A 144,179-nucleotide genomic window follows, 5' to 3' on the forward strand; every position below is an offset into this window, starting at 1 on the left:
GTCTCTAGTGTTTTTGACCCCGGATCTGCCTTTTTGGTCCTGTTGCCTTCTCTGACTGCCTGCCCGTGTACCGAACCTGCTATCAAAGACTTGTTTTTTGGAACTACTGTTTGAGTCGTGCATTAGGTTCTAGCCCTGGTGTACCACACAACCTTGTCAGTTATAAACTAGGCACAAATTTGAGAATAATCTAAAATTCTCAAAGCTCAGTAAATTGTATTTCTCCAGTACTCTACAGTGATGAAATGCATTGGCTTTTTGACCAGAGTTTTTAAAGTTTGTTTGTATAAGGACTCAAGAGGTTTTATGGCTGTTTCTCCAGCCTGCCCATCAACATGTGATGCAATAAGACATATGGGAAAGAATCATAGCATGAATAAATATCTTGGCTGCATCCAAAGAGAGACAGTTTCTAATATGTCTAAAAAAAATTTTTAAAAATATTTTTTAAACATGTTAAAGTTCAAATTTGGATCCAATGTCACACCAAGATATTTTAAATCAGTAACTGTCAGTTTTTTCACCTTTGATGAAAATATCAGCATTAGGAGGTTGTACCATAGTTTTAGAGAAAAACATACCTTTTGTCTTGTTTACATTTAGACTCAGACATGATTGACCAAACTAATGTGTGATCCTTTCCAATGTAATTGTTAGCTTAGCAGCAACTAACTCAGCTGTTTTTGCATGTGTGTACACAACAGTGTCATCTGCATGCATTTGTAGTTCTACATCATGACACTGTTGAGGGAGATCATTAACATATAGGCTAAACTAGAAAATGCAATTTCTGTAGAAATTGCATGTGATTGCTGAAAGTGGATTTAGACTGCATAACTGGAAGCTGAACAATATTGAAAAATCTACCAAGATTAAAATCAGCAATGGGTGGAATTCAACCTACACCCTCATGTTTGTAAGACAGACATGCTATGCACTCAGCTAACATGTCACACAGCAATGCCAGGCCAGATTTTGGTGTTTAGTCTGTCAATCGCATGAAATTGACAAAAAAGCAGTCTCATTAAGCAGATTGACATCACCTGTGGACTCCTGCATCCTTCAACTCTACTGAGTTCTGCCCTAAGCAGGGCTTGAACTCACAGCCTTTGGATCTAAAAGGAGTTCAGAAGTGACATGCGCTTAAACCACTGGACTACTCACACATGCGCTGTAGCACATGAAAAGATGTATTTAACAAGCATATCAATCCACATTTCAGGTAATAATGTTAATGTAAGCTAGAGTGGAATTGAATTATGGTACAGGATAAGGATGTAAAGCAACTTTGTACATGACAGCAATATTATAAGGAGAACAGCAGTGAGCAGGTATGGAACACACAACCTTGTCATCTATGGTGAAGCTGATTAGGAGAACAGTGTTCTAAACCACTGAGCCAACAGACATTCACAAAAATGAGAGGAAAAAATCTCCATTTTGATGATGAAAATGTATTTGTCTAAAACTAGAGCTTGAAGCCCAGAGATTTGTACATCATTAGTGAAAGTAAGACTAGTTTAACATGAGAATGAATGATATGTGTAAAAAGTGTTTGAAGGAAGAAAGTATCTGTAGGTTTAAAAAATTGGAGTGAGAGGAAACACACATCCTGCAGACTGTATTGCCGTCAAAGAGAACATGACAGGGACTCTCTATCAATTAAGGATCAGATCTCAAAAACTATAAGTCCTATGTGAAATGTATTTACATTTTGAGAGAGAGGAGGCTTTTGGCAACATACTGAGGCAGGATATGTGCTTGAGGAGTTAAAACCGTGGAAGTGATAGCTGTTTAGAATTTTTTTTCTGGTCTAAAATTATCTGTGCTCTCCACTGTGCCTGATCACATGACACACTGGTGAGACCTGGCAAAGTCTGCAGAACCCCTGACTTTTGGCTTAAATTGCTGAAAAATACAAAAGATATCACTAAACAAACTGATAACTTTGAAAATTCGAAGTTTTGTGAACTTTCTAAAGTTTGAATTGCATCTGTAGGATAAGGGACGTCGAAGCAGTTGAGTGCCAAAGTGACAAAGAGTGAGAAGAACAAAGTGTGATTGCTTTCAGCAATCACACAATAATAGGGGACCTAAAACTGACCCTTGTGGAACACCCATTGTGCACTTCATGTTACTGGACAGTGTGTCACCAACTTTAACACATTGTATCCTATTAGATAAATATGACATCCATGCCAGTGCTCTAGATGAGAAGTTAAATTTAGAGAGTTTTGATATTAAAACATCATTGAATGCTTCACGTAGATCTAAAATACAGTTGGATTAATTTCAACCCAACCGGTTGGGTTAATGTCAACCCAACCGGTCAAAGCAGATGACCGCCTACCAAGAGCCAAGTTCTGCTTGAGATTTCTATCCATTAAAGGAGAGTTTTTCTTTACCGCTGTCGTTAAGTGCTTGCTCATGGGGGAATTGTTGGGTCTCTGTAAATTAAAGAGTACGGTCTAGACCTGGTCTATGTGAAAAGTACCCGAGATGACTTTTGTTGTGATTTGGCGCTACATAAATAAAAATTGATTAATAAATTGATTGATTTTTTGAGTCACCAGCCACCACTGGTATGTACTGTATATTTGAATACACCTGCAGTTCAAGCAACATCTTCCCCCACTTCACAATGTTTCTGCCATACAGTGCACCCTATAGGGCACTTTTTTCCTTGAAAGGGCACCCAATGCTCTCAAGGGAACCTTAAATTGCACTTTTACCTTTTTTTCACTAGAAGGGCACCCATACAGAACCTCCAGCTTACTCCATTACAACAGCATCATAGGAGACCACATTACATCCTTTTCATTTAAAGGTCACATCATATTTTCTTGTTTTTGCAGGTTCTTCATAGGGCACTATCACATTTTCTTCTACTGAAAAGGCACCGTGAGGACAATTCATTTGAGATTGTCACATATAGAGGCACTCTTTAGGACATTTCAACCTGATTTACCCATAAGTAGACAGTCATTACAACTTCTGTATGTTTTCTCCTTTGTGTGGGCAACTTTAGAGGGCACTCTCCCCTTGAGTCCACCCATGTTTCCCCCCCAAAAAACTCAGGAGCGCAGTTTTGATTGAGGAGTGGAGCAACACACTTGCACCTCTGAGATCAGAACTGAAAGGACTTGCAGCAGTCTGTGATATATGTAAGAGAGCAGCAGTTGAGTCGAGTCAGATTGAGTCTAGTATACAGGTTTGTAGTAGTGAACAATCTCAGCAGCGAGCACATATAGCTACAGTAAGCACTAAGGGGAAAACATGTCAGTCACTACCTGCACTGCTAAAAGCAGCCAAACATTGTCAGACAGTACTCAAGTAAGTTTTTAATATAGTTTGAGGTTGTAATTCTTGCATTTTTATCACTGGCAGCTAGTCTGCTAACATATGAGGCTGAGTAAGTGGGAGAGGGCAAGGGTTTTTGTTAGTGTCTGACTTTAGAGTGCAAGTATGTGGCTACTTCCTGGATGCAGTACATACCAGTACAGACCCGGTATGTATCGAACTCTGAAAAGAACTTAAGAATCATCTGCTCATTTTACACACTAATGTTCCTTCATTACCATGAACACACACACTAGTTTATTTTGACTCAATCCCACACACACACCATCCTGCTGCCAAAAATACTCACTAGAGCACCATAATTGGATTAATCTGCCAGTTCAGCTGTTTTAGGAAATTACCAAGCCTTGGAACGCATTGTTGGTTTTGGTCTTTTGATGACATTTGTTGATAATAAGAAATATATAGAATAACAATTCATGAAAATATATGAATACTTTTTGTGGTAATTACTCAAAAAGCTGCAATAAATCTTATTTGTCTTACAAACGTATTTAAAAAATATATTACAAGAATACATTCTTGCAAACAGAACAAGCAGTGTAATCAGATCCACAGCTTTACAAAACTGAAATTTGAAGTTACTGTAAGTTTGATTGTTACTACTACTGACTGTCCTTCAAAGAGCCTTTCACTAACAAAGACCACACCAACAAAGATGAGTCTGAAATGATTTACTGTATAGAATTAGAAGGGAGCTGGAATGATGTAAGAGTGATGGATTAAGGGTCCGGGGGAAGGGAGGTTAGAGGTTAGGTAAATGGAGTAGTAGGGCAATGCACCAGTGCTGGTGGTGGGAAGACAGGAGGGAACCAAGAGGAGTGGAGACTCAGAGTAGGGGAGCCATCTCTTCAAGCCGTCTGCTTGGATGGAGCCCCCAAAAAATCTTCAAGTGGAAAGGTGGATGTGGGCATTTCTGATGTTGTTTGTATCATGTCAGATATAGGTGAGATATGCAGGAGAGGACCCCAGCAGCCGAGGATATTAATGGTGTGGTTGGGGATTCCTTGCCTTGAAGCTGTGGAGGCGGCTCCAATACAAAATGAATGTCCGGAGTACAGCTCAGGAGGTATTCCTGATCTGGACAGTATTTGGCACATGTGGCGGTGGAACCAGAAGAGTGTGGCCATGTTGCCTGTCTCTGTGATGAACAGAGGATCTTGGGGGGAAGTTTGGCTGGCTTGTCTTAAGTTTATGTATTCGAGTATGGGTTCGGAAGGACTCATGTATGAATCTAATCGAAATGAGTAGATGGGTTGGGGTAGACCAGATTGGTTTGTCTTGCTTTGTTTGAAGTAGTAGATAAGAGTGTCAGATGAATGAATGGAGATGTCAGACATTGTAGTGTGTCGAGATGAATCATGGTTGAGGGAAGAAGCAGTGAACTCAGAGCAGTGCAGGAAGCCGAAGAACACCAGTAGGAACATGGTTTCCAGGACTTTATCAATGTAAGTGGATAGAAAACCTGTGCAGAGAGTTCTGATGCAGAGGGCAAGGAGGAGTGAAGTGAGGGGCGAACGTTTTGGCGAGGGATGTGGTTTAGCCTTACTGAGACCTTTGATCAACATGCTGATGTGTGAGTGGGACAAGGCTGGACAAGATGCTCCTGAGGACAGTTTTATGAAGAGGTTGATTCCACTGAGGTAGACCTGTATAGTGGAAGATTTAATCTTGAGGATAGAATGGGCGAATGTGATGAAGCTGCAGAGGGTGAGGATGTTAAGTGATGGGAACGGGAGGCTGTGGGAGGCATGGAAAGCTTTGAAGCAGTTCCATCTAGTCAAATATGATGAGCGCATTCAGGGAGCAAGGCTGTTGAGGATTGCATCTCCTGAAGCAATAACTAAGTGTTCTAGCTGTGGGGTCAGTTGAAGATGGTGGCTAAAATTGGTGGGACTGGGGTCAGAATAGGGTCGGCAGCTGGTGCCAATTGTCTGAATTTCTGGAACAAGAAATGAGACAGAGAGTCAACAACCATGTTTTTGTAGCCTGGGATGTGGTATGCTCAGATCGTAAATTGTTGCTGAGCTGAAACTAGGGTGAGCCTTTGCACAAACTGCATAATGTCCAAGCAGTGCGACCAACCTCTATTGATAATATCTACAACGGCACTGTTGTCAGAGCAGATCGCAATGTTCTTCTTGAGCCAGGTACATATCAGGTACATTTCGCAGATGGTAAAGGAAGGGGTGAGGGATGAGAATTTGGGTGGCCATTCAGCTGAGAACCACCTGCCCCTGTAGTATCTGTCGAAGCTGACAGAAGGGGCTGCATCGGTGAACAGTTTAATGTCTTCTGGCTTGGAGACAAAGTCATTGTAAAAGAAGGAGATACCGTTCCATGAGGAGAGGAACTGGTGCCACAGTTTAAGTTCTATCTTGCATGCATCATCAAATGTGACGCGGTTGGGGAGGGATGGAACAGATTGAATGGAGCAAGGGCTGGAGCAGGGGCTGCAGTGGGCAGGCTGTGGAAAGTGGGCTTCATCTGGTCACGGATGGGGTATGAGGCAGAGAAGAATTGAGGGTGCATTCTGTGGCGGGATGGGACGGTGCACCTGTTACCACCTGGCTCAAGGCTGGGAGGCCACACACAGACATATCAGTCAAAAAGTAATTTATTGAACTCAAAGAAATAATATATCAACTAACCGGTGGGGAGTGTAAGTAGGAGAAACATCAGTTGTGTCAGTTATGTATGGATGAGTGAAAATGTGGTGGAAAGAGTGTTGGATGGTGCAACAAACCAAACAAAGGAAGATGGCTGAGGCCCCTGTAGTGGGCCCGGCTGAGAGAGAGAGACTCAGACCCAGATGGGCAGGTACAAGAAGGCAAACCTCCCAGTATCTGCAAAAAGGGAGTAGAGTAAGGCAAACAACCAGGCAGAGTAAGAAGGCCCATCACACACCGCACAGTTCACAAGTCAGGGAGGAGCGAGCTGCAGAAACATGGCAGTACAGCTCAGGATCTAATGTGCCACCAAACCGCAAGGCCAGATCAAAGATCAATGACAAGTAGTCATCCAATTCAGATATTCGGTTGGGGAAAGCGGGACAGATAATGTCATGGTATAGGGAGAATGAGAAGGTGAATTCTGCTGCCGTGAGTTCCTTCGAGTGGGTAGAAAGTGGTTGTTTAAGTTGGACAGGGCTGAGTGATGTTTGCAGTTCCCTGGAGATATGTGGATTACTTGTTGACGGATGAATAAGTTGGGTGAGGTCGACATAGTTACCGGCGAGAATCTGTTGCCTGAGTGAAGGGGACACAGGGAAAGGTCGGGCAGATGCAACAGGGTGCATTGGAGGCAAAGCAGTGGCTAGGGTGAAGCTGTTAGGTGGAGGAACATGAATGGGAAAAGTGCTGTGACCAGCTGCGGGCAGAGCTGTGGAGGAAAGAGATGCATCAATGGCAGGGTGAGAAATGCTGGCAACATGTGGGTTATGGGGAAAGGGGGGATAGGGGTGGGGCTAGGGAGGGGGAAAAGAAGAAAGAGGAGGAAATGAAGGATATTGGCCAATGGCACCGCCGTGGGTTGCTGTTGTAGGTGCGATCTGAGCAGCTGTGACAGCTAGCATAGGGGAGAGAGCAGCAGAGGTGGCCAAAAAAGATGGCACAGTGATGGCAGAAACAAGAGAAGAGAAAAGGATGCTGGGATGGAGGGATGTATGTTTTCAGGTGGTTTGTGAAGCTAGAGCAAAGTTACAGGAAAGAGGCAGCTCTGACACCGAGTGTGATACAACCTGGCCCTCTGAGAGGGCTGATGTGGATGGCTGTGTTCGGCCCTACAACATGCCGTGACATCATCAGTGTCATCATGGACGCAATGCCTGGAACCCGGAAATGCATGTGAAGGTCAGAGGGAGAGAGTGGTGTTTTGCTGTGAGTCCATGTAAAGTTGGAAAAGTCTTGCTTTATTGTCGGAGCAGTGAAAAGGGATGTTCAGCTGTGTAAGCGCTTGCTTCAGGCGGACGACTGTCCAGTCGGATATGTTTGACACTGAGGGACGGTTGGTGAGTTGGTGGTGGAGTGGAAGCGGGTTGCGGCGGCTTCATCTGCCATTTGGGCTCCTGGATCTTGAGCGTGTCGGAGACAGGTGTCAGGGATGAGAACTGGGTCTTTCCTTGGAGCTGCTAGAAGGCGAAGGGCTGACAACGCTGGCTTTGTCAGAGGATAAGGGCTGAGAGCTCTGGGGAATGTGAATGGCTGAGTGCAACCGTGGTTACTGAAAAGTTTGGATGTCGGAAGACTTCAGGAGCTTGCTGGTCAACGTCGAACAGATTGTCATCCGTGGCATTGAGAAGGATCTCCTGACCCATGTTTAAGGTATGTTTCAGCTGATTGATAAAGCATGTATAAGCTGACTGATAAAGCGTAGTCTCCCAGTTCATGTGAAAACTGAGGCAAGGGAAGTACGGAAATGGGGTGGGTATGAGGTGTGGTCTTTGTTCCTGAACTTAGTTATAAAAACTTCATTGATTGGCAGAACTTGAGTTGACCTCTATGCATTTTATTATATTACATTTGTTGACACTTATGATGCTGTCTTCATAAGTTCATACATGGTGAAAGATTTAAGCTTTCATAAATTAACAAAAATAATGAAAGCTGTAGCAATCTGTCCCTAAACTGAGGTGATTTCTACACAGCAGAACACAGCAGCTGGGACAGTGATAGGCTGCTGTTCATTGTGAATAAAATCTGGCTTTGCAGCCCTCGCAGAGCTACAGAGATTCAAAAAGCCAGCTACACCGGGTGGAAAGTTAAGAAATCCTCAACATTATGCAAATGTCCTCTGATGCAATGCAAGCAACAACCAGGCAAGAGCCAATCTTGCTCATTTTGATTCCTATGGAAATGGAAACATAGAGTTGTTTACTAATGCACTACTCTACATTACATGACAGAACTTTAAACAAAGCCAACTGGGTTCTTGTCTTTAATGAGAGACAGAGATTTAACAAAGAAGGTGTGGAAGCAAATAATTTACATTATTGTTTTTTTGTACGGCAAGCTACATCAGAGCAATTGTCCGGTTGGAGCAGAGTATGTAAATTATGTGCTCAATGCAACACACAAAGAACTATAGATTCATGAGAGGCCAGAGACTTCCTACTACTGTGTGAATTCACCATTAGACTAAACCACAAGTGCAGTCTAAACTGCAGCTTCTGAGGACTCAGCAGTGGGATTTAAGAGAGCATGTGATTTTGTTCCAGACAACAAACATTTACAGCCATCTTAAACCTTAAACGGCAGCTAAACTAATGACCGAGCAACAGCCCCAAAAAGTTATAGTCAATTCTGTGTTTTCCGCAAAACACAGCATTCATCGGTTTAGATGATTACTGTGTTTTGTTGACAGTTGACAGTTGCCAGTATTCATCTAAACTGTAAAAAGCACAGAAATAAAAATCCCACACACGGATGTTATGTATGCCATACTTTTTATTGTGCTGAATAAAACACAGTGAATATCTATAAAGACTTTGTTTAGCAAGCAAGCAAATTTTTATAGTGTAATCCAAAACAGTAATACTATGCGGATAGACAAAGCAACAAAAGTTAGATACTATAGAAGACCTTTGAAATGATATGGAAGGAGCAAGGCAGAGGGAGAGCTGGGAAATCCCTCACTTCCCTCACAGCTAACTACATATGTGACAGGCCTTCTAGCCAGGTGGTAACACATGACATTGCATAAGGTAAGAAAATTTCTTTTCAAAGGTTACATGTCCAGTCTTACCTAATACCGAGGCAGAGAAAAAAGTTTTATAAAATGTATCCCTCACAAAAATAAACTGTGTATATATACAATTTTAAGACGTTCTCCCAATGCTCTCAGACACCTGAATTTTAAACAGTATATAAGTTTGAAAACGAGGTAAAAGTAGGCCTTTGTGGAGGTAGTAATGTGTATTAGATTGTACTATAACATGATATCATGAAGAGAAAAGATCAACTTCATTAAGACTCCCAGAGCTGAAAGCTCATCAACAGCAGCTTCTACAATTATTCGGACAGTGAGGTACGTCACCTCCAGAGAACATGAGCTGGTATTTATACTCTACTGAACTCAAGTCTTGTTGAGCTTGTTGAGCTAAGCTGTGTGAGTTACACAGTGTCTACACAAGAAGTGTTGTGAAAGCATGAGCATGAGATGGACGACTGTAAAATGCAGCTGAAACATTTCCTTTGTAGACAAACCTATAGACCCTATTTATTATCATCTGGTCTGTATCGGGATACATTATCTGAATCCAGTTGCATTCTGTTTTCAGTGCATTCTGTGTGCACTAATAAGCATTCTTCCTTATCCAGAGAAGATCTCTAGATACAGATCACATGTTGATATCACGTCTACATGAGGTTTGACTGGCTGGTGAATGGTGTGGTGTTCAATGATTCTTCAAATGATGAAGCCTGTCTGTTTCAAAGCCATTTGTTCAAAGCTACTGGTCAGACTGTCTCATCAAATGCACACAGTTTACATAGTACAGCAGCCTGTGACTCTCTCTGTTTGGATTGGTTGGATTATTATATAAAGATATCCAGTGTCTGGATATCTTTTATTAATTTGTCATTACTGGTGGAGATGTAGCACTTCCAGATTATTTTCTCTGTTTTTCAAACCATATTTTAGACCTTGATGACAACAAAAAATGCCATTGCAAGCTGTAATTGTTGAAAGTGGGCTACCAGCTTCTCTAACATTAGAAATTTAGAGATATATCTGATGTTTGCAAGACAAGATATGTTTCATCTCTGTCCAGTAAAGAGATAGGTCTGAGGTGTGTTTAGCTTAGCTTTAGCCTAGCACTGGACTAGAAGCAGAGGTGAGTCTTACTTTGTGAGTGGATAAATTGCGAAGTGGAAGGAGCTATTTCAGCTGCCATGGATCTGGAAGTAAAAATCCCTTTCATTTTTCCCATAGACAACATTATGTGACTCATAAGTATATGTTACATATACAGTATATAGCATATACATAGTATATAGTACATATAGTACATGAGCCAAAATGGCGACATGTGCAACATTGTATACAACTTCAGCGATGAGGATTTTCAATTCATTACACTCTCTTTCGCGCCCATGGCTTTCTTCTCCATAGCAACGGCGACCCACACACGGGTATTGTAGTATTCTTAGCAGTCTGCCAAAAACATGGACAAAACATGAATTCCCAGAAACAAAGTTGAGTGATTTAAACTGGTGGTCATAATATAAACCTGTAGGATCATTGCATTATCCAGGAAAGTTCTGAGTTTCTATCTTCAGTAACATTGAAGACATCGTTTAAAGAAAAAATTGAAGTAGGAATACAGAATGGAGAAAAACACTTCCAGAACCAGTAGACCCTCCCACTTTGCAACGCTATTATTTACACCTGAGCTTTTCCTACCATGACACGTGAAAATGTCTTCCATAGTAAAGGCCTATTGTCGTAGGAGCAGTAAGACAATTGTACTACAAAGGTGTTTTCAGTTTGAATTTGCAGCAAATATTAAAAGCTGGCAACTGCATGAACAAACCCAAATTTGCCCTGGGCTGTGTGATTTGAAGCAAAAAGACCCCTGCACAAGTTGAAATTGGTTTAACTTAATCCTGCAAAAACTGCAGGATTAAGGTCAACACACAACAGCAGTGTTTATTTGCATCAAAACACATGCATCAATTGTTTCCTGTATACTCCAGCATGCAGGTGGCATCTTAGGCTATTATCACATGCAGTGTGTTTTCAAATTCCAGATACTGGTCACGAGCCGCTCGGCCTCAGTACCTGTGCCCAGAAAAAACATTATCTCTAACAATTGCTCATGAAATTACAGAGATAACTTACAAGAAGTTCAGAGTTTGGTCAGAGGCTGGAAAAACAGTTCCTGTGTATGCTGCTAGCTAGTTAGCATCTAAAGCTTACATCTGTACAGTTTTAACAACTGTTTGGGATGAATAAACAAACAGTACAGGGGTCACATTTGAATAAAGCAAGGTAAAATTTGCTTTGCATTCAAATGTCACTGTGAAAGTACTGTTATGGCCCAAATCACTGTGCAGATGGCTACTTAATAAGAGTTTACCAGCACCTCTGTTAAACTGGTGCTTCTGATGAAAGCAGGTTGACAGAATCAATGTAGCTCCTCTGAGGCTCTACCTCTGGCCCAGTTCAAAATACCATGTAAACTTTTCAAAGGCTGCCATGGTGACAGGTGAAAAATAGTATAATCTATCACTAAGTAAAAAGCTATTCCATATATATCTGGTTTAACCATATAACAAGAAAAGAAAATCACATTTGTGTAAGTACACAAAACAACAAATCAAGTATATCATTATCTACTAATCAAAAACAAGAAAACATATTCATGATTATAATATACAAAATCCAAACATATCTGTTTCAAAACCTGAAAGTCACTTTGAAGGTGTAAATCCAAATGTACTGAGATTAGAAGCTTGAATGATCAGACACAATACTTTAAGTAAGGAGTTAAAAAAAAAAAAAGCAAGGAGCTTCTGCAGTCCTGATGTAGATTACATCATATGTCAATGTAACTCATACTTAGTCCACTGGCAAAATCATTCCTTTTCAAGACTGGAGGTAGGTATTTGTCAAATGATTAGTCCATTTTTATCAGTCTGTTTGAGGTACTGTACATGTATAGGTAGTACATAACTCAGGAAAATCAACTCTAAATATTCAAAGCCAAAAAAACATTTTTGTAGTTATATCATGTAGTGTCATACAAAGACTTGATACTTATTAAATCATCGTGTAAATCAGTACAAAATAAATTCAACAGTTTGTCAAATAGAAGTCTGAGTTTGTAAATAATGAAAAATATGTTTCATTACAAAGTTTAGATACAAACTAACATTAAGGTAAATTAGAAAAACAGTACTTAATACATCAGCTGCTTTTGTGTTTTAAGTATAAAAAAACAGACCACTGAATCTAGGCTTTTCCAGGAATCTCTAAAGAAGCAATTTTCAGGTATGTCAGTACCAAGTGCACAAATGTAAATGGAGACAAACAGTAAAGACTGCATCATAACAATAATTTCATTTGAGAAAGTTTTGATTTTACTTATATTCAAATATTATATTTTTAATATATATAAAAAACATATTTCAGGATACACCCCTGCTCAACAAGAGTAGCATCAAAGTTATTTGCAAGTGTTCTATTGAAGTTAGAGCATTCACATCAGAAAAGTAGTTTACACATTTTTTGTATGGGAACAACACGCTGAAACTGGCTGTTGATGTCATCGTAACATTTGAAGCATGGTCTTACAAAATATGGACATATGGATGGAAATTGCAGCCATTGAACATGCTTCAGAGTTTGTCTCCAATTTAAGGAAAATTCAGGGGGTCTTTTTAACAACCTGTGTCTTTTCATAGTTTTCACCTTTACAACAGAGTCTGGGGTCATGAGACAAGTGATCAAGTTGTAAACAACTCCTCAGTTTAACCATTGGATGTAGAAAACACAAACAAATTTTATATCTACGGGGTGAACTAATGTCCATTCTTCAATATCACTATAATAGCACAATGTGGAATTCTTATTAAATGTTGTTCAGATAATGTGGTTAACCTGAAATCCACAACAAGTTTTGTTTGATGTTCAAACTTCATATCTGTGCATCTATTATATTTGTTTTGGACAGAAAGCATGCAATGTAGAATATGCAGCTATCCATTCAAATAATAGCCCTTATTTTCTAGTAACAATGTGCTAACCACAGCTAATCACACTTTATCTGACAATCCATAATATCATGTGAGATTACTAAACAGAAGTAACAAAGTCATATTGTATTTAGGCCTTGAACATTATGTGGAGGGCTAAAGTAAGTTGTTGGTTGAGGATATAACACACATATAATTAACAATGTGTGAGAACATCAGATGCACATGTCTAAATGCTCTGCCATCATTGTTACAATTTGAAAATTGTTTCATTTACTCCTCATTCCCACAGAGAAAAAAAATATTTGGAATGCTACAAATTCAGCTTTAATCAGAGTAAAACAGCTTGTTTGGCTGGTCATAATCCACAGGAAAGATGGCCACAACTGAAAATAATAAGGCCACTGTAGTAAAAAAGCTGAATTTTCCTTTAATATTGATTTACATGGCTCTGTCATATCTGACTTCTGCTTCTTTATGGATTGCTTAGGCTTTACCTGACTGAAACAAATCAAACAAAACAGACAAAATGCCATTCCCCCATGACAAAACAACAACTGGCATGACCTCGCTTTAATGTACAGTATTAAGTTACACATTATCAAATATCTGAATGCACACTGCCTTCCTGTGCATTGGTTTGTGTGTACTGAGCAACAGTGTGCACTTCATGAGCTGGTTGTGCTGAGTCAGAGGTAGTTTGAAATCATGAGAAGATATTGCATATCAGTGACCAGAAAGTGCTGGCATACCATCAGTTTTCCTTAAATGCAAGGTTCCCTGGAGTTACAGTGCGAGATGAGTCGTACAATGTCACACTGCTACTAAATACAGGTATCAAGTGTATTTTGAGGTAATGTGTGTGGTTTGTTCTTGTGGTTTTTGTTCTTGAGGTTTTTTGCAAGGCAGACCAAGTCTGTGGATTTCTTTGCATTGTGACATCAATAATGGACTCAAGGTTTTAAAGTTTTGTCGCGCAGACAACAAAATGAATGAAGCTATGTACACAAGCTTGTTAATGAGAATCTGAGAAGATGGTATACAGTAGTCTAATGCAATGTTTAACAGGTTGGTTGTGGAGTAATGATATGATGTATAGAGGTTGTGTCATTTTCTAGACCAATAAAAGGGGTATGTTATTCCACCAATAACAGGGAGACAAAGCAGAGCACATGTGGCATCCTGATGTTATAGCATGACTGAAACCCTCCATCCATAAGACCTTAGGTGTATCAATATTAAAGCTTTAAATACATACATAAGGCACTGCTGGACAAGACTATTTACTAATTTTAGTTTATGCTCTGAAGATTAACAAAATAAAAGAATTGTAAACATAACATCTTCTAAAAGTTTGCTTAACTTGGACAAACATATTTGGGTCTAATTTTCAAAGCAATGCTTGTCTTTCAAATGATATTCTTCTCTGATGAAGGATGTGCAGAAGATTGAAATTATATCAATATTTTAGGGATATCCACTTAACAGTTCTGAATCAGGACCTCCAGTATTTGGAGAAAGGTGAGACAAGGTCAACAGGTTACTGTTATTTCAATGTGTCAGATCACATTTCATCAACATTTCATCACTTCTGCTACTATGAACATTTATTTTACTGTGCATACTGAGCATCTTTGGCATAAAAATATCTTTTGAGATCTCATCTTATTTTCAAGTTGTAGTTACACGTTGTGAAAATTAATTAGGCTGCCACTTAAAACTGTTTCTGTCTTCATGGCTTACACATTTCAGCTGAATTTTTTGAGTTGGAATTATTTTCTCCAAAAGTTGAATGCTAAACCTAAATTTGAATGGATTCAAATTTGAAATATTTCAATACTGAAACCAGATCTGAAACTGGATAAAATGCTATCAAACCCCAAACTAATAGCGAAGTCTCAAAAAAATTAGCAATTTCTACATTCATTAAAGCTGGAGTGCGGGACTTTTGTCTCCCCCTTCTGGCAGTGAGAGTAAAGGGGGGTGCTTGGCTGTGATTGACTGAGTACACAGATGTTACTAGGATGAGGGGAGGACATTTCTCTTTGGTTGACAACGTTAAAATTAAAGTTAGACTTTTCTGTTGGCTTGCCAACTCATTTTAAAAAAGATGAGAGAAAAAGAGAGAGCTGAGAGCACCAGTGAGTGAGAAAGAGAGCGGCTGTGGTTGAGCAAGGTAGAGTGAATGAAGAGATGGAGTGGTGGTAATGAGACAGCTGGTGAATCAGATCAATAAAACGTTATTTTCTGACAGCAGTTACGTTTTAGAGCACAAATCGCCCACACCTCCACAACATCTGATTGGATATGAATACAGTCTGACACAGGCATGCAGCATGCTGTCATGCACACCCCCAATGACAGGCACACAGAGGGGACTGGTAAAAATGGATATGATTTGATGGTCACCGGCCCAAAAATGTATTTTTTGATGGTTCACCATCAGAATTTGATACATTTGGTCCGATAACATTTGGAAAGCCTAGAAGAGCCGCATGATTAACGGCCAAATAGCTAGCGCGGGAATGTCACCCCCCACATGAGATTTAAAAACTGTGTATACTGTGAAAAACAGAGAGAGTGTTGGTGTTGATAGGCTTAATCAGCACTGTGTAAACTTGTTTAGCAAGAGATTGAATGTAATGCACATTCATTTGCATGTAAAAGTTCCACACTGCAGGTTTAATGCAAAAGAGATGCATAAATGAAGCACAATGCATTCCAGTCCTTGCTCCTGCATCCTTTGCACACTATATGTGTGATGTTAAAAAAAAGATGCATTGGTATTTCTTTAAAAAAGATAACTTTCCCACAAAAAATAAATGTAAACATAGAGCTCTGTTAAACTTTTTTCATTTAAACTGAACAATCCTCTTAATCCTCGAAAGATTACCCTATGATTTGACATTGTGGTAGGGATTTTGGTATTGTGCTAATCAAATTTTTCAGCCAGCATTAGCTCTTACATTAATCATATCTTCATCCCTGCACATCAGTAGAATTTACCCGACCGGTTTAGAATATTTTAACCTTTATAATTAACATTAATCTATTAAGAGAATTATGTAAAATGTGCCCCTTAAGCAACTAATCCTCAACTAATGTTTAATTAAGGGCATAGCTGGATACTGGTCATGGTTACATGACATACATTTGCACCAGAAATTTAAAACTTGCACTTATTTCACATAATGTCATGAGACTAAACCACATTGCATTGGGTGATTATTATCAGAGAGAGAAGATACAGGAAGATGGCCTTTGTGAAAGTATAAAAGGTGATGTATTGGGAGTCTGATGTCTGACGCTAAAGCTAATTCTGAGCCAATGTTAACAACTGTTAACAACTAAGCAATCTTTTTTTCCTAAATGGCTTTAAGCCAACATGATGGATAAACCACTGCTCTAAAGAAAGATATGTATGTCTCCCTGTCTTTGGTGGTCTCACACCAGCTTGGGTGAGGGGTGGGAGGGTAGATTTGTTTTACAGCCAGCACTGATATATTGGAACAGCAGACATGTGTTCTGCATTTCTGTATGACAAAACAGACTTTTTCAGGAGGATCAGTCAACAATGGCAGTGTGTGTGACAGAGTGAGTGTGTATCTGTTTGTATTTGCGAGAGAGAGATAGAGTAACTTCACCTCAGTGTAGTCCTCAGAATGATGCACCCCCTGCTAATGCTCTCTCTCATTTGAAGATGATGCACTCTAGATCCTGAGCCATAAATCCCTACATTTGGGGTGTGGCCACACTTAGATAATCTGTCTGTCTGTCTGTCTGTCTCTGTTTGTGTTTAGCTGATTCTCATTGAGGAGTGTCAGTTTGTTGCACAGGGCTGACATGTCTGTCTTGGCCAGATTTCTGTCTGTTGAGGACAGGCAAAATGTCTGGAGCTGAACTTTCAACTGAACTCTTTTTTCATCTGCTCCAGTAGGAAATCACAGCAGCACACATTTCTTTCCCATGTTGCTGCATTCTGAATGGTCTATGCAAAAATGGATCAAAGGAAATCAAGCATACAGACAAATACTCAATATTTCTAACTGTTCAGTGACAGATATGTGTGGCCGCACCCAAAGACAAACTGAAAGCAAAAACTGAGCATGGAAATTCTCTTGCTGAAATAAAACCAAGTAAAACGATGTGGAAAAAGTCAAAAATAAGTGGTCAAGGCAGTCTTTTCCCTTTGAAAGACCTGACAGCTGAATGAGGTAGAGGTTTCACGGTGCAGAAGCTTAATCCTCCTCTGGGGACTCTCCAGCATCTTCTTCTTCCTCTTCTTCTTCCTGTAAAGAAAAACAAGATGGTCTATGTCATTTAAACTCGTTCAGCTCTGTTAAAGAATCCCTATTTCATACCACAGTGACTCACAGTCTCAGTGATAGAGAGCAGAGCTGTTCAAAGGATTAATGAGGCAGCTGTCTGAGCAGATAAATTCAACATGGTCCCAGAGAGAATGGTTAATTGCTGACAGGAAATGGTTATGTGCATGATGGGACAGGGCCATGTCTAATGCAGAAGCATCCTATTACCTTAGTCCTGATTCACAAGGTCAGTCAAGCCCACATTTCAGTAATGTAATCCTGAAAAGGTTCTTATTAGGATGCATAGATTTCTATTCCCTTTATTTACAGGTTTATGGCACAATCACATGCTTCATGTATGCTTCATTTTCTGAAATGAAAAGATTTGTTTTTGACAAAAAGGTTAAGTCTAAACAGAAACAGTTTGTTTGTTTTTAAAGGAGATTGCACATGCAATGGTAGGAGGTCCAGTTTGTTTGGAGTGTGAAAAAATGAGAAAGCTGTTGACAAAAATCTTTACGATTGCACAAGCTTCTAGGACAGTCCCTAACTTCAGCTCATCAGTTTCCAGGCCACTGTCAAGATGTGCAAAGTGCCATGAGGCTATTAGAACACCTGTGGAACATCAGTCAAGCTTTGTACTGCATCAAATAGTGAAAAGTGATGAAAAGTCATTGGTTGGTGATGATTGGTCATATGGTTGGTGTATATTTTTCTTATTGTCAAATCTCATGTGCATAGCCAAACCGACAATTAACTCATCCTACTAACAAGTATTGTGTGTGTATTCAAAGCCTGACATATCTTATTCCTCTGTGCTATAGACTTCTGTTGATGTCCAAAAACTAGCAAAAACATGTCCATGACCCACACCGTTGCACTGGGTGACATATTCCTTCATTACAAAGAGGGCACTGTAGTTTGCTTAGAAACAGCTCCAAAAACTAATGACACTGATCCCATTTTCAGTCTCCTAAGAATATTTCTGAGGCCACTACACTGAGGAATGAATCTTGCCAGATGTCTGAATATTGACCAGCAATCACCCACACCACCGTGTTATTGGCCTATAGCCTATTTGTTTAAATGCTCTCATCTGCATCATATTAAGTCCTGTGAATCTAACTACTATGAAGATGCAAGATATGAAGTAGCCTTTTTATTATATTTATTCATTTTTTAAAGGCATGCTTTTTTATTATGATTTGACTATCTATCCTTGAATGACAGCAGAGATTCTCTATAACTGAAGTAAATTCCACTAATTCTACCTACTTCTTCTGAGTGGTGACTCTGAGAAGAAGGGGTGTAATGTTTGTGGTAAATTGTGTCAATTGGGTGACAGGTTGGGGGAGGGAAGGAGGGCGAATATCAATGCAAAAACTGAACTGAATACTAACGTATTTGTGTTCTTTTACACTCCAAGTAGCTTGGCCGTAGACTATGCAGCTGATGAAGCTGATGTCTGATGTCTACATGTCCCAAGTCTCAACGACACATTGTATCGACTGGACCTGACCAGTGTCTCAACCATCTCCTCCTCTACTGTCCAGTATGATTGACTTTCCGGCTGACAGCAATTTCAGCAGCTGACAGGAGAGACAGTGCATTTGGATTTTTTACCTGAACTAATACCAGGACGCAAACTTTTTATTTCTCTGATGTCTTAACATCACTAATGATGAACAACAGCATTAAAACACTAGTCTTGCAGGTAAAAAATGCAACTCATAGCTGTTCTATCAGTTTAGTGTAGGTGCACTTGATTTGACTGTAACTGAGGTAACCGGGTGGAGATGACCCTCCTGAATTTGCACCCAAACTGCTGTCAAAACTTTCATGTACAATTTCCACAGCAGCCTCCATAATCATCAACCAGGAAAGAGGCAGAAAAAAAGGTGCATGGAGGCATGAGCACGGCTGCCAAGTCTCACACACTGACTGAGACTCATGCAATTGACATTTTTCACACGATCTCACGCCACACGTCCATTTTCTCACGCAGTGAAAAACAAATTCATAACTGATAACATCACAGCACAAAAAGAGGACAGTTATTCAGACCAACAGGGGGAAAGCAAGAAATATACTCAAATCTATTATATGTATTCCCATGCATACTGCTTAGAGTAATCTCAGTCAGCGTCTCTCCCTTTCCCCTCGTGCCGGTCGCACTCAGGCAGGAGAGTAAGTTACTATGGTTACAGGGGTGCTCTGTGTCTCTGTCACTCTGAAACTTTCTCACGATTCCCAATAATGGGTTTTTAGGTAAGTTGTGAAGCAATTTCATTCATCCAAATTTGTTGCAATTGTTAGACTTTGAAGATGGCCTTGTGAGTATTGACAATAGCAACCCTCAGGTTTAACATTGTTTAACCAGGTATAATTATCCAAAATCATATTGTGACACATTGTAAGGCCATTTAATTTATATAAATTGTTTGTCCTTGAAGACTGACCTTGAAGATTACCTAGTAGCCTGAAACCTACTACCATTTTAGGCTGCATAATTTTTTATAAATATAATTTTAAATTTTTATGAAATAGTCATTCTTCTTCTGATTCCTGTCCTGATCCACCCAATTGTAGGATATGTCTTTCCAAGTTTGCTCCCCCATTTTAAAACATAACCAAATGCCCATCTTATTCTATGTTTTGAAGGAAAATATTTGTAATATCTGGAGTGTATCAAAAATGCTACCCAGTTAAACACAAATTAGCAAAAAAAACCAGAGAGAGGTCGAGTGGGTCAACTGATCATATACTAGCTTTTGACCTACTCTTGATTGATGATCACTGTGAAAAACTGGCAAAGGGAAAGAAAAAACATGGTCCTCCTCCCTCCTCAGATGAAATGGATTTCATTTTCCACATGGCTTCATTTTATACAGGGAGGCTAACTGACACAATTTATAACCTTCTTCCTTTCCCAGGCTGTGGCGGTGCACCCATTCAGCAGTCGAAGCCTGTCTACATTCTGCAGCTCCAGCTCCATTCATTAGTGCTCACAGACTTCAGCCTTGAAGGGCCAGCTAAATGTTACCATGTGTGACAAGAGCAAATGAGAACAGGAGAGAAAAAAGGTGGGGGGGGGCAATATGATTAAAGCTTCTTTTGTGTTCCCACAATAACAAAAAGGATAACAAAAGAAGCTTTATCATATTGCCCCCCACCCCCACCACCAAGCTCACACCATCATTTGAAAAGGAAGAAGCCTATTCAATCTAGTGAAGGTATTTACTACAAAACTGATCCGTCATGGCGTCATCAGGCTCCTTTAGACTTTTAATCCATCTTTTAAACTGTTCTTCACACCTATACAGAAAAAAACCCATACAGTAAAATCACTTTCTGATCTGACACCCCTATCAGCAGGAATGCATTGTTTGTCCGTTCCTTCCAAAACAATTACCGATCATTGTTACAAAAAGATTCATATCAGTGTTTTCTGATCTATTGTTAAGATCTCTATTGTTAAGGTTTGGTTATGTTTACGGTCATGTTATGCTCAATAATAATTCTTTGTACAATGTGTCTTAAGATAAATGTGTTTATAGCTATTCCAAACAGCCATAATGGAAGGTGACAAGAGTGAAAGCCTACCATCATAGAGAGAGGCCAGATGTGATGATCCCATTCATCACATTTTTACTTTGGCATTTGATGTAAATAGTCTCCTCAATCATTCTCTGGCTGTCCACTGATTCCTGGTTGATGACTTTGACCCCTTCCTGATGACTCCACTGATATTACTGTCACATGTGTCATACACCTTTCAAATCTTCTTCTCAGCAGTTGTCCCGTCTGTAGGATGTACGCACAGAGATCTTAAGGTGTTGAATGGTTAAAGTTAGGGTTGGTGGTATGGGCTGTGTTGGGCCTCATACTCCAGTGCATGAGACCAAGGCAGGCCTGCATGTAAGTCACAAAGCCTGACAACAGGAAAGGGCACCAGGAAGGACAGACAAAGAGAGTCCATTTCGGACTCCATATCCCAACATGCACTGTTCAGTTCGCACCTAGGTGCTAAACCGGAAACGAACGGTCTCAACAACAGTCTCTCAGTGGCAGAGATGCTCCAGCACAGAGGAAGTCATGGTAACACAGTAGTGACATAATTGCCCCTTTAAAAAATGAACGCACACAGAAAAACACACCTTTCCAAGTTGAACTGAGCTGGGGGTAAGTTCTGTCCCTCCACGAGCCAGCTTCACTAAAGGAGGTAACCCCATGCACGTGTTTTTCCCTCATTGACTGGAAGACTCTCCCCGGATGAGACAAGACTTTGCCCGTGTTCACCCAAACTCCACCGCTGGATACAAGAGAGACTGCTGCTGCAACCAGCACTCTCACCGCCTGAAGAAGGAAGAAACAGATTTTCTTCATGAAGACATGGAAAACTTCTCAGCCCCACTCTTCTTCAACTGGGTCGACTCTGCTGTTTTCTCTGCCATGCTGCCGAGGATCAGCTGCCGTGAGACCCACCGACAATACAAGGACAGCCCCGTCAGTATCTGAGCTGAGGAACCAAGCCGGACCAAAAGACGGACTTAACACACACACCCTGCTCGCTTTCTGAAGCGAGCCTCAGTGCTGTTGTTCTTTTCAGCTTTTAAGCTTTGTTTGTTGTGTGAATTGATGGACCGCCGAGTCCCTTTGTTCTGCTATACTCTGAGGAGTATTTAAAGTTTGCTGCCTGTTTAGTTGTGTTCACCACACTACACTGTTCTGTGTTTGTCCCGTTCGGGACTACTGCTGTGTTTGTGCCACCGTGAGTGAAAAAGTAAGTTGCTTTGTCGATCAGAAACCAAACAATGTGCATTACAGACTGCCATCCGTACGCGCACTCTCTGTGGACAAAGGAACCACTTCTCTCTTGGTTTCCCTCCTCTTTCTTCCCTCTCTTGTGACTAACCCACACACACATGCGCGCACACACGCACATATACATACACATCGCTTTTAATCATCTGATGGTCAGATAACGTCGGACAAAGCACTGCTCTATGCTCTAAGTTGAATGAAGCACTTGTTAACTTTGTTAATTCTGCTAAGTTTAATAAACACTGTTATATCTTTAAAGAGGAGTCTTTTGTCATTATTGTGTTTTTATATATTGTGAATAGTGGCTGATTGAGGGAGTCAGAGCTCGAATTCATACCTTCTGTGTTCACCTGTGAATGTTGATATCCCTCAGATATTAACATTCTAGGTGAAGGTGAACTCCCTTATCAGACTACCTTGTTTGGTTATTGGTCCCCATTTCCAAGTGGTGCCCTGTAATTATTAATTCATATTAATAATTCTATTAATTTTTATACTTAATAATTATGGATTATTGCTAATAACCAGACACACTACTACCAGCACCAACAGCTGACTCTGTGACTTTTCTGTTCAGATGTTCTGACAATATAGCGATGTAAGAGAGACCCACTGGGGTACTTCTGGTGGTCTCTGTTGATTTGACTGTTAATGATTGACTGAGTCTGTCCTAGTCTAAGTCAGGAAATTATTCTATTCCGCTATTCCTTGTGACTGTTGGCCAGATCCCACCTTCCCTTGGAAATGGTTCAAAGTCATTAACTAGGGGTCATAAAAAGATCAAGGAGGCCAAACACAATCTTTGAACAGAAACAGGGCCAGTCTTGGTTAGCAGGAAGAATTCTTGACCCTTGACACAATCTTAACTGTATACTTAGCCATTCATCTGAAAACAGAAAGACACTGAAACAGTAAATAACTGTTGTAATAGACAGAGTGATCATTGAGCTTCTTGAAAACCAAGGCCATAGCTGTGTCAAGATGACATACAATATTTATTTATTTCAAATTTAATAAGAGGATAAATCCCTTGAGATGCGCCATCTCATTTTCAAGGGGGTCCTCAGGCACAAAACATGAAAGTTAAACATTTAAACAAAAAACAAAATATAAATACATAATAGTAATAATAATAGATTCAACAATCCAACAACACAATCAACAGGGTAACATCAACAAGGACATATACATAAGGGCACTCCCACCATCCTAAACCACACCCACTACATCTGTTACAAGTGTCATCTGTACAAAAAATAAGCAAGAAATAAAATAAATAAACAGACCAAATAACATTATGTTGAAGTCAACTTATAAACTAAAAAAGAAGGCATACAATCAAAAACAAGAACTATATGCATTTCTATATGCATTTTTGCACTCATTACTGATGGTTTTTCTTTAACTCCTTACCCAGAATTACGACAAATTCTCTATTATTCATGTCGTCCATTCAAATACCTGAAAACCCAAGTGTTCACGTATTTGAGCCAAAGTGTCCATCATTCTGGATGCCATTAGAGAAAGTGGTATAAGAAATGGAGTAGAGAATAGTGAGGGTGAAGAAAAACGGTGTGAATTGTGCTGCTCTGCCCTTCTTTTCCATCATTCAATCTCATAACCCAGTCTGTGAAAGAAAATGTTTAGCCTGCAACACAGTTTGTCTGCGTTGCTATGTGTACAATATTGCTACGAAGAAAAACTGATGATTAGACTGACAACATTAGGTTCAAATTGGGCTTCTCAACTGATTATTCCAACCAACACTGTTGGTTAGCCTTAGTTTAGCTGAGTGTTAATGAGGAGAGATATTCAGACTATTAAATTTAAAAAGTGTTTTGTCTTTTTTTTTTTACAAGAAATAATTTGGCTTGGAGATCTGGTAGCTGGCAGTAGCTGAAACTTTATTGGGATCTTGTGCTATATGCATGTGTTGTAGCTTCTGGTTGGGTCATGCATCAACTGGAATCCCACTGGAATGACAGGGTTTGACGTTTTGCACAAGCTGGTAGTGGTGTGGCTGAGATAAAGCAGGCTATCAAAGTGGGAGAGCTAAATGACATTTTTATGGCTTGCATCTCCCAGGGTCTCACAGCACCTCCCAACCACCTCAGCCCTGTTCCCACACAGCCACAAATCAGAGCCCAGTTATGCATTCACACCGAAAAGTGGCCCGCACCAGCGAACAGAGGGAGGCTGGTGGATTCCTGGAGTGTGAGGGAATGCTGGGGGTGGGGGTCCTGTGTCATGTTTCACTCACTTATTACCATTCTGTTTTCATTCTCCCTCTGATGTAGAGGCTCTTGCCAGCACAACACACAGAACACCTAATTGTCTGCTACATGTGAAAAGACATGGAAGAACTTTTTTTTGTTTTCCTTTATTTTTTACTTTGGAAATAACTCACCTCTCTCACCTCTTTATTAGTAAAAAAAAAAAAAAAAACACTCCTGTATTTACGGACAAAGTCTTGTCCGTAAATACAGGACAAAGTCTTTACTCATGTCATAAGTAAAAACACCAGGCGCCAGATGCAAAAAACTCATGACTAAAACTGTGTGTACGCACAAAGCCAGAAATATGCATAAACATTCTTTTCGCCAGATTTATAAAGCCTTGCGTACGCATGGTTCTGTTTTATGAATCTTAGTCATTGGGGAACTGAGCTCACGTGCACAAGCCTCATTTCCACTCCCATAATTAACCATAAACGGATGAAGACACACCCTGAATCAGCCGTTTTCATATCAATTTGCCACCTACCCCACCAATCTCTACAGCTGTCATTGAAACAAATGACAGCTGTAGAGAGAGAAGAAGTGCAATTTCACAGATTGTGTCACACCAGTGAGGTTCTCCAACAGCCAGTATAGCGGTCATTACGCGTGGTTGTGCAGCTCTTTACACGTCCATATCATTAATTCATCACATGGACCTGTAAACCATTGTCAGCAGTGATAGCTCAGAAATGTAATCAATGATTAGTTTGTATACCAACTTTACAAGGTGTGCCACAACTAAGGATAAAATAAAAAGAATGATAAGAGCAAAATAAAATGTCGACTCCTATGTAAATTAAAAGAATGATAAAATTAAACACAAAAGTAATTAATAACTGTTAATCAGTGTTCATAAATGTGCCTTTGATTGGCATTTTACAAATACCTGTGGAAACGCCAAAAAAAAAAAAAATCATAAAATCAGTGCAGGTGGTTAACAACATTTTACGAAAAGATTCTGTCTCTCACCTCATATTTCATCTCCACCTCATCACATTACCCTCAGATTGCATAGGAAAAACGTGTACACCTGGTCTAAAGAATGCGTGAGGTGCGCACATTCCCACCACTCACCCTGTGTTTATAAATACCAGTCTATGTGTGGGAAATGGCATATGCATGGTTTTTGTGTGTACATATCGTTTATGCATCTGGCCCAAGCACTTGTTTGAGCTTTAGCTACAGGCAGACTTCCTGTTGCAGAAGCTATACAGATGTTCCAAGCCTCTGAGATGTTTGACGAAAACCATCATTCCATCACATAAACTGATGACAAAACCAATATGTGAACACACCAGTATGAGACCAAAAGTATGAGACCTGAAAATAAAAAAGAAGTGCAAGAACCTATGTTTACCTGATACTGACCTCTAGTGAATTATAACTTGTCTGTCAGGAGCAAAGTCAGATGTAGCAACCTCTCAAGGAGGAGGTTGGGGTGGATGGATGGGTCAAAAAGCAACTTTGCAACTTTGACACAGGAGACCACTGTTTTTTGTTTGTTTTGTTTCCTACTGTTAGTTGTTCTTTAACATTCTAACTTCAACCAAGTAATTTAATCCCAACAATGATCTTTCCCTACAAGTCGTTTTTGTGTCTAAACTTAAGTAACCTTAACCATAGCTTTGCCCATATGTTTTTTTTGTATCGATCATTTATAATGGTTCTTAAAAGGCACTGACAAAGTGTCATTCTCCCGATAGCAGTGTCAGATCAGAAAATGCTTGTATGTGTTGTTTTGAAGGGCAGTAGCAAACAATGCATTTTGCTGTTCAGTTTGGAGGACTTGTTTCATAATACAGATAACATGATCAGACTGAACAAAATCATGTTCTTCCTTCAGCACAATTTGTAGAACAGACCTTAACCCAAAACACCTTTCCTTATAACATCTTCCTTATGAGGGAAATAAAATGTTTGTTTTACAACATAGGTATCTTTTCATAGTTTCAGCTATCATTTGTAGTAGTTTGAGGCATTTGTGCTTTTGGGTGTGGCTGTGGCTCAGGAGGTAGTGCTGGTTGTCCACTAATCGCAGGGTTGACAGTTGGATCCCTGGGTCCACATGTTGAAGCAAGGGCAAAGGCAAGACTCTCAAACCCAAGTACTCCAGATGGTGAGGCCAGCACCTTGCATGGTAGCTCACTACCATAGTGTGTGCATAGTTGAATTTAAGGCAAAATGTAAAGTGCTTTGGATAAAAGCACAATAAAAATGCAGTTTATTGACTTATTTACCATTTTATCGCCAATTTGTTTGGTGAAATCTGAGGGTGCACCACTGATAGCCATTAATCTCCAAAAGGGAAAACATCACAAGTGGCCAGACATCCAGATGAGTTTTATACTAAATAAATCCCCTATTCAACCCAATATCTCTTACTGCATTAGCAATTTAATATCGCAGTGAATGTACAAATTTGGAGTGTTTGTAAAAACTGTTCCTGTCATGGGACCATGGCAGCCTGTTGTAGCAGCTCTGTGTGCCTGTGTGTACCTTTTCGTTTCTTTCTGTGTCTAAATATGTTGTTGATGCCTGGGAACATCAAACAACACTACGATGCTTACACAGTGGCTTGGATATGCACTACTACTCTCCATCAACTTGGAACAACTTTTAGATACAGTAGGAATTGAATTGAAGAAACTAAAGAGTTGGTTTTATTCAAGTAAACTAACAATAAATTTACACAAAACAAAATTTATAATATTTGGGAATCGTTCAACTACCTCATGCAAGAAAGTTATGATTAATGATGTACACATCGAAAGAGTGTCTGAAATCAAATTTCTTGGAGTAATAATAGACAATAGATTATGTTGGAAGCCACACATGAATTATATTAAAGCAGAAATATCAAAGTCAACTGCAATATTATATCAAGTCAAAGATCTCTTAAATCAACCATAACTATACACTTTGTACTGTTCCTTCATACTCCCATAAATTATCTATTGAGTGGAAGTGTGGGGGAACACATACAAGACAAACATAGATCCAATCTTCATCCCCCCAAAAAGCGCCATAAGAATCGTAAATAAAACCACTTACAGAGAACCAACAAACCCACTCTTCATCAAACTAAATGCACTATAATTCAAGGATCCGGTTGACTTCAAAACTATTCAAATCATGTACAGAGTAAAAAATCAGCAGTTACCAAACAGTATCCAAAGGTTGTTTCAAATGAGGGAAAGTAAATATGATTTCAGAGGAATATGTATGTTCAAAAACAATTAGTGAGGACGAATGCAAAACTTCATTGTATCGCAACAAAGGAAGTTAATCTATGGAACAACTGTAGTGAAGAAATGAAGACATGTAGAACATTAAGTAAGTTTAAACAAATCTTTAAAAATGACATTGAACAGATACAGAATGAATGAACAAAGAGGTGGACTGAAATAATATGATTTGGTACAGGGTGTCTTTTTGATTTGTGTTGTTTTTGTTTGTTGTTATTGTTTCTATGCAAATGTTGTATGATGCAAACAGCTCCACAACCCTGCCTCCTCTTGGCAGATCAGACCACAGTCTGATTCTGCTTACACCAGCATACAAGCCCATTGTTCAGCAGCAACCAGTTACTGTGAGGACAGTGAGAAAATGGTCTCATGATGCCATGGAGACACTGTGGGGTGCCCTAGAAGTCACTGACTGGGATGCTCTATATAGATCACATGGTGAGGACATTGATGGTATAACTGACTGTGTTTTTGGTTATATCAGTTTTTGCATTGATGATATCATCCCCACAAAAGTAGTTCGCTGCTTCCCCAATAGTAAGCCCTGGGTGACAAATGACCTGAAGGTCCTGCTTAATGAAAAGAAGAGGGCCTTTGGGACAACAGAGAAACAGGGTGAGGGATGTTTGGAGTGGAATGAGAGAGATCACCGGCTTCCAGAAAAAGGGTGGTGTAGCTGAGGGGAATCTAGAGCAGGCAAACAAACCCATCCAATATTTTAACAGGTTTAACAGCTTAACCTCCCACATAATGAAGGTCATGGTCAGACTGGTCCTAACACACCGCAGACCACTTGTGAGCCCTTCATTAGACCCCATGGAGTTTGCGTATCAGCCGCAGATGGGTGTTGATGACGCAATTATATTCCTGCTGCAGAGGGCCACCTAAACAGACCCAACAGCTTGGTGAGGATCACATTCTTTGACTTCTCAAGTGACTTTAATACAATCGAGCCCAGGCTGCCGAAGGAAAAACTGGAGGTTATGCAGGTGGACGCCCTCATGATCTTATGGATCGAGGACTATCTGAAAGGCAGACTGCAGTCTGTGAGGCTATAGAGGTGTGTGTCTGCATGCCTGGTGTGCAATATTGGGGCTCACCAGGGAGTGTGCTGTCTCCCCTCCCGCAGCTGAACATGGCCAAGACCAAGGAGACTGTGGTGGACTTTAGAAGGAAGGTCCTTTCTAAACCCACTCCTTTTTGTAATGCTCATTGAACACCGCTTGCTCATACCTTTAATCTGTCAACTCCAATCCATTAAATTTAATTCTTCTTGGATTTAGTTTTCTCTTTTCATAACTTTATTACATCTATCTATCTATCTATCTACAGAATAAGGTATAGTGTGATGAGGATGTTATCCTGCAAGTGTTTGAGTGTTTGTTGCATTTGTGTGTGTGTGTACATGCATGATCCTTTGGGTTTCTTACCTGAGCAGGCTTTTTCTGGATGACTTGCTGTGGCTGCAAGAGCAGAGGGGAGAGTTTAGTGTACTCCTCCACAGTTCATATCATTAACAAGAAGAAGTTCCAGTATCTTAGCTGCTGTTTACCAAAATGTCACATGATGGCTAGACAGAACTCAGTATGATTCACAAGGATTTTACGCCTATTGGTTCTCTCATTACTCACCATGTGCTTACAAGCAATAATCTTTAGAAAGATACACATGGACAACAAGCCAAAAAAAGATAATGAAACATAAACATATCACTATTACGTACAAGCAAATGAGTGAAAAAATAGATACATGAATATAGAAACAACAAGCGGACAACATACAATGTCTATATACAGGTGAAACTGTTTCTGTTAACTGTAAACAGGATACAAATAGTACATAGGTGAAGAGTGCAAGGTGTACTGGGATAAATATTGTATGGGTAAAAAAGTGAAGTTATTTTATATACAAACTAATGTAACACATTGGCTACACTTTGATTTGTGCATATGCTTTCAGTACCCCTGTGTCATACTGTCATACATGTCTGCTGTATGAAAGTGGTATCAGTGTCAGTGTAAAGTGAGAAAGATTGTCAGATTTTCTGTTTCAGGAAGTCATCGAAATTGTCACAAGTAGCACACCAGTTCTATCATTGGAAAGGGGACTTCTGTTTCTGTTAGACAATCCAAGCATATAGGCTGTGAAGTCTCCAATCCATCCAACCTGCATGGGTATGGAGTGTGGGAGGAAACGAGAGCACAGAAATAAACCCCTGCAGATACAGGGAGAGCATTCAAAATCAACACAGAAAGGAGCCAGCCGGTCATTGGATTTGAAATTACAGTGAGGTGACAGTTCTAACCACTGCACCACTGTGTCATGGGTGCCCTAAGAATTTGAGTATTGTCCTAAATATTTTCTATGGCTACGCCAATGAGATGAGATTTGTGCTTGTAGTTTTCTTATACCACTGTACGTGGACTTTGCTGAGATACAATGCTGTGTAAAACTGATAGAATTACAATTTTAATCAGGAAATAGATTATCAAAAAATAAATACACAACCAAACCTGACCATGCATGAAGTGCCAACCTTTGGTATTTGTCATTTTTCAATATTAATTACATGTGCTATGGACACAGTTCAATTCGTACTGAAGGATACCTAGGATCCCATACTAGGGCTGTGCGAAATGATGATATATATCATGTGACGAGAGAAAAATGTCTATAATTTCATACAATGCTCTATCGTTTACATCGTTGTGATGCAAATCACACTCTTTACAGCAATATTTTTCGTCATTTGGAACTGTCCATCTTTTGTGCAGATTACATTGATAAATTACCCTTCTTGGCTTTTTACTCGCAAAGTAACATAGCGAGTTTAGTTGCTGTCAACTCTCCACCACTGTCTGTCTCCTGTGCTGCGCTGCACACACGCGGAGGGCTCAGCCCCACAGCGGTGAGAGAGAGCAGAGAAGCAGCGAGATGGCAACTATAAATGACAGCAAAACGCAGTAGAGACTGCCTTCATTTGAGTTAAATACCAAATTTATGTGCGCTCTTTTGATTTCAGCTCGGTGTGTCTCTGCTACAGCCACAGGATTGAGTGGAGGTGTGGGCGTGTTTGTGCTTTAGAACGTAACCACTGTGAAACAATCAGAAAATAATGTTTTAATGATCTGATCCACCGGCTTTCTCTCGACCAGTGCTCCCTCTCTTCATTCACTCTCTAGCTCACTTGACCACAGCTGCTCTTTCTCTCTCTTTTTCTCTCGTCTTTTTAAAGTGAGTCGGGAAGCCGACAGAAGAGTCTAACTTAACTTTTAATACTATCAAAAGAGGAGAAATATCCTCCCCTTGTCCTTGTAACATCTTAGTCCTCCCTCATGGCAGAGTTTACAGCTCTGATCAGTCTGATCTCCATCACGCCTCTGAATCCAGAATATCTCCATGCTATGTAAAAGCACACATGGAGGCAGCTTTATGCTGGCGGGGGAAGACTGAGGAGACGGACCAATTATTTATTCATTGAATTAAAATGTGCTTTATCAGAATAGGTATTGTTATCAGGATATGAAATGACCTATATCGGGATATGAGATTTTGGTCATATCGCCCAGCCCTATCCCATACCCATGCTGATTTGATCCTGCCCTCAGCCTGGTCAGTAAAAGAGTCATGAAACTGTTTAATGATAGAAGGCAAACAGCGAAACAGAAGCAGCAGCACACCACATGGGAATTTTGGCTACAAGACAGTCATGGTGAATAATGTATATAAAGGATGCAGCTGCCCCTAAAACTTCAAAATCATGGCACATTGTGGCCCTGTTTACACTGTGATGTGCTGTTGTGTGTAGCTTTGTATTCTGTGTAATGTGTCCTTTGTGTTTTTTGCTTTGTACTGTTTGTTATTGTGCTGTTATATGTTTTGATTGTAAGGGACTGCAGATGAAAATTAGCTATAAACTAACTCTGGTGCAGTACATCAAATGTTAACATTTACGTTTAACACTGTACGCGGTTCCAATAAATACAACACAACAACCTGACATTAACATTCGTCTTCGGTGATCCGATCACAAGTGGACAGCTCTAGTACAGGTGTGAACACACCCAAGACACATTGAGGACGCATTGAGAACCAATCACTCAGACCACATTCGGAGGTGGTCTGGGCTACATTGAAGGACTGCCTTCTCAACTGACATCCTCTATTTTCCAGCAGACTAGGCACAGGAATTGAACTGCTGCCTCGTGGTCCAAAGCTGTGTTCAACTTGTTTGATAACAGGATAAAGAAATGCATTATTTTGTTTTTCTGTTTTTAATGTGAATTTTTAAAAAACGTTCCCATTTTTTTTGGTTTGCCCCGTTCCCCTAACCTGTTTTCCTCATCAAATTGACAATTGGAATAAAAATTAACCAAAACCAGAAAATAATTTTTCGCTTGTCTGTCTAAAAAAATATTTCAGTAGCTGAACGTTGCTGGATTGTTTCCTCTGTCCTGTTAAGTTGATAACTACAGTTTTTAGTTTTGCTGCACTGCTCGACATAATGGAGCTCAAGATTTATCAGGAGGATGGCTGCCTTACTCCAAACAGTATGAACCTGGACTGTGTGTGTAACAGCTGACCTTTTGGATGTGTAGAAGAACACAGAACATTAATTAACATTAGATCCTGACTGATCTTGTCAGCGTGTCGGGAGATTTAAATAATCAATGAAGTTGGAGGTGATGTCAAAGTAGCGCACACGCAGTTGTACAAGTGCGAAAGATGGCTGCCCACTAGATGCTCATTTGGAACTACTTTTCTGCATCCCAATACTGGACTCACGCAAACTGGAAGAACTTGAGGACTTTATCAATGAACGCTACCACCAACAAAACATGCCGCAAGGATCCGTTTCCAAGACACCCAAAAGAGCACACAACGATCGATCCAGTTCTGAATCACCACCACCCAAATGCTGTACCAAAAACAAAGAAATTCTACTCTCCATACAAACCCAACTCACTGGATTTGACGCCAGGCTTTCATTACTAGAAGTGTTGATCAGTCCTAGTTGTTGATAAACTTTACATTAACGAACAGTCATACCGCAACAAGGACATAACCCCCTGGCTTTTCTAATTCCATCCCTGGTAATATGCAATATATCCCTCACCCTATCCCTCTCTCTCTGTCTCATAACTACTAGTAATTTAGTATACAGCCCTAGGCCACTATGTTGTCACTGTTGTTGCTTTTGTTGTTTTTATTGATACTGTCATCATTAGTGTTGCTATTGTTAGTCATCATGTCTATTCTGCCCCCTCGCCCCCTACCCATCTATCTCCCTCATCCTGCATTTCCCCTCATACTGACTACTGCTCTCATCATACAGATAATCCATGATCCCCTGCTCACATAATAATCACACCTCACTCACACACTCTCACTCACACATGCTTTCCTCTACACAACATTCCATTCAATTACCTAAAACAGAAATCTATTCTACAAAAGTATGTCCAGTTGATCTCTACTAACATGGAACATCCGTGGTGTTGGATCTCAGGCAAAGAGGGCCAAAGCGTTTGACCATTTAAATCATTTACAGGTTGACATTTGCCTCCTCCAAGAAACTCATCTCTCAGGATCCGACTGCAGCAGAATCAAATCAACTCAGTACAATCAAGTATTCTCAGTAAATTCTAACACAAAGCAACAAGGAGTCTGCATTTTGATCCATAAAAAAATCTCATTTGTTCATAACACCACCATAGCCGACCCTGAGGGGTGCTATATTATCATTAATATCTCAATTGAAAATAACCCAATTACAATAGGAAATCTGTATGGTCCAAACTCAGATGAACCAACTTTTTTTCAGTCTTTCCTCTCCACCATCACAAATCTGATCGATTGCCCAGTAATAATAGCTTCAACACAATAATAGCTAGGAGATTTCAACACAGTTTTAGACCCATCAATAGACTGTTTTGATAACTCAAGAAACAAAGTAATCTGGTAATCCACTTTAACTATAAAACAGTTCATGAGTGATTATGGTCTTGCTGACAGCTGGCACTTACAGCACCCAAGTAGCAGAGAATACTCCTTTTTTTCACCACTTCATCGCTCTTACTCCCGCCTCAATTTCTTTCTCACAAGCAACTCCTTGATTTCTAATATCACCCAGTCAACAATCCACCCGATTATCATTAGTGATCATGCCCCTGTTACAATTAAATGGACTAGAAGTTGCTCACATAAAACAATCCCCAGATGGCGCTTCAATACCTCTCTCCTACAGGACCCACAATTTGACTCCGTTATCAAAAAAGAGTGGGCACTCTTTCTAGAAATGAATGAATCCCCCGAGTCATCGTCTTCTCTTCTGTGGGAAACAGGAAAAACAGTACTCAGAGGAATTATCATTTCATTTTCAGTCCACAAAATAAGAAAGAAAAAGAAAAAGAAATTCAATTGGAACAAAAAATTAAACACCTTGAAAATATTAACATGGCCAACCCAACAGATGAAACTCAGAATAAATTAAATAAATATAAAGCAGAACTCAATGATATAACCAACAGACACACCCAATTTTTAATACACAGACTAAGACAGGAACATTTTCAACATGGCAATAAATATGGTAAATATTTGGCAAATCAAATCAGAAGAAACAAGGCAAAATCAACAATTGCAGGGTTACAGGACTCAGCAGGGAAGCTCAATCACTCACTCACTCACTCACCTACTGCAATAAATCAAATGTTCTTTCATTTCTACAACTGGCCTTATTCATCAGAAAAAGAACCTAACAATGAAGAGATAAACTCTTTTCTCAACAACATCAACCTACCAAAAATTGACAATAAACAAAAAAATAAATTAGAAATGCCAATACCTCATGTGAATTTCACACTGCTCTTAAATCAATGCCAAACAACAAAGCACCTGGCCCAGATGACTTACCTGCTGAGTTCTATAAACACTTCTGGTCAATTATAGCTCCACTCTTCATTCGAAGATAAATTAATCAAAACAGGTTTCCGGACTTCCGGCAACCTCCAACACAGCAACAACCCAATAAGGACCCAAATTTATCATCAAGTTACCGACCAATCTCATTAATCAATGTATGTACAAAAATCATCGCCAAAGCTTTAGCATTCAGACTAGAAAAGGTTATACCATCCATAATCCATCCAGATCAAACCGGCTTTGTTAAAGGTAGATTGGTATCTACTCACAAGACTCCGTCTCCCTCTGGTCATCATTTTCCAAATTTCTACAGTTGTAACTTCACTGGCCCTCTTTGTCTGAGACCCAACCCATGAAGGTTTCCCCCCACACACCTTATCATTCATGCTTCACTGTTGCCCACGTAACACATCACCATTCATGCCAAACCTCTGCCTAAAACTGTAACATACACTCTATATAAGGTTCATGGTGGGGCTCAATCCCCTCCTCCACCCCCGTTCTCTCTCCCCTTGTCCTGACCCTCTCTACAACAGTCGATCCTCTCACTATCAACACTCTGCAGCTTTCCTCTGCCCTGCTCTACCCTTCAGAGGTCCCTGGGGGGGTGGCTCGGCAGGTGGGGGGAGGGTGTTCAACCTGGGTGCCGTCATGGGCCCTCATGTCCTCCCCCATCCCCTTTCCAGCCCTCCTCCGCCCCTTTGACTGCCTGGGTCCGCGCTGCACGCCACACCTCACTTTTTAATGCTCCACACGCTAGATGCCCAACATTCCAACTTCCATCCAAAAAAACAACAACTAAATCAATTAGAATAGGGTCAAGTGGGGTGCACTGTGGAGGGCCTGATCAAGGCCTGAAGAGGCCCTGCGTGGTCGCACCTCACTTGTTTTATTGCATCACACATTAGAAGAGGTACATAATCAATCCTTACGCAGGACGAGTGGGGTGCACGAGGGGAGTCCTGAATAAGGTCTCCCATCTGCACTGAACCTCTTTTAACGCACTTAGACAATAGAAGGCACATATATCAAAGGGCTAGCAGGGTGTGTGCGGATCTGACAACCCAGGCCGGGTTGGCAGTGGGGGGACTTGTGGGTCCAGGTTCACACGCCCTGGCGCCCCCTCCTCCTCTCCTCAGGTTGCCTCTTCTCTGTCCATCTACATGTTCCATGTTTCTTTAACAGGAAACCATGTCTTTGTCAAAAATGTTCCTGTCTTTGTAAAGTCTGTGTATTTTCTATAACATCTATGTATGTCTAATAGTCAATAGTCTCTGTATATGTAACATGCTATGTGTATTACACTGTTTTTGTTTTTTTGTGAGAAATGTGGGTGTTGTAAATACATGTATATGTCACCTATTGCAAATAAATAAATAAATAAATAATCAATGAAGTTAGGCTGCTGTACCTCATGCATAAATGCGCACAGCGTCTCTCAATGGGTGCTGGAAGTTGCCAGGAGATCACTGCATATAACTCTATATTCTATATCTATTTATAATGTTTTCATGGTGTGTCCTATCTTTTTCACATGACTGCATGTAAGTACATATATTTGTAAACAGAAATGATGTATGTGTTTATTTGCATATAGAGTAGGGAAGTTAGATCCGATCACAAGTGGTCACTCAAGATGCATGTGGAGACACATGTTAACAGGTGTGAACAGATATACTTAGAACTGTCGGATCACCTGAGACGCATGTTAATGCCAGGTGTAAACAGGGCCTGTTGAAGTGGACAAGTTTTTGCTTGTATCTCTTGATATAAACATAGTACAGAACATTGCTATGGCATGCACTCCTGACTTGATCTAAGCAAGTAGGCAGAGTAATATACGAGACATACCCACTGCTACACCTCTTCTCCCACTTTGGTGTAGTGGTGAGACATCAAATTACAAATGGAAAGGTGAAAAATAATCCTCAACCCAACAACATGAAATAAGAATCTACAGCCATGACAAGAATACATTTGTGTGTTTGTGAGTGTGTTAACTAAAAATTCTCAAATGTAAAGTATGTGTGGGGTGATTTATTATTTTTGATATAAAAGTATGTCAATATGATGATAAATGTATTTACATTATAGACTTTGTAGGTCACCTAACAATGCAGAACAACACTGATACAACCTGGGTTTGCATTTGACTTTGAGGTCTTTTTTTATGTCTGTTTTCAACTGCACACACACTGTGGGGTGAAGAGGGTCCTGAATGAGCTTACAACTGCACAGGAAGTCGCACTGGACCATAGCTGAACAGCTGAGCACTCTAATAGGTCTGAGAATGTAAAAAGAAAATGTAGAGTCCTTGGTGCTTGTAAGCCTGGCCAGCTGCTGGCCCAAAGAAGAGAGCACCATGCCCCTAACCCCCCACACCAACTCACGATCAGTTCAAACAGCTGGTGTTTTCTGTGCCAGCTCTGGCTGGAATGCCACCAGGCTCAAACATACTAATGGAGTCCATGTCAACACCGGATGGGTCCTGCATGAGGAATGCAAGCAGCAGTGAAGGAAACATTGTAAACTCGTGCAGGCAGAGAGAAGGATACAGACCCTCAACACTGCCTGCTCCCTTCTTCTGCTTCTGAAAAACACCACAAGCACTCTCCTCTCTTTTGCAATAGGGGGATTGCATAGGTGGAACCGCTCCCTAACAACAGCTCACACATCAGTCCTGCTCTCTGTTCTACTCTGAGGTTCTGCTCATCTCACTGTTCAAATATTCTGTTGTGTTTACTACTTAATTAGATATAGTGTTTTATATTACTTTACCTATATAAAAACAATATGTCTGTTTTTTATATTCTCCGTGAAAACGTTAGATATTTTTAAACGATGAAATGTAAAGAAACCTCCATGTTTCTAAACTGAGTTTTTTGAATGCTATTGATTAAAAATAAAAGCTTAATTAAAATCAGTTATTTAATAATAATGATGATGAATGATGATGAATAATAATAATTTTGTAGTAATTTGAGGTCTTCCCTCTAATTTGAAATAAACATAACTAAAAACCTCATTTTATCATTTATCATTAATATCATGCTCACCAAAGAATCACTAGTTTGTAAAATTGAATAATCCCTGTCTGAAGCATTATGTGATATACTAAAACAAAAATGTCTATTGAGATAGCTGCAGACTGCAGCCTAGAGAATGCAGGCTACAAAATAAATAAGCAAGATACTTCCAAGCAAGTACTTTCAATAACTGTTCAGTAACTGTCTGAAAGTAATAAAATCTACAACTGAATCAGAATAGCAGATCAGCTACCACACACTAAACTAAACTCCTATAATAGCCTACTGAGTCTCATGTTTTACCTGTAAGACTCACATTTGAATGACGTTCATTATCTGTGATCACAAACATCACTTTTCCACACAGTCAAAGAATCATGTAAAATGTGTGTGTCCTGGTATTAGTTCAGGGGTATTAGTTCCCCCCCGCGCTGTCAGCCCAGGAGTCATCCACACTGGACAGTAATGGAGGTTGTACCAGTGTCTGGTTCAAAAGTAGTTAAGCCAACTTCGCTAACATTAAGCACCAGTGCAGAAGGCATTGATGCAGCAAATAGAAACTGATTGTACTGCTGTCACACTGTCTTACATTTCCATTACCCCTCTCTGTTTTCATCACAGTTAAGTGATGTTATGTGCAGATGTCTCTCCAGGTGGTGAGAGTGGACAACCGCACCTCTTCACCACTGACCCTTAACACAGGAGCGCCATAGGGCTGTATCCTCAGCCCCCTCCTGTATTCCTTCTCCACCTACGACTGCACAGTGACACAGGCTTCAAACACCATTGTGAAGTTTGTGGACAACACAGCAGTTGTGGGGTTGATCTCCCACAGCAATGACAGAGCCTGCAGGGAGGAAGTGACTGCCCTGGAACAGGGGTGTCAGGACAACTACCTCTCCCTGAATGTCTCTAAGACCAAGGAGGCCATTGTGGATTACAGGAGGAGGGATGGGCAGGATAGGGGGGCCTCACCCCTCAGTCACCATCAATAGCACAGCGGTGGAGAGGGTGGACAATTTGTTTTAACTTAATTTTTATTTTATTGCTATTATTATTCCGTATGTATTCCATTTTGTATGTCAGTAGGTTTTATCTTCCATGTTATGTTATGCATTCTAGGTATTCTAGATTCATTTTTATTTTACCTTGTTTTTACTATTATCAAGTACGTTCTATTTTCCATCTTATGTTACATAGGTGTTGAGGTCAGTGGTTGGTAGGTTTGAGAAAAAAAAAACTGTGGTGTGTGTTTTTGAACCCCCACAGTACCACTAAAGGTGTTTTTTTTGCGGGGCAGCTAAGACCCAGATAAGACCCACAGTGAGGTTAAACCCGTGGGAAGATGTTCTGGCTGAAAGAGGTTTATTTCAGTTAATCAAGACCAGTGTTAAGTCTGTGTCTGTTGGGAAAAGGGAAGAACTGTTGCTATGCTAATAGCTTCAGAGACCTAAGCACCGATTAACAGATTGTGTACACAAGGCAAATTAATTATTATTATAATTAATTCTCAAATTACTGCCACTGAGGTACGCATTATGTGTATTGTATTTTAATTTTATTTTATCCTATGTTTAGTAATATTATCAAGTGGGTTTTATTTTCCATCTTATGTACATTTACATGTTTTTGTGTTTGTCTTTTTTTTATGTGAAGCACTTGGTGCATGTAATTTCTTTTGCTGTAAAGCACATTGAGCTGCTTTTTTGTATGAAAGGTGCTATACAAATACAGTTATTACCGTATTTTCTCTAATAGTGGCCGGGGCCTTTATTTACCTCAACTGCGGAGGGACCAGGCCTTTATTGGAAGCAGGCTTATATTAGAGAGAGGCCTTTATTCCTAATTCCCTCTGTTTGATAAGTATATTTGCTCAAATTTTAGTACGCAGTCTCCCTATTTTCTGATCTACTTCCGTTTACTCTGTTAAATTTTTGTTACTGCATTATGCTATTGATGAAATAAAAGCCTTCATTTTCTGACTTTTATTGTGAAACATTACACAAACATTTCAATATAACTTGTGTGAAGTATGACCAGTCAAGTACGGGCCAGTGTCAGTTAAAAACTAAACAAATCTGAGGTAACATTATGCTGTATATAAACATTAATAGCCAGTTAACAGCACAGTCAAATATCAAATATCAATCAGCTGTCTCTCTAGCTCCAAGCTAACTTTCCTCCTCCCACCTCCAGCTAGTCGTGCTCTCCTTTTGTCAGCTAACAGCAGCTGAATCTTTTCGGGTCAGTGTCAAAATGTCTTGCAGCTTTCACTCCTTAATTTTCCTCCACATATTGCAAAACTCTCTCTTTGAATTTGACGTCAAACTTCCGTCTGGTGGGTGCCATGTTCGCTCTCTACAGTGTTGTGGCATCAGTGTTATGGAAAATCTAGTCACTGACACTTGCACAGGTCTTATATGGTACCTCATTTATAGCTACCGCCATCTTGTGGCACTTGTACATTACTACAAACCACAGTCACATTATAACAGGCACCATCACAGCAGTTACTTTCTAGAGCACAAATAAACACACCCACACCCCAGCACACCACCGTACACTCCTGCAGCGGTGCGCAGCAACACCTGATATGGTCTGAATACGGCCTAAATCCATCCTTGTTTTTTCCCTCCCCGGCCTGTATTTGGGGCCGCCTTTATTTGTTTGTGTTGCCCACAAACCTGTGTTGTGAAGCTCAGACTTTGATAGCGAAAACTCAGATTTCTCTTCTTCCAGACTCACACCTGATTGTCTGACTGAAACACCCAACTCTAATTTCCCCTTTCACATACATAGGTTCACATACTTGCCACGCCCAAATATGTAACATTGGATCATTTTCCTCAATAAATAAACAAACAAGTGTTTTTGTCTCATTTGTTTAACCTCTTAACATCCCCTGGGTCACCGGCGACCCGCTTAAGCCAGTTGTAAGTGGCAGCATCACACAATAATGAGTGAAAGCAATTGGCACAATTTGGCCAATTGAAGATGATTGAAAATCCCTAGTTCCCATAAGGTTAGGCCTGAAAGTCTGGAATTTTATACAAGTTGACGAGATGCAGAAGATATATAGTGTTTTGTTATTCAAATATTATAGACAACGACCAAAAACACTTTTTTGAGCCATATCTGAACTGATGTAGTTTTGGTTGTGTTTTAGCCACATGCTAAACAAACACATTTCCAGAAACTAGAAGATGTCACCTGTCAAATGAAGCCTAACAATGCATTGTGGCTTTACAGTTCTTCTCTTATAAGGTTTTCCATTTGGGTATGCCAAATAGGACTTAAAAGAGACAGGAGCTAAGACTGCCTGTTAAGAGACAGAGGCTGAACTGAGGAGCTGCATAAAGGGTCCGTATAAAGTAAATAAGGAGTTTTCTGAACTGTGAATCATGTAAAGCTACTCTAGTCTTTAGCATCAGTATATACAGATACTTTAAAAATTGTTGAAATTAACTTTCAAACATGAAATTGCATATTTGTTTGTTTTTTTTTATTTGGACTTCGGAATATATCAGAGCTTGTATAGCTTGTGGTCAACAGGCAGTTGGTAAACTTGTTGATAGTGTCAAGACTGTTGTATATTTGTTATAATATAAACTTCTACAATGTGCAGCCAATAACAAAAAAATATAACAAGACTCTGGGAGAGGGATTTAAATACTAGTTATCATTTGATGTATTTCTTGTATATATTATACATGTTAGAAAACAGTGTTCTTAAACTAAGTGCTCAGTGTTAGTATGTTATTACACCTTTTCCAAATACCTTCATGCTGTGTCTATTTTAAACTTAGCTCCTTGCTGTGTAAAATGAGACAGTTGATTGTTTAACAGTTAGTTTATGTTGTCTGAGACAGTGGTAGGATAAATCATTGTTATGTAGATTTCTATGTCTCTTTAATGTGTTGATCTGACAAGCCTTTAGAGGATAGTGTTGTTTGTTCTTTAATTCAATATGATAGCAATGTCACTTTGTGATGCTGTTTTGGTCCACACCTGTGTGCTGTCATCCTGGCACATATGGTCGTAAAGAAATACTACTCCTAGACTAGTTGAATTCTTGACCTTTGTTTCTATATGAGGGTTGTTCACTAAACTGTAAAGTTAACTATAGATATTTTCAGATCCTATGTAAGGGTACTTAAGAACTGGCTGAGTGCCAACTTGTCAGAGAGAGAAAAGGTAACTAGGTGGTATGTGTATAATCTGTCTGAAATATGATGCATTGTACTTCTGATTGTAATATTTGATTACATTATTTCATAACGTGACAATGCTCTCTTTGTGTGTTTATTGAGTGATCAAGTAATTCTCCACTACAACTCTTGGACTGATCTGAGTCTGAGCAAAGAAAAGCTGTATGTGCTTTGAGACCATAAACTCATAGAGTGTTTACTGAGGTAATAAATCAAGAGAGAAGTAGGGTCATTTTCTCATATTTCTCATACTTCCATACAATCAGACTTCTTTTTGCAGCCAGTGGAGTTGCCCCCTGATGGCCATTAGAGAGAATGCAATTTTTTGGCACTTCCGCATTTGCTTCATTTTTCAGCCCCGGAGGTTGCCGCTTGGGAGTAACAGATTACTGCGTTTAAAGTCTGATCAGAAAAACACTGCACAGTGGTTAGTAATATTCACAAACTGATTTTACAACTCTGGAAAGTTATGATGCTGCAACCTTGTTTACTAGTGTGCACATGTGACATGACTCTGTCCACAGACCTCCGAAAAAAGCACGAACTGCATGCACTAGTCCATGAACTGGCCTTTACAGTGACAGCATACCATGTTGTTGAGGGAAAGATGAGACAGAAAGTACTCAAAACAAAAGCAGAATTTTCAGTTAAAAAGACTCTGAATTTACTTATTTTAATGAAACAATAAAAGTCCAAGTAAATGTTTTGAATAAGATATTTTTGTTATCTAAACATTTGACCCCTTTTTTTTTACCATGTTAGAATCGAAACTGGGAATCGATAAGAACCGGAATTGATTAGCAGAATCAGAGTCAGAATCTGAATTGATAAAATTCAAACAATATCCAACCCTACTTGTGAGGCAGCTGGATTTGCAAGATCAGGACACCGCAAGATCACACAAGAAGCCATCTTGTCAGGCTTTATGCGTTTGTGTCCAAACCACCAGTGGTGGTTCAGCATTGCAAATCAAGCTGCCTTGCAAGGTGACAGACAGATGATTCATCCATCACCTGCAAAGTAATTTTTGAAAGTACCTTCCCTTTTCCAAACAGTTTCCATGGACGACTTCTCAGATGGTTCTGTGTAACAAACCATCTGACACGTCAGGTTAGGTTTTTTTGGGATGAATTCAAGATTTGACTAAAAGCTAGGATATACTGAATGAAGAATAAAAAAAGTGCACTGCATGGAGAAGTTCAATGCATGGTGAAGTTAGTTATCACCACTGACTGTCTTCCATCCTATGTTCAAGAGCTCCTGAAGGAACAAAACTTTTCAGATGCTTATCACTTCAGCTTCACGCACGATGGGAGGGAAAGTCTATTAAACATATGGTAGATTTCTTTTGTGTGTGTTTCCCATTATTATTAATTATTTCTAGGCTTAAGTACTTATAATATCTATAAATAATGTTCAATTGAATATTTACACATGGACATAAAAGTCAGAAGCATAAAGTAAACAGGAGTTTGAATTTAATTGAAAGTGCTTATAGTGAACACACTTATGTGGTAATGCCCAAACAGCTGCCAATAGCCAGTTGACATTATTCGATTCAACAATGGCTGAAAATCTATTTCCTAAGCCAAATGTTATGTTGCCTTTTTGGGAACATTTTGGCTTCGAGCCAGACGGCAAGGGGCGGCTGGTGAATTTGTCGCATTTGTAGGAAAAAAGTATCTTATGTGGAAATACGTCTAATCTAAGATCACAGCTTGGAGTTAACCATCCTGCAGCGTTTGCCAGACTTGGCAGTAGCACACCTGCCCCCGGAGGAGGTACAGCTTCAGGCCAGCAGCAACAGATCCAAGGCCTTTGTGAGAGGAGCGAAGTACAAACATGACAGCAATCAGTGGAAAGTGCTTACTGACAGCGTGACTAGCTATTTGGTTGAAGAAATGTTGCAATTCCGTACCGCTGAGAAGCCAGCATTCAAAGCCATGCTACAGGCTTTTGATAAGCAATATGTACTTCCCAACTGAAAGTACTTTTCTCAAACAGCGGTCCGTGATAAGTATCTGACAATGAAGGATGGCATAATACAGGACTTGAAAGACATTGACCATTTCTCACTGACACCAGATATGTGGTCAAGAGTGAACATGATGCCATGACATGAGCCTGACCATACATCATCCCATCACAAACTGGGAACTCAAATCAAAGTGCCTGGAGAACGTGTTCACGCCATATAGCCACACAGGTGACAACCTGGCGGAAGCAGAAGTCCTCCATCCAAGAGTGGTCCCTGGACAAGAGGAAACTGGCCTGCATTACCACAGACAATGGGGCCAATATTGTGGCTGCATTGCGAAAACTTGGCTGGCCAAAGTTGCTTTGGCCATAATCTGCATTTAACTGTCACCAATGCAATGAAGACAGAAAAGGACTGTGTTGTATTCCAATGTGACAGCAGAAGGAAAGGAGTGGACAGGCACAGGGCAAAGAGAAAAGTGAAACCCAGCATATCATTTATTATTATTTGGCTAATTAAACAATACATTAGGCCAATTTAAATGACTAACAGACAGATGAGGCTCAACAAGTGTGTTTAAATTAAATATTATTTAAAATTTCATGCTATCATTATTAATATTATGTTAATAATTATTTCAAAGCAAATATGAAATGAAATAGCCTATTGCTTCATCCCATAAATAACTGGGCGAAATTTTAATGATCAAACAGCCTGCTGTTAACTTAGCCTATTTGGAGATAGCATATCATTTATTATTATTAATACTAACTGAGGATCTTCTGCCCCCAACTGAGAAAGACACAGAGTTGATGCGCAACCTGAAAATAAAGATGACCAGAGTCTTGGAAGACAAATACAGTGCACTTGCAACACAATTCATTGACCCAAGATACAGGGATGGCAACCCCAGAGACAAAGTCAAAGATGGAGGAGATGCTGGCAGTGCCCGAAGAGCGGCATGATGACAGGGATGGAGATGATGCCATGCAGCCCAGTATCTCAACAGCTGGAGATGGAGAAGGAGCAAGTGCACCACCACCTCCTCCTCCTCCCAAAAAAAATTATCTCACAGATCTGCTTGGAAAAAGAAATGAACTGACCTCCACTCCAGTCCCCAAGAGAATCCGTGCGGAGACTGAACTCGTGAGGTATTTGCAGGAGGAAGCCCTTGATTCACATTTGGATCTGCTTGCCTGCTGGTGGGACAATCAGAATTGATTCCCACTTCTGTTGAAGGTTGCTAGTCTTAATGTATGTTCCTTTTTTATGTTGCACTTTGAAAAAGCCAAACCAGGCTATAGCCACCATTCTTCAAAAACATATTCCCTCATTTGGTGTTTTGATGATGGTGGTGGAGAGCACTGTCTAACACGTCAGTCTACAATCTCCCATAGGTGTTCAATTGGGCTGAGATCTGGTGACTGTGAAGGCTACTGCGTATCATTCACATCATTTTCATACTCATCAAACCATTCACTGACCCCTCATGCCCTATGAATTGGGGTATTGTCATCCTGACCATTCCCATCAAGATAGAAATGTTACATCATAGGATAAAGGTGATCACTCAGAACAACTTTGTATTGATTAGCGGTGACAAGTGGACCCAAACCATGCCAGCAAAATGCCCTCCAAAGCATGACAGAGCCATCAGATCCCCTCACTGTAGGGATCAAGCATTCAGGCCTGTACCGGTTTTTCCTTTAATTTGTCACCAGTCCGTATATGTTCCCTTTTTTATGTTGCACTTTAAAAAAGCCAAATTAGGCTATTGCCTAATTATTATTATAGCTGTAATTTTGCCTAAAGCATATCATTTGCTGTTCGAAGAATAATTATTTATTTGAGACTATTTTATTACTTGTCCATGTTCATTTACAAGCTGCATGCATTCATGACCTTTAGTTTAGTTTATAAAGCAATTAACAACTTTGTTCAGAGTTCATCTCATGTTGTTTGTGTATGGTTAAGCTGATTTTGGACCCAAAAAGCTGGACTCAGACACATGGCTTGCAAGAGTACAAATGCAGTTTTATTGTGTAGAGGGGCTTGGTAAACTGCACGACCGCGGGGATATGTTGCTTTGTCATAGCGGTAAGAAAAGACTCATACCATCACAGCCCTACCTCAAGCTGTGGTAGTTGCAGCTTGGTCAAACCCCTCTCTCTACCCCTGTTTCCTGTCTCTCTGCACCTTTGACTGTTGAATAAAGACAAAAAGTAACAACAACAAAAAAGTCAATATAAAAAACTGTTTATGGCCCGCTCTTGTTCTTGTCTGGCCATAGTAGTGCCCAGCTTCAAGACATGTGGTATGATATCAGCATGCATTTTGGATGGCTGCTACATGAAGGTATTGTGACCACTTAATTGCAGTGGATGAGACAATGTAACTAAGATGAAATGCAGCTGCTTACAAAAAAGATGTAGACAAAGTTACATGAGTAATGCCAGCCAATCTTCAAAACTGTTTTCTATGTATTCAGTACTATACATTACAAAATAAAAACACCACAAATGACATCTTAAAATTTACTACAGCTTTGCATTATATTTTCCAAATATACATGTTATTGTGCTTCTCCCATGTTTTAACATGTAATTGCATGTATAGCATTAATAAATGTGTGTGTTTGTGTGTGTGTGTGTGTGTGTGTGTGTGTGTTTGTGTGTGTTTGTGTGTGTACAGGTGTTCTTGCTCAGTCTGAGTGATAATTACCCCATAAGACAGGTGCCGCTGCTGTTTGCTCTGGTTAACTGTTACTGGGCCTCGTAACCTTTGGACCTCCTTTGAACTAAGTTAAACCTTCCCTCCGCAAACACAAGTCTGCATAAATGAAAAGTCCGTCATGGAGTACGAGGCTTGGAATGGCTGGAACTCTGGAATATTTACCATTTAAATAGTTAAAATTTAACAACTTTTCCTAATAGAGCACTTTAAGTAGGTGAAAATTTGACTTATCTGGCAGGTTTGTAAAACACCTCACAGTTGAATTCACTGTCTGATGAAGTGAACTGTCTGTCTGGGAAACTGTAGGGATATAGGAGTCCATTTAGTGTGGAGGCTACAGTGTGAATATAATTATAATAATTATAGACTTTGGGGTGGCTAAGTATAATCCATTACTTAATTGAAACATATGTAAAGTGATAAATTGAAATTACATTTAAATTAATGCTATATAGAACTAGTTATTGGTAAATGTAATCAAATGCACAAACTATTAAATGTATTGATTATTTTTCCTGTTGTTAATGAAGGGGGCCTCACATAACCAGCCATCCATCTGTCAACCCTCAGTTTGATAATCCAATATTTTGGTATGACATAACTCAATAATTATTGGATTGGTTGCCATCACATCCTATACAGACGTCCACTATCCCCAGAGGATGAATCCCAGTGATCTTGATGATTCCCCTGAGTTTTGATGTAGCGCCACCACAGTTCAAAATGTCCATGTTTTGTTTGTTTTTGGGGGGGTTGTGATTGAGGCTATATGTTCCTTGTCTGTGAAAGGATTACCTGTACTGTTGCACCCTGTACCAGAATCAAATTCCACCAGCTTAGTTGCATCGCCATTGAAATTAATTGAACTGAAAGTAAACATCAAAAGCAAATTACCAAATTCTCATGAATTTGTGAACTGTGGATATTCATGGATGTGGATAAGTCACCGGCTGACCTTTCCACCATGTTTAGGCAAACATTTCTAATTGTGCATACCTTGCTGTCTGAAAAGCAGATGGCACTTGGGCTATGTTCACATTACAGGCCTTAATACTCAGTACTTATTTTTCAGTCAGATCTGATCTTTTTGTGTTAATGGTTCACATTCATGTTTGTGAGTGAAATGTATCCTGCTCTGGTGTGAACACTGTTGAGGTCCTACACTGGCAAGCATGTGCAGATTTAACTGAAAAGTGAGCTGCATGCATACAAAAATAACAACATTGTTTTTAAAAAACTGTTCAGCTATTATAAGCTCCTTCCAGTTTGGCTGAATAGAAGCTTCTCCATAAATGTCCAACAAAACTTTGAAACTTCCTCGTCTCTCCATTGACCCCCATCGCTGTTGTTGCTCTCCTTCATGTTTATACATGCTGGGCTTTGAGGTGCCAACACTAAATTATGACAACAGGGGATATGCACAGAGAAGTAAAAGACATTAAAAATAACACATGAATTCTGATCTGACCTTTCTGGCAGCGGTCGCATTGCCAGAGATCGGATATGAATCAGATCTAGGGCCACATATGCAAGTGGTCCAGATCATATATGAAAAATCTGATTTGGTTTATTCACACTTCTGTGAAAAAGTCAGAACTGAGTCACTTGGAGGCAAAAAAATCTGATTTGGGGCACTTCAGCATGTAACGTGAACGTAGCCTTACTGAATACATTTATTGTGCCTCATACACCATGTGCATGAGACAAAGGCAGACTTGCATGCAGTCACAAAGCCTGATAACAAAGAAAGGTGCCAAGTCAAACAAAAGGACACCAAACAGACGTCAATTCCCATCAAGGGTATAAACACCAGAGCTGCTTCTTGAACTCCACTTCCCAGCTGCTCGCCAGTTAATGAAAGGAAGTAACTCAAATACATATGTTAAACTGTAACCAAGCTACACCATCTCAACCTCGCTGGAAAAGTAGAGATTTTCTTTGTGTTCAACCAAGCACATTACCGGATCCGAAGAAGACCGCTGTGCAACCCAGTGCTCTCACCCTCTCCTGCAGAGGAAGGCAAAGGATAATTTCTATGCTCCACTCGCCTTTAAGTGAGTCTGACTAGTCGACTCCGCTGTTTTCTCCGCACCACCACCAAGGATTAGCTGCCATAAACCCACCGACAGAGCGAGAGGACAGCCCTGTCAGCATCCAAGCCGGAGGAACCAAGCCAGACCCAAAAGACAACTGAATCACACCCTACTCGCTTCCTTAAGCAATACAAGTCGGCTTAAGTCAAGGTTTAAGTCGGGGCAGATATAGGTTATTAAATTGTGTTATTTTCAGCTTTCAGCTGTTTTTGTTGTGAAGTTAACGGACTGAGAGTCCGGTTGTTGCTGCTGATAATACTGTAAAAGTATTATTGCTGTTGCTGCTTGTTTGGTTGTGTTTATCACACTAGACTGTTCTGTAGACTGCTGTGTTAGCCTGCCATCGTGAGTTAGACCGTGGATTGCATTTTATTTATTGAAATCAGACTGCGGCCAGCAAATAAGGACATTCACACATCACGTCTCTATGAAAATAAAAGCAAGTGCCACTTCTCACACTTGCTGAGATCTTTTGTTCTTTGATGCTTCCACCTCCTTTCTCCTCTTACTGACCACGCACATACAGTGCTGCTTGAAAGTTTGTGAACCCTTTAGAATTTGCTCTATTTCTTTATAAATATGACCTAAAACATGATCAGATTTTCTTTCAAGTCCTAAAACTAGATAAAGAGACATCAGTTAAACAAATGAGACAAAAAGTTTACACTTGTTCGTTTATTTATTGAGGAAAATGATCCAATGATACATAATTGTGTGTGGCAAAAGTATGTGAACCTCTAGGTTTAGGAGTTCATTTGAAGGGGAAATTAGAGTCAGGTGTATCAATCAATGGGATGACAATCAAGGGGATAGGATAGGATAAAGGATACCCTTGTAGGATAAAGTCCCTGCATGTTTCGAAGGCAGACAGCACAAGTCTCAAACAACAGACCAGCTCTTTCTTCAACACCCAAGGAATGCTGGCCCATAAAATAAGGATCCCCCATCTCCTGCATGGTCACCAAACCAGACCACTGATCCAAACCATCTTTGATCCTTCAGGCTACAAGAGCCAGCAAGATAGGAGTCCCACTGTGGATTTTGATTTTCAGGATTTGAGTGACCGACCCAAGAACTGATCACTAGGCAAACCAGCATAAGGCACAAGACATGCTGCACTATATGCCATGCCCCATTCACACACACACTTTAGACACACACACAAACACACATACACACCCTCAAATGGCATGGACCCCTGCCATTTGCAGTCAGACCAAAGACCAGAGGACTGTAAAACCCATGGATTAGTTTTAGATTTTGTCTAAGGGCAATTATTGTTGTATGTTGATGTGTGTATCTCATATGTGTGTTATTATGTACTTTGGTTAGACTTTTATTCCACTACCTTAGCCAATACACGTACCACTAACATAATCCCATCATCCATGATAACCCTTTCATGTTTAGTACCATTCTGCTTGTTTCACTATCAGAACGCTAAAGCTACTATCCAAATTGCAAAATTAGGACTCATGCAATTGTTAAATTGTAAATACTTTGATTAATGAAGTAATCGTATTCAGGACCTATACCTGCCTGTCTGTGGACAGGGGGGGACTGACTTTGCTCCCCCAGACCTCTGCAACCCTGGGATTGGCCAGGAGGCACTTTCTGGGCGAGCAGACTGAAACTTTAAAACAGTGTCTTATCTGAGACTCTGTGCTGTTTTTGGGCTGTCTGCTGTTTTTCTATTTTTAAGCTGTTTTTAGGCAGCTCTTTAAGGCTGCTTGAGGCTGCTTGCTGGTTCTTCTTGCTTTCTGCCATGCTGGTGGATGGCTTGCAGTTTGCTAGTCTGAAGATGTGACTCAGAGCATCTTCTGAATCTGGAGTCATGAGTTGAGGGTCAAGCCTAGGACAGCATGTGAGCATAAACCAGGAGCTCTCTCTGAAGGGGAACTTTTCAAGTCCGGACCGGCCAACTCACTCATCACTACCAGATCCAGACTCCAGCTCCTCACCCCAGCACAATGGACTCCATTCTCAACAAGAAGCTACCCCAGGGAGCAAGCAAGTATTCGTACAAAACCTCCATCAACTTGCTGGTGCTTTCATGATTTGTAATTTCAATTGGCAATTCTGAACTAAGCTGTAGTACCGTTGATTTGACTTGCTGCTTCTAAGGTAACAGTCATCTCATCTGTTTATCAGGTTTCTCATACCAACTACACAATACATAACTCTGCATCATGCATTTCTAACTTTCACTAACCACAGCCTTGTGTACCAGTTTCCTCTTGTGTTTGTAAAATGTTGTAGTGTTTAGTACTTGTAGCTGTAGTATTAGTAATAAATGTGTTCACTAAAGTGAATTTGTTTGTGTTTTCTTGTGCTTGCATCTCAGTCACTTAACCTTAAAAGACCTATACCCTTGCAAAATCATAATTAAATAATAACAATCATAATTCTAATTGACCTCTCTTGTGTTTCCAACAAGGAGGACTATTTCCCTATTATTATACCTACTCTAATATGAGTTATGTCATTGGAAAAATAATTTCATGTTGGAGTTGTGCACAATAATAATTCATAATTCCCCCCATAAAATCATAAAGACATTTGAGTGCACAAATTCCTACATGGATGAGACCAAAATCAAACTTTTTGGCTTGAATGAGAAGGATTGTGTTTGGTGATGAGCAAACACTGCATTCCAGTATAAGAACCTTAACCCATCTGTGAAACATGGTGGTAGTATCATGGTTTGGGCTGCTTTGCTGCCTCTGGACCAGGACAGCTTGCAATCGTTGATGGAACTATGAGTTCTGAGTTGTACCAGAATATTCTATAGGAAAATGTCAAGGTGTCCATCTGTGAACTGAAGCTCAACAGAAAGTAGGTCATGCAGTAAGACAACGACCCTAAACACACAAGTCACTCTACCAAAGAATGGTTAGAGCAGGAGAAAGATAATGTTCTGCAATGGCCAAGTCAAAGTCCTTACTTGAATCCTGTAGAAATGCTGTGGAAGGACCTGAAGCAGGCAGTTCATGCAAAGAAGCCCACCAACATCCCTGAGTTGAGACTGTTCTGGCCTGTTACTGGGCTAAAATTCCTCCAAACCAATGTGCAGGGCTGATAAACAGTTACCAGAAACATTTGGTTGAAGTTACTGCTGCTGAAGGGGGTCAAACCAGTTACTGAAAGCAAGGGTTCATATACTTTTGCCTCAAACAAATATGTAACATTGGATAATTTTCCTCAATAAATTAATGAATAAGTTTAATGTTTCTGTATCCTTTGTTTAACTGGGTTCCCTTTGTCTAGTTGTAGTACTTGTGTAAAAAACTGATCACATTTTAGGTCATTTATGCAGAAATAGAGAAAATTCTAAAGGGTTCACAAACTTTCAAGCAGCACTGCACATGCTCCTACACGCACACACACACACACACACACACACACACACACACACACAAACACACACACACACACGGTGAGCAGATAGCTGTTTGTTGACTGAAATGCTATTGATTGTTAATTGATATTGATATAATAAACTCTGTTACACCTTATAGAAAAGTTGTTTTGGTATTATTTGTATACATATTGTGGTAAAGGCTGGTTGTGAGAGTCAGTGCTCAGACTCAACCCTTCACTTCACCTTATAAATATTAATGTCTCTCAGATATTGACATTTTTAAAGTTAACACCCCTTTTTGAGACTGTTTTCATGGTTTTGGTTATTGGTCCCTGGTATTAATTATCTTTGATAATTATTAATTATTTCTAATAACCAAAACTGCTCCTACTAAGTCCCAACACATTCATGCTCCTCAAAGCATGCATTCTTTCAATTCTAATGACCTAATGAACCCTCATCTAGCATCAACCTAAAGACAAACTGAGCTTTTTCCACATAATATCTCAATTCTAAAGGGCAGGTAGCCATGGCATTCATTGAGAAAATTCATCCTTTCAAAAGGAAAAATCTTTTGATTTAGTATCACACTCAGGCCATCATTTCCAATTACACAAGCTATCCCAAAATCTTATGAGTGGCTTACTATAATGAGATGTGCTTTCACTGCCATGCAAATCTGTCAACACTGCCATGCTCACCTTTAGGAACCAACATTTCTCAGAAGAAATAGATTTACAGATTAAATTAATCTACAATCTACTGAGAATTTGACAAGAAGCAGCAATAAAACAGCAGGACAAACTAGGAAAACATGTAGGCAGCCACATTCATAAAAAGGAGTCAGTTCCAGGATTAAAGTCAGTGGTTAACCATCTAAATCTAGATGTTCATATAAGAAATATCACAATGTTATCCAATATCTTAGCTTCTCTCATACTGAACCCAGACAGTGAATAGTATTTTAGTTAACAGATGAGTGGATGATCAGCTGCTCTGCAGCAGAGAGTACAGGTAGCTGTGTTAATGCTATTGCTAATGCTAGGTGAGCAGGAGTGGAAGAGAGTCAGTCTGTAACCTGTAACCATGGTAACTGTACACAATTGTGGCCTCACCATTCTTGGAAGAACAATCAAAACAATAACAAAAGATGGAGTTTGATGACGCCGTGAAGAAGCGCAGGATCATGGGAAATGTTGTTTTTATTGTTAAACAACCAGCTTTTCCAGGTTAGGATTACTCCAGTGTTCATCATTCAGGATGTTTTTACCGGGCGCCGAATTACCCGCAGAGGTTTCTTCCACTCCAGAACAAACAGACCCGGTGATTAAAACAGGTAAAAACAAAGAATAAAGCAGTTTCACATAAAAAATCAGTGCTTCTCTGACGCTGTCCAGCAGGCACAGGACATCTGGGAGGGGCTGCTAGCTGAGCTGCTGCTAACGTTTGCTCAGCTTGTTCCTCTGACAACTTAAGATTCAGTCGTCCAACGACTAAAATCCTTCATCTGGTTAAAAGATATAGTTAAAAGTGACAAAGATCTAAAAAGTTTATCTATAACTATATGTAGCTTAAAACTGAATAGAAGTCAATTTATGCCAATTTCTGGTAGACAACCACAACACTGATGTATTATCTTGTATATGTATACTCTTTGGTAGACGCAATTGTGGCAAACAGCCACAACGCCGACATAGTATCTTGTAGGTGTATACTCTTTGGTAGTCACCATTGTGGCAGGCAACCACAACACTAATGTATAATGTATACTCTTTGGTAGAAGGGGTATGGCACCATTGACATGCATGTTACAGCAATTAAATTATGGATTTCTTTGCATTTGAAAATTGGAAACTCTGTAGGAAACTTTTGGGATAATGTAAGTATATAACTCAAAAAAATATATAACATAGGTCAAGTCATTTTTAGACATTTTAATGAGGAATAGTTACTACAGCTTTAACATTAGTCTACCAGATTTATGGCTTGGGGCTCTAGAGAAGAGCAATGACTAGCAAATCAGATCCGGAATCGGGCAACACCTTGGACACTCACATGTCTTCTGTGGGAGAGTCTGATTACAGCTTGTTGTTGTCTTGGTGTCTCCAGATCAGGCACTCCAACACGTTCAAACATGCAGGTCTTCCTCTAAAGATTATAGAATTGTGTTTGAGGTTATGTAGAGGTTTCACTGAAATTCCAGGGAATTTGTTGATGTAATCACCACATAACCCCCAAAAGCACACAGAAGAAAACAATGCAAGTCAAACAACATTCAACTGACCAGCATAAATTAAACCTGGACACCACTACTGTGAAGAAGAATTGGGCCACCCACTAGCTCCTAAACAGCGATCATGAGAATAAAGGCCATATGTTCTGTTAACTGGAGGGAAGAACTGCTAGAAATAATCCAGGGATCTTACAGCAGGCTCGAGTAGCATGATGTACCTGGAATGCTTTCAAAATTTCAGTTGATCTTTTAAAGATCCTTGATGGAAGTTGCCTCTCTCCTTCCCTGTCCACTGTGCAACACTCCCAGCCTTCTCTACCCCAGCCAATGCCCCTCCAGAGTTATGAATTGCACCTATCAGAGACCAACTAAACCCTGTGATTAGGGGGAATTTGCCGAAGGGCCCTTTGTAGAGGAGAAAAATGTCTGTCGTTGTAAGGAACGTGGAAAGTTCCTAGCTGACAAGCAGCCTTTTGTTGGGAGGTTGTTTTTTTTTTTTGGAGGGGAAAGGGGTTGCTCTGGAAGGAAAGAAAGATGCAGACAAATTGGACCGACTCCATTCAGGAGCCTCTGCTGTTTGAAGTGAAATCTGTTCCCAAAGTATCTCAAAGGAAGAAAAGCAGAGAAAGGCAATGCAATATACAGTATCTGCTTAGACTTTCCAAATCTGTCTTTGCTCCATATGATGAAAATGCATCTTTCCCAGTGTTCATGCATGGCTACTTTGAAACAGGAAGGACTCTATGCATGGCACTCAGCTCTGCCTTGTTTTAACAGTGTTTAACAAGTGTTGCTGATGTTATGAATTAACCATGCCTAGAACAGCTCACTTCCTGCCTCATAATAGTGATAGCAGAAATACCCTAATGACATAAATGTCCATATCTATCTAGGGAATTTGAAAGAAGTGCATTGTGAAAGGAAGAGGAAAAAATCCAAGCCATCGCTGCACAAACACCCAGGACACCACAGGACAGCTGTATAGCTTCCTGTGTAAAACAAACAGTGAGTGAGGGGTGCTCTATGTAAGTGCTCTCTTTCTCTAACTGCACTACAAATGTTTATTTTTAGATTTTGTAAAGCAAGATTGTTCATTTCATTACAATGTGCATGTAGACGTTCAGGGTGTAATTTGTTTTCTTACTTATAACCTAGCATTCTCCTGTTTTGGACTAAAATGAATGAACTTGATGTTCCTCCTAATATTATTGGCAGTGCAGATGTGATTGTGTACTATATGATTGTTAAGGAGTGTCAAATTGACAATAGTGATGACCTAAAATTCTCTCAGAGGAATTCCTGAGGGAGCCAACAAGCCATTTTTTTCTTTCAAGAGAGGCAATTTGTGTAGAAGGTAGCAACATCACCATTGTTTCCCTTTAAAGAAACCTGCAGAGTTGAGGTTGTGTAGATCCCCTCCCAAGCAATTCAAACTATTTTCCAGGTTTGCCATTGTGGTTATCATTGCTCATGCTAACTACCCAGAGTTCCCTCTGTTTACACCACATGAAGTGAAAACATGATGCATCGCTGTGTGCCAGATTTTTTTCAAGAAAGCTTTCATATAAAGGTTAAATCACTGTTTTATTGAAGCAATGAGCCAGTAGAAGCAAAAGGCATGTTCTAAAATGTTAAATTGTTGCAGTATGGTATTGTATTTGAAAACTGAAAGTTTAATACCTTCTGAATCCCATGTTAAACAGAATGTTACCTTTGTAGCAGCCTCCACTGCTTCTTACATCCTCACTGCCATATTGTTGTAGCTGAGGACTCAGAGTGAAATGATTAAACCCTTCCAGAGGCTGCAGCAGGAAAAGGGGGTGGGAGGTGGGGGAGGGGGCAAAGGTGACCTGTGGAAATCCACAAAGGTCCCAGAGAAGTTAGGAGTCCCTGTCTGAACATAGGCCTCTAGTGGATGGAATTCATCCTACAGGCCAGCAGCAGCTGAGGCTGGAGGAAGGTGGGGGGTTGAGAATGTAGGGAATGAGGCAAAGTTACTGCCTTCCCCCAACTCTGTTTACTGTCTCTCTGTGATCCCTGGGGTCTCTCTTTCTCTCACTCTTACAAATGGCCTGGGGAACAATTGCGATACAGCAGCACCAACCTAAAAATAACAAAATGCACCCCATCCAGTAGAGCATAGAGAACACAACCATGTCACTGCAAATGTAATTAACCCTAATATAAAAACTTCTGTCTGCTTCTTAATCTCTCTATATAAAGCAAGGAATCTCTTGTCTGTCTGTATGTATGTATGTATGTATGTGGGTTTGTCCTTTGCATATCTCAAGAACCGTTAATCCCATCTACTTCAAACCTAGCAGGTGGATTGCTGGGAAACGCAGAAGTGCAATGTCAATGTGTGAAGTTGTTTGGATGAGCAGTTCTCAAGAAATATATATATAATATATATAAAAATACCTCACAAATAATGTTGTTTCTACAACGTTGATTTGCTTCTTCTTCTGACTGTGAAGTTTATGAGTGGAAATACAGACAGAGCCACTCTGCCATTGCAACCCACATTGTGGTTGGAGGTGGGATTATAGCCGTAGTGTTGATGACTTGAAAAAGTTTACGAGACCTAACTCTGTAACGTTACTGTGAACGAAACTTAGCATGCATGTTCAAGACTTAGTGCTCGATGTCTCAGGCACGTTCAGAAATATATAAAAATACCTCGTAAACAATGTTGTTTCTGCTTCTTCTTCTGCACATGGATTCAACAAGCAGAAATACAGACAGCACCACTCTGCCATTACAACCCACATTGTGGTCAGAGATGGGATTACATATGTAATGATAAGAACTACCAAAGAGAATGAATTGAAAAGTTTAGAGATTTAGGCTCTATTCCCATTCCTCACACATGGGAACTTTGTATGTATGTTCAAGACATAGTGCAGGATGTCTTGGGCACATTTTGAACTGGCACTACTGTTCGACCGATCAACTTCAGCTCAACTCAAAACTGTAGTCTCCAGATATTCTGTGAGGCATTTAGGGAGCATCGGAAAATTGTAGTGTTTACCAATAGCCTACATTTGAGCGAATGGGCACTGTTCTCTCTAGGTATTGAGAAATCAGCCCATTCCGAACAGGCACGTTTTGGACGGGCACTGCACTAGTGCAAATGAATGTGAGTCATGTGTGTAAGGATTTTTCAATGTCAGGAGGAAGAATGAGACGTTTACATGAACTTAATGCTACACAGAGTTCAGCAGGACTGCTGCTCGTTTCTCATGTGATAATACAACCAAAATGATACTCAGCAACATTTTCATTTTTATTCGTTGCTAATTGATACAACATAATAGCAAATAAACAAATAAGGGTATTTATTGAAACTTTTATATATGCTGTTCTTGCACAAAAGACAATTTTACATTACAATTTTGTTTGGAATTAACAGAAGAAGAGCTGGATAGTTATCGTCAAACAGCCAAAGCCGCAAAGTCATGCAGCCAGACACACACCTCATTATGTAAATGTATTAGCAATTTTCATATCACCTTCTTGTCTGCAAAAGCATTTGAGTCACTTTTATGTAAAAGTCATGATGGCAATCTTGAAAGTTAGGACCTCATAACATTTCTTTTAACACTTTCAACATGGCTGAATGCAATCAGTCTGAACTAAGTGCCACTGCACACCTAAAAGCCACTGCAGCACAAGGTGAAATACACACTCAGCGAGATTTAATGCAGATCTGTGCATCTTGTCAACAGCCCTGTAAAACATTTATACTAGTATAATAAAAAAACTTAATTTATTTAGCACTTTTCTACAACACATTTACAAAGTGATTCACAATAAAAATAAATCAAAATAGTATAAAAACGCAACCGATTAAACTAAGTCAAAACAATACAAATTTGAAATAAATCAATTCACATGTATTTGAAAAAGGTGTGTTTTTTAAGTGAAGACGAGTTTGCTGCCCTGCATGGGCTCATATTTATCAAACTGCTATAAGTAAATTTTTGGATTTAAGTGAAAAATAAAAGTAAATATCCTTCACTTTTACTCCAGACAGAAACAGAGCCGAACCTGCCTCTGTTCTCTGTCAGATTGGACTAAATATCATTGGTCATGATCAATAATATGTTACTCAAGCAGCATTATTTAGAAGAGTTGTTTCATCCTCATATTATTTGGATTTAAACATCTGATAATGTGTTTCACCACTTTTTCTTTTTTAATTTATATTAATCAGGGATGCAAACAAACAAAAAGAATAAAGCCGACAATGATTTTATTTATTTATTTATTCATTCATTCATTTGTATAGTCACTTTTTAATCATCTTTAATCCTCATTGCCTGCACTTGTCAGTGTGGAGCTAAAGTCTCCTTATGTTATGACTTCTCTGACATACCTCATCTACCAACAGCAGAACTTGCAGCACAGTGTAATTTCCATTTCAGACAATTTCCTATTATTTCATCTCTATTTATACATTTATAGACTAAATTGTTGTTCGTTTCACATGTTAATTATTTCTAAAGATTTAAAGATTTTACACAAATAGTAATGAACAAATTACATGTGTTCTTACAGAATAACATAGCACTGAATAAACTTAACTTTTGATCAAAGTGCCTTATTGCTCACACTCAGCCAAGAACTTTTTTACTCTTGGTTCGTCACAGCATTCTTTAGCATCATTCTTATGGTGTGTTCAGACCAAACATGAAGCTAATTTTTTGCGTACCGCAATTACATACAAAGTCAATGCGAAGATACAAAGTTGCACTGGGGGATGTGAAATGACACAAATACGCATCCACAGGAGTTGAAAATGTTTCAACTTGAGCAAAAGATATTGTAGGGCTTTATGAATGGACTTCATAAATGTACACAGAGGAGAGGGGAAAGGGAGAGAGACTGGAGGAAAATAACAGAGAGAAGCAGAATTCCTGGTGAGTTCTGAGTTCAGCCAGAGGCTGAACTGAACACAAGCACACAGACACAGCCCCACAGACAGAGTTGGTGTCAACCATTGATAGCTAGCTTACAGCTAATGTACAGTAATGTATTTCAGCTGTTTGGGGCACAAAAATACAAATGATCCAGCGGTCAAACTCATGTGTTACTCGCATTCTGTCTGTATACACCATTAAAAATGTGCTAAATGTGGGCCCTGATCTCCTCAGGCAAGTCATTCAGAGTCTAGGAGCCCTAACAGCAAAGGCTCTGCCACCTTTGTGTTTGAGTCTAGATCTTGGAACAATAAAAGAAGCATCTAGGGATCTCAGGAAATGAAAGGAGACATAAGGCATCAGTAAATTGGTGACTTTTTACTTGCAAAGTTTTTGTTGCACTTACAGTAACATAACAAGTGTAGTTGTCATCAAATTGAGTAACATTATCTTGACTTCACTTGTCTCTCCTCTGCTTCATTCTGTGTGTGTGGAGGGGCAGAAGAGAGAAGAGAAAGTAGCACAACCCTAAATGATATGAGCTAAAACGAAATGAGTGCACATAAATTAGGTAATTTAAATAAATAAAATATTTTGTGTCTTTCTAGAGAGGGGTGGGTGGAGGGGTATGCCACACAGAAGCTCCCACATGCAAATGATTATTGATTTGATTGACAGGGCCTGGCAGGAGTTCTCCTTACAATTACAGGAGAAACACTGGGCAAGGGATCCATTATCATATGATGTAAATATGGAACAACTGAACAAACTCCAGTTGCTAAAGAAGCTTGTGAGATGCAGTTGAAAATAAGTAAGTGAACCTTGAGTGAATATAGTTTTGTCAAACTCATATTTCAAAACATTAAGAATGAGCCTTCATGCTCTAGGTCATACTGCATAATTTACATTTATAATTGCTACATATTGAGTTTGTATTTGTCCTTGTGTTTGTGACTAAGGTTTTCGGTTAGTTCCAATGACATGCACATGAGCAGAGATCAGTGAACCACAGCCCTGTTTCAGCCACTGACTCACTCTGGAAACGAACTGTTGCCCAGAAACCTTGGAGGCCAAGTTCAATATTTTCTCTTCAAGGCATTCCAAGGCTATAAAAAGCTTTTTAATGTCTAACACTGATCACAATAGCAAAATTACCCCTGCCTTACACATGCACACATTTAAAAGAAAGACCTTTTCACATGCTGCTAGTTTCTGAGAGCTTTCCAGGCCTCCTCACCACTTTTTCAAAACAGCTAATCATGCTGCTCATCACTTCTGCCAGCCAGACTTACCTACTTCCTTCTCCCCTACACTCTGATTCCATTGCTTGGCACCTTCCTGCAGTGTCTGACCCAAAGCCAAGAGCAACAAAGCATGTGTTCAATGAGAGTACAACCTCTCCTCCTCACACTACATCAGTTCCCCTAACATATACTCATGTTACAGCACTTATGCTTCCTTTGTCATTCACTGTTATTTCCGTACATTTAAGCGCGGAGGGGATTATTCTCACAGTAGCCTCCATTTAACACCAGTGAGGGCTTGCATGGGGACAGAAAGGGGAGAAGGGTGTGAGTATGTCCTGGATGTGAGCTACTTTGGATGTGACTGCAGAGAATCAAACGCAAAGAGGCAGCTGTGTGGAAGCCGGAGAGCTGCAGAGCAGTTTAGCTTCCATAACAAGTGGGTAGCTCCTAGTCTGAAAAATGAAGCCAATGCGGAAGTGACTGCATTTCAAAATTGAATTAGAGGACAAACCATTTGAGATGCACCATCTCGTTTTTGAGAGGGTCCTCAGGCACAAAACATAAAAGTTACAACATTTAAACAAACAAAATACATTGGTAATAATAATGATAATAAATTAAACAATACAATGACACAAAACAATCAACATAGTAACATGAACACGGACATAAATATAAGGGCTCTCCCACCAAACCCCACCTGCTACATCTGTTACACGAGTCATCTATACAAAGAATGAACAAGAAAAGAAAATAAATAGATCAAATAACATTATGTCAAAGTATTGAGTCTACTTATAAACTAAAATGAGGGTACATACAATCAAGAACAAGAACTAGGTTTAAAGTTAACAAGCAAAGAAGTCCTGAAGTCATGGGACAAAGTAGTCTGAGTGAATATGATGATCTGGATGTTTTAAGTATAAAGGAAAGTTTAAGTAAATGCACTTGAAAACCAAGAGCAACCAATGAAAATGTCTCATACATCAAAGTGGTAGCCAGTTCAATGTGTCGTACAACAAACAAGGATGCATGTGGTAAGGACACCTCAGGACAAATCTACAAGTATTATTGTAGATTACATTTAGAGGCTGAAGATGTGATTCACAGGTGTTCTGGTATATAATATCAACCTAATCAATAATGGGAAATAAAAGCTGTTGCATAATTCAGTTTCTTACTTGGAGAGTAAAACAATTAATTGACCAATATAGTATTCTAACTAGCATTTATTTTATTTCTAATAAAATCAATATGAGGCCTAAAAGACAATTCAGAATCAATCCAAAGTCATAAGTATTAAAATTTATCAACTTAAATAAGTGGATGGCATTGTTATTTTAACAACTTTGAATAAAAGAAAACTCTGATTGCAAAGAGCTTTAAATTTTAGTAATATTGGAGTCAGATGTGTATATAACTGTGTCATCTGCATATAACTGAACAAAACAATTAGAACACATTTTTGGAAGATCATTAATAAATATAGAGAAAAGTAAAGGTCTAAAGGTCTAAATAGATCCTTGTGGTACACCCTTTTCAACAGTTAAATAATCTAATTGATTGTGATGAAAAGAAACATACTGACAATGGTTATGGAGGTAAGAATTAAACCAAAATAATCTCTCCCTCTCCCCTAAAGATAACCTTTATCAGCATAAAATTAGCTGCAATATAAACTAAAAAACTGGGCACAGTTGAACCTCAGACCTACTGTCTATAATATTTGCAGGTGACTAACATAAATAATATAAATAATTTTTTTTTTAAAAAACCCTGCATTCTCTCTAATAGCCCACAGGGGATGATTCCAATGGCTCCTAAAAGAAGTCAAACTGTATGGAGGTCTATGAGAAAATGACCCTATTTCTCACTTGATTTATTATCTCGGTAAACAATTTCCTAGTGAGTTATGGTCTCAATCACTAGTTTCAAGTCTTCTTCAATACAGCATGATGTTCATTTTGTAAATTATGGTCATTACCACAGTGACAATGTTGGTTAGGTAATGTAACCATGGCGTAACCCCAGATTATCCGGTGTTTGCTTGTACTAAAAGACCCTCTAAGGAGTCAGATGTTCAGTTTTTCTAGTAAGTACATTTTGCTTTAATGGTTCAAAAGCCTGTTTTTCGCTAGCATTAGCGTTATCACAGTTAACCATAGACTCTACCATGTTACGCCATGCTGACCAAGCTAGCAGCTAGCATTTGGGTTAGCTCCACCCTCTTGTCCAAATATGGTCACTTCTGGCTCCAAAAATCCAAGATGGTGACGGGCAAAATGCCAAACTCAAAGCTTCAAAGTCCAGAAACCAACAGGTGACATCACAGTGGCTACGTCCATTATTTTCCAAACCCTGTCAGAGAGGAACTGGCCAACCAGTGGAGAGAGAAGCAAAGCACAAATAACCAAGAATCATATTTTCTCCTCTTTCTTGTCCTTTGTGTACAGATACTTATGATACAATTCCTTGGTATATGTTGGTACATAGATTAATAATCTTTGTGCTGTATTGTATTACTTGGGGTCCTCATTAAATTTCTTAAATAAATCCCAAGGATTATTTCGAAATAGACTTCCACTTCATTCCCTCAGCACTATTTACAAGAACACCATTGCTTAGGAAGTAGAAAATTCCATTGAACTACTTATTCAGTGCAATCTGCTAAATAAAAGACCCCAAAATACTGAGATGCCACTTCACTCAAGACTAAAATGTGGCAAAATATGGTAGGTAATTTGCAGTGGAACGTAATGAAAATTTGTGGAAACTAATGAAATCTGCACTAAGGAAGGTAATTAAAACTAGGAGACACTGACATGCTGATTTATAAAGGTTTAAAGAACAAAGTTATCCAAGAGCTAAGAGAAGCTAAATCTCGTTTTTATCTCAATATTTTGAATGAGGCAAAAGGCAACAGTAAATTGATCTGGAAAAACATCTCACAAGGAGGGACTCAAAATTTTTATAAGATTTTAAACTCAAAGTACAGGGAAAGTTAATTGAAAATCATCTTACTGTTGCTTCTGTCTTTAATATTGTTTTTCTTGAGTCTGTATATAAGTTAGGAAAAAAATTACGAAAAGGAAACTGGATATTGTTCCTATAAATGCTACAGGCCAGTTTTTCAAGCTGGTAGAGTCTAATGAGTTAAACAAAATCATCAGCTCCTTAAAAAGCTCCAAAAGTAGAGATGCTTTCCAATTTGACACCATTTGTTAAATCACACAAAGACATTTTAACTCCCGCTATTGCTCATTTAATTAACTTGTCTCATTTCCTGATGACTGGAAATGTGCCATTGTCACACCTATTTTTAAATCTGGAGACTGCCTTGAAGCCAGTAACTACAGACCATTTCTTAATACAAGCAATTTTGGTCTACATTGTATGCAATTTGGCTTTAGAGCAAATCATTCCACCAAAACTGCTACCTTGCACTTAATAGAGAAAATTAAATTAAGACTTGACAAAGGAGGAGTAGTTGGTGCTGTATTTTTAGATCTGCATAAAGCATTCCACACAGTCAATCATGATGTTTTACTATCGAAACTCTCTAAATTTAACTTCTCATCTAGAGCACTGGCATGGATGTCATATTTATCTAATAGGATACAATGTGTTAAAGTTGGTGACACACTGTCCAGTAACATGAAGTGCACAATGGGTGTTCCACAAGGGTCAGTTTTAGGTCCCCTATTATTTAGCCTATATATTAATGATCTCCCTCAACAGAGTCATGATGTAGGACTACAAATGTATGCAGGTGACACCATTGTGTGCACACATGTGAAAACAGCTGAGTTGGCTGCTGCTAAGCTAATTGCATTGGAAAGGATCACACATTGGCTTTATCAATCATGTCTGAGTCTAAATGTTATCAAGACAAAAGGTATGTTTTTCTCTAAAACTATGGTACAACCTCCTAACGCTGATATTTTCATCAAAGCTGAAAAAATTGACAGTTACTGATTTTAAATATCTTGGTGTGACACTTGATCCAAATTTGAACTTTAAGAAACATGTTAAAAAAACGGTTAAAACCATAAAGTACAACTTAGGAAACTTTAGACTTTTTTTGTGATTTTAGATATTAGAAACTGTCTCTCTTTGGATGCAGCCAAGATATTTATGCATGCTATGATTCTTTCCCATATGTCTTATTGCATCACATTTTGGGGGCAGGCTGGAGAAATAGCTATAAAACCTCTTGAGTCCTTCTACAAACAAACTCTAAAAACTCTGGACAAAAAGCCAATGCATTTCCATCACTGTAGGGTACTGGAGAAATACAATTTACTGAGCTTTGAGAATTTTAGATTATTCTCAAATTTGTGCCTAGTTTATAAAATTTTTAATGGTTTGGCCCTTCCTCCACTATGTGACTTTATGTACACTTGCTCAGTAAGTTCTATTATATCCTCCAGAATATCCTCTATACATGATTGTACAATACCATTTCGTTGCACTGCATTTGGACAGTCAGCTTTCTCTGTGAAAGCCACATCTCAGTGGAATGTCCTGCCAGATGAAGGTTGAAAAATCTGCTGAAGGCTGCTCAGCTCTGTGGCAATTGAGTCTGGATTTGATCTCATGGTCTTTTCAAATGATCTTGCTTTTGGTTTTTATGCTTGCATTGTTGAGTTCTGTTTGACATTGTGGGTGTATGTGATGTGCTATTGTGTGTAGCTTTGTATTTTGTATTATGTGTTCTGTGAATTTTTTGTTTATTTACATCTATTCCATGGAGTTACATGCCGTGTTTGCCTCTCAACACTTCCGGTTTACACACACGCATGGATGTAGCTGTAAAAAGATCGACTGGGGTACTTTAACTGGAGAATTCCTGTTCCTATTGAACCAAGATCTTAAGAATAAGGAGTTTTTCTTTCCTTATACCTATATAACCTTTGGGTTATCCATCAGAGGACACTGACAAGTTTATTTCTAAATTGTAAAATATTCTGCTTAGTGCATTTGTTACAATTCATTAAAAATTGAATATATCCTTATCAATGATGTATAATAAAAAAAATATTGGCCAATATATCCATTTTTGAAAGCTTTCTAACATTATTGTTGGGCTATAAAAGGAACTGCTAGGGTTGTGTCAGAGGATGATAATCAGCCCTCCAGCTCATTGAGGGTTTCCAAGTCAGACATGTAAGCAGGAGTCTGCTTAAAACCATTGCTCAAATCTTCAAATCTATTCTGAAATTCACAGGCAGTCCAGTGAAGCACAGCAGCGATACATAAGGATATGTATGATATATATTTCCTTCAGTGTGTTAATAGTCTGGCTGCAGAATTATGCATGACCTGCAGAGGAGACATATTCTCTCTGCAAGAGAGTTACAATAGTTGGATGAAACAAAGCAAGAAGGACCTTCTCTAAGTCTGCAGATGAAGGAATGTCTTCCTCTTAGCCCGAGAAAACACAACTGCCCCACTTTTGTTACTTGAGCAAAAATTGACAGGTCCGAACACACTATATATCACACCATATATGCGGTGTCTCCCACTTCAAGGGTCAGTTCACCCAAATCACAAAAATACAGAAGCTTTCTGTTCTGAGGCTTTTGGATTTTGGCTCTGCTACTACCACAATGCAAAGGAGATGAATGTAGTAATTAGTGCTCCTTAAAGAGGTGAAAAGTAACATTTCAAATAACTCAGCAGCAGCAATGTGCCTTTCCAGAAACATTGTCCTGGTTAATCTGAATAATTCTCAGGGCTAGGCTTGCCACAGTGGTCGATGTTCCCAGTGTTAAATGGTGATGGGACATACACCGATTACATTACTTGCCCACCGCCCATACCGTAGTTTTACTTTTTTCCATAGAAACAAACCCATTTATTTCATTTTCGCGTCTCAGCACCCACCTTCATCACATTAAAAAAAACCCTCCAATTTGTAAAGTACCATGCCTGTTATCTATACTTAGTCGGATGACGGACGCTACAATTATAAACTAACACTGTCTGCTCCAGGAGCGACTGCAGCAATAGCAGCAGCAGAGTCGCAGCAAAAACAAACAGAGTGAGACGTCTGTTGCTGCTGTAAACAAATGTAACGTTAGCTGTTAGCGAGCACCTGTTCTCATGCCTCCCCGGGTCTCGGTGCCTGTTTTCAGCAGCAACTCTCCTGCTCTCTGTTTGCTCAGCCTGCTGTCAGTGTGTCTCTCTCCGGACGGCAGGCAAGTTGCTCCTGCTCTGGTTCTAAGCGGCGGTCGTTCTCTGGGTCTTCCCCGTCTGTGTCCAACGCAGCCCAGCTGTACACGGAGGACAACCACCTGGCAGCAGTCTGAACCCCACTATCACTGAGTCTTAAATAAGTGGGAGATCTAAACCAAAAATCTAATGTCAAAGCTCAAAGTAAGCACTCTGCGGATGAGCGTCATTAACAAATGTCTTATTTTGTAAAATGTCCAGTGTTACTGGTAACACTGATGTTGTCACAAGTTTATTAGTTGGTGGGAAAATTTCCTCATCGTTGCATCCCTACTCAGGGCTCACATCAACATGTTGGGATGATTTTTTGGATCTTTTCAATAAGAAAAACTGTCCAGCCTGCTGGTGGGTTGGCAGCAAAAATCTGTGATGGATGGATCTGGTGCTCAGATTTAATATAAGATTGTTCAACGTGTTTGAGCCAGAAGGGGAATCATAAGAACTCTGAACTGGATTCATTTAATTGGAGGAAATTCATATACCACATTCACACAAACATGCAACTGCTAGATTGTGCAAAACATAAGTTTCTCCATTATTTTCAATAGAGAGAGCTCTCCTGATTAGCTGCCAAAGTTCAATTAACCTGAACATATACACTGACCTCAATGACACAAACTTCCTTTTTCATTCTAGCACTGACAGAACGCAGAAGTTTGGGAGAGGAAAGACGAGAGGTTAACTTTGTGCATTTCAACCTTTCACCTTTAACTACTGTAAAGGGATTAAAAAACAACTGACCTCTGCAATTATTACAAAACACAGGTTTCCAGATATTCAGATTCAGAAACTTTATTTATCCCAGAAGGGCAATTCAGTTTCAATTCAGATATGCCAATAAGCCATTACTGTGGTTTTTCTTTACCAATAACTTCAATTGGATATAGCAATATAAATGCAACTGTTGACTTTACCATTGTCCCTGTCGTTGCCATCGCAACAAGAAGGCCTTTCTTGGCAGAGGCCTGTCTATCCATCTCAGTACCTGCACACAGAAGACAGGAGTTGCAGCCAAACAGTGGAAGAGCAGGAAGACATACCGATGAGGGACTGACCCCGCATCATCTTGGTCTGACTAACTCTCACTGTTCCTGCCAGCTGTGTGGTGGTGGCACACTACACCAGCTGACTCACTTGTTGCTCATCAGAATTGTGGATTTGAAATGTTTCTATAGTGGACCCAAATCCTTACATTTCCCCGATAAAAGTACTATATATTGCAATACACACTGACGACCCATCAATGACATACATATACTAGCTTATATACTAGCTTATTCTGTATACATATACTGTGATTTTATTTGATTCAGTCACCTGTAGCATACTTCCTGATGGGCTCTGGATTTTTTTTTATTGTGGCACAGCCAATAGTATTATGAAGTGTATTATTTTTAAGTATTCACTTCTATTCACATGCATTTAAGTTGTGGATTTAAGGAGAAACTTGTGATGAATGAAGTTATACCAGTAAAAGTAGAAGTAGTTATACAGGGTGACCTGCCCAGTGTCTACCATGCCTCTCACTCAGTGTGTTCTGGGATACTGTCCACCCCTGTATGATATCATATATGCTGTCAGCAGTATGGATGACTGCTATGTATGGACTATGCTTCTGATTTTTTTGCATATGTTCTTTTATCTGAGCCCACAATGCAAATCAGTTTCTCTTTTTGATAATAAAATTCATCAACTCAGCGGTGCACAGAATAAGAGTGTATAGGTAATAGAGGGATGGATGAATATTTTAACTTCTGCATCAAACTTCTGCAAGCCATTTTTCATTTCCACGTTTCCACGCAAACACAAAAATGCACCTACTCTGAGGTGTATCATAGTCTAAAACCTCCACCAATCAGAATGTCATTCATTGGCTGACAAGGTTAACGGACACATGAAAGACTGATTCATATTTTTAGCTCTTAAAGCTAAAGCTAAAGCTTAAGCTTATACTACACCACCACACCACCCAAACCTTTAGCTAATTTTAGAATCTTCTTCTTAGAATGACTATAGTGGCATGGCACTCACATGAGCCACAGACAAGACCAGTCAAGCCACCGCATCCATCTGATAATAATTCACATACATTTATCTAGCTGTTACTGTGGGTTCATAGAAACCAGAGAGACAAGAAATCAAACACAGCTGGCAAAGTCACTTAGGATGGTTAAACTAGGAAAATGTCCATCAACTAAGGCTAAATCCACATCCACACTAATGCAGAGATGCTGGGTTGTGTCAAGCTTGTCACATTGTCTTCTTAATGCTCACCATTCATACAGAAAAGCCTTAGCACAAGAAATACTCTCTCTTCAAATTCATTTTTTGGGTTACCTATGTAGACGTGTTGAATAAATATAATTTGTCACAATGTTAAGCAAACATTAAAAAAAGGTTCAGTAGAGAAAGCAAAGACCAAAACTTGCAGCTGCTAGAACAGAGAAAATCAAAAATGGAGTAAACAAGTTAGGTCAGCTGCTAGATAATGATCAGGCACCATCATATCTTAAAGAGCTCATAGTACCCTATTACCCCAATAGAACACTGCGCTCCCAGAATGTAGGCTTGCTGGTGGTTCCTACAGTCTCCAAAAGTAGAATGGGAGGCAGAGCCTTCAGCTATCAGGCTCCTCTCTTGTGAAACCATCTTCCAGATGCGGTCCAGGGGGCAGACACCCTCTCCATGTTTAAGAGTAGGCTTAAAACTTTCCTTTTTGATAAAGCTTTTAGTTAGGGCCGACCCAGCTCGCCTTGGACAAGCCCTTAGTTATGCTGCTATAGGCCTAGACTGCTGGGGGACTTCCATTGATGCACTGAGCTCCTCTCTCTTCCTCTCCATCTGTATGTATTCATTTACCATTACTGCATGCTACTAACTTGACTACTACTTTGTGCTTCCTCATCCGCAGGAAACCCCATGGACCGCACTGCCGTGGGGATGTCCTTCTCCTGCTGTTGCTGCTGTTTGTTGCTAGTCATGTATCTATTGTTATTATTGCTGTTGTTGTTCTGCTTCTCTGTTTCTTCCCCCCCCCTTCTCTCTCAACCCAACTGGTCAAAGCAGATGGCCACCCATCTAGAGCCGGGTTCTGCTTGAGGTTTCTTCCCGTTAAAGGAGAGTTTTGCCTTACCGCTCTCGCCAAGTGCTTGCTCATGGGGGAATTGTTGGGTCTCTGTAAATTAAAGTTAAATTGAATTGAATTGAATTGAATAGATACTGCATGGCAAATAGTAGTGACAATTACCAACAAGCTCCACTTATTAACAGTCACAACCCGACAGATATGGGATGTCTGCTGTCTGTCTCAATATCAGCTTGGTCTGAATTTGGCCAGGAACACCTGCTTTCACACACGAGTACAGGTATGTCTGCTAGATACTGACATCTTTTTTTTACTTCTCCCTCTCTGGGTTAGGGTTAACTTTCAAGATTTTGTTAGTTGGGTTCCTATGATGTTTTGGGTGATACAAACAGGAAGTTGCCATGGAGACAGTAGGCTACACTTGAAACAGTTTTGTAAATACATATCTATTTTAAGCGTATATGTAGTAGGGGTTGCACAGACTAGACAACTAGTCAAGTTGTTGACTTTACTCCTCTGAGATGACGCTTTAAGCTAGACGTCGACTAGTCGCTGATCAGATGATTATGACATTAACAACATGGACGCCTCAGAGAAGACAACAGGTGAGGAACCTGGTGGCAGGTCATCACAGCAAACCAGTAGCGGTACATCAAGTTTGTGGAAATACATCACTAAAGATGAAATCTGTACTACTGTCACTTGCAAAGGCATCCACTAATGCTAGCTGGTGAGGAACAATTCAAATCCTCTCAACAGCAGTCAATTAGCGACTTCACCAAACACCCTGCCGTATCAGAAAAAAGACAGCTGCAAATCACCAATTTGCCAGTGAATTTCATTGTCAAAGATATTCGACCTTTAGCTGCAGTACATGGAGAAGGCTTCAGACACCTACTATTTTTTTTAACCTGGGTCCGATGGAATTCCACAGTCGTCATGCTCCAGCAGCTGTTCGAGCAAAGGATCACAGTGTAATCCATGCTCACGGATGAAACAGTCACCAAACCAAGTGTCTAGAAGTCACTCGCTATGAGAGCATCACAGTGGGAGCTGGTGGAACAGCTGATTCCAGTGCTGCAACCTTTGGCTAAGGCTACCGAAGGAATGTGTGGTGAGTTACACGTGGGGTTGTCTTTCATCTATCCAGTGATTTTCAACATGATCAGCACCACTCTTTGTGTTGAAGCATCTGACCTGGCAGCTGTACACAACTTCAAGAACACTGTTCGACAGCAGTTGGAAAAATGGTTCAAATTGGTGTCTGATGATCTGACAGAATCCATCCCCATCATAGTCTGTATGCTAGATCCCTGGTTCAAGCATCTTCAGTTCATCCCAGAGAGTAAAAGAGAGGCCGCCCAGAGCCACCTTAGCAGCCTGCTACAAGATGAGGGAGAGCCGCTCGCAGCAACAGGTGGGTCTGCTAGTCAGCCAGCTTAATTGATATAAAATGATATTCTTTTGCTTTAATAATAATAATAATAATAATAATAATAAAGAACTTTATTTATAGGCTAGAGCACTTTTCCACACACACCTTATAAAGTGCTTCACACAAGCAAACAACTTAGTTATAACATGCGTGGCTATATGGTAAACCATTAATTTTCATCCTAGGTGAGGGTGTCCAAAGCAAGGATGTGGCTGATAACGAAGGTGAGCCAGTTACTGGGAAAAAAAACCAGGCAGGAGCACGATTTTGAGCAACTTTTTGAGCCACACTATCAAAGCGGGAGGAAAGCGGGAAATTATTCCCGCAGCCAAAGAAATCCGTGATTATTTCATAACACTGCTCATTCGCACCATGGAGAACCCGCTGTAGTGGTGGGCCCACAACCAGAACAGATTTCCCTGTTTGGCCAAGCTATTCAAAAGATACTTGGCTGTTCCAGCCACCAGCACCCCAAGCGAGAGAATTTTTTCTATGGCTGGAAATACCATCATGCGACAGCGGGTGAGCCTTCATCCAGCCCACGTTGATGCTCTTCTCTTCTTGCACGCAAATCTGGATCAAAAAGCAAAAACTGACTGAGCAGGGCTATGACAGTGAGTAGGCTTATAGGCTAGATCTTGCCTGAGTTTTGTTTTCCTCAAGTGTTTTTCCCGACATTTCAATTTTTCTTTTTTTGCACTTAAATGGGAGTTGTAGCGCATTTAAGTTATTGTTGCATACATTGTTGCAGCTGAATTGCAATCTGTTGTTGCTTCTACTTGTTTGTTTCGTGTAAATAACGTGTATGAGCTGTCTGTTAGCATATGCATTAAGTTTTGATAATACAGATTGTCACTTGTTGCAAAGCAGTCCCTTCTCCTGTGGTTTTATTCATGACGTCATCAGTGATTAGTCAAGATCAGCTCGACTTTCATCACATAACTGTCGACTTTAAAAAATCTGAAGTTGTGCAACCCCTTATATGTAATTCCTGATTGCACTGTACCATGGATGTTACTTGTGATAGTAAAATATGATGTTCATGAGGCAAGAACTACAGTTTAAGGGAAAATTGGAGTTTTGACTCTAAAATAAGGGCTACAGAGTTTGACACATAAGTGTCAAAGGAGGACCATGGCAGTGTTTTCTTTTTTGCTGTCTTTTTAATTTACTGGTTATTATTGCTGTTAGAAAAAGCCTTTCAGAAATCTGAAAACTACGTCCTGCTGTAAGACATAGTAAATGAGCTAAATAATAGCTAAAAACTAGTATGGTCATTTTTTTAAAAAATGTCAGTAATTTTGTGATGTAAAACTGAAATAAGAGTGACTAAAAGCAGCATTGCTCTTTGAAACTTACATTGAATTTCTAATTTGTGTAGAAAACGGACAAGCATGAGGCATGCAAGTGAATGTTACTGCTGCATTGTTCCTGAATCATTTAGTGGTAAGATGTGGTTCAGCTAAAGAATAAGAAAAGCAGCTAAATAGACTAATTATCCTGTTGACTGGTCGTTGTGCAAGTTAAACATTTTCTTGTCTACTGACTGCAGATATAGCAGAAAGCAGCTGTAAGGCAGCACCTTTAATTGTCATGTGCGTGCCAGTGTATGCCCTGGAGCACACAGAAAGGTACACTATCTACAGTTTACAACAGACACGTTTGCAGTGCGTCATGTCTGTAGTTCTGCCGATGGTTGACATAGAGTGTGTACCTGGGACATGCAGGCACCAGTAGGCAGCACTACAAAGAAAGCACAGCAGTAAACCTAAACTGTTTTATCAGTTCAGTCCAAGGGTTCCATGGCTGCCTGCAGCTGGTGTGACTCTGACAGAACAGCTGTCAGGCTGCATCACTAAACTTCCTCTCTTTGCCACCAATCGTACTGAAATTCACAAAGCTAAACGCACCAGTATTTTTGCATGGTTATACTTTTTTCTACCAGTTCACATTCAATAAAATTAAATTCCATTCTTTCAGGTAGCCACTGATCTCCATTCATTTTTAGTCCACTATGAAATCCACTATGACAGCCAACTTAAAGGGTGCTCGAGAAAGTTAAACCCTCACAGTAAACATCATGTCTTTTTTTGGTCATCATCAGTGTTAAACAGAACAAATGAACTAACATTTCTGTTATTACATTGGATGAAAAATAATAGTCAAAAGAATCAAATCACAAAAGATCTATCATTAATTTCTTAAGAAACATGATACTTGGCAGTGGCAAAACTTAGCAGCATACTTAGCAGCAAGTCAAAATAAAAGAACAACAAATGTATAAATTACAAATACTGTACATTAAAAATTATATAGTGCAATGCATTCAGTTCCTTATTTATCTTATACTGGCCTTTTATGCAGCCCCTCAATGTACACAGTTTCTCTTACACTCCGTTTTAGCTCCTGTCTCTTTAAGGCCCCCCTCCCGATGAGCCCACTCTGTTCTGATTGTTCAGCTTTACATATCAGAGTTGTGTAACTTTACTGTTATTGCAAACCAAACATTTCCTGCTTTAGTGCTTCAAATAAAAAGCTTTTGAATGAATAGCTAACAGGAGACTTTTATTGTGAAGAAATTACAGGAAGTAAAAACGTGTTCCTCACTGAATTAGCGGAGCTCCATTAGCGGCACTAAAAACCGGTCGAAACAACAACATATGGAGCTATTCGGAGCTATTTGTTCAGTGGATCAGTTAGAAATAATGCAGGGAGGAATAGTACAAGCAGAAACAGCCACAGTGAGATGTGTTATGAAGAGCTGCAGACAACCTCGACACCTCCAACAGGTAAACTATTTATTTTACTTTGCTGAGCTGTGTAATGGCATTGTGGCTACTCCCTGAGCGGAGCAGCGAACTCACGTGCTGAGCACATAGCAGATGTCGATATAAAAAAATCTGTCACAAACTGTTGTCAGCTCAGGCTGAAAGTAGAAAAAACAGTTGGAAACCGAGCATTCAGAGCAGTCTGAAGCTGCTGCTTTTTGATCACAGGGATTACTGCTACATACGTTTACCTTGTTATTTGACACGTCGGCCACTTTAAACATTGTGACATTATAAATATGTCTGAAAATTAGGAAAAGCATAAAACTTCCCCTTTAACAAATAAACAACATATTTGGTGTTGCATGGAATCCTGCCTTTAACCTTGATCTCCACACCAGACTTCGGGTGGGTGAAATGATTACCCTTAATCATGGCATAACAATGTACACAATTATAACATGGAAAGTTCCTTCTGGGAACATGAGACAAAAAATGCATGTGACTCCTAGATAAATCAGTCTTCACCAAGAGATCACGTAACTTAGAAGACCTCTTGTAAAAATACCTAGAACTTGGAACTTGGAATGCACCCGCAACATGGGGGTCGCTCTCCAAAATATGCCAGTGATTGCTCACTACTTTTTGGAGTGACTTGCAAATGGAACTGAACATAGAAACTAGTGCCAAGCCCCAAGAAGGGGTCCCTCGAGGGCTTGGTTTAAGTCACTCAGATCGCTGAATAAGGCGTACCCTCTTAAGATGCTCATCCAATAATGTATCCCTATAGCCCCTACACTTAAAATTATTACACAAAACTTTGGCTTGTGACTCGAAAGAATCCTCCAAATTACAGATGTGTCTGATCCTCAATAATTGACTATAAGGTAAACTTCTTTTTAATGATGGTGAGAGAAAACTCCTGAAATGTAAAAAAGTGTTTCTATCTGTTTTCTTTTTATATACTTCAGTGTGTATGGAGGTTCCCACTTTTTTCACCAAAACATCCAAAAAAGATATACATTCAAGATCAAAACACAATGTAAAATTAATGGATTCCTCCCTTGAATTCACATATGCATGGAATTCTTTCAAGTCATTGGCACTACCACTCCAAATGAAAAATAAATCATCTATATACCTCCGATAATATTTACTAAACTTAGAATAAGGATTATACTTATAAATGAAATCTAACTCAAATTTCCCCATAAACAGATTTGCATAATTCGGAGCCACCAGTGAGCCCATGGCTGAGCCCCAATTTTGAAGATAATATGGGTCCTGAAACTTAAAATATTTTTTTGTCAAAACTTCCTTAGTTAAAGATAACAAAAACTCTGTAGAGGGGTTCAATTTAGTTCTGAGATTCAAAAAGTACCTCAGAGCCTCCAGACCATCTTTGTGAGGTATACTGGGATGCAAACTATAGAGACATCCATAGTGCTTAAAAAATCATTAGAGTCCACATTACAGTCCATCACCTTATTCAAAAAGTCTGTAGTATCTTTAAGATACGAGGGCAATGCATATACCAAGTCTTTAATGTGAGCATCGACATACTGAGAAAGTGGCTTTGTAAGAGATCCTATACCAGATACAATTTGTTGACCAGGAGGATGTAACAAGTCTTTATGAATTTTAGGAAGTGTATATAAATTGTCGTATTGGATTATCTTGAACCATATATTTGTACTCCTCCTCACAGATTTGCCCCTCCCGTAGAGCTTGTTTCAAGACACTCTTAATTTCAGCACCAAACTTTGAAGTGGTATCTGTATGAAGAAGGATGTATACATCTCTATCACTTAATTGTCTTTCCAGTGCTTGCTTAACGGACCGCCGAGTCCACTTTTCCTGCTTTACTCTGAGGAGTATTTAAAGTTTGCTGCCTGTTTAGTTGTGTTCACCGTGCTAGACTGTTTTGTGTTTGTCCCGCTCAGGACTACTGCTGTGTTTATGCCACTGTGAGTGAGAAAGTAAGTTGCTTTGTCGATCAGAAACCAGACGTCGTGCATAACAGACTGCCGCCCATATGCGCATTCTCTGTGGACAAAGGAACTTTTGCTCTCACGATCGCTTTCTCTCCTTCCTCTCTCTCTCTTTCGACTAACACATACACGCACGCACGCACACACACATACACACATACACACATCATCTTTTTACACATCTGATGGTCAGATAGCGTTAGATACAGCGCTGCTCTACCTTTCCTTATTCGCCATCAGACACGTCTGTTTTTCACGGAATTGGGTGAGTGCAAGACGCCGACTACCAGGTGCGCCATCTTGCTATTGTCTAACCAAGACACCGCCATACTTCCGCCATTCGGAGCTTAAATTCAACCTTTCTTCGTTCACCCTTGAATGTTGATATCTCTCAGATATTAACATTCTAGGTGAACTCTTTTATGAGACTACCTTGTTTGATTATTGGTCCCAGTTTCTGGGTGGTGCCCCGTATTTGTTAATTCATATTGATAATTCTATTAATTGTTATAATTAGTTAATTATCATTGATAATTGATCATTATTGCATATTCATCATTCCACCACATATAATCAACTGCGAATTATTGATTGATATTAATAATCTCTTGATTTCATAATTCATAATTGTCTATGATAATTATGAAGTATTACTAATAACCAAACACACTCCTGCCCGTCCCAACATAGTTCTCTGTGATGTGGCACATGAATAAGATTTGTTCCTTTGTTTGTTTTTTGTTTGTCTTCTTATGAACTGGACAGAAATTTATAATGCAAACTAGTTGATTTGCCTGGTCTTTTAAGTCCCAAACATACCCACTGAATGCAACGTTGATATCTGTGAGTTACTCCAGGGACGTAAGATTGACAAAACCTGCAGTGTCATTCTTGTAGCTGTGGCATGTTGTTGTTGAAAGAGGCCAAAAAGGCAGAGGATGCAATGTACACGCATGTGAACAGAACAGTTTACTTGCTGTAGGTATTCGTCACAGATTTTAAAGCCACAGCATGTGGCTCACACCAGTAAACCAGCAGAGTGTTGACAGTGGAGAATATAGTAAATATAATTCCTGGAACACACCATTTCTTCCAGAAAATGAAAGTAAATATAAAACACACACGTTACAACTCTCTAAGACTTTCACTTCTTTTTTCCCCCTTTGACACATAAAAATGCAGACTTGATATATGCTGAAGGGAGTTCATGTTCCCTGCATCTCTCCTCACCCTTTCTGGTGGCATTTCTAACCACCAGCTGCTTTTCCCTGCACTATCAATCAGACCTGTTACTTTGGGGCTGATAACCACTGAGGCTTTCAACTGGCAATTATTTAAGTATTCCTATGGTCCAAGTGAAGAGTAAATATTTTCTTTGATTGATAACACAAACATTTAGGAGATCTCCCTGAACACACACATGCCAGAAACAACCATAGAGGAAAATCTGAATGTATTCAGGCCACATAATAAAAGTTAATAATGAAAGAAGACCACAAAATGTTTAGACAGTCAATCTCAACATGCACTAACCTGTTAAACGACACTGGCACACCCATGGGACACTTTAGCCTCTGTAACTTTTGTTCAGGATCATCTATACTCATTCTAACTTTTTGGTAGTAAAATTTAAAGAGTTGCCTTTCAAAAGAAACCATGATTATGAACAGTAACTTTTTTATTTTTGGTATATTATTTTCAGGCTCGTGCACAAAAATAGAGGTGCCTGGTAAGAATTAAAACCAGACAACAAACCTACTAAGGGAAAGTCTGTAATCATAAAATCACTTGCTGAAGTGTTTCTTTTTCTCTGACAGGCTTTCCCATCTATGTCCTGCCACAGATTTCATCAACTTGCACAACTTCTTAATCCCCTCCATGTCCCTCTAGTGTTGTGTGTGTGCAAAGTGCGTTCCAGTATCCACCATGTCAGCAGAAGACACAGGCTAAGAGAACCACTGACTCACCCATTTCCTTGGTCGCCCCCTGGGTCTTTTCTCCCCAGTTGCCTCAGCTTTCTGTGAACACAGAAAATAGGAGCAATATAATCAGTCTTTATCCTGACCATTGACTGTATATAAATATGGACGCATGACAGCTCCCCAAAAGTGAAACAAAAACATCTCGATCACCCCCTGGTGTCTGGCTGCTGTATGGGTCATAAATCCCACTCCCTCCATGTGAGTGGGTGGAACATGAACCAAACTAAAAAATCAAAGTACACATCAAATAAATTTTTCCAAAAGATGGTTTCTGTCATCACACTGATGTTTGTCCAAATGCTCATTTTTCTAATAAGTTTTTTTTTTTAATAAGCTATTTGACGATATATAAAGGGGATGTGAAATCATGATTGACAGCTGCTCACAAACCTCTGTCAGGCAGCAGGATGGCAAAGGGAGCTTGTCCCACAGGCCATCATCCCACCACCCAACTCTGCTGCACAGACTCTTGCTCCAAATTACGTCATAAAAGCAAGATGGCAGCTCCCGGAAATGAGATATTTTGGCTTCACTTTTGCATAGCAGCAGGAAGTGGAGACACGCTGTCCATCTTTAAATACAGTCAATGATCCTGACTAACACCTCATGATATATATGATATGAAAGTTTTATGTAAAACACCTGATGAGGCAAAATGACAAAAATAACAAGATGTTAGGTGTTTAAGATGTGTAGACATCTGTGATCTGCAGACATATTTAGATCTGTTTGAATCATCTGGAGACATATTAAGAAAACTAGATACCGTGTTCCAAGATGGTGCCCTATTCATTCCAATGAAAGCTGATTAGTGGGCACACAGGTCAAAAAGTTTTTTAGGCTGTCTTTCAGGCTGTCTTGTTTTGGCCAAAATGGCCAAATATAATTTTTTAAAAATAATTTTCAAGTTTTATGTTTTAGTTAACCCTTGTGCCTTGTGCCTCACTAGCCTTTAACATTTTATTTTTTCAATCATTTTGGCTGTGATTATGCTGAAATCCAACCACATATATATACCACTATATTAATCATCTATAATATACTGTTTAGAAACAATACTAACTTTCAGCATGTTAGGGCCCTTTTAAGTCCCTCTGAAACCCATTAACACCACATTTTTGATCCTGTGGTTGCTGCTGCATAAAGACTTTCAAACTAAAGTCCTGGCTTCAAAATTTTAGTTTTTACTATTCTCCAACTGGTTGAGCCATTTTCTCTTTTTTAACCCTTTGTGCATGGGCAAATGCATGCTATTTTCCTGGTTTTCGCTCAAATTCTTGTGGAAAAAAAATGTCCCCAATGTAAACCCATACAAACTGTATTTTTTGATCCCATAGCCACAATATTGTATAAGCATGCATTCTATTTTATTAGGCTTTCAAACTGAAGCCCTGGCTTCAAAACTGTAGTTTTTACTATTTTCCAGCTGATTGAGCAATTATCTCCTGTTTGCCCTGAAGAATAAATACATTAGAATTTCTCTCCAATAGGGGCTATGCCGGTGGCATTTCATGCATTATCAAGTTCTGAAGGACACTGTAACAAACTTATCCATCTAAAAATGGTTTGTTTGTATTGATATGGATGTCAAAGGGTGGTGTATGTTTGTGTATGGAAATCTTTTGTGTGTTTGTGTGTGTGTGTGTGTGTGTGTGTAGCTAAAATTTATATGGGCTGCAGGTCACATCACTCCTTTCTCCCTCTCTCTCTCGCAAACACACACATACACACATGCACGCACACGCACACACATGCACATGCACGTGCAGGCCCTCTGACTCTAAGATATAGGATATTATACCTGATACAGATGCCTACATGAGTTACAGTACAGTATATGCAATCGAGCTTTGAAGGTATGTGTGTGTGTGTGTGTGTGTGTGTGTGTGTGTGTGTGTGTGTGTGAAACAAGAGGGCAAGTGATTCCCATGGCATGTTTTTCATTTGCTCTGATTCATGTGTCTTTTCAATACTGATTCATATGTTTTTGAAATACAGAGATAAAAGTAAGTTCAAAGCTCCCCAATTACATAGATGCCCACAGATACACTTATACATGCACTCCTTCCAGACATAGAAACCTGCAGCACTGCAAAGGTGCAGTGGGGCAAAAACCAAACAAGGCACCCTAAACCATTAGTTTGTTTATGTAGCTGCAGTCGTAGCTAAACTGACAAATACAGCCAGCTCTCGAGCTATGCATTTCTTACCTGTGACACACACACACCTATGCACACATGTAGACAGACACACACTCACTCACACACTCATTCATTTCTGTTCTGACTTTTTGAATGTTAAATGTTGAATTTGTTAAATTTTGTTCGAAGTGATGTTGTATTTATGCTATATTTCTAGAGCAAAATATGGTAATATGCTATTAGAAAACAAAAACTTTGAAGGGTTATAGGGCACTTTACATATGCTATAAGTTAACAGGTCAGATCCTATACCTTAATCTTATACTGCACAAAAAATAACTATGCATAAATTTCATTGTTGGACTAAAGGAACATAAATCTTACTCAGGTTGACATTGAGTAGAAAATGTTTATATTTGAGACCTATAAAAGTGTCTACAGGCAAATGGAAAGAGTAACTCAAAACATCAATCTAGAATCAAATCTATGAATGTATTGAATTGAGAACTGATTTTGAATCGCAAATCGAATCGATTTTGAATCGCAAATCGTTTTGAATCCTGAAATATCAAAAGGACTATACATCCTTTTTAAGTGAAGTTATCAACAAAGGATACACTGAGATTGTGCCACCACATCAGTTATAGCATAATGACAGCAAGTTGTGGTTCCTCCTTCATCATGGTGTATACCATCCCCAAAAGAAATCTTTGAGTAATTTTTGACTGTGGAGCAGATTTTCAAGGTGTGTTGCTTAACAGCCAACTTCTGCAAGGTCCAGATCTCACCAACACTCTGCTTGGAGTTCTTTTACGATTCAAAGAAGAACGTGTGGCCTTAATGGCGGATATAGTGCTGTTCCACCAGGTCAGAGTGTCAGAGAAGAAGATAGATTTTCTCAGGTATTTGTGGTGGTCTAAAGGAGACTGGACTAAAGATCCAGTAGAATATCGGATGCTAGTACATCTTTTTGGTCCATCTCATCACCCAGTTGTGCTAATTATGCACTAAGGAAAACAGTTGAGGATAAAAAAGGATTTCATCCCACCAATAATGCATGATACCATCCAACATAATTTTTATGTGGATGACTGTTTGAAATCACTGCCATCAGAGGAAGAGGCAGTGTAAATGATACAAGACCTGACTGCTGACAGCCAAAAAATGCAGAATTGCATCATTTTTCAGATGCCAGTCAATATGGTTACAGTACTGTAGCTTACCTTAGACTGACTTTCGAAATAGGAGTACAAGTCTCATTTATGCTGGGGAAGTCAAGAGTTGCTCCAATGAAATAGACTACCATTCCAAGACTTGAACTCACTGCCGCTGTGCTGGCAGTTTGTGTTGATAAAATGCTGAGGAAGGACCTTTAATTTCAGTTGAAGAAATCCGTTTTCTAGACGGACAGCATGACAGCACTTAAGTACATCATGAGTGAAACCACAAGGTTTCACACCTTTGTGGCAAATCGAGTGGCTATCATGAGAGAAATGATAGACCTCTCACAGTGGAGATATCTCAATTCAAAGAACAACCCTGCTGATGATGCTTCCCAAGGATTATCTTCAGACCGCTTTCTGACTTGCAAGGGATGGATCAAGGGTCTAGACTTTCTTTTAAAAGCAGAAGAGGAATGGCCAAAGTTCATCTTGGATCACAACCCACTTTCCAGCAATGACCCAGATGTCAAAAAGGATGTTGCTGTGAATGCCATTACTGTAAATGATTCAAACAATGCAACACAACAATTACTGAGTTACTTTTCAGATTGGAATAGACTAAGAATCTCAGTAGCTTGGTTTCTCAGGCTCAAAGATACTCTTCTAAAGCTTGCAAAACACAACAGTGGAAGTTTCAAACCTGGAAAAGGGGAAACCTGTGAAAGGTAACAGTGATATTTCCAAATTGGACCTAGTGTTAGATGGCATGTTGAAAGTAGGAGGCAGACTCAGTAAAGCAACCATGCCTGAGGAGGTTAAACACTATGATTCTATCAAAAGATCAACTTGTTTCCAAACTCATTGTGCAACATATTCATAAACTCATGGGACATGCTGGGAGAAACCATATGTTGTCAACCCCCAAAATTAAAATATTGGATCACAAATGCCAACGCAGCATGCAGAAAAACGATATGATTGCTTTGTATGCCGAAGTGACCAAAGAAAGTTTGGAGAACAAAAAATTGGCAGACTTTTCTTTGCTTTAGAGCACACCATAGCACAGACACAGCACTGGTGAAGGTCACAAATGACCTCCTGACTGCATCGGACAAAGGACTTGTATCTGTACTTGTCTTGTTAGATCTTAGTGCCGCATTTGACACAATTGGTCATCACATCCTATTACAGAGACTGGAACATTTAACTGGCATTAAAGGAACTGTATTAAGCTGGTTTCAGCCCTAACAGTCAGACATGGAGTTCCACAAGGCTCTGTACCTGGACCAATACTATTCACCTTGTATATGCTTCCTTTAGGTGATGTTATTCTGAAACACACCATAAAGTTTCATTGCTATGCAGATGACACCCAAATATATTTATCAATGAAGCCAGATGAAACCAATCAGTCAACTAAACTCTAAGCATGCCTTAAAAACATGAAGACCAGGATGACCTGCAATTTTCTGCTACTAAACTCAGACAAAACTGAAGTCATTGTGCTTGGTCCTACACACCTTAGAAATACATTATCTAATGATATAGCTGCTCTAGATGGCATTACCCTGGCCTCCAGGACCACCTTAAGGAATCTGGGAGTTGTTTATGATCAGGATATGTCCTTCAAGTCACACCACATAAATCAAATTTCAAGGACTGCCTTTTTCACTTACATAATATTGCAAAAAATCAGGCACATCCTTTCTCAAAATGATGCAGAAAAAATAGTCCATGCATTTGTTACTTCTAGGCTGGATTATTGCAATTCCTTATTATCAGGCTGCCCTAAAAAGTCTCTAAATATCTCCAGCTGGTCGAGAATGCTGCTGCACATGTACTGACAAAAACTAGAAAAAGAGATCATATTTCTCCTATTTTAGCTTCGCTGCATTGGCTTCTAGTAAAATCCAGAATTGAATTTAAAATACTTCTCTTCACCTACAAAGCCCTGAATGGACAGGCACCATCATATCTTGAAGAGCTCATAGTACCCTATTACCCCACTAGAACACTGCGCTCTCAGAATGTAGGCTTACTGGTGGTTCCTACAGTCTCCAAAAGTAGAATGGGAGGCAGAGCCTTCAGCTATCAGGCTCCTCTCTTGTGGAACCATCTTCCAGATTCGGTCCAGGGGGCAGACACCCTCTCTATGCTCAAGAGTAGGCTTAAAACTTTCCTTTTTGATAAAGCTTATAGTTAGGGCCGTCCAAGCTCACCTCGGACAAGCCCTCAGTTATGCTGCTATAGGCCTAGACTGCTCTCCTCCTCTCCATCTGTATGTATTCATTTACTGTTACTGCATGTTACTAACTTGACTCCTTCCCAAGAGTTCTTTGTGCTTTTTCATCCGCAGGAAACCCCATGGACTGCGCTGACCGGGATGTCCTTCTCCTGGAGTTGCTGATGTTTGTTGTTGCTTGTCATGTCATGCTTGTCTTATGTTATTGTTGTTGTTGTTGTTGTTCTGCTTCTCTGTGGTGCACTATGGTGTCATATTTACTTGCATGGCAAGTAGAGCCATACACCTGGAAGTCGCATATTCATTCGATACAGACATGTGTGTTAATGCTGTGAGAAGATTCATGTGTCGCCAAGGCAAAGTAGTCCACATACAATCTGACAATGGCACAAACTTTGTTGGTGCAGAAAGAGAGCTCAGAGAAGTGTTGGCCTGCCTGGACTACAGCAAGATACAGAAAGCTTTGCTATCAGATGGACTAAAATGGAGCTTCAACCCACCTGCAGGTTCTCATCATGGAGGAGCATGGGAGCATCTTATTCGCCTTGTTAAGAAAGTGCTCTACTCTGTTCTCCAACAACATGTGGATGGTAAGGTTTTTCATACTATCATGTGTGAAATTGAAGCTATTTTGAATGATCAACCTATCACAAAGGTCTCAGATGATCCAAATGACTTGGAGGCACTCATGCCTAATCATCTGCTGCTTTTGAAGAAGAAACCATTACTGCCACCTGGACTTTTTAAAGATGATGATCTATACGCCACAAAGAGATGGAGATAAGATCAATATATGGCAGACCTATTTTGGAAAAGGTGGTTGAAGGAATACCTCCCACTATTATGAGAAACAAAAGTGGATCAAACCAAAAAGAAGCTTCACTATTGGAGACTAGGTCATCATTATGTATCCTACTGCACCAAGAGGATCATGGCTGATGAGGAAGATAAACTTAGCACAAAAAGTAAGGAAATTTGTGTCTTTGTTGTAACAATGCTTCTTGGCAATAAATCTTATACCATTGGAAAGCCTGTTTATTTCCATTTTAAATGGTGCCACATTTGTAAGGAACATGCATTTGAGGGATGAGCAGCAGAGCTGAGTATGTGGGTTGCACTCTTGTTTGATGTTTGGTGGATTGGATGATTGAAGTTTGAAGAAACAAAACATATTGGCAATTTAACAATTTATTCACTTAACAAACAGGAGCCTCCGTAGCGTGTGGCACCTCCTCCTCATGCTGGTCACCAGCCTGGTCACACACTGCTGTGGAGGAACGTTATGTTCAGCGATGAGTTCAGATTATTCTGCTCAATGGCAGAATAAGCTGTTTGGCAGAGAAGATTTGGCATATTTTTCATGGATGCAACCCACATACTCAGCTCTGCTGCTCATCCCACAAATGCATGTTCCTTACAAATGTGGCACTATTTAAAAGGGAAATAAACAGGCTTTCCAAGGGTATAAGATTTATTGCCAAAAAGGATTGTTACAACAAAGAAATAATCTACCAAACACAAATTTCCTTTCTTTTTGTGCTAAGTTTAATTAATACTTACCCTGATAAAAGAGGTTGGGTGCAGTCAGTGAGGCTAAAGACCAAGACTGGACGGTTGGACAGACCAATTTCCGAGATCTGTCTACTGCAAGAAACTGCAGAGGGTTCAGATGGCACTTCTGCTTCACAAATGAAATAAACAAAAGAAATCACTTTAGTATTGGCTCCTTAGAATTTTGTTTTTTTTGTTTTGTTGGTAACTGTTTATAACAATTCAGGGGCCGGTGTGTTGGAGCTAATATGGGTGGGGATTTTTTTGTTTGTTTGTTTCTTTTGTCTTTGACTAGTTATAATTTGGGTATTTGTATGCCACACCACAAGGGGGCAGTTAACATGATGGTGATAGGTCATGTCACACAATCAGGTAATAAATAGACACAGTGAGGTGTGTAGCCTCATTGTGGTTGGACCACAGGGGAATGGTTCTTACCACAAAATAACCTACAGCAAGAAAGAAGAATCAAGTAATGAAGGATTAACTAAAGCTATTCAAGAACACATTGTAGCATTTAATTAATCACCATGGCTATCAGTTTTGGGTCAATTAGTCACAACAGTAAGCATGTGTCTGTTTCTGTATGTATCATTTGCTTCCATTCACTAACATTGTAACAAAGTTTGTTATCAAAAATTATCAAAATCTTAAAAAGTATAAAAGTTATGAAAAAACTGAATGATAGTGGTAGTGTCCTGAACAAGCTGAATGCTTAGATATATTGAGGGGTTTTGTAGCTGAAAGTATGTAGGAGTAGTTAGCCATCAAAAAACATACAGAAGAACAATAAATAAACTAGATCTAGGTAAACTAGATCTAGGAAAACTAGGTCTGCATTTTCTGAAGAAAATGCATGTGGAAGCTGTCAGCTGCTGCTGATGCTGCCAGCTACTGCTGCTGCCAGCTGATGCTACCACTGCTGCCTCTGCAAGCTGCTGTGAATGATGCAAGCTGAAATGTATTGGAAGCTGAAAGCTTAAAGAAATTGCTGAAGCAATTCTGAAAATGGCTGCAAAAACACCTGATAACAACTGAAACACATTGTGTGCATGTGTGTGTCTGTTCGTCAGTAATTGTGCCCCTAAAAATAGAAAAAACAGTTTGAGTGTGTGTGTTTGTCAGTCAGAGTCCCCAAAAATATAGAAAAAGCAGTTTGTGCATGTGTGTGTGTGTGTGTGTGTGTGTGTCAATAAAAGTCCCCATAAAGACAGAAAAACCAGTTTGTGTGCGTATGTGTCGGTAAGTCCCCATTAAGACAGAAAAACCAGTTTGTGTGTGTGTGTGTGTGTTTATATTTGTGTATCAGTAAAAGTCCCCATAAAAATAGAAAAACCAGTTCATGTGTGCATGTGTCAGTAAAAGTGTGCTTCTGCATTTATTTCACCATCAGCTCAAATGAGTGCTGCTCTTAGCAGGGTTCGAACTCAAAACCTTTAGATCTAAAAGGGGCACAGAAGTGGCATGATCTTAAACGAGTTGACTACTCAGACATACTTCATGTCACAGGAAGAGATGACTTAAACATGCATATCAATCCACATTTTAGGTAATAATATTAAAGAGCACTCAAGTTGCATTGAATGGTGGTACAAGGTAAATATCAAAAGCAACTTTGCTCATAAGAGCAATATTATGAGGAGCATTCCAAAGAGCGGGTAATGAACTTGCACAAAGCTTTTCATCTAACGGGGACAGCAGACCATAAGAACCGCGTTCTAAACCACTGAGCTGGCAGACAATCCCTGAAATGGGAGAAAAAAGTTCCACTTTTGTTGAGAAGAAATGTATTTGCCTAAAACTAGAGCTTGTAACCCAGAGATCTGTACATCATTAGTGGCAGCAGGATTAGATTACCATGAGAATATATGATATGTGTACAAAGTGTCTGAAGGAAAAGAGAATCTGTAAGTTTAAGAAACTGGAGTTAGAGGAGACACACAGTCTGCAGACTGTACTGCAGTCAATGAGAGCATGACAAGGACTCCCTACCTATGAAGGTTCAGATCTCAAATACTATAAGTCCTATGGGAAATGTTTTTACATTGTAAGATGGAGGAGGCATGTGGCAACATACTGAGGTAAGATATGTGCTTGAGGGGTGAGGTCTATTTAGATTTTTTTTCTGATCTAAAAATAGCTCTGCTCCTCAACCTGATCACATGACACAATGGTGAGATCTGTAAAACGCTGTAATAGCCTTATACTTTGAACATAAATTATTCCAAAAGTACAAAAGATATCACAACACAACACTTTGAAAATTCAAAGTTTTGCAAACATTTTAAGGTTGGAATGGGGTCTGTAGGATAAAGGATGTCTGAGCAGTTGAGTCTCAAAGTGATAACAGTTCCAACAGTTGGACAACTCCTCCCATAGACTGTCATTATAATTATTTTTTTTTTTAAATCAGTGAAACATGTTACAATAAAGAAAAATACGAGCACACATTCTCGCAGCAGCAGCAGTAGAAAAGGTCCAAAAAATGTATGGAACGTGGAATAATAACAAAAAAAACTATTTTTTTCCTGTGGAAAATGCATGTGATTGCTGAAAGCTGAAATACATAAAGCATTGCTGGAAATACTACAGATTTGTTCAGCATCCCTATCTGTACAAGAAACTGCTTATGAGAGCTTGAAGCTGTTAGCTGCTGTGCATCTCCCAGCTGCTGCCGCTGTAACCTGCGTGAATAATGAAAGCTGAAATACATTGGAAGTTGAAAGCTGAAAGAAATTGCTAAAGCAATCCTGAAAACCACTGAAAAAAACAGCTGATATCAATTGAAATGCATTGCTTTGAAAACTTGGAAGCTGAAAGGTACCACTGGTGCCGGAAGCTGAGGTGCATTAGCTGAAGAAGCTGAGAGCTAAAACATGTTGCTGAAACAGCTGAAATCAAATGATATACTCTCAAAGCTGGAAGTAAAAAAACAGCCTCATTTTGAGTTCCCTGTTAAGATACAGTTACTGTCTAGGGCTTTTATTTTAAAAAACATCCATAGTTTCCTGTTAACATGCAGTGATTGTTGGGGTCTTTTTTGGAAAAATAAGCCTGATTGTGAGCTTAGATACAGTTACTCTATGGGGCTTTTATTTTGAAAAAAACAGCCTCATCCAAAGTTTCCTGTTAAGATGCTGTTATTGTCTGGGGTTTTTAATTTGAAAATCAGAAATGAGTGTGTGTGTGTGTGTGTGTGTTTGTGTGTATCCGTAAAAGTCCCCATAAAGACCTAAAAAACAGTTTGTGTGTGCGTGTTTCTGTGTCAATATGTGTTATTGTATGTGTATGTACAGGGAGCCACACATGTATATGTATGTATGTAAGTATGTATGTTTGTATGTACAGTACAAGGGTCACTATGCATGTGTATGTCTATGTGTGTCATTTGCCCCCATTTACTTTCATTTCACAATTAAAGAGCGGACTTTACCTCATAGCCTAACAAAATAGCTTGTTTGTCATTGCCTTTCAAAACAACCCATATGTCCATATTTTTTTTGTTAAGTTTGAGCAAATAAAACTACTTGGTTAAGATAAGTGAAACATGGTGGAAAGGAAACCAACTGGCTGTTGATAGGAGCCAGGATGCAAACAGTGGTCCCTGGCATGCAGAAAAACATGCTGCTAAAATTACCTACAAGGATGGTTTCTTTTTTCTTCTACTTCCTCTTACTTTTCTTCTGGTCTATGCAAACAATGACATTTTTCCGCATTGTGACCATCAAGTTTGACACTGATGTATCAGTGTTTAGGAAAAGCTCTGTGTCAATATTATCAAGGCATTTTCAAATGTACTCAGTGTTTTGGAAAAGCAGTCTTTGCTCTGGTAAATGACAGCTTCTTGTTGACAGAATGGAGAGCCAAATCAAAGAGAAAAAGGATTTTCAAATGTGTCCACATTAGCATAGACATGGACTGAGTTAGCAAAGTGCCAAGAGTGTATGTTTACAGAGCATTCCCTTACAGTGAAAAGTAGGGGTGCAATGGATCATAGTTGATCCGTGATCCGTACGCATCGCCCCCCACGGTTTGGCACGCATGTGAACCGCAGATTAATTGCAAAATTTAAGCTAATTAGCTACGTAGCTGCTAACTGAAGTTAACGGTGCACTTTTCTCCAGTTAATGTTTGTTTGGTGGCTCGTTCAACAAACTAAGCTGCAGGACAAGACGTGTGTTCATGTTTGTCAGTTATGAAGTTTTGAAGATGTGGACACAGGCTGTTGTTTCATTCAGCACCATGTTTAAAGGAAGAAGGTATCATGCTTCATATTGCAATTTAATTTAACAATTGAGCTTTGAATATTTTATATATTTTAAGATTTTATTTAAACATTGGACATCTTGAATGTTGTTTTCATTTAAGACCATGGGCAAAAGCTCTACGCTCTAAGTGTTTTACAGAATATATGGAAAACAAAGTTTTGTCTCTGCCTTTTTTTTTTTTTTTTTTTTTTTGCTGATCCGAAAAATGATCCGATCCATGACTCAAATCCGTGATACAATCCGAACCATGAGTTTTGTGATCCGTTGCACCCCTAGTGAAAAGGATACCTCCAGCTAGAATGTCCCTGTGTGTTTGGCTCAAGGGAAGGGAATTACTGAGACAACAAAATGATTTGATGTTTGTGGGAAGTGGAAGAGACTGGACCCTGCAGATTGTCCAGCAGAGCCACCAGATCCAGCCCTGCAGTCATCTACAATGACCAGTGACACAAGACCAGTGTCAATAATTGATTGGATATTAAGTTGTATCCAGGCTCCATGGCTCTGGCTGGCAGGGAGTCAGGTGAAATCTTAGTCAAATCACTGGGCTGCATTGAATTTTGCAGGCGATCACCAGCAAAAAGCCTGTATCAATGATATAGTGGCGTTGGGGCGTGTGTGTGGCTTTCTGTAACTATTTGGCTCTGTACACAACACCAGCTCCTTTGTCAGCCTGACACTGAGTGCAAGCCACACCACCTGGACACTGTGAGGATCCCAGAGTCAAAAAACTTACAAAAAAAGAAACAAGAAACACTTAGACCATGTCCACATGATTGCAAAAGCATTCCTCTTTGTTTTGGCTATCCACTCACAATAGTGGGTATCTTGAAAAAAACAGGCTAACACTGTGGTATGGACAGGATAACTGGGCTTTAAAAAATGCAAATTGTTAACCTTTCTCAGGCAGGGTAGAGTACTTCCACATAGTTGTAACATTTAGAAGCCAACTTTCCTTTGCCTCCAGCTCTGAGGGATCACCAGTATCAGATAGAATGTGTTCAGTAAGGCATGACTGTAATAGGGATCAGTAATGAGTAAAGTAGTGAATAACAATTTCAAACTCAGTAATCATATTACAGTTAGGATTCCCATTAATACTCTGTTCAAAACAGGGAGGTGAGCATGGATGGCATGTATGTGTGTGAATTTTGTGCGTGTGTTTAGTGGACAGACTGGTAGAGGGTGTGTTAGCTTGATGGTAGAGGCAGAAAGCTACCACCAAACTAGGCAGAATATGCCTTCTGGTAAGTTTGAACTTTTTATATTTACATGTTGTCAATTACATTTGGTGCTGAGCAGCTAGTGTGCAATGGATATTTAGAGCTTTTTCTCTGGAAACATCTGCCTGCTGTGGCCGAAAATTATGCTATGAGAGCACTGAGAATGAACCAAAACAGTAAGGTTGCAGCCGGACAGCTAAACAATGAGCTGAATCTCATTATAAAGCTGCAGAGTCACTGATAATTCTCTGTAGATCACTAAATTCACTGTTCATCACTAAGAGCCATGCACAACACATTAGACACCGTTATTTGATACATTTTTATCATAAAAAAAATAGATTGTTGCTGCTTTAAGAATCACTTTGGTTTGTACAGAGTTGGAGGGTGTGTGGGTTTCATTGGCCCTGTTTATACCTTCCATTAATATGCGTCTTGGGTGATCCGATTATAAGTACAGGTGTGAACGCACCCAAGACGAATTGAGGATGCACTGAGAGACGATCGTGCAGAACACATTCAGAGGTGGTCTGGGCCACATGTGGCCACATTCTTTTAGCAGCGTGAACACAATGTGTCCTGGGCCACATTAAAGGACCACCCACTCAACTGACATCCTCTAGGGGGCGGCTGTAGCTCAGGAAGTAGAGCTCAGGAGGTATTAGTCCACTAATAGGAAGATTAGCGGTTCAATTCGCGGCTCCTCCAGTCTGCATGTCAAAGTGTCCTTGGGCAAGATAATGAACCCCAAATGTGTGAACGTGTGTGTGAATGAATGGTTCCTACTGATGGGCAGGTTGGCACCTTGCATGGCAGCCCCTGCCATCACCATATGAATGTGCGTGTGAATGGAAGAATGTGGCGTGTAGTGTAAAAGCGCTTTGAGTGGTCGGAAGACCAGAAAGTCGCTATATAAGTGCAGTCCATTTACCATTTTCCTGCAGACTAAGCATGGAAAGTGCCTTGCTACCTCCCAGTCTGTGTACCCTCCGTCCAAAGCTGATTTATTTTGTTTTTCCATTTTTCATGTGAATTTAAAAAATAAAAAAAAATCCACTTGCCATTTTTCCCGTTCCCCTAACCTGTTTTCGTCTTCAAATCAGCAAAAAAAATTAAACCAAAACCAGAAAACAATTTGTTTTTCGCTTGTCTGTCTAAAAAAATATTTCAGAAGCTACACATCTAATTCTGTTTCTCCTGGATAGCTCCCCCTGTCCTGTCAAGTTGATGACTATAGTTTTTACAGGTTGCATTTATTTATTGATTGGGACAGCGCACAGTTTTTAACATTAAAGATGCACTGCACCGGAGTTAGCTCAACACTAATTTACATCCTCAGTCCCCCACAATCAAAACATACAACTGCACATCAACAAACAGTACAAAGCAAAAAACACACAGAACACATCATATAAAATGCAAATACAAATACAAAATACAATGCTACTCACAACAGCACATCACATACACCCACAATGTCAATTAGAAATTAATAATGTAAACTTGTCAAATTAAAGACTACCTGCGCTAATAAGAAGACCATAGATGGAGTTAAGACTCAGTGGTCACACAGCTGATTGGTCTTTAGTAGATTTTTTTTAATTTGGCCTTGTGTATTGATTGAACTACAGTTCTTCATATCATCAGGTAGGGCATTCCACTGAGATGTGGCTTTCACAGAGAAAGGTGACTGCCCAAACGCAGTGCAACGAAATGGTATGGTACAATCTTGTATAGAAAATATTCTGGAGAATCTAATAAAACTTACTGAGCGAGTGTACACAAAGTCACATAGTGGAGGAAGGGCCAAACCATTTAAAATTTTATAAACTAGGCACAAATTTGAGAATAATCTAAAATTCTCAAAGCTCAGTAAATTGTATTTCTCCAGTACCTTACAGTGATGGAAATGCATTGACTTTTTGTCCAGAGTTTTTAAGTTTGTTTGTATAAGGACTCAAGAGGTTTTATAGCTGTTTCTCCAGCCTGCCCCCAAAATGTGATGCAATAAGACATATGGGAAAGAATCATAGCATACATAAATATCTTGGCTGTATCCAAAGAGAGACAGATTCTGATATGTCTAAAATTTGCTAAGGTGGTTTTAACCATTTTTTTAACATGTTTCTTAAAGTTCAAATTTGGATCCAGTGTCACATCAAGATATTTACAATCAGTAACTATGTCAATTTTTTCACCTTTGATGAAAATATCAGCGTTAGGAGGTTGTAGAGAAAAACATGTCTTTTGTCTTGTTTACATTTAGACTCAGACATGATTGATCAAGCCAATGTGTGATCCTTTCCAATGCCATTGTTAGTTTAGCAGCAGCTAACTCAGCTGTTTTTGCATGTGTGTACACAATGGTGCCAGCTGCATACATTTGTAGTTCTACATCATGCCACTGTTGAGGGAGATCATTAATATCTGTATAAATAATAGGGAGCCTAACACTGACCCTTGTGGAACACCCATTGTGCACTTCATGTTACTGGACAGTGTGTCACCAACTTTAACACATTGTATCCTATTAGATAAATATGGAGACATCCATGCCAGTGCTCTAGATGAGAAGTTAAATTTAGAGAGTTTCGATATTAAAACATCATGATTGACTGTGCCGAATGCTTTACGCAGATCTAAAAATACAGCACCAACTACTCTTGTTCTAAAGCCAAATTGCATACAATGTAGACCAAAATTGCTTGTATTAAGAAATGTTGTCAGTTGTTTAATGACAGCTTTCTCAGCAACCTTTGAGAGTACTGGCAGAATACTTATTGGTCTGTAGTTACTGGCTTCAAGGCCATCTCTAGATTTAAAAATAGGCGTGACAATGGCACATTTCCAGTCATCAAAGAGCTCTGTGCTCTAAAATACAAGTTAATTAAATGGGAAATAGGGGGAGTTAAATATCCTTGTGTGATTTGACAAAAATGGTGTCAAATTGGAAAGCATCTCTACTTTTGGAGCTTTTTAAGGAGCTGATGATTTTGTTTACTTGTAACTCAGTAGTGTCTACCAGCTAGAAAACCTGGCCTATAGCATCTATAGGAACAATATCCAGTTTCCTTTTCATATTTTTTTTTCCTAACTTATATACAGACTCAAGAAAAAAATTATTAAAGACAGAAGCAACAGTAAGATGATTTTCAATTAACTTTCCCTGTACTTTGAGTTTAAAATCTAAAAATTTTGGGTCCCTCCTTGTGAGATTATCAATGTTTTTCCTGATCAATTTACTGTTGCTTTTTGCCTCATTCAAAATATTGAGATAAAAACGAGATTTAGCTTCTCTTAGCTCTTCGATAACTTTGTTCCTTAAACCTTTATAAATCAACATGTCAGTGTCTCTTCTAGTTTTAATTGCCTTCCTTAGTGCAGCATCTCTAGATTTCATTAGTTTCCACAATTTTTCATTAAACCACGATAAATTGTTTTTAATTTTAGATTTTATCTGTATCCTCACATTAAATCTTTCCCTAACAGAGTGGATTCTGTGAGTAAAAGTATCACAGACATAGTCCGGATCATCAGAGGACAGTACATCATCCCAGCTCAAGCTGTTAATTCCATTGATAAATTCTTCTTGCTTAGCTCTGGGTATGCATTGAAGGATCATTGTCTTAGTTGCTGTGGTCTTAAATCTACTTTTAGTCAGTTTTCTCGTACATAGGGTTAGGTTATGATCTGATAAGCCAGTGATTAAATTGTAACTTTTATTCTTTCTGGTTTGTTAGTAAATAAAAATGTTAGTCTTAAAACATATAGGAAGGCCCTCTGTAATGCCAGAGCTGCCTATTACTCAGCATTAATAGCAGAGGATAAAAACAGCCCTAGGTTCCTTTTCAGCACTTTGACCAGGCTGACAAAAAGTCATAACTCTATTGATCCATGTATTCCTATAGCTCTCAGTAGTAATGACTTTATGAGCTTCTTTAATGATAAAATTCTAACTATTAGAGACAAAATTAACCATCTCCTGCCTTCAACAGGCACCGATTTCTCCCCAAACACAGGCAACTTAGAAACAGCTGTAAATCCTGACACATATTTGGACTGTTTTTCTCCATTCGACTTTTCTGAACTAACTTCAATGATTTGTTCAGCTAAACAATCAACCCGTCTCTTTGACCCCATCCCAACTAGGTTGCTAAAGGAAGCCTTACCCTTAGTTAGAGGCTTCCTTACTAGATATGATCAATCTGTCTTTCGTAACAGGCTATGTACCACAGTCCTTTAAAGTAGCTGTAATTAAACCTCTTCTTAAAAAGCCTACTCTTGATTCAGGCATTTTAGCCAATTATACACTTATATCTAACCTTCCATTTCTCTCTAAGATCCTTGAGAAATCAGTCTCTAATCAGTTATGTGACTTTCTACATGACAATAGTTTATTTGAGGATTTTCAGTCAGGATTTAGAGTGCATCATAGCACAGAGACAGCACTGGTGAAAGTCACAAATGACCTCCTAACTGCATCAGACAAAGGATTTGTCTCCATACTTGTCCTGTTAGATCTTAGTGCCGCATTCGACACAATTGACCATCAAATCCTTTTGCAGAGACTGGAACATTTAATTGGCATTAAAGGAACTGCATTAAGCTGCTTTCAGTCCTACTTATCAGATTTCAGTTTGTACATGTTAATGATGAATCCTCCATGAAGGCAACAGTCAGACATGGAGTTCCACAAAGTTCTGTACTTGGACCAATTCTATTCACCTTGTATATGCTTCCTTTAGGTAATATTATTAGGAAACACTCCATAAATTTTCATTATTATGCAGATGATACCCAGTTATATTTATCAGTGAAGCCTGATGAAACCAATCAGTTAGGTTATTGTGCTTGGCCCTAAACACCTTAGAAACACATTATCTAATGATATAGCTACTCTGGATGGCATTACCCTGGCCTCCAGCACCACCGTAAGGAATCTGGGAGTTATCTTTGATCAGGATATGTCCTTTAACTCCTACATAAATCAATTTTCAAAGACTGCCTTTTTTCACTTATGTAATATCGCAAAAATCAGGCACATCCTGTCCCAAAAAGATGCAGAAAAACTAGTCCATGCATTTGTTACTTCTAGGCTGGATTATTGCAATTCCTTATTATCAGGCTGCTCTAACAAGTCTCTAAAGAATCTCCAGCTTGTCCAGAATGCAGCTGCACATGTACTGACTAGAACTAGGGAAAGAGATCACATTTCTCCCATTTTAGCTTTGCCACATTGGCTTCCTGTAAAATCTAGAATAGAATTTAAAATCCTTCTACTAATTTATAAGGCCCTGAATGGTCAGGCACCATCATATCTTGAAGAACTCATAGTACCGTATTATCCCACTAGAACACTGCGCTCCCAGAATGCAGGCTTACTGGTGGTTCCTACAGTCTCCAAAAGTAGAATGAGAGGCAGAGCCTTCAGCTATCAGGCTCCTCTCTTGTGGAACCATCTTCCAGATTCGGTTCGGGGGGCAGACACCCTCTCTATGCTCAAGAGCAGGCTTAAAACTTTCCTTGTTGATAAAGCTTATAGTTAGGGCCGTAGTTATGCTGCTATAGGCCTAGACTGCTGGGGGACATCCCATGATGCACTGAGCTCCTCTCCTCCTCCTCTCCATCTGTATGCAGTCATGTAACATCAATGCATGTCACTATCTTTGCTTCTTCCCCAGAGTTTTTTGTCCTTTCTCATCTCGCAGGAAATCCTGGGATGCAGGCTGAGCCTTCGTGGTCCTTCGCAGTCCTGTTGGCATCCTTCCCTGGCTATTGGTACCTATACTTAGTGTTATTGTTATGATTGTTGTTATTCTCTGTGATCATTTTTAGTTTTTTTCCTCTCAGTTTTATCCTCCCAGTTCCCATTAAAATCACCCATGAGTAATAATTCTTTGTTGAGACTGCACTCTTTCAAGACTTCTGTGAGTTTTTGGTTTTGCTGTGCTGCTTGACATAATAGAGCTCAGGACTAATTACCATTAGAGCCTGACCTATTCTGTCGACATGTCAGGAGATTTTTAAATAATCAATGAAGTTACACGGCTGTACCTCGTGTGTAAATGCGCACAGCCTCTCTCAATGGGTTCGAGGCATATACATATATATGTATATATATATATATATATATATATTCAGACCTGGTACTAGAGCAAATCAATAGGACAGGCATTTGATTTTCATGAGGGAGCACACAATGCATTGTATATTTGTTTATCCTGTTATCAAACAAGTTGAACACAGTTTTGGGTGCAGGGTCCATAGACATGGTCCTCCTGACAGTTAAGAACTACACATTTGGTCTTTGAAAACAGAAATGATGTATGTGTTTATCTGCATATATAGCAGGGAAGTGAGATCTGATCACAAGGACACACGTGCAGATGCATTCTAATGCCAGGCGTGAACTGATGTACTTAGAGCTATTTGTGATCATATCACCCAAGATGCATGTTAATGCCAGGTGTAAACAGGGCCATTGTAAGGATGGGACTTCCTGGGCTCTGCATGCAGTTGTTATCACTTATTTATTGATGTGTCATTAACACCTCCAAACTGTAGGATCAATACTTGCTAAGGTAATTAGTAAAGTTGTATAATTACTTTTACAATGGGTATTTGAGCACTTAACATTTTCTAGGTAACTTGCCCATATATAGCCAATCACACAATATCAGAGGTGGATCATAGCTTTATTGGTGCTCAAGTACAATTTGAACTACTTGTAATTTTACTCCTCTACATTTCAGAGGAATATTACATAAACCACTGTTTAAATACTGACTCTTAACAAACATTCAATGTTAGTCTCTTTTAACCATGACCACAATCTTTTCTTAAGCTGGGATGAATAGTTTTAGTTGCCTAAATCTAATCAAACTTTAACTATTGAGGTGGCAGATCAGAAAAAACATGATTTATTTTTGTAACATCCGTATGGGTCGTTTTAGAAGACACTGACAATGTTGTCCTTCAAATAGAAGCATCAGATCAAAACACACTCTCACAAACAACCTACTGTTTCATTTAGGTATGAGGACTTGCTGCAAGAACTTTCTATCCATCCAACCCCACTCGTGCTCCATACTGGTGTTCTCTATTGTTCTCCAGTTACCATTTTTCTGACTTTTCAGTGTGGATGGTCAACTGTTAGAAACCAACCAGACAGTATGGGTGATGACAGAATTTACAGTAGCTGACTGATATGACATTATATTAAAGCACAGGACAAGGGCAGCAACTATTTTATGTGAGAGATTATTCCACAGAAAAAGATATTCAGCTGACAGTTTGAAAAGGTCCATGCATCTCTGATTTTCTGCCTCTGCACTCACGGCATACAGTTGTCTTGACCAGGTTGTAAGGGACATGCATTGCGAGGATGTTAGGGGAAAAAACATTTCAAGGAAGCAAAAGTGTATTAAGCCACAATACAATGATGATGTTTTCTCATGTGATGTTCATCAGCAGATCTCTATCATGACATATTGCACTACTGGCTAGCAAATCTGTGTATTGTAATCCCAGTTCTCTATTTAGGATACTGCATTTTTAATGTGTAGATTTAATGGTCTGAAAGACAACACCCTGTTCAATTAATCATCGGAGTGTTTTATATGTCTGAGCAGAGACCCGCAGCATGTCAGCAGCAGCACTGAAGACCCAGGCATCTGAAGAGAGTTCCTGCCACAAATTACTTATCTTAAGATACAACCCTACCCCTAATCCAAGAGCCAAAAGGATATTAAACTGTACCAGGCAAGTCATTCTCCTTTTCCATGCAATTTAAGGTTGTGTAACAATCTTAGAAGTCCTCAAGAGAAAACATCAAAAAATGTTGCTTGTAAGCTTCCCTAAGTGACCCATATGAGTCTGTCTGACCTGATGGCCCTTTCAGCAGGATGACACCTTCCAAAACCATTACAAAATGATTCAAGACCACTTGCTGCTAAGATTTGGTCAGGTTTAAGCATGAAAATGACTTGCTCGTGTTGTGATGGTTAAAAGAAGAATTATTTGGTAAAGAATAGAGAAAGATCATGGCCATGGTTAAAGAAACCACATGTTGACTGTTGACCAATCTATCCACCCTGACCTTCACCCTACAACGTTTTTAGGATGTACTGTATAACAACATCAGGGTTATAATTCACACCACCACTAGAGGTCTTTGTCAGTAAAACATATATCAAGGCATGTGAACAAATGATTGATGCTGTCATTTGTCTTGGTAGGACAGTTTCAAGGTAAGACTTTAGTATTTAGCTATGGCAGTCTTTGTTACAGTTAAGTTTCTCAGTATACAGGCATACGCATGTTAAAAATCCCAGCTCCACAACCATGTTTTCCTCATTGCCTTCCAAAATAACTCATTAGCATTTTCTCATCTAGCACCCCTATCATAACAACATAGGCAGCGCCAGGGGTGGGCTTATGGGGCTTAACCCCAAAATGTTTTCATTAAAGTCCTGAATATTTTATTGTCCATCACACAAGGCATTTTTGGTACGAAACCCAAATCATAGCTGCATAGAAACCAATGTGTTTTGAACACAACGGGTGGAGCAAAGTGTTGATGTAAGCTACCAGAAAATCCCTCCCTAGTGCAGTCTTTTTGCTTTTTGCTGCAGAGTTTCCTGTGGCTGGCTTTCATTCTCTGACAGTCAGGCCACTAAAACAAAGCAAGTAAAGTAAACACAACACAAACACAATTGTTAACTTTACCATGCAGACATGGCCAAAATTATTGGTTACCCTTGCATTTTATTAAAATAAAATAAAATAATTATCAATTTATGTCTATATTTGGTTTGCAGTGGAACAAAACAAAAAAATTGTGAAAATAACTAAAATCATGCTTATTCTACTAAGACATTCTAAAATAGCCTGGACAAAATTATTGGCACCCTTTAGAAGTTGTAAGAAATAATTGAATTGTAGTGATACTTTAAGCAGACTATTGTGTTTTAATTAGTATCACATGTGTTTTCAGTCATACAATCACTCATGCAGACAGTTTAAAAGAAGAAAATTACTCATGTTGGGACGGGCAGTAGTGCATTTGGTTATTAGCAATAATTCATAATTATCATAGATAATTATGAATTCAAGATATTGTTAACCCTAATCAATAATTCTGGCACCAACTGTTGGATCTGTGAGGAACACAGTTGATTATTTGCAATAATTATCAATTATCAAAGATAATTAACTAATTGTAACAATTAATAGAATTCTTAATATGAATTAACAAATACGGGGCACCACCCGGAAACCGGGACCAATAACCAAACAAGGTAGTCTCATAAATGGGAGTTCACCTAGAATGTTAATATCTGAGAGATATCAACATTCAAGGGTGAACAAAGAAGTCCTTCAATCAGCCACTTTTCACAATATGTTACACACAATAATTACAAAAGAACTTCTCTTTAAAGATATAACAGTGTTTATCAAACTTAGCAAAATTAACAAAGTTAACAAATGCTTCATTCAATAAACGACTATTCTAAAATCTAATTCTACCAAACAAAACACAACAGCTATGTACAGGGTTGGACACATGCAGGGGAATGGATGTGTGTGTGTGTGTGTGTGTGTGTGTGTGTGTGTGTGTGAGTGGGTGTGTGTGCCAAGATGGCGATTTGGCCTGACGTGATGACGTCGTCGGTCTGCAACACGGATGTGGCTGTGGGAGGAAGTCACGCGAGACCCGAATGGCAGAAGTATGGCGGTGTCTTGGCTTGACAAAAACAAGATTGCGCCACCTGGTGGTTGGCGTCTTGCACTCACCCAATTCCGTGAAAAACACACGTGTCTGATGGCGGATAAGGAAAGACAAAGCATGGCTTTGTCCAACGTTATCTGACCATCAGATGTGCAAAAAGATGTCGGTGCGTATATCTGTGCACGTGCGTGTGTGTGTTAGTCGCAAGAGAGGGAGAAGGAGAGAAAGCGATTGTGAGAGGGAGAGAAGCGATTCTTTTGTCCACAGAGAGCGCACATACGGATGGCAGTCTGTGACACACGTTGTCTGGTTTCTGATCGACAAAGCAACTTACTTCCTCACTCACGGTGGCACAAACACAGCAGTAGTCCCAAGCGGGACAAACCCCAAACTAAAAAGCTAAATGCTAAACAACAGCAACTGATGCTGAAAAGAACACACAACTGACACTGCCTCTGCCCAGACTTATGCCTCTTACTTGGTCGCTTCAGAAAGCGAGCAGGGTGTGTGTGTAGTCCGTCTTTCTGTCCAACTTTGTCCTTGGCTCAGATGCAGACGGTGGCCGTTCTCGCATGGTCGGCGAAAATCACGGCAGCTGGCTCTCAGTGGCATGGCGGAGAGAACAGCAGAGTCGACTCGGTGAAGACGAGCGGGGCAGAGAAGTTCCACGTCTTCCTGAAGAAACTTTGTTTCTTCCTTCTCGAGGGGATTTGAGGATGCTGGTTGCAGCAGCGGTCTCTCTCGGATCCAGGAATGTGTTCGGATGAACATGGGCGAAGTCTCGTCTCGTCCGGTGAGGGGAGTCTTCGATGACGGGAAAAACACGTGGGGTACCCCCTTTAGTCAAGCTGACTCACAGAGGAACAAAGGTTACCCCTAGCTCAGCGACATGGGAAAGGCATGTGCTTCAGGGTACGTTCAGTTTTTAAAGGGGCGGTGATGTCATGGCTGCGTCATCAGGACGCTCCGCTGTGCAGGAGCGTCTCCACCAATGAGAGACTGTATGTTGACTGTTCCCTGCTGAGGTGTGAAAATTGCAAATCATCACTGGAAATGGAGTTTGCAATGGACTCCCATTGTCTGTAAGCAGCATTTTGGCGCTATTCCTTTGTCTCGGGGGAAACAAAGGAAAAAGCACCTCGTGGTCAGGCCTCACAGGTTACATGTAGGCCTTCTCTGTGTGACCTCGTGGTTTGAGGCCCAACACTCGCTCTGCTGTTTTGTGCCACTGTGTGCATCACATTGAACATGGAAAACAGAAGGAAAACTAGAGAGTGGTCTGAAGCCATTAGAAAAAAGGTGATAGCCAAGCATGGTCAATGTAAAGGTTACAAGACCATTTCCAAAGAGCTTGATTTTCCTGTGCCCACTGTTGCCAATATTATGAAGAAGTTTAAGGCCCATGGAACTGTAGCCAACATCTCTGGACGTGGTCGAAAGAGGAAAATTGGCCCAATATTCAACAGAAGGATTGCTCAAATGTTAGAGAAAGAACCAAGGAAAGCGTCAATACAGATCCAAGCTGATATTCAAGTTCAAGGTACAATAGTTTCAAGTTGTACTATCCGTCACTGTCTGAATGACAGTGATGGATGGTAAAAGACCCAGGAGGACCCCACTTCTAAGAGGGAGACACAAAAAAGCCAGATTGGATTTTGCCAAAATGCATGTTGACAAGCCACAGTCCTTCTGGAAGAATGTGCTTTGGACAGATGAAACAAAATTTTTTGGTAAGTCACACCAACCCATTGTTTACAGAAGAAAAAATTAAGCCTTCAAAGAAAAGAACACCATGCCTACCGTGAAACATGGAGGAGGCTCAATGAAGTTTTGGGGTTGCTTTGCTGCCTCAGGCACTGGGTACCTTGAATCTGTGCAGGGCACAATGAAATCAGAAAACTATCAAGGCATTTTGGAGCAAAAAGTAAAGCCCAGTGTCAGAAAACTGTGTCGTAATCGCAGGTCAAGGGTCTGCCAGCAGGATAATGACCCCAGACATACATCAAAAACACCCAAGAGTAGTGGAGAAGAAAACGTTGGACTGTTCTGAAGTGGCCTGCTATGAGTCCTGATCTGAATCCCACTGAACATCTGTGGAAAGAGCTGAAACTGAGACAGCAACCATCAAACCTGAGAGAACTGGAGCAGTTTGCTCAAGAAGAGTGGGCCGAACTACCTGTGAAGAAGTGTAGAAACCTTATTCAGAGTTACAGAAAGCGTTTGACTGCAGTTATTGCCTCCAAAGGCTGTGCTACAAAATATTAAGTTAAGGGTACCAATATTTTTGGCCATGCCATTTTCATCTGTTTTATTGTATTAAATATGTTAAGTTGTAATTCAAAAGCACAGTTTCAGTTATATTCAATGTTAAATAAAGAATGACCATATACTTCTGTCAGTGTCGTCTTAATACAGAGAATTTTTTTTTTTTTAAAAGGTGGAAGGGTACCAATATTTTCAGCCACGCCTGTAGTAATTATAGCTCACAGCACACTTTGTGTCTGTGCGTATGTACATGCAGACAGATTATAAAACATAAACACTATGTTAGAAATCAAGTCATGGACATTAAAATGTCTCAGAAAGCCGAGCAACACAACAGTTGATGCCTTGTCCCTGGTAAAGATGATAATGATGATGAATTGTTGAAGTCACAGTCTAAACCCGACCCGCAGATTGCCTGACTCAGCCCTCCCCTGGATTCCAATCGACAGCAGAACCCCACAGGTGTGCCTTAATACAACATTACCAAGTGTGTTCATTCAGTGGCACTTGATAATAACCATTCATTCATTCATTCGCTTTTTGCAGTTGCTAATATTACTTATTCTAAGGTGTGCATTGGTATCTTTTTTGATAATGTTGACTTCTGGTTGAGTGAGACACTTAAGCTTTTGGATCATTTACTGTGTAAGTAAATGGTAAATGGACTGTACTTGTATAGTGCCTTTCTAGTCTTCCAACCACTCAAAGTGCTTTTACACTACGAATCATATTCACCCATTCACACACATTCATACGCTTAATGGTACAGTGGCTACCATGCAAGGTCCCAACCTGCCCATCAGTGGAAATCTAATCATTCATACACATCCACACACTGATGGCACAGCCATTGGGAGCAATTCAGGGTTAAGTGTCTTGCCCAAGGACACATCGACATGTGGACTGGACGAGCCGGGAATCGAACCGCCGATCTTCCAATTAGTGGCTCTACCTCCTGAGCCACAGCCGCCCCTTTTGAGTTTTAGACAATCACTGCAACTTCTATTGTGTTATTGCTGAATGTCGGCTCAAAAACAAATTGTGGTTTTGACTGGTTCAATGTCACTATTGTGGGCATAGAGTGTTAGTTTACAATCTGCCTTACCAAGGTGACCTCATGTAAAGCTTGTTGAATAATAAAATTATTCAGCCCCCAGTGCTCCAGTTACCACTGGCACCACTGTTGCCTTTACTCCCCACATCCTTTCTAGCTCCTCTTTCAGCCCTTGGTATTTTTCGATCTTCTCGTGTTCCTTCTTCTTGATGTTGCTGTTGCTTGGGATTGCTACGTCTATCACCGCTGCCTTCTTATGTTGTTTGTCGATCAACGCGATGTCCGGTTGGTTAGCCATCACCAGCTTGTCAGTCTGGATCTGGAAGTCCCACAGGATCTTGGCGTAGTCATTCTCAACCACCTTAGGAGGTGTCTTCCATTGTGACCTTGGGACCTCCAACCCATAATCAGTGCAGATGTTCTTGTACACTATACCAGCCACTTGGTTATGGCGTTCCATGTACACTGTTCCTGCCCTCATCTTACACCCTGCTATTATGTGCTGAACTGTCTCAGGAGCATCTTTGCACAGCCTGCACCTGGGGTCCTGTCTGGTGTGGTAGATCCCCACCTCTATTGATCTTGTACTGAGTGCCTGTTCTTGTGCTGCCATGATTAGTGCTTATGTGCTGTCCTTCAGTCCAGCCTTTTCCAGCCACTGGTAGGATTTCTTGATATCAGCCACTTCTTCTATCTGTCGGTGGTACATGCCGTGTAGGGGCTTGTCCCTCCATGATGGTTCCTCCTCCTCCGCATCATCGGGTTTCTGCTGCCTGAGGTATTCACTTAGCAGTTCATCTTTGGGGGCCATCTTCCAGATGTATTCCTGGGTGTTGGTTGTTTTGTCCTCGACAGTGGCTCTGATGCTCACCAGTCCTCGGCCTCCCTCGTTCCACTTAGTGTACAGTCTCAGGGTGCTGGACTTGGGATGAAACCCTCTATACATTGTGAGGAGCTTTCTTGTCTTGATATGAGTGGCCTCTATCTCCTCCTTTGGCCAGCTTATTATACTGGATACACTGGTATCTTGTTCTTCCCATTCAGCCAACTTTTCAGGACCTGCCTTACTCTGTGTAGGTATTTGGCTGTGGCTGACTTCCTTGCGGCCTCCTCAAGGTTCCCATTTGCCTGCGGGATCCTGAGGTATTTGTAGCTGTCCTGAACATCTGTAATGCTGCCTTCTGGTAGCTCAACCCCCTCGGTCCTGATTACCTTCCCTCTCTTCGATACCATCTGACCACACTTATCTAGTCTGAATGACATTCCGATGTTGTTGCTGTAGATCCTGGTGAGGAGGATCAGTGAGTCGATGTCTCGCTCATTCCTGGCATACAGCTTGATGTCATCCATGTAGAGGAGGTGACTGATGGTTGCTCCACTTCGGAACTGGTACCCGTGGCCACTCTTTGAGATGATCTGGCTGAGGGGGTTCAGGCCTATGCAGAACAGCAGCGGGGATAGGGCATCACCTTGGAATATGCCGCACTTGTGCAATTGGCTTTGAGTTGGTCTCCAGAGTTGTTTTCCACCGCCCCATTGAGTTCTTGATGAAGGCTCTTAGTGTCCTGTTGATGTTGTACATTTCCAAGCATTCCAGTATCCATGTGTGTGGCATTGAGTCATAGGCCTCCTTGTAGTCAATCCAGGCGGTGCACAGGTTGGTCTGCCCGGTCTTGCGGTCTTGGGTGACTGCTCTATCAACCAGTAGCTGGTGCTTAGCTGCTGGTATTACTACCAATTCCTTTCTGGGCCCTGCTCATGCATTGGGCCATGTGCCTATTCATCTTAGCCGCTATGATGCCTGACAGGAGCTTCCATGTTGTACGGAGGCAGGTTATTGGCTGGTAGTTGGATGGAATTGTGCCCTTCTGGGGGTCCTTCGTGGTCAGAACTGTCTGCCCTTGGGTTAACCACTCTGGGTGCATCACATCTATCAGCAGCTGGTTCATTTGTGCTGCCAGGCGTTCATGGAGTGCAGTCAGTTTCTTTAGCCAGTAGGTGTGGATCATGTCCTCTCCATGTTGCCTTGATCTTGGCCTCCAGCCTCCTTCTCCATGGAGGGTAATGTTCTTTGTGGCTCATGGTGTTCATCTTGTAGCCAAGCATCTCTAGGATCACTGTTGCTGTGGTGTATATCAGCTGATTGGTCTCAGTTACAGTCCTAGTAAGGATAGTACGTAGCGCTGCATTCACATCCTCTGGCAGACTTTCAGGGGGTACTTTGTCACTTAGCCTTCAGGGATGCCACGTGTCCAGCTTAGTTATGATAGTCATTCTTAGGTCAGTTGCCCTTGTGTTAAGGTCGTAAGGGCTTGGTGCCCAATCTCGGAGTGTGGGGGGGTGATGATATCTCCCCTCTGACCTGTCATCCTGGCTCCCCCTTGCCATAGTATGTTCATTGTACCTCATCAATCTCTAGTTGTGATAGCAGTTGCTGTGTGCGGATGTTGGAACACTGCGCTAATAGTTGTTTCTTTGTAAGCTTAGATGTTGGGTTTCTAAGCATCCATATATCCCACAACCTCTGCATGTAGCCCCTCTCATCGGGGTTACATTGTATATATATATATACACATATACATACAATGTATATATATATATACAATACAACTAGCCAGCTGTCAATTGCTAACTGCTACCTGCTGTTACCAATATTCCACAGGAGATACAGCACTAAAGAAGCTGACAGAAGAGTTATTTTATGAAAACAAGAGGAAAAATTAAAGGATCCTTGCTGGTAATGTAACCCTTGCATGCTGGAGTCTCTCTACGCACCCTGGACTCTAGAGGGCACGGACCTATCCAGTCACCTCTCTGTCAGCTTCACTAAATTTGTGTACTTTTTGTGAATAATATTGGACGTTATTGGACAATGATAACATATGACTATGAGTCACTCATCAGGATAAGGAAATGGTAAGCTCACCCCCCTGCCGGTCCAGGTTTTCAAATGTAAACATGAGGATAAACACCAGCTGCGATCCCAACCACAGGAACAAGCAAGACCATCTGTCCATCCATCTCAACATCAAAGGAAACAATCCTGACCATATGGATGTTATGGAGATCCTAATCGTCCGAATGGGGGCCTTTTCTCCCCGCTGAGGTCAAGAGGAGGTTCCGGGTGCACTGGGCCAGTGCTGAGGGGCTTAAGAGGAGCTTCTACCCTTGGGCCACTGGGATCCTGGATGGATTGCTGCCTAGGACTGTCCTCTGTGGCCATTTATCGTACCACAGAGCATGCCTCTCAAAAACTGCGTCAAGTTCAAAGTAGTTTTTCATCAGCAAAAAGGCCTGGGCTGTGTTTCATGGAGTGCTTTTTGGACTACTGTTGGTACTCACTGTTGTATTGCCTGTACGTGTCTGTCTGGCCAGAGCAATCAACATTGATGGAAAACAACTGGGACACCGAGTGATTGGGCTTGGGACAAATGCTGGCTCATGACCAATTGACGCTCCTTAAGTGAGTTTTCATGATAACTTACTGGGATATTTTGCAATCTACAACAGGACAGAGTGCACAGTAAACTCAGCAGCCACACATTTCTCCATACTCTATTTCTCTGTTTTGCGTCTTCAGGTTAGGCTAACCCATTGTTGCTAACTTTGGAGCTAACCCCCTTCACTCTTCCAGCACTTGGGGAAACAAGAGACGTGACTTTTTAGCATTTATTAACTGTTACACCGGAGTCTGTATTGTACATTTACTGCCAGACTGACAACTTATTGCTAACCTTTTTCTTGGCTCCGCTTGCATCCACCATCACTTTCCTGCTGCTCGCTCTTTCCCATTCACTACGCAAACATATTGCGCAATGCCCTCCTTAACAGAGTTACGCTACCAATAGTTTCCCAGGCAACGACACAGAGGTTGACTCACGTACCTGAACAGCGCTGCACAGAGACAGAGACAGACTCCCAAATGCTATTGATTTCCGAATTAATGGATATTTGGCGTTATTTTTGGTATTAAAAAAAAGTTTTTTTGGCCTGGCAGGGTTCTTGTTGTTATAATTATAGGAGAAACACTGATTCAGTAAACGTTCAGTATGTTTAGTAAACGTTGAGTGCAGTTAGACCTAGCAGTCTCTGTTAGGTTGGGCGAGTTCATAGTTCTGCAAACTATGAGGGTGTTTTGAATACACTCCCGTTTTCACAGGTAATTTGTTAGTCTGTCCCTCCCGCCACAGGAAATAACAGATTAATCCTGGAAGGCTACTGATGCGGCACTTTTCTCCTTATGTAACACGGCAATTATTCAACCAATGAGAATTTGGTCGGACGAGAGCATATCGACCAACTAATCGACCAGTCGACCAGGAGACTACAGCCCTAGTCGAAACCCTGCAGTGAGGAGGCAGAGATTATTCAAAACTTTCCAAACTGTCAATCATGCAGAAGTCTTATGGGACCCGAAGCTGAAACTGAGGGGGCTATTTGGTGGACATTATAACATCAGAAGCATTACTTAACTCCCCTCATTACTCATTCAAGTAACTTGTCTTTTAAACACAACTCCTTTCCTGATGACTGGAAAGACAGTAACTACAGACCAATAAGTATACTGCAAGTACTCTCAAAGTTTGCTGACAAAGTTGTCATTGAACAACTGACAACATTTCTTAATACAAGCAATTTTGGTCTACATTGTATGCAATTTGGCTCTTGGCCACAGCCGCTCTCTCTCTGTCTTTTTCTCTTGTCTTTTTAAAGTGAGACGGGAAGCCGACAGAAAAGTCTAACTTAACTTTTAGCGTTATCAAATGAGGAGAAACGTCCTCCTCTCATCCTAGTAACGTCTTTGTCCTCCCTCATGGCAGAGTTTACAGCTCTGATCAGTCTGATCTCCGTCATGCCCCTGAATCCAGAACACTTGCATGCTATGTAAAAGCACACACGGAGGCTGCTTTATGCTGGCAGGGGAAGACTGAGGAGACAGACCATCTATTTAGTCATTGTATTAAAATGTGCTATATCGGGATAGGTATCATTATCAGTATATGAAATGACCTATATCGGGATATGATATTTTGGTCATATCTCCCAGCCCTAGTGCACAATGGGTGTTCCACAAGGGTCAGTGTTAGGTCCCCCATTATTTATCCTAAATAAATAACAATAAAAATAACAAATAAAGGGGAGCAGAGAAGCAGCAGAAAAGAAAAAACGCTGAACCAATGGTGAAAAGACAAAATAAGAGTCTGTAAGATTTTTGGCTTGGAATGTCCCCAAAACTCCTCTGTAATTCTAGTTATGAAGACTTTGCATTAAGACATACTAGTGCAGTGCCCATTCAAAATGTGCCTGTACGGAACGGGCTGTTTGCTTATTATTTCTCGAGAACCGCATATGTATGTATCAACAAACATATAAATTAAAATGATAATAAATTAATAAATTGAATGGTTTGAATCCAGACAGAAACTTCATCAGGGAGAAGTGTCTGTCCACCTTTCACTGGTTGATTCTGCTATCAATCAAACAGGTCTGCACTCCTATTGGCTAGTTTTACTGCTTCTGCCTCTGTTTTTTTTGTTGTCCTATGTATGTTCGTTCTTCTCTCTTGGGCAGTTTAACTGGGTGAGGTGCATGCCTTTGTCCTGCTCAGCAGGCCAGAGCCCAGAAGCCCCACCCCACTGGAGTGTGACTGTGTTTATATCAAACAGCCCCCGCTGCACTCAGACACAGAACAGAGCAGCTCGCTGTTTGCTTGTTTATTCAAAGTTTATTAAATGAAAACATGTAAATCCCAAAGAGAAAAATAAAAAACAAAAGCATGGTGCATTAAAGTGCATTTGAAGAGAAAGTACATGTTATTTATTCAAATCTCATTAATATTAAATGTGCCGCATGTCCAAATTGCACCAAATTCAACACTGCACGTCTTTGGGTCCTCAGCGATGAACAGTTCTCAAAATAGGAGAGACACACACATACAGACAGACAGATAGACAGAGATTCCTTGCTTTTTAGTTAGATGAACTGCAGTGCCTGCTCAAAATGTGTCTGAGACATCCCGCCAAGTTTTGTTCACAGTTCAACACTAAAACTTCAGTCTCTTAAACTTTTTCAAGTCCTTTACACTGTGGCTGTAATCCCACCTCTGACCACAATGTGGATTGCAATGGCAGAGTGGTGCTGTCCGTATTTCCAGTCGTTGAGTCCACGGGCAGAAGAAGAAGCAAATCTATGTTGTTTATGAGGTATTTTTATATATTTCTTGAGAACCACTCATCCAAAGAACTTAACACTCAACACCGCAGGTCACTAGCAATACATCCGCCAGGTATGAAGTAGATCGGATGAGCAGTTTTCAAGATATGCGAAGGACAAACATACATACAGGCAGACATATTCCTTGCTTTATATAGAGATGAATTTAGTTTTACATCAATTTGTGGTCATATGTTTTAATTCATCCTTATTGTTCATGTTTAATTAATTGTATTCACTGTTTAAATGTCTTATTACATTGCAACTACTTAAAAGGATAAATGAACTGAATGGATGTCTGGATGCAATTTCAATTAAACTGGATGATATTAATACGTATTTTGATTTTTTTTTTTTTTGTCCTCATGCATGTTGAGTTTTATCAATAAAACACTGTTCCACTTTACCAACAGAAGTGTCAGAAGTGTCCCACTCAACCTGAAAGTTATACTTCAACAAAAGAGGGTGTCATTTGGAGTTTATGTAGCTATACTGCAGGCATGCAGTCAAGAACCTATTTAAATGAAATAAACATCACTTCAGTTGGACTCAACACATTAATATGTGTCCATAATCACTCCCTTATTCACCCATTCACTACTCCCTTGTGACACTAAAAAGTTAACACAATAGTGAGCAGCATATCAAGATTTCAGACATTCACTAATCATTGTCATTTTGTGTCATCACCATCTGCTGTTGAGTCATGTGACGGTAATTTACACATCTAGAAAATGTGGAGCATTGCATTGTGGGATTGTTAGCAGTAAGTAGTGTACATGCTATGGACACTACTTTTTTATATACACACTGGGCATTTGGACAAATAAAACGGCATAGGATAAATGTAGTGCACTATTTTAAGTCCAGGTTCAAAATTATTCACTGGCATTTGAATCCTCCTGATGTGGCTGTTTTTTGGCTTGTGCCTATGCCCATGTGTTGTCTATTTGTGCATATGAGCTGTATGCCTTGTTGTTTATGTCTGTGTTTCTTGTATTTATGATTTTAAACTACCTGCTCTGGTCTGTACAGCACTTTGGTAAATGTGGATTGTTTTTAAATGTGCTTTATAAATAAATTTGAGTTGACTTGAATTTCACTATTTAGTAAATAGAAAGTGATTTTGGACACAGCCATTCTAAAGAATGGTTTTCCAAAAACTGTCCAACTTTACCTGAACTCACTCTATTGAATTTATTCTTTCATTATGTATGCCATCTTAAATCAATGAAGTGAAATAAAATCAGTCAGATTATTGGCTAGGATGAGTTTCTTTCTGAGTTTCATTCTTTAAATTATCCATTTTTTAAATTAGTTTCATACACTGTATGTTAAGGGAGGTAAAGGCTGATTTTGACAGTTAATTGTGTATTTGAAGTAATAATAATAACAACAACAACATTTATCATATATATACTGTATATATGTATATAGCACTTATATTGATATTGGAATATTTATCGATTGAAGCATGAGCTCTGACTCATTCAATGATTTCAGGGCTAAGCCCCTGATTTCCACTCATCCTTGAACCACCCCTGCATCAGGACAACATTGTCAGTACTTTCCACAGCACATATGACATTTACAAAAACTATTCATATGAGAGTTTTCTGATCTGCATCCTTTGTGGTTAAGGCTTTCCAATGGCAAAACCTCAGGGGTACATCATATAACTCTCTGAAACACTGAAAGTCAGGCCTACTTAATACAGTGTGGTGGTGTGTGGAGGGGTGAAAGTGGGCAGGGTATGAACTTCTATTGAACTACGTCTGTCACTTTTTGTGCACATAACTGAGTACAACACCATCAGTGTCTTTGAGGAGAGATTGTCTAAAAGTGTGCCCCGTCATTCCAATTTGTATGAATCATCTCTGCAGGCTTTTCTTTCTGCCTTCAAGTTTGGCCATTCAGGACTCTTTGGCCTTTAGAAAAGGTCAAATGACACTTCATAGTACCTTTCCATTTCACATATTCTCTTTGTCAAAAAGTGTACAAACTAAACTCAACTCTAAAACTGACATTTTCTATAATTAATGCCTTTTTTCACAATGGTGTAAAAACAATTTGTCTCCGTTTTGTACTATAGTACATAATAGTCTGGTCAAAGGTGTGCAGTACCATTGGTTCTTCTTACAAACTGCCAGATATTTGTCAGAGATTGTAGAGGTGATTGATATGGGGAGGGGAAGCAGACTTTAAAGAATATATGTTAAAGGTGTGCTCCTTTCATCTGGAAAGATTGATATCTTTGGTGTTTATCATAACAATGCCAGATGAGATGAGACTGGATTATGGTGAGAGCAGAGTGGTTCACTTTTCAAAGAAGTGCTGGGAATGTTTACAGTGGTTCATGGTGGCAAGAAAGCACTAAGGCTGCTGTCATCGCAAGCCTAACACAGCTTCAGCTAACTAATGAATGAAGACACAGGGACTTGCCCGAGCCTCACTCTGATGTACAGTATCACAACCCAAATGTTAGTGGGGATATCACTGTCAAATTCCAAAGCTTTTCTCTGAATCAGTTTTTCTTTGCCACTTTAATGTTTTCTCATTCATCAACTCTGTCTCTCATACACACTGTCCCCATTCTGGGGAAATGTGTACACAAGAGTGTGAGAGTGCTGTTGAGTTATGGCTGCATGTTTCTATCAACATGATTGCACAAATGCAATTTTGTCCATTTCTGTCCTTTCATTTGTGTTCATGTTTGCAGTTGTGTCTTACTGCCTAATTATTGGAAGGTCTTGAGGTATGTTTCTGTGGGCTGCACATAAGTGATTTGGGAGTGCATTTTGGCTTCTCTGCAAGCCTCTGCAACTTACTGTTACCCATAAGACACTTCTCTGCAAACATCCAGACACATTTTTATCGTTCTAGAATTATACCCCATCTGATCAGTCAGTGACCCAGCATTAAGTCTGTATGTGAAGAGTAGGACTCAGTATTGTTTGATTTTTCTTTCATTACCAGTGCCAATACTATACCTGATACAAAAAGCAATACTTTTGAGATACCTTTTTTGAGGCATATAAACCTGTTTTCCAACTTTCCAAATCTTTCATGTTGTTTAAACACAAGCAGCAGTACAAGAACTAAAATTGGCAACATTTTGATTGAAATCAGAAATTGTTTGATCAAAGAAGTAGACATGACTGCAAATCTAACCAAACATTTAATGCCAGATTTCAGCACCTGATAGTTTTTTATATTCAGTTGAATAATCAGAAACTCACAAACTATTGAGGCCATCCATTATTTTCAGCTCACATATTTTGTCTTTTCTTTGGAATTCTACAAGCCTTTCACAAACATTTAGGAAAAGTCTTTGCTTTGCTATTTTTTTGGACATTTTCCACATTTTCAATATTTTGGTTTGGTAAAATAGTAGGGGTGTGCCCAAATACAAATACGTTATTCAGCAAAGCACAAATAGTGGGTTTTTTATGAATATTTGTTTCATACAAATATTTTGAAAATTACTTGTTTTCAGAAAGAAAGAAAAAACCGTCAAATACCAGCACGCAGGTCAGTTGCATCATTATCTCAGTCTCTCTCCTCTGCTCTGCTGTTACGTCTATCAGCAGGTCTCAACGAAGGGAGTCACATCCATCTACTACATGACGCACATTTCCTAACTCCCTGAGTTGGGGGTGTTCCCCAGAGCTGAGCTATTGACACACACAAAGTGCTTACAAGGGACTCTCCATAACCTGTTGTCCCCCTTCTCTTCTCCACAAAGTTAGGTTGTAGGCAATAAATGAAAAGTACAAAGCAAACGCCTTTGAAGTTCCCTACATGTTACACAGTGTGCTGTGTCTGTGTTATGGGTGTATAAATAGGTAGACGTCTGTCTGCAATGAGGCAATGAGTAAAGTTTTATTTCAGTAGTCAGCGCAGTCGTCTATGATCTGAGAAACTCCAGTTCGAGATCCAGGGACCTCCTTTGTAAGAGTTTATTCATGAACACTTAATGTAACACTTTAATTTTCTAAAATTAAAAGCATAATAAAAACAAAAACAGGATTTTTAAGCCTCTTTCCACTTTATTCATATAGAAATGTAAATATAAATTTTGATGCCTCAACAAATACAGATACAAATACAAATACTGGGCCCTCTGCACATCCCTATAAAATAGGGTCTATGTGGTCATGCGCTCTATGATAGCTGTCATATTAGAAATACTCTGAGCGACCAATTAATGATGACCACCTACAGAATCAAATGCAATCTGACACAAAAGTCTTGCAGTAAAACTCATAGTGGTTATTTTGAGGGTATGTTGAACTGCATAACTCTAGTTTCTAGTGTATTTACGTATTCCATCCCCATTTAAATATAAGGGGAGCAGAAGAAACACCTGCCAGTGTAGTGTGATCTAAGAAAAGTTCACCACGATGATCTCAAAACATTTAAAGGACCAGCGTGTAAGATTCAGTGGCATCTAGCAGTGAGGTTGCAAACTGCAACCAAATGAATACACCTCCCCTCACCCTCCCCTTCCAAACATGTAGGGAGAACCTACAGTGGCCACGAAACTCCAGAACTGGAAGCCTACTGAGGGGCAGCTGTTTCAGAGTTGTGTTAAGTTACAACTTATGTAAACCCAACATTTCCTGCTTTCCTCCTTCATGTTAAAAGCTTTAAAATGACTAAATAATGGGAGATGTTTATTGTGAAGAATTTACAGGAAATGAAACATGTTCCTCACCAAATTAACAGAGCTTCCTAAGAGGTGCTAAAAACCAGTCGATACAACAATATATGGAGACATTTGGAGCTCTTTGTTCAGCAGATCAGTTAAAAATAATGCAGGGAGGAATAGTGCAAGCAGAAATAGCCACAGTGATGATGATGTTCAATGAAGAGCTGCAGACAACCAGCCTCCAACAGGCAAACTACCTTTTTTACAATTTTACTTTGCCCTGCTGTGTAATGGAAAAACACTCACAGCATGCCGGCTCAACTCAAGTCATGGCTCAGTGTGACTACCCCCAAAACAATGGAAAAATGCCATAATGTTAGCAGAGCAGAGCAGTGAACTCGCACACTATGCATGGAGCAGATGACCATATTAAGAAATCCATCACGAGCTGACATCAGCTCAGGCTGAAAGTAGAAAAAAAACATTGGAAACTGAGTGTTTAGAGCAGTCTGAAGCTGGTGCTTTTTGCTCATAGGGATTATTTCTAGATACATTCATCTCATTATTTGACACTTTGGCCTCTTTTAATATGAACATCTGACATTGTGTCATTATATATATATGACTGAAAATAAGGAAAAGTATAATAGCTCTCCTTTAAAGTTGAAATAAGGTTTGCACTGCAGCCCAATCATAATGCAAACAAAAAGTGAAAGCATTAAAAGTTATTGGCTTCATTCAAATAACATAAAATGATGCAGGGACCGAGCCCAAAAGGCAGAGGACTACTGTAAAATAGTAGTCCTCGCCTCACTCCCTCAGTGCTGTGAAACATTCCGCAGTACACACATTATAAAATCGCAGGAGGAGCAAGAAAAGACTATAAAACTCACATTCTAATATCTCAAGAACAATAAAAGATAGAAAAAACATGTGAATTCAAGATTTGTAGGTCAAAGTCTTGTGACTCATTTAAAGTTCAAATGAAGTCTGTATCTAAAACTATGTGGAAGTTCAAACAGGTGTGGGTTCGCTCAACTTTCCATTCAAATATATGAGTATTTTTCTGTCAAGTTGCAGTTACTTATTGTCTCTACACACCTGACAGTACACATTTCAATCAAACTTTGACCAGGTCATGTGGGTGAAAAGTCTTTACTTTTCTAAAAATAGACTTGATGAAAATTAGGAAATTAATTTGTTTTACACACAAACTCATCAAGAGTTTTCAATTTACTAATTGAAATTCAAGTGAATGGGCCCAAAACTTGCAAAATTTTGATGACACAGGTGTGAGCAAGACAGACATGCCTCACCCTGCAGAAAATTCTCATCCTGTCAATCAAACTTTCAAAACAAAAGCGCACCACACTTGTAAGAAATATCCCTCATTTTTAAAAAGCAAAATGATCTGATCCTGACGGGCCAGAGTACAAGGTCCCGACCAATGCTGCTTGAAGCTTTAATTTAAACTATTCTTACTGATCAACAAGTCCATGGTTCTAAAAAGCAATGTTGATTCTGGGCTGGAGATGGAAAATGAACAGTTATCTCCATGTTAAAGTCCAATGTTTTGGATAAAACGGTCTGCACTGAAACCTGCTGATCTGGACTGCACAATATTTTATTCCTCGTGGTACACTGTGACATTTTTGCTCACCATTTTGAGCATTTTTTAAATCTTTTTATTCATTTCTTCCTCTTACACATTTGATGTGGATGGTCCAAATTAAAGATGAAAAATCAAACATATTGAAAATAATCTTAGTGAGAACAATGGGCAGCAACTTGATCAAAATGATTAGAACTCCTACCACATACATGTCCACTCCTTCAGCTACATATTTATGTCATGTAAGTCAATTGATGTCTCCAAAAATTACATTAGCAAATGTGAGTGTGTCATTCAGGTGCTGACACTCACCTTCTGCGCTGCCTTGGAGGGGCCCTTGTTCTTACTTCCTTTGGGGCGGCCCCTCGGTCGCTTGGGGACAGGCTCTCCACTGGGCTCCTGAAGGGGGGGGGGCATGACATGGGTGTTGAGGACAGGAAACAAAGCTTTGAACCCCCCCCCACACACACACACACACCTCATCACACTACACCCACCCTCTTACCACACACAAACACAGTGCCACCGCTCTCTGAACAGACTGGGTCCCTTTCAACTCCATGCTCATTTTCTGGTGGTCTCCAATTTGGTCATTGCTTCATGGGTCAAGACCAAAAGAGGGACCAAGGTTTGTGTGTGTGTGTGTGTGTGTGTGTGTGTGTGTGTGTGTGTATGGCAATCTTGTACCCATGTATGAGCACACACCATAAAAAGAATGAATGAGAGAGACTCATTGATTTACTATTTAATCTCATTCTGCACTTTTAAATTTCATACTGCTCTTCCCAGAAATTGCTGTCCAACCTATCTCTGATATACAGTAATCTAAATGCAGCCTGGTCGCAACATAATGTTTCAAGAAATCATATTTTATTAATGTTACCTCTAAATAAAAAACAACTGTAGACTATTTCTGATAGAAAACTTCTTCATTTCAGCCAGAGTCCGGTTTCTGTAGCTTACAGTAACATGACAACCTGTGGTGTCAGTGAATGTGATAATGGTGTGAAATTTTGGTGGGAATGTGACTCACCAATTAATCACATAAACACCTTCAAGACTCTTGTCATGGCGTCTCCGACTCAACTCACGGCAGATCTTCAGAATTACATTCATCGCCACACTTTTTACTCATGTTGTCAATAAAATCCACCAGAGTCGAGACTGGAAACAGGCGCATTCCTCATCATTTTGCATACGGAAGTAGCCTATAAACAGTAGTAAATTGCGCTCCGTTACAAAGAGAAACTTGTAGACTTTACACGATTTTAAGCTCCACAGATGCATAAGGGAAGAAGTTAAAGTGGATTACACACCATGCCTCAGGTTAAACAAGGACCAATGACTGACAAAAACCGAATCCAACGCATTTTAAGACCAAGAATAGCTTTCTGTGCAGTTTTATAAAGTAGGCAGAATCAGAGCAGCTGGCTTAAGATCTGTACTCATTGCAAAAGTTTTACCTCAATCCTCAGACCGAATTGTGTATATTCAACAAAAGCACACATTTCAGCTTTCACATAATGTGCAGCTACAGTCTGGATCTGATTCCTACTAGCAGCTACGGTAGGCTATGTCTGCCTGTCCGCAGAGCGCCCTCGGTGAACAGCAGCGAACACAAACTCAGACTGACTTTCTGGGGCTTCCTCGGTCTCCCCGGCCTCCTCTTCTGGGGCTCCGTGGCTCCCGCGGGCTCCTGGGAGCCAGAGCTCTCCCCGGCCTCTTCACCGCGTCCGCTCATGGTTCCCGGTGCTGCAGCTCCTCCGTTCTCCCGGTGAACAGAAAACAGTTCAAAAAGGAAGAAAAAAGAAACAGATGGAGCCGATCAGGATAGCTTGAATAGCACGTTCACAGGTATGTTGTCCACTTATAGGTCTCACACAGGCAGGGGGACTGATCAGATTTAACCAGTGAGCAGCTGGACAGTTTGGCTCAATTAGCATTGAAAGACAGAACACCGGGAGCGGCGGAGTCCGAGACGCCGAGCTGCTCAGACTCAAACTCGGCTACAACACACCGCGGTACCGGGCAGGACCATGCAGCAGCGAGGCGTGACAGCACGGCACGGATAGTCGGAGAAGTGTGGGCATAATAACTGCATCCGCAGCCCACTCCAAAAACCAGGCTCCGCTCAATGAGGATGAGGTTTTACAAAAAGGAGAAAAAAAAGAAAGAAATCACCTCTCCCGTGGCGTGGGTGGATAACACGGGCGGGGGAGGTGGGTCTGGACTGGGGCCAGAAAAAACAGAGGAGACGAATCCTGGCTGCGGGCCAGACATGGCAGACTGCGTTTATGAACAAAATTCACATTTTAACGCGTTTTAAATGGAATCTGCTGCTATCGGTTGAACAGCCATTCAGAGTTTACCTCTATTAAATACAATGTAGCCTTGCTTAATGCTGGGGTAGATATTGGCTCAACACTGGAATGAGACAAGCAGTTGCTTGTAGCTGCAGCTACTAATCGTCACTGATTTTTTAGTCATTTTTCAGCCTTTTGACTTGCATAGTTTAATAAAATGAAGGCCTTATACATTTTACGCAGCCTGCTTGTAGGTGTAACGACAAATAAATAATGTTTTTTTTTTTTTTGGATTATAACTTGATACAAAGTTGGACATAAAGAAAAGTTCAAATTTGGATAAAATAATAACATATGTAGTGATATTGCACATGAAAATAAATTCCTTTTGATATGAAATATATATATGATTTGCATATTAAACTAAAAGTCACAAGTAGTGACTTTCATCTTAAAATTTGAAACGACTTTTACACCTGTGAAAATTTTCACTCCCCAGATAAAAAGTTTCACGTGACGCTGAATTTTTCATATGTGTCATTGCCCTTTTATACAGTTGTGCCTGTTTTTTTCACACTTTATCCACAAACCTTACAATCATTCAGAACACATAGACGACTAGATGAAAAATGTACAGTTAGTAATCTGTGGATATAGTAAGAAAGGTGTCTCTCTGTTTAGAACAACAGTTAAATGGAAACATGAGGATTTGAGTAAAACCTGAGCCATTAATTGTTTCAGCCACATGAATGTAGCTACCCAGCAAACATGTAACATTCCTGTAATATTCCCCTCAGGTTCCTGTCTGTTAATATTTTTGTAACGCTCACAAAATTTTTTGCTGAGTACGCACGTCCTCATCATACTGTGTATAAAGTAAGCTATGAGAAGAGTTATTTTCCATACGGAAGTCTTCATCTTGCATTCTTCAAACCAACTAAATCTAGTGGAGATTCTAAAGTTTCGAAAGATACCAAATATGTCAGGCTGGATTTTAAGAAATGTGTATAAAATTATGCACAGTATATGTAGAATATTTCAACTTGATGAAATGGTGCAGCCTTAAAAAGTATGTGGCTGTGAAGCACTCTGCTGTGGAGGTGGAGTGAGATCAATTACACAAGAACAACAGACACAAAGAACAAGTGCCCTATGTGGAGGACCTTTCCCACGATCCTGCAGCCTGCTCTCTACGCTCTTACTGCAGTATCGTCAAAATGCACATTGTTGTACAAAACATCAGTTTCATAACTGCATCATTTCCTTCTACAGAGACAACACATTTACTGAGAGAGTGTGTGTGTAATTCGTAGCTGGTATTCATTCATAAAAAACAACAGCCTTCAGACCCCCAAAGAAGGGGTTTCTGTCCTAATCCCTCCCCTACAGACAGAGTGGCGTCAGCATCAAACCAATACAATCAATGGCTGCACAGATGCATTACCTACAGGGTGGTTTCATGCGCATCTGCTGGGCACACAGCTCTGTTTGAGACAGCTGAAGCATAATTAAAAGAGTAAATAAATGTGTTATTGCACTGCAATGGAAAGCTTTGTGTGTGTGTCTGGCAGAGTGAATATTATTTTCAGCATGGAATCACAGACGACAGTGGTTGTACTGCTTAAACCAGTGACCTTTCACCTTCATTGGCTGAAGTGTTGTTCTGGGCCAAATACATATATCACAATTAGTATTACAATTAATAACACTTTTATTGTCGTTGCTCCAGCTGTTGTTACCAATATTGTTATAATTATATGTAGGGATGCATATTGGATATTGGATTTTTCGCCGGTATCCGATATGCCGATATTTCCAACTCATTGTGGCCAATTGCCTATGCCAATACCAATATATGCACATATTTTTTTCCAGCTGGCTGAGGAGACTATTATGCATGTAAGCATAGATTGTACTAAGTATGGTAAAGAAATACAATATATGAAGGAAGAACCTAGGAAGACTGGAGTTCAGGAGCTCAGCATTAAAACTTTAATGAATTTGCCAAGTGGGTGGAGCAGTAGAGTTTTCTTTGAGTTTATTAGACAGACAGGATTAATGTGTAGGATTTAATCCCTGGTCCACACGGGAGCAGAAGGTGGCAGTAATAACCTGAATAACAAACCGGGGCTTGGTGCTCCGGTTGGATCCACATGGAGGCTAGCTGGGAGGCCAGATGACTGTGCTTCACTCTGGTCATGCTGCGGCTAATGCTCTGCTAGCCTCTCAGCTAACGTTAGCCCCGGCTCTCCATGTGGATCCAACAGGAGCACCGAGCCCCGGTTTGTTATTCAGGTTAAGGTAGGAAGAAGCAGCGGGTCTGACAGGCAGCTGAGTGAAGTGGGGCCTGCGTAGGAAGCACCGGGACCGTCGGGGTGACACAGTCCATTGGGGGAAGCACAGCCAGGTGGCGGAGGGGAAGGCAACATATCGGCCTTTCATAATCGGCAGAATTTGCCGATACTGATATTTCATTTTAGAGCTTTTATCGGCCAATACTGATGACGTGCCAATAATATTGTGTATCCCTAATTATATGTACAATTATCATCATATAAAGTATCCCATATTAGTATTTATTAGCAATATACTGAATAGAGTTTATATACTTTAACAAGAAGAAACCTCAAGCTGAACCGGGCTCTAGGTGGCTGGTGGCCATCTGCCTTGACCAGTTGGGTTGAGAGATAAAGAGGGAGGGGGAGAGGAGGAGAGACACACAGAGAAGCACAACAACAATAATAACAATGACAACAATAATAATAATAATAATAAAATATGATTAATAATAATAATAGTAGGCATGAGCTTCATGCAGGACCATGGCAGCATGGGGTCCGCAACCACAACCCACAGAAGCTCGCAATCCATAACTATGGGGTCTACAACCATGATCCATAGGAACCTGTGAGACGGGAAAGCACAAAAACTTCAAGTTAGTAACATGTATTAATGGTACATGAATGCATACAGATGGAGAGGGAGAGAGGAGAGAGGAGCTCCCACTGTACTTTTGGAGACTCTAGGAACCACAAGTAAGGCTGCATTCTGGGAGCACAGTGTTCTAGTGGAATGATAGGGTACTATGAGTTCTCTAAGATATGATGGTGCCTGACCATTAAGGGCTTTGTAGGTGAGGAGAAGGATTTTAAATTCCATTCTGGATTGTACAGGAAGCCAATGCAGTGAGGCTAAAATGGGAGAAATATGATCTCTTTTCCTAGTCTTGTCAGTACGCATGCAGCTGTATTCTGGACCAGCTGGAGAGTCTTTAGAGACTTGTTAGGACAGCCTGATAATAAGGAATTACAATAATCCAGCCAACAGGAACAAATGCATGGGCTAGTTTTTTTGCAACGGCCATAGATGTCACTAATGAGAAGGAATTTCTGATTCTGATAGAATCTTTAAGAGGTCAATAGTAACTTTGACCAGTGCTGTCTCTGTGTTATGCGCTCTAAATCCTGACTGAAAATCCTGACTGAAAGTCACACAACTGATTCGTGACTGCTTTCTCAAGTATAGGTTTAATTACAGCTGCTTTAAAGGACTGTGGTACATAGCCTGTTACTAAAGACAGATTGATCATATCTAGTAAAGAAGTGCCAACTAAGGGTAAGATTTCCTTAAGCAGCCTAGTTGGGATGGGGTCTAAGGCTGTATACAGACTAAATCAGGCGATGCAGCGTTCAGCCACAGGGTTGAGCGGAGGTGTGTGGGGTTGTGGGTGTGTTTATTTGTGCTCCAGAACGTAACCGCTGTGAAACAATAAGAATCTAACGTTTTATTGATCTGGTTCACCAGCATTCTCGCTACCAGCGCTCCCACTCTTCATTCACTCTCTAGCTCGCTCGACCACTGCTGCTCTCTCTCTCTCACACTCTCTCTCTCTCGCTGGTGCTCTAAACTCTCTCTTTTTCTCTCGTCTTTTTAAATATGAGTCAGGAAGCAGACTACAAAGTCTAACTTTACTTATCAAATGAAGAGCAATGTCCTCCCCTCACTTAGTAATGTCTTTGTACTCCCTCACGGCAGAGTTTTACAACTCTGATCAGTCTGATCTCTAGCTGTGATTGGCCACCGCAGCCTTCAGCCACAGTGACGTCGGGTTGTTTCTCCAAAAGTTGACTCTGGCTCAACTTTCCAGCCACAGTTGGCCAAAATGGCTGCAGCCAATGTTTTCGCCAGTGTTTTCGCTGCACTGCCTGATTTGGTCTGAATACGGCCTAAGAGACAGGTTGATGGTTTAGATGAGGAGATCATTAGTTCAAGAAGGTCAATAAGAGAAAAACAGTCTAAATATATCAGCTTTTCCAGCTGTTTCTAAAGTTGTTTGAGGGCAGGAGGCGATTTCATTTGTCTCTAATAGTTAGAATTTTATCATTAAAGAAGCTCATGAACTCATCACTACTGAGAAATATAGGAATACATGGATCGATAGAGTTCTTCCAGTTTGGTGGAACACCATATCCTTTCAAATTTTCACGATGTTTGCTTTAATTTGTGGGTTTGGGAATTATACCATGGAGCTAACCTCATCTTTTTTTAAAGGGAAGATGTAGTCGAGTGTCACTCAGATTAATGAGCTTGCAGCACTATCAACAAGATGATCAATTTGGGAATGACTTAAGTTAGCATAATAGTCCTCTGTAGTATTGAGACATGGCATTGAAATCAGCACTGATGGAATTGCTTCCTTAAATTTAGCTGCAGCACTATCAGATAAACATATAGTGAAGACAATTTTATCTAATAGCATGTAGTCCAGCAATAGGAATTCAAAACTTATCAAGTAATGATTTGATAAAATAGTATTTTGTGGAAAAACTATGAGATGTTCAATTTTGATGCCAGAACAAGGTTGAGGGTGTGGTTAAGACAGTGAGTGGGTTTATTTCCACTCAGCAAAACACAGTGCTAAAGCTATCATTACTGAGGTCCACATGAATATTAAAGTCACCTTTATTTATAATTACTTTTATGTGTGCTAAGGACTAGGTTTGATGAAAACTCTGAGAATTCAGATACAAAATCAGAGTACAGGCCAGGAGGACAGTATACTATAACAAATAGAACTGGCTGTGAAGTTTTCCAGGTTGGGTGTGAGAGACTAAGAACAGGCTTTTGAATGAATTATAATCAAGTTTAGGTCTAGGGTTGAATATTAGGCTTGAGTTGACAATGGCTTCAACTCCACCTCCTCAGCCGGTGTCTCTAGGAATGTGAGTATTCATATGAATGGGGGGAGTGGATTCATTTAGACTAACATATTCTTCAAGATTCAAGAAGTTTATTATCATGTGCACAGTAAACACAGGCTGTTACACCATACAATGAAATTCTTACTTTGCCAGTCCACCCTTCACGAAAGAAAAAGAGAGTTAAATTCAACTAAAATTTTAAATTTTAAAAATTAAAATCACAAGTTTATAAGTTACATATAAGTTCAAGTATTGCACAGCACAATAAACAGTACACAATGTGTAAAGCACAGTATTGCACAGCATAGTGTTGTGCAAAAAAAACAGTGATCCTGATTTGACCGAGCAACAGGTCATAAAGCATACTACATTATTGCAAATATTGCAAATGGCAGAAATTGTCATAAAGTGCACTATGCATTGTTGCAAATATTGCAAATAATAGTGTGGGTACTGGTCATAAGATGCACTGTACATTATTGCAAATAACAGTGTGTTGAAAATGCAGATGACAGTGAAGTGACAGCAGCATTCAATGTTCAATGTTCAGTCAGAGTGATACGAGGAGAGCAGTGTGTAAGGGAGTTATTCACAAGCCTGATGGCCTGTGGATAGAAGCTGGTTGCCAGTCTTTTTGTTCTTTATTTCACACTCCTGTAGCGTCTGCCTGATGGCAGAGGTGTGAAGAGGTTATGTTGGGGGTGTGTACTGTCCTTAATGATGTTGTGTGCCCTCCTGATGACCCTGGTGTTGTAAATGTCCTGAAGTGAGGGGAAAGCTGCTCCTGAGATGTACTGTGCTGTTTTGATCATACACTATCGAGCCTTCCTGTCCTGGGCAGTGCAGTTTCCATACCAGACTGCAATGGAACTAGTGAGGACACTCTTGACTGTACACCCGTAGAAGTTGTTGAGAATTTTGGTTGGCATGCCAAATTTCCTCAATCTTCTTAGAAAGTACAGTTGCTGGTGGGATTTCTTGATGATTTGTCATTTGTTGTGAGACCTGGTGAGATCCTTGTTGATGTGGGTGGCAAGGAATTTAAAGGTTTTCACCAGGTTTTCATGTATAGTGTTCAGCTCCCTCTTCCTCCTGTGATCGATGATCATCTCCTTGGTCTTGTCTGCATTTAAGAAGAGATTGTTGACATGACACCAGGCCACCAGGTCTGCCACGTCTCTTCTGTACGCCGTCTCCACCCCACCAGTGATCAGTCCAATGACTGTAGTGTCATCTGCAAATTTGATGATGCTGGTGTTGTTCTGGGAGGCCACTCAGTCATACGTGAGTGTATACAGCAGTGGCCTTAGCATACAGCCCTGGGGGTTCCCTGTGCTTACAGTTTTTGTGCCTGATGTGTGATTGCCTACTCTGACTGACTGGGGTCTGTCTGTTAGAAAGTTCAGCACCCAGTTGCAAAGAGAGGGTGTCAATCCGAGGGTGAGGAGCTTTTCAGAGAGTTTGTGTGGGATGACCGTGTTGAATGCTGAGCTGTAGTCGATAAATAGCATTCTAACATATGCGTCCTTGCCCTCTAAGTGTGTTAGGACTGTGTGGATGGCAGTGTTGACTGTGTTGTCAGTGGACCAGTTCTGACGATACACAAACTGCAGAGGGTCCAAGGTGTCCAGGATGGTCTTCTGGATGTGGGTCATGACTATCCTCTCAAAACACTTCATCACAATTGGGGTGAGTGCAACAGGACAATAGTCAGTGGTGTTGAGGGTCTTGAAGCGAGCGTAGTACTCGTTCAGCTCATCTGGTAGTGTGGCTTGGCTGGTTGCAGCCCCCCTGCTCCTCTGCTGGTAATCTGTGATGTGTTGCAGGCCTTGCCACATGTATCAGGAATCTGCGGTGGTGTAATATCCCTCCAGCTTCAATCTATACTCTTGGCCTCTCTGATAGATCTATGCAGGTCATATCTGGCCCTTTTGTGGTCTTCAGCATTGCCTGAGACAAATGCAGTGGAGCGAGCACATAACATGGTCCGAACACAGTTAATCCAGGGTTTTTGGTTTGGATATGTCTTGTAGCATTTTGTGGGAACAATGGTCTCAATGTATGTGCTAATGTCAGTTACCCCAGAAGCATATTCCTCTAAATCAACAGTAGAATCTTCCCTCATAGCAGTAGTTTTAAACACCTCCCAGTCTGTACTCCCAGAGCAGTCCTGAAGCACCAGTTCAGTGTCTTCATTCCACACTTTAACAGTTTTACTTACTGAGGGAGCTTGCTTGAAGAGTAGGCTGGATAGAGGAACACTGAGATGTGGTTGGACTGTCCGAAGTGCGGCCGGGGCGGAAAGCTCACGTGCTGATGGTACTTTTGGAGCACACTCCAAAGGTTGCAGTGGTTGAAATCACTGGCTACGATGACCACAACATCCAGATGTGCAGTCTCCTGTTTGCTGATCTTGTTGTGCAGCAGCCTCAGCGCGGTCGCAGAGTCCTCTCGTGGGGGGATGTAAACAGTCGGTATAAACGCTGCACTGAACTCCCTTGGTAGGTAAAAGGGTCTGCACTTCATCATCAATAGTTCTATGTCAGCCGAACAGTGTTTTCCAACAACTTGTACGTCTGCGCACCACCTGTTGTTCACATTGACACAGACACTGCCGCCTCTGATCTTCCCCGAGGCTAATTTGTGGTCACTGCAGTACACAGAATGTATTTGAACTTGGATGGCAGAGTCTCGTGTGCTGTCTGAGAGCCAGGTTTCCATCAGAGTGAGAGCACAGCATTCTCAGCAGCTATACATGTCATCACTGGTCAGATTAGGCAGGGGCCCAGAGAAAACTACAGGGTCTGACATTGTCTTTGCATATGTACACACCAACTCAACATTAATTTTAGTGACCTCCAAATGGTGTAATCGGGAGTCATTCCTGTCGACATGAATAGCAGTTGTACCATATTTACGTTTATCCATGGCCAGCAGTTTTAAATTTGATTCTATGTCACCCACTCTGGCCCCAGGAATACATCTGACGATGGCCGCTAGTCTCACTAACTTCACGTTTCTCCCTATGGAGCTGCCAATAATCGGAGTTGGTTTCTCAGTGGGTGTGTTACTGAGTTGGAACCCGTTAGAAATGTTGAACTGGTTGGTGGTGAATTGTGGGCTTCTGCTTAGGGCTATGCCTCCTTCAGACAGTCACCCAGCCACCCTGGCTTCCTGGCTGCTCGGGAACTACAAGGGGAGTAGGAGCTAAACTAGATCAGCCCACATTGGCTACAGTAGCTAATGATTGGTTTTCCATGGTGCAGTGCCATGCTTCCAATTGACTGAGGCTCACCTCCAACACTGCAAATAAACTACATTTATTACATGTACCATTATCACTAAAAGAGGCAGAGGAATAGCTAAACATATGACACATCGAGCAAGAGAGAGCAGGAGAACGAGAGGGAGAAGTGAGACGAGAGAAGCCATTGCTTACTGCTAAGCTAAAGTAACTAACAATTGTGGAATTAGTGAGGAAAGTCACTAAAAGAAGGGAGAGCTAAGAGTCCTTTAGTAGAACTAGTGTAAGTTTAAATGTACACCAGGAAATGAAGGATATAGCAAAATTAACTGAGTTGAGAGCAGCAAAAATGCTAACAGTAAACACAGTCAGCAACCGGAACTGAGACAATATGCTTACTACAGCATGTTGTAGCACATTGTATCAAGAGTCATATAACAACCTAAATGGTGTTCTACGTGGCCACAAGTGAAATATTCTACATTTCATACTATGTGTTTTGAATGAATTTTTTTCCCACACTCTATGACCGTATCACATGTGTTCTGCAGTATATCAGCTTGTTACAGGTTCGAATTTTTCATCGATGCTTAGTTATGTCCTTGCAAAGTAAAATTTTCAATCCAAAGACACCAAGTTTTTTATGGCAGCACCATTCCATCAAATGATAATATATTGGATGTGTTGAGCATCATTTTATACACATTTCCCCAAAATTCAGATTGATATTGCAAATTTTAGGCCTCCAAGACCACTCAAAATACATTTCTGTGTTTGAACAGTGCTTGGCAGCACAGCATGAATTTATATCGTAGATGCCAGAGTTAAAGGGGTACATATCCAACTTGATTAAAATACACACACATCATTTAGTCTTATATGACTTTTAGGCTTGCTGTTTGTGTTAATGGTTTAATGGTGGATGTTTCTTCAAAATGGGCAGACTGAATACTGAAGACTGAGTCTGATAACATGCTGCATTTTTTCTACTGTCAACAAATCTAATATCCAGCAGCAGATCCAAACCAACGATTAATTGATGACTGTGTGCTGAAAAGTATCATTTGTATATCCAAAGCCTAATATGTCCTATCTTCTCTCCATAGAGCTCCATTGTTGTTAATATCAGTGAGACACGCTGTTGCACTGGGTGACATGTGTCCTGCTGCCAGAAATACTCACTAGAACACCAAACGTGGGTTAATCCATTGTCAAAAATAGTCCCCAAAAATGCACTATATACTCCTGTTTAAGTAACTTTTGCTAAAAAGTACTAAAAAAAACACTGGCATACAACTCTGGCTTGATGGTCTTTTGCACTGTCTTGCGCTTGAAAAAATGTATGTTCATGATTAAGGGCAAATACATTTAAGAAGATGTGGAGATCTTTTATTTAGTTTTTAAAGGGGGGAAAATCTGTAGAAGCATTTTAATATCTGCAAATGTCATGATTTATGCACATTTTTCTAATGATTTTCTTATATTTTTATATTTTCTTTTCATTGCTATGTATCTCTTTCACTCTATTTTATCTATCCCTGTCACAATGGAGTGTAGTTGGATGGTGCTTTGGTGAAAGTGAAAGTTCCTATGTGCACCTTATTTGTTTATTTGTTTGGTCATGTATTTGTTGAGTTTTGATGAAAAGCCAGTAAATTCACTTGTTAACAAAAATACTGGCCTTGGAGCTGAGAGCTACACACTTGGTATGGAGAGAAGGACTAGCACATTATTGGTTTGGGTCTGTTAAATGGAGTTGTTGACTATAAGAAAATAATGTCAGACTTACCCTTTCATTTTAGAATAATAGGTTCCAATGCAGCTTTGCTAAGATGAACAGTTTTAACTATTTCCCCTCCAGACATGTTCCTCCTAGGCTCTGTCAAAGCAGCAGCACATATGTGATGCATTTATGGTGCACAGTGCTGAGAGGCCATCTGCCAAACACTTCAGACTGTTTAAGGATTTCTTTTTCTATCTACTCTCAGATTACATTATTTTCCAACAGATTTGCAGGCCATTGCACTACAGTGGTGTCCTTAAGCCAATTAAATAGAGGAGACACAGTTTCTTTCTCCTCGTGCTATAACTCTTTCCAGGACATTTAGCTCCTGCAGCTGGCTCACAACTCAGTTCTTGTGTGAGGTTACTGTAGTGAGCAGAGCTGTCTCTTTGCTCATCCCCACTGCCACAGAAGAAATGAACAAATCAAATATAGAAGCTGGGAGATAAAAATAAGCAGTGTGTGGGGGGGAAGGGGGTTGGGGTTAGGCATGTGGCGGTTATGGTTAAGGTTAGGATAAGTCTCCAGGAAATGAATGTAAGTCAATGTAATGTTCTCTTAAGTGATGGAAACATGACTGTGTGTGTGTGTGTATGTATGTGTGTGTGTGTGTGTGTGTGTGTGTCTAAGGTTTTATATTACAGTGACTCCTACTACTACTATACTCAACAGACCTGTTGAGCTGTGCATGATGTAGTTGAGACTACTTCTGACCTCCTCTGAGGAACTTTCCTTCACCTCAGATCCAGAATTGAAAGGGTACTGAAAGACTACTTAACAGTAATAAATAAACTCCTAAGTTATGGATGGTGCCGTTGCTGTTGCATAAGTGCCAGAGTTGATGGACCTGATTAGAAAAAATAAAAGGGAACATATTGTCATTATGATTTTTAGAAGGCATGGCACATCTCATCAATATCATTAGGATGCAATTAACTCACATCTAGGATCAGGCCTGGAGGGGGGACTGGTTCTTTTTGTTTTGTGGTGGAGCTGCTGGTGGTACAGGTAGGTAGTGTTGTGTCTTCTTCATGGGCAGGTGGTGGAGTTGCTGTTGCTAAAGTGCTGGGGATGGTGGAAGTTGATGGACCTGATAAGGAAAAATAAAAGGGAACAACATATTGTCATGATGAATTTTAGAGGACATGACATATGCCATCAGTACCATTAGGATGTACTGAAGTCACATTCATCAGTATCAGGACTTGGAGGGTCAAACTTTACTAAACCAACTATTTATTTTGCTTACATTAGATTTTAATTAGTCTCATATAATGTCAAGGTAATTCGCCAGCAAGTTAAATTTCAGCTTGCTAGATAGCATTAGTCAAGTTCTTGCATTTTTAAAGATGTTTAATTTCACAACAAAATTTACAAATGCCAACTCCCAAAACACTAGCAAGGCTACATGTTACTGTTACATGACATTGTGGAAGTTGCAGGAAAGGAGAGACAAACAACTTCTTTTTTGACTTCACAAAGGTGTGGGTCATTTATTTTTCACACAGCTAACACTGCTAGTCGAAAAAAACGCTGAACATAAACCACAGAAAAAAGTCAAACTCAACAGCCCCCATTACCATAGTTACTCACTGCTTATGAGGGACATGTCCAACTGTCACTATGTCACTGTGAGGGGAAAACAGCACAGAAACAGCACATAGCAAAACTGTTTGTTTTGCACCACCAATTATGGTGAATTATGTTATGTCATCTCACAGGAAAACCTGGGTCCCGGGCCGAGCCTTCGCGGTCCTTCACAGTCTTGATGGCATCCTTCCCTGTCTATTGATGCTTATGCTTGTTGTTGTTGTTGTGATTGTTGCTCTCCTGTCCCCCCTCCCCCTTTCCCTCTCTCTTTCTCTCTCTCAACCCAACCGGTCAAAGCAGACGGCCGCCCACCAAGAGCCGGGGTCTGCTTGAGGTTTCTACCCGTTAAAGGGGAGTTTTTCCTTACCGCTGTCGCCAAGTGCTTGCTCACGGGGGAATTGTTGGGTCTATGTAAATTAAAGAGTACAGTCTTGACCTGCTCTATGTGAAAAGTGCCTTGAGATGACTTCTGTTGTGATATGGCACTATATAAATAAAAATTGATTGATTGATTGATTGATTGATGTTTTCTGTCCGTTACATACGTCCCCTCAGAATTCACCATAACAGAAAAAGAAGTCAACGTGAAGGGGGGTGGATGGCCCAGCCGCTATGGCTCCACAGCACAGGAGCAGGGGCTGGGGCTCCCGCAGGAAGAGCCTTGGGGGCCCTGCTGTGGTGTGGGAGTAGTGTAGGGGCTGAAGGGCACCTCCGCCATGGGGGCTGGGCCAGTCCAAGAGGGCAATCCATGTCCAGGTGAGCCGGTTTGAGGCAGTCCACCAAAACGTGCTCCGGCTTACCACCGACGTCCATCACAAAGAGCTTGTCCCCGGTCTCCAAGATGCGGAATAGGCTGTCATTGGGAGGTTGCAGGGGCCCACGATGGGCATCATGGTGGATGCAGGCTTGTGGGGATTTGAGACTGAGGGAGGCTATGTTGTGAAGTGGAAAACCCTCATGTTGTGCAAAAACCCTGGCGTTATCCAGGAGTGTGGTCCCTTGGTGGGTCACACACCAGGGAGCCGTGGTGTTGGGATTGAAATCCCCCAGGACTTGCAGCGATTGACCATAAATCAGTTCAGCGGATTAGGACTGGTGGTCCTCCTTGGTCCTCCTTGAGATGGTGTCTTGGATGAACAGCAGCCTCCTGGCTCAGCCAATGCTCATGGCTCTGCTGAGTGCCAGCCCTGGTGTTTCCCATCGAAACAAACTTGCACGGGGCACAGCACTGCTTGGCTTTGGGAACGAACTTTGCATGGTAAAAATGTAGGCCAACGATGCTTTGCTGCCATGGGGGAGCTGCTGCTGCAGTGGCAATGTCTCCAGCCAGTGATGAGAAAGCCTGAGCTGGAAACAGTGCAGCCGTGCCATGTTGTTGTCATGCTAGGAAGAAATTTATCAGCTTCCTCGGCCAAAGCCCAGCAGTCAGTGATGCTGGTGTTGGCCAGAGTAGCCTGTACCTGAGATGGCAGCTATCACAGAAACAGTTGGAGGAAGAGGAAGTTCAGTTTGTGATGTCCCATGTTCCAGCATCCTGTCCTTAAATTCAGACGGCTTGCTTTTGCCAAGCCCTTGCAGATAGAAGAGCTGGCCAGCCCACTCAGCATCAGACAGTTCAAAGGAACAGGCCTTGAGTGATTCATTATTTGTCCTCTGCCGGAGGGTGTTTGAGGAAGCTCGCCACTCTGGTTGCTGTTGAACTCCTGAGGGCCGACACTACGTAATAATATTTTGTGTCAACTGTGGTGATCTCCCGAAGTACGAATTGCACTTCCATCTGGGCGAACCAGGCCGAGGCAAACAATTCCCAGAACTCAGGAAGCTTGATTGAGACAGCATTAGTTGCTATGTTCGTGAAGAGATGTCTCAGGAGACATCCAGCAGACAAACGTCAGGGTCACCAGTGTGGAAGTTGCAGAAAAGGAGAGACAAACAGCTACACAAAAGTGTGTGTCATTTCTGTTTCAGACGGCTATTGTGGCACATAGGATATTAATATGTAATTGCCCACTTACTCAAATGTATTATTTTTACATGTATGCACTTTATTTTTCATGTTTACAGACACCCCCATTCAATTTCATACATTTCTATTTTGAGTGTAAAAAGCACCAAATCACCTGTGGGTATATAAGCTGTGTGCTGCATTCTTCAGTTTGCAGTTATATGAACCAGAAAAACCACTGAGAATCAGCCAACACACATTGTGTTTCCCATTTATTCTTTCAAGTGGGTAAACGTCACATAAGCATTTATATCAGTTTGTCAGTAATGTAGGATTTCTATTTAGTGTACTGTTATGTACTGTAGTGTGTCGTTTGTAGTTTGTTAGCAGTATTTGTGCTAGCTTGGTGTCCTAAACTGGGATGAGTTGGCGCTAGCTTGCTGTTTATGATGAATGGTTATCATCAAATTACACCTGTCAAAACGTTGGAGTGAGATGTTTGCCTGACTCCACTGATATATATGTATGTGTCAAGTCAACACATGAGTTTCTAATATATATATATATATATATATATATATATATGTATATACATAATAAATATAAATTACGTTTCACTTCCTTTATTGAGCAGTAGATAGCTGCTTGCATTCGCCAACGCTTAGCTTGTTGTAGCAGACTGAAGGACTCTGTATACATCCATTGAAGGACTGTTAAGGACTGTTGTTAAGCTAACGGGAGGATGGATCTAGACTGTGCAGCGCAGCAGCGGCAGGAGGCCACCGGGGAGGCTGGAGAGAGAACTAACCGGAGAAACAACCAGGAGAATTAGCTTGTTTGTCATTGTTGCTAATGATATCAGACTGGTTAACCAGCAGCCATAAAGTTCTGTTACATTATGACATGGATACTTCATCTCCATGAAGGAAAGAAGAAGACGTCAGATAACATGAGTCAGATACAGCTTCTCTCTCTCTGTCTCTTTGGGCACTAATTTCATCTCAGATAGTTAAATGTCTCTCTGTGTGGCTGTTGTGTGAATTTATCTCCTTAACAAGAATGCAGCAGAGATCATATAATGTGCTGTGGGTAGTTTGCTTGTTGAAGTTACAGTGAGCTGTCTGCACTCACTCCTTTATTTGGAATTGATCCAGTTTTTAATTGAGTGATTGTTCAGTCACCTGTTGATGTTATGTGATTAGTGAATGAATGGGCAGGAGGTCTGGCTGCTTGCTTGTGATCATTTCTTCAGTTCGTTTTTATGCTGAGTCATATATTGAGTAATAAGCTTGAAGTAACTAGAATAACAAGTGTTAACATGTCAACTTTGTAGACTATATTTTATATGTCGTGCACATAGATAAGAGTGTGTAAGTCATGTATTTGATACATGCATTAATACTTTCTGATGTACTTTCTGTATACTAAGAAAATACATAGGAAACACGTGTAAATCATGTGATATGTTGTCTGTTTTTGATGAGAACATAAATCTGTTGTCACAATAGAACAATACTATAAATTTGAATTTAACTTTGTTGGTAAAATGACACATTCTGAACCACTCCACGGCTAAAATGAGCACTTCTTCTTCCTATGTATATGTTTTTGAAAGCAAATTATTTATTGGCATATAAAATTGCCCCCCACCCCTCAGATTTCATCGAGTGGGGGACGATGATATAGTATGATGTGGTTTGTTGTGAGATTCCATGTTGGTTTTCCTCCTGTCCTTCCCAACTTTTTGAGTCACCAGCTGCCACTGACATGAATAAAATTTTGAATAGCAGTTAGTTGCTTGGATTTTAGGTACAGCTTGTTATGGGTTTATGTTGGCTTAAAAAACTATTGGTTTAAGGACTGCATAATTTATTATTACTCTAAATAAATATGAGTATAAGGTACTTTATGTTAAACACTTATGTTAAAACGCAGTAAGATGCATACAGGATCTGATGTTAAGCCAAGAGTTGTATCAGCATTGGGCTTTAATTTGATTCACATTTAATGTGAGAAGATTTATGAGTTAAGTGAGATAAGGCACTGATGCTTAATTGTTTCCTGCAATGTTTACAAGTGCATGTATATTGTTATATATTTTCTTTTCTGTTTGTTTTTCTAAATTCAGGTTTTTCACCTAATGCCTAATGACAAACTAAATTGCTGAGCCTGCAAAAATAAAAGGAGGAAAAAGGAACAGCTGTTTGGTCATTGAGTGGAAGCCAGTTAAGACCTCCAGGTAAATGCATCAGTCCCTTTCAAGTGGTAAAGCCGCACAGAGTCTTAGAACATAACTTGATAGTATGTGTAGGATTAAATGTTAGATTGTGTTGTAGTTTATAATTTCTTTGTTTTATTCATTTTCTCCTAACAGTTAATAACATTTATTTTCAGTTTCAGTTTATAACGGTTAATAAAATGTAGACTGTGCACAGGAGCCAGTGCAGCCCAGGCCTTCCTGCCCAGGCTTTGAGTGTGTTACATTAGAAAGTTAAACCATTAAAAAAACACCTGAGGAGGAAGGATTTAGAAACTGTTCTGTTGGTCAGACGATATGCCCCAACAAGCCTTAAAAGTTGACAATGATATGTTGTCTGGCCAGAGCAGTCAACATTTTTTGTTTTCACCTCTGTATACAGAGGTGAAAACAAAAAAAGAGTATGTGCTTCTTTTTTTGGAAATGTGTCATTTTGTCCGTCCATAGCTCTCAAAAGTTGTTTCTGGCATAAATAGTGGCCTTGTAACTGCTGAAGACCTGCTATTCTCCGAAATGGGGTGGCAGATGACCGGTCCACTGGATCAGTGATTCGCTCGGGTACCTGGGCTCATCCGAGCCGCAGGACAGAGGAATAGAATGCAAAATATCCCAGTAAGTTATGATGAAAACTCACTGTAGGAGCGTCCACTGGCCATGAGCCAGCATTTGTCCCAAGCCCAATCACTCGGTGTCCCAGTTGTTTTCCATCAATGTTGACTGCTCTGGCCAGACAGAAATGTACAGGCAATACAGCAATGAGTACCAACAGTAGTCCAAAAAGCACTCCATAAAACACAGCCCAGGTGTTTTTGCTGATGAAACACTGCTTTGAACTTGACGCAGGTTTTGACAGACATGCTCTGTAGTACGATAAATGGCCTCGCAGGACAGTCCTATGTAGCAATCCCATCTAGGATCCCAGTGGCCAGAAGCTCCTCTTAAGCCCCTTAGCACCAGCCCGATGCACCTGGAACCTCCTCTCAACCTCAGCGGGAAAAGGCCGCCATCCGGGTGGTTAGGAACCCCAGAATATCGATGTGGCCAGGACCGTTTCCTTCGATGTTGAGATGGATGTACAGATGGTCTTACTTGATGTTTATGTTTGAAAACGTGGACTGGCCTGGTAGCAGAGTCGGCAGGGGGGTGAGCTGACCTATCCTGATGAGTGACCCCCAGTCATATGCCATTGCGTCTTGCGTCCAGGGTGCAGCATCATTGCTCCAGGTCATAATTACTACCAGCTGCTAGATGGCATCTGTCACTCAAATGTAACTATATGTAATTTTTGGGCGACTGACGTTATGACCTCTTGTGTTGTTTTTCCTGGGAGGACAGTCTCCTCATGGGTGTTGTGACTCAAACTTGTCCTGGTTAAGTGTTCTTTGATCTTGACCAAGTCCAATAGGCTTTTTTTGGTGGCTGCTCTCAATGCATGATGACGTTCACAAAAAAGACACTTCTTTAATATATTACATATTATATTTATTATTTTATATTAATATATTACCTGAACTGATATACATTCTCTTTTACAAGCATAGATAATGCTTATTTTCTATAGTGTGTCTTTGTGATGTAACATCCAAGCATCCTAATATAGACATGTAGTATGAACAAATGTGTATTATGAACATATGTGTGGAAAGATATACTTTCATAATAACCTTCTAACACTGTACAAGAATATTTTGTTTCTAATATAATGCCATTTATAAATTAGTGATTTTAGCAAATAATACAGCATTTGGGCAGATTTACATTGTTTCTTGTTCCTACAGTGTCACTTTTCTAAATTCAAAGTTCTGTGATTGAAGTTATATAATAGTTGACTCACTATGATCAACAGTAAGAACAGTATGAAGAATATTGAGCAGATACTGTTTCGGTTTTTGAATTGGTCTCAGAACTGTGCCATCTTGGGCTCAATTTAAGTGGTCTTGACTACAGCCCTCATCTTAAGCAAAACAGAGGCATGGCATCTCATTGCTACAGCTGTCCAAGTTGCAATCCAAGAGGTCAAATGTTGAGGAACTCGTCATTATCATGAGGTATTTTATTCTAAATAGTATTATTTATTTTTCGTCTGATTATTTCTTTTTTCTGATTTTTCTTATGGAGGTCTATCAGAACAGACCTTCTTGATAGACTGTCTATCTTCTGATAGCCTTCAAGGAGACCCACCCTGTGTGATCCCAATCTCATGGACCCAATGATCCTTCTTCAAACTGAACATGCATTTTTGTTATATGTCGTCTCCAAACAGAATTCATTACTTGGCCTGTATTGCACTCAAATCTATTCATTGCTTCCTTGTTATTCTAATTTGGCATATAACCAGGCTGCTGTCTGGTGGCACAGAGCTGACCCTACTTAATTTCACTGTGACCTTTGACCAGAGCTGTTCACATTGTGACCTATGCTGGGTAGTGTATGAAGTCATTGCTTTGACTGAAGCTATATACAATATAATCTCTCGCCACTGAAACAGCAAACCCAGGTGAAGATGAGAAGAATTCACACAGAAAACTTCTACACACCAACAGTATACCAACTGCAAGACATGATTATGTCTAGAACATTACAGTAGTGATTCTCCTCCACCCAGCAGTGCAGACACAAAGTGTGTTTTCTGTCACAAAGTGGTGTGTTCACTTCCTGAGGTACAGAGGAAACTGAGTGACCTCTGAAGCAGTGCAGTTGAACTCCAATGGATTTGCAGTGGAATCCAGCCACCACACCCATCGAGGTCAGAGGTCACATTGCAACATAGAAGTCTTTCCCAAGGGCTCTTTGTCAGCACACTGAAGAGATTACTGCTTAAAGGTACATTTTGCAGGGATCTCACTAGATTTAAAAGTGACTTCTGACATGATTTAGATTATAACAAGAGTTTACTTTCTCATATTTTTGCTGTGAGATTCATTTACTAACTGTATTGCCATGATATAGAATTGCTAATGGGATGTACAGACATTTAACCTCTCATTTTATGATCAGTTATAAACAACTTCTCAAACAGGTGCTGAGTGGGACTTGTTCTTGGTGTTCCTTCATTTCTTATAGTTATACTCCAGTTATTTCTCCTCAGTGCTCTGCTGTGTCACTGCTGGCAGGGAGAAGGCTCCATCTGCTGGTTTCCATAGCATATCAAAGTTTCTCCGCACCATGTATGTGCATACAAAGGATGAAATCATTAGTTGCTGCAACTTTGCATATTATACATGCTATATATAAATACATGTACTAGTCCTTTATATTCTTGTGTTATTGTTGCATTTCTCTAAACATGTATCAAGTGCATTTTCATGTAAAAAATAATGTTAAGAGTTTACTTCTAATGAAATATATATTAATAAAACTGCTCTGCCTTGCTTTACATACTAAAACCATGTAGCCAGCACACGACCTACCTTGAACATTGAAATGTGGTTGAAATAATGTCAGTTGTTGTTTCAGCATTGAAAAAATGTTGAACATTTAATGCTAAATGGTTGTAAAAAGGTTAACAAAATAATTATAAATCAATGTTGAAATTTTAACAATTCAAATAATTAATAATTTGTACATTAAATCAACATAATGTCTTCAACAACATACAAAAAATAAATATTTAAATTATTATTATGATCATTATTATTTAATTAGAATGTTATTATATTTTTAATCATAAGACCAATATGTTATGTTAAAAATATAAAACAACAATATATATATATTTTTTTATTATTGTTATTTTATTTATTTTTTTTTTAATTGATAGAGTACTGAACTGGGTTGGTATCTCTGGTACTGCACTCAAATGGTTTTCCTCATAGTTGTCTGACCGACACAATGTTCACATTAAGAATTACATGTCTTCCTCCACTCCTCACTTATGTGCGGTCCCACAAGGGTGGGACCTACCAGTGGTATCTCTTATCATTGCTATGCTGATGACATGCAGCTTTATTTCTTGGTTAAACCTAATGAACTCAATAACCTTGAGGTCTTTGTGATGGGCCCCAGTTGTTTTACTAAGGAACTATATTGGCCCCCTCACTAGCAACATCAAGACCACCTCTAAGAATCTTGGTATCCTTTTTGGCCAATATTTGAACATGATTTGAACCTCATATCACTAGGCTCATTATAAAATATGGAACTTCTAGTGCATAGCTTAATCTTTTCCTGCTTAGACTACAGTAACTCCCTCTTTACTTGCATAACTCAGTCCTCTGTAGCTCATCTTCAATTAGTGCAAAACGCAGCTGCAAGGCTGTAAACAAAAACTAATCGTTGGTTCCACATCACCCCAATTCTTCTTCCCTTCACTAGCTTTCAGTAAAACATAGAATTTACTTTACTCCAATCATCTGATCAAGGCCTTGTGTCTGTCCCCATTCCTATTTTAAATCCAGAGGTGACCATGCTTTTACAGTTGTTGATCTTATCTTTGGTACAGCCTTCCCTATTCCATCAGATCTGCTGAATCTGTGGTTTGTTTTAAATGGCTGCTGAAAACTCATTTCTATAGGTTAGCCTTTTTATAATTACTCTCATTTCACCTTTAGTTTTGATTATCTTGGTCGTGTGCTTATTTCTTGTCTATGTATTAGGCTTAAGTATGTATGTATGTATGTCTGTATTGTAGGAATTAATCTACTTTTTTCACTTACTTACTTTACTTTTTTTTTGTTTTGGACTGCAACGTAAAAGAGTCTTCCTGTTGGCTTAACTCCTAGTTTGGCCATACTGCTCTCAGCAAGCAAGCCAGTGTCTGATTCAAGGGTTATTGTCTTCCTCAGAGCAATATGCCAGTTTGAGTTATGGCTTCTTGTAATCTTAGTTTAATGCTGAATAAAGTTTAATCTAACTACGCTCAAATCTTTATTCAGGAGCGGATAAAGTTTAAGGGTTGGCTTGACTTCAAAAGCAAATAATATTCGTGGAAACACAAGACTTAATGTTATAAATAAAACAAAAACAAACTGAACTAATTTTAATAAAAGTAACATGCACATATTTGATTGAAGAACAAAGAAAAGAGACATCTTGTTAGAAGAATTGTGTCACAAGCTCAAAGGGACATCCCTCTGAAGTTTTAAGTAAAAGACAGGCAGAGTTTTAGGTATGTGTTAAACATTTTCACGACAAAGTGTTGAATATTCATTTTCTTTATTTTGGGACCTCTACGGTGTGGGTTACTTTGACTTGAGATGGTAAATTACGTTTCTACACTGGGGAATTAAGTTTTGAGTTTTAAATGCAAAATTCACACTTCAGAGTCACTATGTCTGAATACTTCATGTCACATTGTAAACAATATATTGCAAAACCACTCAGAAAAACAGTTCAGCTTTATACATTCTTTTCATAATAAATCAATCCTTCCTATCAACATTCCAAACATTAACATTCATATTGACACTTCTCATGATGTTTAGACATTCAACCTTCATTGATTCAACCTTCTGAAACCATCTACATGTCTAGTAGTGAAATTAAAGTTAAAAGCAACAATTATGGGACTAGATTAAACTTTCAGAAACATAATTTTAAATGTAAATTCAACATAACTCTTACTTCACACTATAAAAACATTCAACCTGAATTGTTTCAAACATTATATTTTTACATTCCTATTACTTCAATAACTTCATTCTTTCAATACAACTACTTATCTAATTTAACTATTAAAATATGATTGTCTATAAGGTTATTAGAGCAAAAGTTAAACACTTAAGTGATTTTAAAATACTATTGCATAGTGACCATATAAACATTCATTAACTCTTATGACATTTAAAAATTCAATATTAAGTTCTAACTGTATCAATGGAGGACAGTATTGTCACATGTAATAAAATGTAATAAAATTAAAGATTAATATCTTTTTAATACTATAATGCTATCACACAACTATCACAGGTATACCATTCTTTATAAATTTTATGACAAACAACATGCTGTGATTTACATAATGATTAGACATTTAATTCACACAAATTCAGATTTGGCTCAGATTTGCAGAGATACTCAGTGACTATCCTCCAGGAATGTGAGAGTTTCATGACTCTGGTCTGGAGAGATAAGAAAAGGCTGTCCATGTGTGTTTAGTTGTAGGTCCTTTCTCCTGGTTCAAATGACCCCAAAGGTCATTTATACTTTTAGTTCAGGCCATAATTTAGTTATTGGTCAGAAATGGCCTCTCAGGAGGTCTGTTCACTTTCCATTTTGTAACAGTGTTTAACTTTGGTCATGTTGTCAGACTGCCACATGGCAAAGAGGTCAGTTCAGAGAGGGTCAGTGCACTTCCTTGGGTGTCTGCACTCACCGCCATGTCTCTCAATCAAGAAAGGTTGTTCATCCCATGTAATTAAAGAAAACAGCCATGATGTCCTACAATATGTAGGTATGTATGTATGTTTGTATGTGTGTAGATATGTATTTATGTATACTTATATTTGTATGTGTGTATATGTGTATTTTATCCTATATGTGAAACACAAAAACTGCTATATAAATACAGTTATTACTATCATCTATATTAATGTATATATATTATAATTGACGATAATCATACATAAAGTTATGTACTTATATTTTTTAGATATAATATAGATATCTCACATAAAAAATAACATTATCAAGCCCATTTTTATTTTTCTGTTTCATTCAGAACAGACAGACCTAAGTGGTGAGTTAATCTCTTGAGATTACACAAGACTGACAGTGTAATGGCAACAACTTTTAAAGGTGAATTAAGTCAATATTTGAAAGGCATAACACTTTTTATTTATATATAAAATACCACAGTTAGCTAACTTAAATGTGAGATTGTGTTGTTTATGTTGAATTGTGTTGTTTGAAAAAGTAACCAAATTATGTTATGAGTATGTAACTGCAACAACATTTGGGAAATAGTTGCAGACCGTTTGGATACAGCTAAAAGTAAGAGGAGACCATTGCTAGGGAGCCCAAGGGGATGGCAATATAAATGAACAATCTGAGATACCGCTATTATAGGGCCGAATCTGGGACAGCTGCGATACCACCATTATGGGGCTGCAGTCCAGAGTTTATAGTCTAAGATGCTGCTGTTTTCAGGGCCAAATTCGGACCAGAGAGAGTCTGCAATACTGTCTGAATTTAGACAAAAGCATATCTGTTGTCAGTGTCTTGTGATGTTAGTAGTAAAGTGCACTATTGTATAGATTTGTAAATAACATGTTGAGCTCAGTGTAAATAATGTTTGTTGTTTCAACTGTGTGTAGAATAAAAGTGATCAAATGCCTATTCATGGTGATATTGATCGTATACATTATCAACGGCTTGGTGAAAATATTCCAGATCAAAGTGCCTTTACCATAATTGAGGTGACTGAACACACTGCACAGTTAGTTCGGCAAGGTTGCATTAGTCTTCTTTGACTAATGCAAAGAAGACTAATTCTCCCACTAAGTGGGAGAAAGATAGTGAAATGAAGAGAAAAAAGCTGAGAAGAAGTCTAGTGAGACTTGCTTAATCTGTAACTGTGTAAATGAATGCTGTGACTGTGAAACTGATGCAGAGGAGTAATGCAGGTCTAATACAACAGCAGGGAGAGCTACACAGAAGGAGGAACCTAGATTTTTTTTCATCAACTTGGCAAAATAATTGTTTTAATTAAGATAGGAGCATCAGACGACCAGTCACAAATTAGGAGATCAGAACCAAGGAGTGCAAGGCAAGGACGTACGGGAGTGAGTGTGGGCAAAATGGGAAGGAAAAATGCTGAAGAAGGGCCAACCATACCAGCTAAATTGATAATCAAAAGACATCCAGAGCAGAAAAAGCTCATTTTAAGATGCATGAGAAAATAGAATAAAAGGACAACCACAGGCCAGTAGAGGGTATATTTGACATTGCCTGCTGTGATGAGATAGAAGCTAATATTAAACACCGCAAAGCTGCCAATAATAGTGGTGCAATGGTGGGAAAGTGACAGAAAGAGAGAGAGGTATTGGGATGGTTTGTTCGGTTTGCTCAAGAGGGAAACGCATATAAACAGTCGATAAAAGAGTTTCACGGTCTCAGTGAAATCTGAGACCGTGGAGAAAGCAAAGGAGGGTGAGATGATGGGAGTAATGAAAGCAGGAGGGGATGATGTACCGATAATTGATCCTCTGCCATATCCAGGTGATATATACACTCTCAATCCAGATCAAGCAGGTCAGTATGTAGTGAGAGAGAGAGCAGACAGTGTGGAGGGAGTGTTGGATATCCAAGGGGAGGTGACAGGGCAGATAAAAGTACAAGTCACCAACAGAGAGGAATATTCATTAAGTGAGCACTAGGTGTCACCAACACCACCACTGAATGAACCATTAGTCTCTAGACAACAAGCACCACAACCAGTGTATGCAAATACTCAGACTGCACCAGGAGGGCCAAAGTGTTCTTCAGAACCTTATGCAGCATTGTTGGTGGAAGCCAGAAGAGTGGGAGGACTGACAGCTGAAAAAAGGTGGTGTGACTTAAGGGAGCAGGTGGAAAGAGAAAAAGAAGAAATAGCATACAGTAAAGGATCAATGCATGCACCTGACCCTGCACACACACCCACACCCGGAGCAAAAGGGATGAAAGAAAAAAAGAGAAATAAGAAAAGCAAAGATCTTATGGAGTTTGATAATAGTTGAAGTGAGAACAGTGGAACAAGCAGCAGTAATGACACTGATGACATTGATGACACAGATGAAGCAAGCACAGAATTTGATAAAAGATTGGTATCTGGTATGATGAGGATAGAAACCAAGAAAAAAGCCAGAAAAAGACAACAAGAAAATAGAGAAAGAAATAGAAGAGAACTGACTGAAACACAAAGGATGTTGGATGAAACAGAGAGGCATGATTGAGAGAGTCTGAGAGGCACTGCACTACACCCACTCCCCCTTGGCTCCTTTGGGCACCCCTATTGTTGAAAATCAGCAGCAGGTCCTGTCCAGGGATTGACTGGGCAATCCCTTCGCCTGTGCCCCACCTGATCACATCCATAACACCTCTGGTGATCTGATGGTACCCAAGGACCACCTTGGGTACCACCAGATCAACAGACGTGTTAGCAGAGGACCACCTTGGGTACCACCAGATCAGCAGACGTGTTAGCAGAGGACCACCTTGGGTACCACCAGATCAGCAGACGTGTTATGGATGTAGGGGGCATTTTGTCCTGGTCGCTCTGGTGACCAAGCTGGGGTGACATCCTCAGAGCAAGGACTGATGATGTCACTGTTCGACGTGCGTTTGTGCTTGTGGGTGTGCAGACATGTCAGGATATCTGCAGCCAGTGGTTTATTGGGTGACATTAAACACTTAGCACTCAATGCTGAAGCAACAGTGGGAGCAGTGGAAACCATGGACTCAAGCACAATTCAAACAACCATCGACATCATCATTGCATCATCTACGCTGCACCATGAAATTTGACACCCATGGATTGGATGAAGACTATGAGGAATGTTGGAATGAACAGATTGATAGAAGACAAGTGTTGTTCAATTCAATTCAATTCAATATTATTTATATAGCGCCAAATCACAACAAAAGTCATCTCAGGGCACTTTTCACATACAGCAGGTCTAGACCTAGGTATTCTTCGAGTCTTTCTCTCATAAGTTTTGAGTTTAATGCTAAGTTGTGGGTGACCAAAAGATTTAGTGGTCCATCTGACGATTTCCCATGACACCAATGCTGCAGTTTGACACAGAATAAACAAATGGATGCCTCCCTCACTCATCTCATCTGTAAATAGATCATTTACTCCAACTGATGCCCCCTCCATGTTTATGTGACCTC

General features: G+C 40.0%; 1 protein-coding gene across 1 annotated transcript; it reads right to left on the reverse strand.

The window, feature by feature from the left end:
• Positions 1-15,137: 15,137 nt before the first annotated feature.
• Positions 15,138-118,618, reverse strand: hmga2 (high mobility group AT-hook 2). Its single transcript, XM_044344087.1, has 5 exons — positions 117,677-118,618; positions 116,356-116,442; positions 77,916-77,966; positions 29,141-29,173; positions 15,138-17,344 (listed from the first exon to the last, which is right to left on the reverse strand). The coding sequence occupies exons 1-5, from the start codon at positions 117,782-117,784 to the stop codon at positions 17,294-17,296; spliced, it is 330 nt and encodes a 109-aa protein (XP_044200022.1). The 5' UTR covers positions 117,785-118,618; the 3' UTR covers positions 15,138-17,293.
• Between the last annotated feature and the right edge of the window lie 25,561 nt (positions 118,619-144,179).

Source organism: Thunnus albacares, chromosome 23, assembly GCF_914725855.1.
Source record: "Thunnus albacares chromosome 23, fThuAlb1.1, whole genome shotgun sequence".
NCBI classification, from domain to species: domain Eukaryota; kingdom Metazoa; phylum Chordata; class Actinopteri; order Scombriformes; family Scombridae; genus Thunnus; species Thunnus albacares.

What these genes read in the sequence shown, in the direction of transcription:
- hmga2 (XM_044344087.1), bottom strand. Translation starts at nt 117,784, where the DNA reads ATGAGCGGACGCGGTGAAGAGGCCGGGGAGAGCTCTGGCTCCCAGGAG. An exon ending in GACCGAGGAAGCCCCAGAAA is followed by an intron (nt 116,443 to 117,676) that starts GTCAGTCTGAGT and finishes CCCCCCCTTCAG; the next exon opens with GAGCCCAGTGGAGAGCCTGT. An exon ending in TCCAGAAAAAGCCTGCTCAG is followed by an intron (nt 17,345 to 29,140) that starts GTAAGAAACCCA and finishes TTTTCTTTACAG; the next exon opens with GAAGAAGAAGAGGAAGAAGA.